Source organism: Castanea sativa, chromosome 4 (genome assembly GCF_040712315.1).
Source record: "Castanea sativa cultivar Marrone di Chiusa Pesio chromosome 4, ASM4071231v1".
NCBI classification, from domain to species: Eukaryota; Viridiplantae; Streptophyta; class Magnoliopsida; order Fagales; family Fagaceae; genus Castanea; species Castanea sativa.
Genome location: NC_134016.1, coordinates 50355162 through 50499340, shown reverse-complemented (window position 1 = coordinate 50499340; position 144179 = coordinate 50355162). Strand labels below are relative to the sequence as shown.

At 32.2% G+C, this 144179-nt stretch overlaps 5 protein-coding genes, 2 long non-coding RNA genes and 1 pseudogene across 13 annotated transcripts; 5 read left to right on the top strand and 3 right to left on the bottom strand.

The window, feature by feature from the left end:
• Positions 1 to 45490: 45490 nt before the first annotated feature.
• On the top strand, positions 45491 to 46607 carry LOC142632188 (uncharacterized). The gene is made up of 2 exons (XM_075806602.1): positions 45491 to 45680; positions 46128 to 46607. Exons 1-2 carry the CDS (start codon positions 45596 to 45598, stop codon positions 46346 to 46348), a joined length of 306 nt encoding a protein of 101 aa, XP_075662717.1. The 5' UTR covers positions 45491 to 45595; the 3' UTR covers positions 46349 to 46607.
• Positions 46608 to 55294: 8687 nt separating this feature from the next.
• Positions 55295 to 57218, top strand: LOC142632306 (uncharacterized). The gene is made up of 2 exons (XR_012843792.1): positions 55295 to 55431; positions 56877 to 57218. It is a non-coding gene; the product is annotated as an uncharacterized LOC142632306 (long non-coding RNA).
• Positions 57219 to 63605: 6387 nt separating this feature from the next.
• Positions 63606 to 64809, top strand: LOC142631998 (uncharacterized). The gene is made up of 2 exons (XM_075806417.1): positions 63606 to 63742; positions 64290 to 64809. Exons 1-2 carry the CDS (start codon positions 63655 to 63657, stop codon positions 64586 to 64588), a joined length of 387 nt encoding a protein of 128 aa, XP_075662532.1. The 5' UTR covers positions 63606 to 63654; the 3' UTR covers positions 64589 to 64809.
• A 1331-nt stretch (positions 64810 to 66140) lies between these two features.
• LOC142632308 (pyruvate dehydrogenase E1 component subunit beta-1, mitochondrial-like) lies at positions 66141 to 75086 on the bottom strand. Its single transcript, XM_075806746.1, has 8 exons — positions 74953 to 75086; positions 73610 to 73743; positions 73446 to 73518; positions 73222 to 73287; positions 71975 to 72013; positions 71763 to 71887; positions 71552 to 71666; positions 66141 to 66379 (listed from the first exon to the last, which is right to left on the bottom strand). The coding sequence occupies exons 1-8, from the start codon at positions 74974 to 74976 to the stop codon at positions 66311 to 66313; spliced, it is 645 nt and encodes a 214-aa protein (XP_075662861.1). The 5' UTR covers positions 74977 to 75086; the 3' UTR covers positions 66141 to 66310.
• Positions 75087 to 78428: 3342 nt separating this feature from the next.
• On the bottom strand, positions 78429 to 85942 carry LOC142630663 (pyruvate dehydrogenase E1 component subunit beta-1, mitochondrial-like). Of its 2 annotated transcripts, XM_075804696.1 has the most exons (15): positions 85817 to 85942; positions 85597 to 85674; positions 84497 to 84577; positions 84346 to 84372; positions 84160 to 84222; positions 83942 to 84028; positions 83226 to 83351; positions 82363 to 82496; positions 82198 to 82270; positions 81867 to 81932; positions 81333 to 81371; positions 81103 to 81227; positions 80893 to 81007; positions 78895 to 78920; positions 78429 to 78807 (listed from the first exon to the last, which is right to left on the bottom strand). In XM_075804696.1, the coding sequence occupies exons 1-14, from the start codon at positions 85862 to 85864 to the stop codon at positions 78897 to 78899; spliced, it is 1086 nt and encodes a 361-aa protein (XP_075660811.1). In that variant the 5' UTR covers positions 85865 to 85942; the 3' UTR covers positions 78429 to 78807; positions 78895 to 78896. The 2 variants fall into 2 exon arrangements, with proteins under 2 accessions (XP_075660811.1, XP_075660810.1); XM_075804695.1 differs by lacking the exon at positions 78895 to 78920.
• A 5022-nt stretch (positions 85943 to 90964) lies between these two features.
• On the top strand, positions 90965 to 101305 carry LOC142630919 (uncharacterized; annotated as a pseudogene).
• A 9591-nt stretch (positions 101306 to 110896) lies between these two features.
• On the bottom strand, positions 110897 to 117701 carry LOC142630654 (ankyrin repeat-containing protein BDA1-like). Its single transcript, XM_075804682.1, has 4 exons — positions 117412 to 117701; positions 116004 to 116050; positions 112924 to 113591; positions 110897 to 112155 (listed from the first exon to the last, which is right to left on the bottom strand). Exons 3-4 carry the CDS (start codon positions 113530 to 113532, stop codon positions 111298 to 111300), a joined length of 1467 nt encoding a protein of 488 aa, XP_075660797.1. The 5' UTR covers positions 113533 to 113591; positions 116004 to 116050; positions 117412 to 117701; the 3' UTR covers positions 110897 to 111297.
• Positions 117702 to 125404: 7703 nt separating this feature from the next.
• Positions 125405 to 130860, top strand: LOC142632191 (uncharacterized). Of its 6 annotated transcripts, none has more exons than XR_012843751.1 (5): positions 125405 to 125752; positions 125980 to 127189; positions 127287 to 128090; positions 128203 to 128273; positions 129908 to 130859. It is a non-coding gene; the product is annotated as an uncharacterized LOC142632191 (long non-coding RNA). The 6 variants fall into 6 exon arrangements; XR_012843748.1 differs by lacking the exon at positions 129908 to 130859 and adding an exon at positions 128553 to 129860; XR_012843749.1 differs by having other exon boundaries at positions 127287 to 128273; positions 129908 to 130860.
• Positions 130861 to 144179: the final 13319 nt, after the last annotated feature.

Here is a 144179-nt window from a genome sequence, read left to right as displayed (position 1 = left end):
TAAACAAGGTTATAAAGAGTAGGAAAGAAAAATCTCTTTCTCATAATATATGGCCTACAATACATGAAAAACAAGAATTCTTAATTAAAATATTAAAAGTAAGCAAGAATGACAGTTCTATTCAACTTAAGAATTACTTGGGAAGGAATAATGAAGACCTGTAAGTCACTTTTCCCAGAAAGAGTAGAGGAGGAAAAATAGATGCTTGAGGGAGAGATGAAGCATAATGAATATACTATAAATTCATACGTATACAAAATACAGAGATGAAGCATAGCACTGCAACAACATTCATCAGGGTTCCAAAGATAATCATTGGTTACTCACATCAAGTGCAACAACGGCAAGAGAAGCATCAAGATCTAATTACTGGAACCTTGCAGAGATAAAGATATCGTATTTCCACATAACTGTCAAAAATCTAAACCACGAAACCTACAGAGCTTCTCTAACAAAATCAGACTGACATCATTTAAAAAGCCATCTATTGCATACCTCGGTAGAGCTAATATCTGTTGCGAGAGGTTTTTCCAATTTGTCAATAAATTACCGTGTCTAATTTATTTTCCATTGCATTTAGTATTTTTAGTGATTTGTTGGTGCCTTCGTGATTTGCATGCAATTTAACCTGATTAATCAACTTGGGTAATTGAATTAATTAACCAGGGTCAAGCTATCTTAATCTAGTAAGGTAGGTTTGAATCTCACTTCTTCACTTGTTGTAAGGAGAGACAAAAAAAATAGTTACATAAGATTCCATGCTCAAGAGAAAGAGAATCTATATGGGTAGATAATGTTGAATAGATCACCTCTTCTACACAAATTAGGCTGCATGCAATCCAAGTTTGCAATAGGCAAACCCCGAACTTGTACATTGCTGTTGAGTAGTATCGATATATGCTTGTGTTTATAAACGTATATAGAAGTTAAAATCCATATATTTTTAAGTTCAAACACATTAGTCCAAATAACATGGATAATCGTACATCAAGTACAACTCCATATTTTATCCAATATATTTCATGAGGGTTTCATATTGATTTAGTGGTTGGGTCGGAATAGTTATTTCTAATTGGTATGGTATGTAGGGTAAAAAAAAACCATGATTTTTTTTTTTACTGAGTAGATAATGAGAGAAGGAGAGGTGAAGTTTGAATCACTTATTTATTATACCATAAAAACTGTTTTTATCACTTGAATTCATAACCATGATTTTAGATTATTTTTTCGTTACACATGCTTTTTCTATTTTAACATGGATTATTGACTCTAACTAATCAATAATAAATTAAATACGTTTTCCCATGGCAGTTCATGTGTATGAATTTGGACTTGTTCCTTTGTACGATTCTTATTTGCGTTCTTCTTGAAAATCTAACCTAGATTGCTTATAAACATTTTATTAATTCTTGATCCCGAGGTTAAAAAAAATTCCTAAGAAATTATAGTTTGAAAAAAATATTATCATAATATCAAACGTTTTAGTAATCATGATATTCATTGTGATATTGATGTTTAGATTTGTTTTTTTAATGAATGGTTTTCAAAAAGATTTACAAATGGATGAAAATACTCCAATTGATGTATTATTAAATCATATAAAAATGTTAGATTCCTTTCAAAATAACGTAATTGTATTTATAATACACATTACAATTGCTTCTGCAGAAAAAAAATTAAATGAATTGGCTATGTTTTCAAAAAAATAAATTAACATTAATAGGTCAAATTTGGTGTCCAAGCTAAGTATGCTTTCTGCAGTTGGAATTTAAATGATTTTACTTTATAGAGTAAAGGACAAAGAAAGGAAGAAAACGAGAGATGTTACGAACATACAAAGAAACAACCACCTTAACTACTTGTTGACAAAACCATCGATAAAGGGGCCTCCCGTGTTATACAAGGGTGACCTACCACGTTGCAAAATTCAAACTTTCTGTGTATCAGGAATAGGAAGACGTGTTTTTGCTACTTTCTACTTCTCAATTTACATCCTTGAGATCTACCGAAACTTAGACGTTCTTAACTTAGGCATATATATATATATATATATGAATCCATAGCTTGGTTTTGATGCAGTCAGTGTATAGTGTAAAACAAAGCAAACTAGTTTAGTTTTCTAAAATTGACAAATGAACCGTTTTTGTTAGAAGCTAATTAAAAATGTTAGGTTCTAAAAATTTAGAATAATTGGTAAATTGTGAACACAAACTTATCTAGATATAGATCTTAAGTGGCGTTTGGTACGGGGTAATGTTTTAAGATTCCTAAGAATGTTTAAATATTCCTATGTTTGTTTGCAAATTACACTAGGGAATCAGATGCCAGGAGAATCCTTAAACCCCTCTCAGTAGGAATGTGGATTCCCTTTAAAACAGGTGGGAATCCAGATTCCCAAGCTTAAAAGAAATTATATTTTTTATAAATTGACAATTTTAATCATTTTTTCTTATCATTTAAGCAATTAAGATAAATTATAAAACAAATTATCAATATCTTCTATCTTGTCTTTATCTTTTTCCGCCAAAACAACATAAACAAGATAAATAACTCTGCTAATAGTTATTTTTGTATTATTCTTGTCATTTTGAAATGTTATATCACAGTTTTAATGAATGTGTTGCTAATTAATAGTTTATATAATGTTTTTTTATCTATCTATTTAGAGTAAAATATTTTTTTAATGGACTAATTAATAGTTTATATTTTTTTTTCATTATTTATTTAAATGAAGATTTTTTTTAAATGGCTTGGTACTTCACATTCAAATCTAAGGACAAAATGGGAAAAAAAAATAATTCATTTAAGATTCCTGAGAATACACCAAACATTATTATCTCACATTCCTGAGAATCTCCCAATGAAACCAAACATAGGAATAGCTACATTCTTAGGAATGTGATTCACATTCCTAGGAATCTGGATGCCAGGAGTAATGTGGATTCCCCGTACCAAACGCCACATTAAAGTATATAGGTATTATTAGACAATACTCAAGGTGATATAAGTCAAGATTTAAGAATATATAAGCTGTAGAAAGAAAAGTTTGGAAACTGCAAGGTTCGACTGATCGAGAAACAAGCTCGATCGATCGAAACACGTATCTACAGAACTCTATTTCAGCCCAAACTCTACTTAAACATATTGAGTTTCAAGTAAAACACCTCTATTATATAAAAGAAACCTTAAACACATTTTTTACAAGGCTTTTCAGAGAGAGAAGAGTGTGCCTCCTTTGTATCTAGGGTTTTGTACCAAAAAAACTCTCTTATATCTTCTACGAGTGTTATTCCTTGAAGAATTTCAAAATCCGGTGTGGTGGAAGTTGCTGCTTTCTCTAGTCATCAAAGGTGCTGATGATCTAAACCTTCAAGGGTGGTCTTGGAGTCACAAACAGGAGAGTTTGTTTGTTTGTTTTTTTTTTGTTTGTTTTTATATATATATCACAAGTGTGGGTGCTTGTATTGCAAAGGCCTAGGAAAGAAGTAATCTATGTACTCGGAGTTATCATGGGGTCGTGGTAGTAAGTTTTCTACTTGAAATAGCAATAGAATGTTAGTGGTATAAGTTCTATCGTACAAAATTTAATTCTTTCATAGTGAATTTGCTTTTTACCTTGAGGATAGCTAAGTTAAATCCTCCTTAAGTTTTTTACTAGTTTGTTTTTTCCTGGGTCATCATTTTATTGTGTTATTTATTTTCCGCTGCTTTACATGATATGAATTTATTATTTTAACCTAGATCTAAATAGTAAACCTAAGTATTCACTTGGTTTATTAATTAGGTTAAACAATCTAGTTTACAGGGGTCTAAGAACGTACAGAAAAATAAACTAGTTTTTGATTATGTAACTAAATTTAGCTACATAATCTTGTCGGTGGTCTTCATTAATGTATTGGACGTAAGAAGTCTTTTAAGGCCAAATTCCACAAGATTGGCTCCCATTAAATTGAATAGAAATTTCTTTAGTGAGATTTAATATGTGACGTTTTAGTGTCAAAAGTCAGTAAGTAGAAATATTATCGATTTTTAAATGAAAGTTTGTCAACTTGGCCAGCTAAAAGGTAAAATCCAGTACTAAAGATGCTCCTAGCACATAAGGATAAGCACTTGATAATATTCCTGGCCTGGGTTTGGTGGATTGTGTTTGTGGCCTTTTGAACTTTGACGAATTAATAAAAGAAAAGGACTTAAGAAACTGCAGAGAAATTAAGCGATAAGCATGGCTGCACTGCATATATATTGTGATATTCACTCACACATCTCTTCCACGAGGCAGAGCCACATCCACAATATTAGGTGCAAATGATAATTAGAAACGTCTCTAAAAAATACTAGAGCTATATATATATATATATATATATATATATATATATATATATATATTAAAGTCTTTCTAGCTAAATACTCATGTACCCTATAGTAACCTATAGTGACAAGAATGTATCTCATACATCAGAGATTAGTATGCTTCCTCTCATGTGTATATTCCACATTGTACAATAACTAAAGTTGAATGACCTTACAACCAAAAATTGTAGTAGAAATTATGAAGTATATATTACAAGGCTATTTACAGATCAATTTCCATTTTACTTCCCAATTGTACTTATGATCTTTTAGATTTGGTGTGTGTGTATATATATATATATAATTTTTTTTTGTTAGGATTTGAATTTGTAGTTTTGGCAAACCATGACAAATAGTAAGTATTGTTGAGTTAGAATGTTGTACTTTCAAGTCCAAGACAAAAATTCAAGTTTAGGATAAAAAAAGGAGAGATGCAATCTAGTCCTCTTGATTGTTCTCGATTGATGCTTGATTGATGTTCGATTGCTCTCGATTGATCAAAAGTTGTAGATAGGTAAAAATTAGCAAAGATAAAAAGCCCATAATGTCAACGTTTCAAGCCCAATTCGTGATCTGTTTTTTGCAGTATTTAAAAAATATATAAACTAACAGTAGGAGGGCTTCTTTTTTTCTTTTTTCTTTTTTTGTTGGAGAGAGAAGAGTGCATTTTGTGCTTCATATTGTAGATCTAGTGTTTCTGTACTCAAAGCTCTCTCAAATCTTTATCGGCAATAAGTTTTGAAGAAACTCAAGATTCAGTGCTGTAGAAGTTGTTGTCATCACTAGTCATCAAAGGTGCTAGAGATCTAAACCTTCAAGGGAGATCTTTTAAACTTTGTATATATCTCTTTTTTATTGTCTGAATTGTAGTGATAATTTCTTTGATGCAAATCATGTCTGAAAATGGAGAATAAACTTTTGCAAGAGATGGAGAAGAATTATCCGAAGCTATTTACAATGTGCAGTCCTATGAGAAAAGACAACCAAGTGACTACCCAATACCCATACCTCAATCACTGCCCCCGCCTCCTACAGGGAACCTAGGGCCACACCACTGGTAGGCAAAATATACTATGTCAAAATAGTAGTGGCTTTGGTATATGGTTCATTCACTTTTTACTTTTTTTTCTTTTTATTTTTGTTAACATGAGTGTTCAGAGTTTGCCAAATACCATGTATTATGGTATTTTGGTTCATTTAAAATAATGCAACAACTCTAAAAAAAAAAGAGTGAGATATCTATATTACTATTTAAGGGGTTTCCCTATTTGGGATCCTCATTTTTTTTTTTGGTTAAAAAATGCTCTTATGTTAGGTTCTAAGTACTTAGGAACTAATGTATTAGAACTCTAATATGTATTGTTGGCAAACCATGATCAAAACAGGTGTCTAGTTGTGTTTTAGACTTGCTCAAAGTATGTATTTATGTAAAGTTGGAATCGAGTTAACTGCAGAAGTTACTGTGCATTTCTGCTTGACTCGATCGATCGAGAATTAGACTCGACCGATCGAAAGTCATGCAGATTGTTTTTCTACAGATTTTTCAACTCAGCTCTAAGCCCATATAACGTGTAGGGTTTTATGTTTTGCCTTAGGTATAAAAGGCAAACTCTAGCCACGTTTTTGATGTTGCTTATATTGCTGTTTGTGTGAATCTCTTATGAGATCAGAAAGGTGCTTGCCTTCACACAAGCTTAGGATTATCAAGAAGGAGATTTCTTCGAGAGCTTGATGATCGTTCAATTGCTGCCATAAGAGTTTAAAGATACACAAGTGGGGGTGCTTGTATTTGCTGGAGAATCCAAGAAAGAAGGAGTTCGTGGTCTCGAAGCTTGCACGTGGTCGTGTCAGTAAGTTCTACTGGTGGGTAGCAATAGGATGTTAGTGGTCTAAGTCGCTATTGTACAAATTCGATTCTTTCATAGTGGATTTAGGTTTACCTTGAGGATAGCTAGGTTAAATCCTCCCCAGCTTTTTTACCGGTTTGGTTTCCTGGGTCATCATATGTTTGTGTTTTTATTTTCCGCACTTTACATTGATATGATTATATGATTGTGTTAACCTAGATCTGAAATTTGGACTAAGTAATAACTTGGCTTGTTAACTAGGTTAATCCAATTGTGGTTTAAGGGGTCTAAACAAACTTTACAAGTGGTATCAGAGTGGGTAGCTCTTGTGTTTAGATTTTTGATCTCTGAGCTGATCCTTGACCCCTGTTGTCAGAGAACACGGACACTCTCTTGTTATTCCTCCTCACTTTGATGGGAATAATTATGCTTACTGGAAAGTAAGGATGAAAGCTTTCCTGAAATCCGTTGATGAGAGAGTCTGGAACTCTGTTGAATACGGATGGGAGAAGCCCACTACTCCTATGAGTGAGTGGCAAACTTCTCAGAAAGAAGCAGCAGCCTTCAATAGCAAAGCTATGAATGCTATCTTTAATGCTGTTTCTATAGAGGAATTTAAGAGAATATCTAATGTTGAGGTTGCTCAAACTGCTTGGAATATCCTCCAGACTGTGCATGAAGGCACAAAGACAGTTAAGATCAATAAGTTGCAACAATTAACAACTAGATTTGAAAGTATTAGGATGTCTGATGATGAATCTTTTGATGAATTCTATGCTAAGTTAAATGACATTGTTAATTCTGCTTACAACTTGGGTGAAATCTATGATTAACCTAAAATTGTTAGGAAAATTCTTAGATCTTTGACTGAAGATTTTAGACCCAAAATGACTGCCATCACTAAAAGCAAGGATGTGGACTCTATCCCTATAGATGAACTTGTAGGATCTCTTCAGTCTTATGAGTTGGACCTACCCAAAACAAGCAAATCCAAATCAATGGCTCTTAAGTCAGTTGATGATGTTGATGTTGGTGGATTTGATGATGATCTCTCTGCTACACAGATTGTTTACCTTGCCAAGAACTTTAGGAATTTCCTTAGAAATAGTAACAGAAGGGCAAGAGGTAAAAACACTGATGAACCTAGAAACTTTAGGAAGAATGATCCCACTAAGGTTAACAAAATTGAAAAACCTAGAGAAAAAGTTGGTCAATCTTCAAATAATTCTATGGGTACTCAATGTTTTGGATGTCAAGGGAATGGTCATGTGAAATCTGAATGTCCAACATTCTTGAGGTCTAAGGTTAAGGCTATGGCTGTAACCCTTAGTGATGTTGAAGTTTTTGATGATGAGTCTAGCTGTGACGAGGATGAAAGCTTCACTGCTTTCACTGCTACTGCTGTAGTTAATGAAAGTGTGACTGTTGAAGAGAACCCTTCTGATGGGGAACTCTTTGAGGATGCAGATCTTCAAGAAGCCTATAATAAACTTTGCAAAGTTGTTGCAAAGGATGTTACGAATGTTGAATTAGGCTTAAAAAAAATTGCATCTCTTGAGCTTGAAAAGAAAAATTTGCTTTTGAATTTATTTGATGCTACTAAACTTTTGAATAATGTGAAGACTGAGAACATACTTTTGCTTGATAAAGTTAAATTTTTGGAACATAAACTATCTGTTGCTAGAGAACAAATGAATAGGTCTGCTAGTTCCAAGCTTGATCAGATGTTGAGTATTCAAAAGTCTTCTTCCGATAAAATTGGGTTAGGTTTCGTTGAGAGCATCAATGTGTCTGCACCAAATTCCACAATCTTTGTTCCTTCATCTTCTTCTGAACCCCCTATGCGTGAGGTTGTCAAACCCATAGAAGTTTCTCCTCCCAAGAAGATTAGGGTTGATTTGAAAGAGTCTAAACCTAAGGAGTCTACCCTTTCTAGGAATAGGACACATGAGAAGCCTGCTTGGGTGTGTCATTTTTGTGGAAAGTTTGGACACATACGTCCAAATTGTTACAAGCTTCAAGTTGCTAAGAGAGCAAATAAACCAAAAGTACCTGTGCCTCAAGCACATGATCCTATGGTACTTATTGGTGAGTTGGTAAAGGCTCTAAACCTTTATTCCAATTTTGGAGTTAGAAATCATTCTAATATGAATAAGAACTCCAATGCTTAAGGTGCATCTAAAAGACTGTGGATGCAAAAGACTCAATCTAAGTGAGTCTTTTTGACATGGTCCATGTGCTTCATTGCTCCATTCTTTGTGACCATTTGATTTGCTGTTGTCTTTTGCTTTTGTTCTCTTTGTTTTCTAGGATTTGCATTGCATAACATTCATGCATTTCATTCTAGGATGTTTTTGTTATTCTCTTATAAAAAAAAGAGGGGAAGTAAATATGTTTTTGCATTTATTTTCTCAGTTTTTCAAAACAAGGTTGGTCAATTTATTTTCATAAACCAAGTACATGTATACTGTTTAGCTTGGATGAGCTTATTTCTTGCACTTTACTAGTTAAAGCTTTGTAGTGCATGTTGTGTGGGAAAATGTTTGTAGTTTTTGACTACTTTGTCGTGATCTTGAAGTCACAAGTCTTTGACTGATGGACTTGATCCTTTTGAGAAAGGCATAAATAACAATCTCACCACTGTTCACTAGCCAATCATGAACACCTTATTGCATATCGTAAGATTTTGTGCTCGAGAAAGTGTAGCACATGCACAAAAAGAACATAAGGTGTAGCCTCGGGTTAATTGATTAAAATTGGAGTGTACATTATTGGACTTAATGCAAAAATTATATATATAAAATTGGTGTGTACATTATCCCGGATTTTGTTTAATAAGTTTATGAAAATCTTAAAATCTGTGTGTATATTATGAGGCAAACTTAAGAAACTTACTTAATTGCAAGCTTATGATCTAGGAGGTGTGAGAGTTATATGATGTAAGTCTTTAGGTGATAGTCTCTTTCACATTCTTTGTGATGAATTTTGAAGACTTTGTGGTTGAATTTTACTTACATATCACCTCACATATTTCTCAAACTTTTGCTAGTTGCACACACTACACAAGTTACTATTTGTTAAACTTTGTACATGTTATTGTGTGTGTTTTTGGTCAGACCAACCAAGTTTGAAAATGCCTTGAGAATTTTGCAAATTCATTTTGATGTTTAAGACTTCAAGGAAAATGTTTGGAAAATCTATATATTTGGGAAACTGGGTTCAAAACTTATGTTTTTTGAAAAGCATTTCATCTCATACTCATGCATTTTATTCTTTAAATTCAATGCTTTGAGGAGTTTTTGCACATTTTTGTTCTATTTTTCAAAAACTGAGTTTTTCCAGAATTTCGACCGGTCAAACATGTTTTTCGATGGATCAAAATTGCGATTCATTTTTTGGTCAACCACTGTCTGCTTCGATCGATGCTTGATTGGTCTTCGATCAATCGAAGCATTTTCGACCGATCGAATCTGTTTTTCGATCGATCGAAAATCGTATGGAGTTTTTTTAAAAGGAGTTTTCTTTTCACGTGTTCATCCACTTTTTCAAAAAGTTTTCAACTTTTCTCTGTCCATACGAACCGGTCAAGCCAACCATTCAAATTTTTGTCGTTTTCCTCCATTCTTTTTACAAAGTTTTTCTCTCCAATGGCCGGTAAGACCTCTATACCCTTCCTTTTGCATTTTATTTCAAGTTTCATGCATAAATTCATGCATTTTGAGGGATATTTTCGGACTAAGCAAATTTTGGGATTTTTGATGATTCAAACCTTATTTTCTGACATTGATTGATGGGTTTTTGTCCTTTAATGCTATAATCATGATCCATAATGTTTAATTTGGTCAATTTGGTGTTTTATGGAGAATTGAAATTTCTAGGGCTTGTTTTGTTCCGATTTGGGGATTTTGTTCAATTTAGGTTGGATTGATGAAATTGGCTTGTTGATTTGATGTAATTGATCATTATAAACTATTTTCTATCTTGTGTGAAGATCAATTGGTCAATTGAGTAAAATTTCTACAAGTAATTTTTGAAAATTTTAGAGTTGCTTTGTTTAAAACTCTTTGCTCAAGCCAATTTTGTGATTCTAAACTTAAATTAGAACTTATTGTAATTGCATTAGAGCATGCATCATGACATTTATTTGTTCATGCATCATTTAGTTTTTTTTTGTGCTAACTTGCAGTCTGCCCTTGTGTTTTTTGTTTTTTTGTTTTTTCTCTTGTGTCTCTATTTATCTCTTTAGCACCATGCCTAGGAAGACTAGATCCAATAAGTCATCCATCTCCACTTCTAATCCTTCTTTTGAGAGTGATAGGTTCTTGAGTGAGAAGCATCAAGAGACTTTTGAGACCCTTAACACTAAGTGGAAAATTTGGGTTGAGTGTAGGGTTTTGTTAGATGAACTTGATCCTGCCATTAGGGCAAACTTTGAGCATCGAGGCTGGTTGCCTCTTCTGGATTTTGATGCTCCTCCTCCTACCATCTTGATTAGAGAGTTCTACTCGAACCTCTCTGTTCACCCTTATGATTCCGGCACTCTTGTGAGGAGTTGGATTCGTGGTGATGAGTATACCATTACTCCTTTGGTAGTGGCTAATGCTCTTGGGGTGCCTCTTGTTCAGCATCCTGTTTACCCCTATGATGTGTCTCCTCCCCTAGACGACATCATGTCCTACATCACCGGTACTTCTATCCGGTGGGGTTCTGATTCTCGAATCACTTCTATTGAGCTCACTGAGTCTACCTATCTTATCTTTAGGATAGCATGTCATTCCTTGTGGCCTATTTCGCATCTGCACACCATTCCTTTGGAGCGATGTGTATTTTTGTATGCTTTGGTTATGGATGCTCCTATTAGTTTTTCTCATTGGTTTCTTCGTTCTTTGAACGAAATGTATAGGAGTTCATCTATTGCTCATGCTCTTTTTTTTATCCTATTTTCATTCATAGGATTTTGTTGTTTTTAGGGTTGTCCGACTTTCCCGTGTCTGAGCCTCGTTAGATTGTTATCTAGGTGCATCACCAAAGGATTTTGTTTCCTTAGAGCGGGCTCTTGATGAAAGAGCGCTCTAGATATAGAGGAGTCTATTTTAGTTATCGTTTTGTTTCTTGTTTCAGTGCTTATAGACTTACTTATGATTATAAGTTATTCGACTTCGGATGACTTTGACATTCGTCGTACGTTGGAGTCCGTCATGACCGTTCGTGCGGCTCATGGTCGATTTTGGTGAAATCAAGACAAGATCCGTGTTATGTTTAGCACTTACTTGTATTTTCGCCGCCGCTTCCTTTATGGTGATGGTTTTTGTTTAGTGTTTCAGGCATATCCGTCACAAAAGGGGGAGTAGAGTCAGTTACACTTATCTTAGGGGAGTTAGGTTATTGGAGTTTTTTTTTACTTTGTTCTTGTTCTTTGAAAGGGCTTTTCTTTGTAAACTTTGAGCTTTTAGTTGTTTTTGTCACGTTGATGTATTGCTAGATATGGGGAGTTATTTTAGTTATTTTTGTTTCTTGTTTCACTTATAGACTTACTTAATGTATTATAAGTTATTCATTGATATCATTGGCAAACCTTTGATCTATATCTTGTGTTTTGTGAAATCAAGAATGTTATGTTTATTTACTTGTATTTTCCATACATATGTTTATGCGTTTTGTTTAGTGTTTCAGAAATATCGAGTTAACTACAATTAAGCCGTGCATTTACACTTGCAACTGATGGATAGTAGTTAGGATTGGATTTTTTTTTATGGGCATATTTTTTGTAAAGGGCTTTTCTTTGTAAACTTTGAGCTTTTAGTTGTGTTTTGTCACTCTGCCAAATGGGGAGTTTGTTTTCCTAAGTACTTAGAACTAATGTATTAAAACCTAATATGTATTATTGGCAAACCATGATCAAAACGTGTAGTTGTGTTTTAGATTTTGCCCAAAGTATGTATTTATGTAAAAGTTGGAATCGAGTTAACTACCTAGCCACGTTAGACTCGACCGATCGAAAGTCGTGCAGATTGTTTTCTGCGGATTTTCCAACTCATTAAGCCCATATAACGTTTTTATGTTTTTGCCCTAGGTATAAAATGCAAACCCTAGCCACGATGTTGATGTTGCTCATATTGCTGTTTGTGTGAATCTCTTATGAGATTAGAGAGGTGCTTGCCTTCACACAAGCTTGGGATTATCAAGAAGGAGATTTCTTCGAGAGCTTGATGATCGTTCAGTTGCTGCCATAAGAGCTTAAAGATACACAAGTGGGGGTACTTGTACTTGCTGGAGAATCCAAGAAAGAAGGAGTCCATAGTCTCGGAGCTTGCACATGGTCGTGTCAGTAAGTTCTACTGGTGGGTAGCAATAGGATGTTAGTGGTCTAAGTCGCTATTGTACAACTTTGATTCTTTCATAGTGGATTCATGTTTACCTTGAGGATAATTAGGTTAAATCCTCCCCAGTTTTTTACCGGTTTGGTTTTCTTGGGTCATCATATCTTTGTGTTTTTATTTTCTGCACTTTGCATTGATATGATTATATGATTGTGTTAACCTAGATCTAGAATTTGGACTAAGTAATAACTTGGCTTGTTAACTAGGTTAATCCAATTGTGGTTTAAGGGGTCTAAACAAACTTTACATCCTACATCCCTATGTTTAAATAGAGACAAAACTAAATGACAATCCAATAAAAATACAACTCTAACTGCCACTACAACATTACCTAAAAAATAGGGTCACTCTCCTACTGATTTTCAAATTGCATTATCCACTTATAAGTTAGATTTAAAAAAAGAAAAAGAAAAAAAGAATTATATATAAAAAATAAAAATATAGGTTTTTTTTTCTACAAAATAGGACCATTTTAAAAAAAAAAGCATCATCGCACATGCAAAATGCGTGTGATGAGGCTGGTTATTATTATCTATACTACTATTGTTGGATAATCATATGTTTGTATCACATACAAAACATACGCAACATAAATTTAACGGATCTACTTCATACACAATCGATAACATGCACTATGTAAGTTTTAGAATTTAAGAACAAGAGAGCGTACTTTGGAGCGGTGAATTTCAAAACCGAAGATCAGAAGTACTTGAGAATACTTTCAATCTTCACTCCAATTCCACTAATGCCCAAGAAGTGTGGCCTCTCAATTAGTTTCTAAGGGAGAATTAGAGAGTGTCACAACACTCACATACAAACCATTTCATCCTTGTATGTTCTTCATGAATCCATTTATAAAAAAAGACTTATGAAAAACTCCTCATTTCAAATTCTATATGTTTCTCTCCTTATACATAACTGATTATCTAATTGGGCTAACCTTTTGGGCCATTCCAATTGGGCTCTTGTGTGTGGCTTGGAGTGGGACCAAAAAGGACTAATAAGACATTAGCTCCAATGGGCCTTGGGCTTTTTTGTCAACTCTTAACAAGTTTAAAGTTACTATTAATTATACTCAATACCACTATATGAATATAATTGCATTTTAGGCCTTATTAACAAATTATATCCCAAGACTTTATTATACATGCAACCCCCTTCATTAAAATATTCGTAGTAATACACAATCATACATATAGACTGCCACTTTGAAGATTACTACATCTTAATCCTTGAGTGCCCATTGTAATGAATGAAGAGTTATGACACTACTAAAAAAAAAAGAAGCATTATCGCACGGGCAAAGCACGTGTGATGAGGCTAGTTGTTGTTGTTGTTATTATTATTATTACTTATTTTTTTCTTGGGTAATTACATTTCCTTTCCTTGATCGAGGTTTTGGGAAATGACACTTCTCGAATTCTTTTTATGTGCGATAAGTGGTGTGTAATAAACACCAATCTATTGCAAAACCCAATCAGAATGGACAAAAACTAAATTTGGAAAGAAAAAAAAACATTTGCGAGGTAGTTGGAGAGAAAGATCCTCCTATTGTAACTACTCGAAGCCAACCAAGAAGACTCATTAATTTGGTTGCCCAATTCCTGGTAAATTCTCCACAAAGTCAAATTACCAAGTATCCCAACTAGGTAGAGGATTTGAGACAAAACCACCGGAGAGCAAATAATGGAAAAAACTTTGGATACTACTCCCTCCGTTCCACTTAGTTTGTCCTCTATTCCATTTTGGGATGTTCCAAAATATTGTCCTGTTTCTAATAATAAAAGTCATTAATTTACTAATGTTCCTATTATACCCCTATTTAATTTTCAAAACTACTCCATTTGAAAAGAAAATCAACAAATTTATTCAAGGGTAGTTTTGGAAACTAATACATTTTTAAAAGTTAAACAAAACAATAAATGATGTTCCCTTAAAAAGTTTGACTTTTCAAACATGACAAACTAAATGGGACGGAGGGAGTAGAAATTAAAGAAAAATTCAAAATGCTATTGTGGAGTATAGCTAAATGGCAAATAATCCCAACTAGGTCGGTAATTGGAAAAAGTAATAATATTGATGAAGAAGAGTGTATGCTTTGTGAGGCAGAGGAAGCAACCCTTGAATATCTCATTATGCATTGTTTAATAGCAAAATCATTTGAATCAACTCCCCATGGCCCATTGCATTATTTGAAATGCATTCTAACTCCATCATTGATAGGGTAAGATTTGTGATTGTGATCCAATAAAGCAGAAGAAAAGATGAAACTTTTTCTAAGAGAGAAGAAAGAAAATTCATATTATTGACTATTAGTAGTATGCTTTTGGTATAATATGGACGACAATATACCGGGTCTTAAGGCAGTGGAACTGTTGAACAGAAATCTCATAGACTATCTTATCATTGGATGTTAAATGAAAGTTTGTCAAACTTAATTAATTTAACAGAAATCTCATAGACTATCGCAAAGGTGCTTGTGGCCTTTTGAACTGTAACGCACGCACTATTAATAATGGAAAGGACTAAAGAAAGTACAGAGAAAAAGACAAGCGTGGCTGAATATATATTGTGATATTCACTCACGCATCTCTTCCACAAGCTATCATGAGTTCTAAGGTCAATAGAGGTCTACTCCTTGGTCTTCTTCTACTTACGGCCCTATCTCTTACATGGAGCTTGTTTTACACAGGTAAGACTATCTCAGACTCAGAGTAGCACTTTTTTCTTTAAATTTTATATTTTTTGGCATGCATATATTGCTATCGCTTCAAATTTTGTGTTCTTTATTTGGGTATACGATAAAGAAAGAGGTATGGTATGGTAAGCCTTTCATTCAACAGTTCTGTGTACACCACCATATTAGATGCAAATGAATATGAAACATGTCTCCAAAAAAAAAAAAACCTTGCGCATTAGATGGCTGTAAAATGAAAATTTTATTTTGACTCATATGTGTTCTAACCAATTGAAAATTTTATTTTGACTCGTGTTCTAACCAATTTATTTTGATATAAATTGAAAATTATAGTTTAGAAGTACTATTAAATACACTATAACTATTAATTATCAATTTATCTCAATTATATGATCTATAATACAGAAGTAAAAATACAAGATTTGGTGATGAATTGGAAAATCAATAAAGTAACTCTTCAAAGGAAAAACTACATACTATGGGGACAAAAACAATCCTCTAAAAAATCCACTGTGAAGAAACAATTACAAATAGTTAGAACTTACTAAATCTTCGTAGCCTAGACTCTCTATGCAACCTTTGGAAGCGACTCAGTTGTCTTCCTACAGTAGTAGTCACAAAAACTCTGAAATTCTTCTATAGCGATTTTCTTCATACGAACCAGGACTTCTAGTGTATTCGAAGGTACCTTCATGAAGATCTATTTTACAATAAACTCATTGAAATAATTATGTGGTTTCAAGAAAGACGTAAAAACTCAAGGTATATATATAATTTCATTATTATTGTTATTATTATTATTTTTTGTTTAAGAAAGTGTTTTATATGGTTGCAAAAAATAGGGTTGAAACCTAGCATGCATAAACCATTTTTCTAATAAGATTTGGAAATCAAGTCGCTGCAATTTTGCTTGAGCAATCTCCCCTATCTCTCACTCATTTCAATTTTAAATTTGTTCAAATTTTTGTCTGTTTTGATGCCCCATGTCTACTTTTCAATATAGAAAATTTCACTAGGAAGTTGGTTAGGGTACGAAAGACAACTCCTCAACTATAAGCATATCATAACTTTGTCATTTTTGAGCACCTTTTGAACTGAACTTTGCCTAATACAATTTAAACTTAGCCCTAATACAATCAATGAATACCACCAATTTTGACATAGTACTAGGATTTTCCAACGCATCTATAAATACTAAGACAAAACTAACTCTTAAGTTTGAAGCCTCCATACACACAATTAGATTATGATAAATGAATAGTGTATAATAAAGTACACTTATAAGGGTAATTATAGAATATTTCAAAAGTACAATAAATGCATACTTCATCTTTTCAACTGATAGTGGATCATGCTAATTAAATCTATGATAGATCGTCCAATTAATAATCATGTTAGAGTAGGGCGTATACATTTATTTTACTCCTAGAGTATTCTACAATCTTGCCGCTTATAAAACACAACAATCCAATATTCATTTAGAACTTCCCTTGAACAATTAGGCTTCAAGCAAGAAAGAATAAAAAGAAGAAAAAAAAAAACCCAACTTGAACAACTATGTGGAATAATCTTTTAACCAAAAATTGTAGTGGAATAGTATGAAGTATAATAGAATTATGTCTTTTCACTTCCCAAATAACTGTATTTATGATCTTTTTAACTTGGTATCTATATTCTCCAGATAAGAGCATGAAGTTAACTGAAGCAAGAGATGGAAAAGAATTGTCTGGAGTAGACTCATCCAAACGCAGTTTCGGTCCGTATAAAGTACCTGCACCACCACCACCGCATCCTCACCCTCCGCCAGGCCCCAAACCATTCTCCTAGTGGGCAAATGACAATGTCAAAATAGTATGTGTAATTGTAATTTTGGTTCACTTTGAAGAGTACAACCAACTCTAGGGAATGTGAGGTATTACCATGTTTGGTTTGATACTTATGCAACACAAACACAATATGGGAATGTAAGATTATAATTAAGTACACATTTGGTACATTTTTGAGAAGAAAGACATTGAAACTTTATTAATGAAGAAAATTAGCCATGATCGGCTACAAGAATATCTTAAAGGTGAGACGAAGCATCCTCCATCCATACTGATAAACTTCTAGCATGTGTTGCATATTTATATAGCTAGATTATGAGCTACATTATTACCTACCCTACGAACATGTAAAAAAGAAACACAATGAAATGTTACTAAAGTAGGTAATAATGATAAGAATAATAATGTAATATCAAGATCTTGTAGGATGATCTCTCTCTCTCTCTCTCTCTCTCTCTCTCTCTCTCTCTCTCTCTCTCTCTCTCTCTCTCTCTCTCTCAAGATCTTCTCCAACTCTTGGGAACTCGCCGGTGAGGAAGATGATGTTGGTGGCAGTGTGGCGGAGCTTGGACAGTTTGTGAGGGAAGGAGGAGAAGGAGGAGTAGTGGTTGTTGAGATTTGAGAGAGACAAATTGCGGCCGAGGGTTTTTTTTTTTTTTTTTTTGATCAGATAGAAACTTAAAAGTGAGGTTAACACCGTTGACTAATATTACAAACTACAATACATGGCTACTACAGATCAATGTTCATTTTGTTTTGAATAATGCTAAAGATACAAATTATTTTACAATTTTTTTGACAAACTGTTGATGTAGTAAGTAATTATTGGTAAATGAAAAAGTAATATTAATAGTGAGTTTAGATGAAAACCAATAAGAAGTTGACCACATCAACAATTTGTAAAATTGTTGTAAAATAGATTGTGGTTGTAGCATTACTCATTTTGTTTTTACTTTGAAATTGACCGTAATGAAGTTGTAATTGACACAAGCTTCAGCTTTTTTATTTGGGTAAATTTATTATGTTTAAAAAGAATTGGGATTTAAAAAAAAAATATACATAAGCAAATGAGCTGAAAGAATAGAATTTTGAATGAGCTATATAGAAGTCTTTTTACTTCCCAATTAACCAAACCGTCTGTATTAATGTTCTTCTTCCTTTTTTTCCTTTTTCTTTTTTGGATAAAAATACCATAACTTTATTAAGAAGAAGATAGTCTTAATGTTCTTCTTAATTAGGGAAGGAATCAATATTTCTAGTTAGGGGGGCCGAAGTATAAGAAAAAAAATCATAAAATTTTAAATAAGCATATATTTAGTATTTAAAAAACCATTAACAAAGACAAATACACAAAATCATTATTTCGTATTACATTAAGCAATCAACATTGATACCAAAACTAATGTTGGACAATAAATTCTTTTTTTTGGGGGGGGGGGGGGGGTTGGGTTGTGTTTGGGAAACTAAGGAAGAATAAAAGAAAGGGATATATGAATGAGGAAACCGCACTTGGACATGATCAATTGAACCTTGGTTCCTCTTAAATAGAGTCCTCTAAAAAAGGTCCCCAAATCACATCATGTAAAGAAAATAAACTCATAATGGGATTATATTTCTTTAAATAGAATTCAAATAGCAATCAAATCTCTCATCAAGTCTAATAGCATCAATCAATTAATGTCAATCAACATCAATCACAATCAATTAGGTTCAACAAGATAATTACAATCAATAGGTCAAATTTGGTGTCTAATCTAAATATGTTTTCTACGGTTAGAATTTAGACGATTTTACTTGATAGAGTAAAGGACAATGAAAGTAAGAAAATGAGAGATGTTGAAAAATAGAAAGAAGCAACCATGTTGAGTACTCGTTGACAAAACCAGGAAGTTTTGTTTTGCTACTTTTTACTTTTCAATTTATTACATCCTTGAACTCTACCAAAATTTATATGATCGATTTCTTAACTTAGGCGTTTATGAAGCCATGACTTGGTTTTGATGGGAGTCAGTGTATAGTGTGCAGAACATGTTGGATTGTATGGCCAAATAGTCCACAATGCGCGCAACGTTGATTATATGAAAAAGAACATTGCACAATATTGTTTATTATAAATAAGATAATTATGAATAATAAGGATGGCATGTTTGGCCTTGATTGGCTAGGTGGGGTTTGACTTGGTCAAGCATGCAGTTGAGATATGTCAGAGATATATAGTTGTGAATGGTACAGTGAGGTGGATAAAAGATTTAGGATTATCTTAAAGTTCATCTCCTAATTTGTAGGAGCATAATAAACTTTGGAATTGTTTAACGTTCATCTCCTCTCTATTTCACAAATGGAGGGTGTCCATTTTATGGGCAGGAACAATTTGAAATAAATCTAAGATTTAAAATGTTCCACCTCAATTAAAATCTAATAATAGGACAAGAAGTATTGTGTGATCGAGATACAGAGGCTGATGAAGGGAAGGTGCACTTTTCCCCTAGCTAAAACCCCGGTTTGAAAACTGTACTATGACTTTTTGCCTAAAATCGCAAAACCAAAGAGGGACGTAATGTGTTGACGAAGCTTACTCCTCAAGGAAGTAGAAGAAAACTGAGAGAGACTGATTCTACCGCTTTCGAGATTTCGTCGCTGTTTCATTTTTCCAACGGAGACTTGAGAATGTGTAATCATAGTGGACGACCAAGATTTAATATGGGAAAGTACTAAAGAAACTACAGAGAAAAACACAAAACAAACGTGGCTGGGTGTGTGTGTGTGTGTGTATATATATATATATATTGTGATATTTGAAGGAAACAAATACAAAATTTTCAGATATGTGAGATGCAAAAATAGAGAAAAATATGTAAAAAAAAAAAAATCAAACAAAACAATACTTACATGATTCGGCAATTTGCCTATGTCCACAGAGCTGCAAAAATTTCACTATTTTCAAGGAAAAATACAAGAGGTGGTAATACAGTTTTTTTCTCTCAAAACAACATAAAACCCTAATCTCTCTAAAACAACAGTTTTTATATCTCGTGCACAAGATTCACAATGGACTACAAAACATGCCTATTGGCCCAACCTTCGCTTCATTGACTAAGACTTAGAAAATCTCTCATTAAAAACCATAACAATATTATTTCGGATTGGATCATAATCCAAATCAAACACAACAAAGCTCCGCAGAGCCCAATATTATTCACTCACGCATCTCTTCCACAAGGAGATTAAAAAAAAAAGGAGACGAAGGAATGTCATGGAAAACATAAGAATGAAGAGAATTAAGAAAGGGACAGAATTAAAAAGAAAAAGAAAAAGTGGCGTTGGAAAAGAGGAGATAGTGGTGGGGAAGTTGAGTTTTGCTACTTTAGCAACTTTTAAGCAAAAATGCAACTCCTTGGAAGGTACACGTAAAATACCACTCCATCGTTACTTTTATTATTTTATACCAAAAAAAAATATTAAATTTGTTTCATGTATTTATTTCATCTTTCACTTGGGCTTTGGTTTCCAACTGTAAAGTTATTATTTACAACTATTTTGTATTGACTTTAATTTCGTGTCAAATTTAATTGTAATTTTGTTCAATCATGTTTACCCTGTATTTTATGTAAGATTTCATTGTATGGGTGGTGTGTGTGAGAGAGAGAGAGTGAAGACTCAAACTTGTATTGAAGGGGTGGTTTTCGCAGGTATCTCGCGAGTAAACTTCCCGCGAAGTAAGCCACGTGAAGAGCACATAATTGGAATGCAAAGAGTCATGACAATCTGGTGACAGTTGGTTTTCGCGAGTATCTCGCAGGTAAGTCCTTCTTGCGAAATACCCGCGAAACATTATGTTTTGCTATTTTGGCTTATCTACTCCACAATGCCTTCAGCCATACTATATATACTTACATTACCCACATATTGTGAAGGGTGTCTTTCAGAGAGAAAACCCTAGTATACACACTTGAGAGTTAGAGAATGTTATACCCACAATCATCTACACAATCCTTAGTTGTTTTCCTTATACTCCTATCCCTCCATATTCATATCCTTGAGAGGTTGATAGCCTAAACACGTACCACACCCAATCTGAGTGTCAAGTGAGGTTTTGGTGTTGCTGGGGAGCATTGGAAGAAGCCAAGTTTTGGCAGATGCAATTGGGCGTATTGCGGGATCCGGAAAGCTAGATAAGACACGGTTCTGAGAAGCCTTGTTAGAGTAGGAGCTTGAAGGGTTTAGGTGCATTGGGTAGATTAGGCTTGGAGGGTCTCTTGTTATTTGTGTATCCCAACTTATTGTCTAGTGGATCGATTTACCGCTTGGAGGACGGCAGAGAGATTTTTCGCCGAGTTCTTCGATTTCCTCTTCGATAACACATCGGCATGTTATCTTGTATTTGCATTTTTCTTCCCTACTCTTTTAGCTTAGATTTTACTGCTGGTATATGATGAATATGACTTAGAGTAGTTTTATTGTTTGTTCGCTCGCATTTAATTACTCTATTTCGCATTTAGTTTAAGTTATAGTAAAATCAACCAAGTTGTAATCTTTTAATTTGGGGTCTGAACAACTCTTGTGTTTTTAATACAAATCTGAGCTTTCACCAACTATTTCCCAATAGTATTATCATAATATTTGTGTTACATGACTCTATCAGTTAGATCTACACACTTTCCCTTTAAATTGTTTATGCATATAATATACTACAAAGACTAGAGTAATGCTTAGACGTGTATACTGTATAGATTTTTGTACATTGCTAATTTAGTATTAATCACAAAAAAATTAAAAGAATAAATGATAATTTAAAGATTTACTTATTCAGTTAGTTTTTTAGGCCTAAATTTATTATGTTCTTGATATCAATTAATAACTTTCTATAAAAAATTTCCAATTAACTATGAATATATATTTAATATATTAAGTCCTTTTCTTATGTCCTTTTATTTTCTTTTAGCTATACAGTGTTATTTATTACTTATTTATGATTACATTTTTTTTAAATGATTCCAATGCCTGTTTTGGATAGATATAGCCATCTACCCATCTCCTTTCAAGCATTGCATGCATCTATGCTACGTTGCTAACTATTTTTCTTTTTAAAGTCTTAATAGTAGCCATTTAAACTCAAATATAATGTTTTTTTTCCCTTCCAAACTCATTCAATAATTTAAAAAATGACTAGTAATAATAATATAGAAGCAATATGTTTGGTTTTTTGTTGACCACTCCTTATTGTGCTACGTGGTTACATAAATTTATGCCACGTATACATTTAAAAACGCCGAACAATTGTATATTTTCATTTTTCAATAGGCACCTTTTCAGTCAGTAGACACCTTTTGGTATATCTAATATGAAGAATTATGACATTTTAATAGGTACCTTTTGGTATATTGAATTTGAAGGGTTATAACCTTTCAATAGACACCTTTTGATATATATATTACAGATTATCTTATATATACCTATATATACAACACAAACTAAACTAGAGATATAATATTTTGTCTCTTATTCTTTCTCACAAAAAATTAATAAATAAAACAACAATTTTTTTCTGCCTAACTAATAAAAATTTGTGTTGTTTCTTTTAATATCATTTTTTTAAAATCATGCATTTTTGCTTACTATTCCAACTCAAAAATAATGATTTTTTTTTTTGAAACTTATTGAGTAGCTATTCCTGTGCATTACATGAGGTAGTGACCAGTATATATAAAGTTCACAACTTGGAAAAATAGCCTTATGACCAAAAATTGTAGTGGAAAACTATGAAAAAAATCATTGACAATCTCAACGCCAATACAGCAAACGATCAACATGTTCATGAAAATCACCGGTGCTTCCGAGTCATTACCCCTAAGTAAACGGGACGTGCATTTTTGTGGTCTGCCATTTTCATTCTTATTTATCACTTCATTGTGATCTACCTTTGTGTTTCTACTATTTCTTTTATATTTTGGCTTCTGATTATGTTGTTTTTCAAAGGGCACTCTTGAATCATTGTTGAAGAAAATGGAACAATTACCGCCGGTAGCAATGATGGTATACCACACTATTTATATTTATTAACCTCAAAATTGTCTAACACTAACAGAATTTGAGTTCTCTTTAAAAAACCATTTGTTTCACTAGATACAAGTACGATACAGTTGTAAAACAAAGACACAGAAAACACTGAACAAAAAAATAGAAATGCCAAAATAATAAAATCTTTATTTCATCTGATGTGTCTTTCTACTTTTCAACTTTACAGGCCTAAACTCCACCAAACCCAATAGTTTCCCATCTTTCAACTTTTACAGCATTTGACAGAAGAAGATGAAAATGAAAGCAGTGGATGATCTTATTGTAGGGAAAAGAAACATAAATAAAATAAAAAATTGAAAACATAGGAGGGAGTTACAAAGGCACTATGAGAGAAAACAAGATTAAAAAAAAAAGAAGAAGGAGACGAAGGAATGTCATGGAAAAGATAAGAATGAAGAGAATTAAGAAAGGGAAAGAATTAAAAAGGAAAAGAAAAAGTGGCGTTGCAAAAGAGGAGATGATAGTCAGGTGGGGGAGTTGAGTATTGCTACTTTAGCAACTTTTAAGCAAGAAGGCAACTTCTTGGAAGGTACATGTAAAATACTACTCCATCCTTACTTTAAGTATTTTATACCAAAAAGAAAAAAAAAATACTAAATTTGTTTTATTTATTTATTTCATCTTTCACTTGGGCTTTGGTTTACAACTATTTCCCAATAGTGTTATTAGAATATTTGTGTTACGGGACTCTATTAGTTAGATCTACACAGTTTCCCTTTAAATTGTATGGGCATATAATATACTACAAAGACTAGAGTAATGCTTAGACGTGTATACTGAATAGTTTTTTGTACATTGCTAATTCAATATTAATCACAAAAAATTTAAAAGAATAAATGATAATTTAAAGATTTACTTATTCAGTTAGTTTTTTAGGCCTAAATTTATTAGGTTCTTAATATCGATTAATTACTTTCTTTAAAAAATTTCCAATTAACTATGAATATATATTTAAAATATTAAGTCATTTTCTTATGTCCTTTTATTTTTTTGAGTTATACAATGTTATTTATTACCAATTTATGATTACATTTTTTTTTTTAAATGATTCCAATGCTGTTGTGGATAGATATAGCCATCTACCCTTCTCCTCTCGAGCATTTCATGCATTCGTTGCTAACTATTTTTCTTTTTAATGTCTTAATAGTAGCCATTTAAACTCAAATATAATGTTTTTTTTTTCCTTCCAAACTCATTCAGTAATTTAAAAAATGACTAGTAATAATAATAATATAAAAGCGAAATGTTTGACTTTTTGTTGACCATTCTTTATTGTGCCATGTGATTACATAAATTTGTGCCACATATACATTTAAAAACGCCAAACAATTGTATCTTTTCATTTTTTCAATAGGCACCTTTTGGTATATCTAATATGAAGAATTATGACATTTTAATAGGCACCTTTTGATATATTGAATTTGAAGGGTTATAACCTTTCAATAGACACTTTTTGGTGTGTGTGTGTGTGTGTATATATATATATATATATATATTACAGATTATCTTTTATATACCTATATACACAACACAAACTAAACTAGAGATAAAATATTCTGTCTCTTATTCTTTCTCACAAAAAATTAATAAATAAAACAACATGTTTTTTTTTTGCCTAACTAATAAAATTTTGTGTTATTTCTTTTAGTGTGTGTTTGGAAAAAATTAAAAGCCAGCTTATTTTACTATTTAGCTTATTTTTGTTATTATTCATAGTCCTACTGCACTTTTTGGTACTATTCATGAGTTCTATTGTACTATTTCGGCTAACTTTTGTCTTTATCTACCGTACTTTCAGCAAAATAAGCGGATTTCAAACAAACCTTTATTATTATTATTATTTTTTAAATTGCATGCATTTTTGCTTACTATTCCAACTCAAAAATTATGATTTTTTTTTTCTTGGAACTTATTCAGTAGCTATTCTTGTGCATTGCACAAGTTAGATACTGGTATATATACATATAAAAGGTTCACAACTAGGAAAAATAGCCTTACGACCAAAAATTGCAGTGGAAAATTATGAAGTACAATACAAGGCTGCTAACTAGAGATAGATTTCTGTTTTATCTCCCAACCAACTCTATATTTGATATTTTAAACTTCGTATATGTCTTTTTTTTATTGTCTGAATTGTAGTGATAATTTTCTAAAATGGAGAATTTAATTCCTGCAAAAGATGGAGAAGAATTATCCGTAGCTATCATTATAAAACAAAGCAACAACCCACCTTTATCATATGCAAGAGTCCTATGAGAAAAGACAACCAAGCGACTACGTATACCTCAATCACTGCCACCATTTCCTACAGGGAACCCAGTGCCACACCACTAGTAGTCAAAAAATACTGATGTCAAAATAGTAGGGGCATCGGTACATATGCATGATTTGCTCACTTTTTATCTTTTTCTCTTTGTTAACAAGAGTGTTCAGAGTTTGCCCAATACCCTGTATTTTGGTATTTTGTTTCATTTAAAATAATACAACAACTCTAAAAAATGTGAGATATTATTATTATTTATTTATTTATTTAAGAGTAATTACATTCTCTTTTCTTGAGTTTTTGGAAAATGACACTTCTTCAATTCTTTTTATATGCCTTATGCATGTGGTCCGTAATAAACATCCCTCTATTGCAAAACCCAATCAAAATGGACAAATTTTGTTTTGGAAAAAAACATTTGAGAGGGAATTGGAGAGAAAAATCCTCCGATTGCAACTACTCGAAACCAACCCAGAAAACTCATTAATTTGGTTACCCAATTCATCAGGTAAATTCTCCTCAAAGTCAAATTATCAAGTATCACAACTAGGTAGAGGATTTGAGAATATACCACGGGAGAGCAAATAATGGAAAAAACTTCGGAAACTAAAAGTATAGATTCAAAACTCTACCTATTGTGGATTATAGCTTGGCAAATAATCCAAACTAGGTCGGTAATTGGAAAAAGGATTAATATTGAGAAAACTAAGAGTTTATGCTTTGTGAGACAGAGGAAGCAACACTTGAACATATCATTATCCATTGTTTAATTGCAAAATCAGTTGAAATGCATTTTAACTCCATTATTGACAGGGTAAGATTTGTGATCCAATAAAGCAGAAGAAAAGTTGAAACTTTTTTCTAAGAAAGAAGAAAGAAAATTCATATTATTGACAATTGAATTAGTAGTATGCCTTGGTATAATATGAATGACAATAGACCACGTCTTATGGCAGTGGAAGTGTTGAACAGAAATCTCATAGACTATCTTATTATTGGATATTGATGAAAGTTTGTCAAACTTAATTAATAAACCATCTGAAAGTCAAAGGTGGTTGTGGATGTGGCCTTTTGAACAGTAACGTACGCACTATTAATAATGGAAAAGGACTAAAGAAACTGCAGAGAAAAAGACAAAGCAAACATGGCTGGGTATATATATAATATATGTTGTGATATTCACTCACGCATCTCTCCCACAAGGTATCATGAGTTCTAAGGTCAATAGAGGTCTACTCCTTGGTCTTCTTCTACTTACCGCCCTATCTCTTACATGGAGCTTGTTTTTCACAGGTAAGACTGTCTCAGACTCAGAGTAGCATTTTTTTCTTTAAATTTTATATTGTTTGGCATGTATATATTGCTATTGCTTCAAATTTTGTGTTCTTTAGTTGAGTATACGATAAAGAGAGGTATGGTATGGTGAGCCTTGCATTCAACTGATCTGTGTACACCACTATATTAAATGCAAATGAATATTAAACATGTGTTCTAACCAATGAAAATCGCGCATTAGATGGCTGTAAAACGAAAATTTTATTTTGACTCATGTGTTCTAAACAATTGAAAATTTTATTTTGACTCGTGCTCTAACCAATTTATTTTGATATAAATCGAAAATTAGTTTAGAAGTATTATTAAGTACACTATAATTATTAATTAAGTATCAATTTATCTCAATTATATGATCTAGCTATAAGATAGAAGTAAAAATACAAGATTTGGTGATGAATTGGAAAATCAATAAAGTAACTCTTCAAAGGAAAAACTACATACTATGGGGACAAAAACAATCCTCTAAAAAATCCACTGTGAAGAAACAATTACAAATAGTTAGAACTTGCTAAATCTTCGTACCTAGACTCTCTATGCAACCTTTGAAAGCGACTCAGTTGTCTTCCTACAGTAGTAGTCACAAAAACTCTGAAATTCTTCTATAGCGATTTTCTTCATACGAACCAGAACTTCTAGTATATTCGAAGGTACCTTCATGAAGATCTATTTTACAATAAACTCATTGAAATAATTATGTGGTTTCAAGAAAGACGTAAAAACTCAAGGTATATATATATATATATATATATATATATATATATATATATATATATATATATATATATATAATTTCATTATTATTGTTATTTTTTTGTTTAAGAAAGTGTTTTATATAGTTGCAAAAAATAGGGGTTGAAACATAGCATAAACCAGTTTCTAAGATTTGGATTTTAAGTCGCTGCAATTTTGCCTTAGCCAAAGTACTTCTCGCTTGAACGATCTTCCTTATTTCACTCATTTCAAATCTAAATTTGCTCAAATTTGTGTCTGTTTTGATGCCCCATGTCTACTTTTCAATAAAGAAAATTTCACTGGGAAATTCGTTAAGGTACGAAAGACAACTCCTCAACTATAAGCATATCATAACTTTGTCATTTTTGAGCACCTTATGACTTGAACTTTGCCTAATACAATTTAAACTTAGCCCTAATACAATTTAATGAATACCACCAATTTTGACATAGTGCCATGTTTTTCCAACACATCTATGAATAGTAAGACAAAACTAACACTGAAGTATGAAGCCTCCATACACACAATTAGACTGCGATAAATAAATAGTGTTCAATGAAGCAAACATTTAAAAGGGTAACTATAGGATATTCCGAGACTATAATAAATGTATACCTCATCTTTTCATATGACAATGGATCATGCCAATTAAATTAATGATAAATCGTCCATTATTCATGTTAAAGTGGGGAGTATACATTTATTTTACTCCTAAAATATTTTATAATTTTTCTATTTATAAACCACACCACTCCAATATTCATTTAGAAGTTAACCTCCATATGTTGATACAATCAATGTGTGGTGATATGTTGTGGGATTCCTAAATATTAACTGAACAATTTGGCTTCAAGCAAGAAAGAATAAATGGATAAAAGTAAAAAAAAAACCCCCAACCTAAACAACTATGTGGAATAATCTTACAACCAAAAATTGTAGTGGAATATTATGAAGTATAATAAGATGATGTCTTTTCACTTCCCAAATAACTGTATTTATGATCTTTTTGACTTGGTATCTATATTTTCTAGATGAGAGCATGAAGAAGTTAACTGGAGCAAGAGATGGGAAAAAATTGTCTAGAGTTGTTGTAATAAAGCAAATTAACAGCCCACCTTTACCATGGGCAAAAGACCCATCCAAGCACAAAGCCGGTCCGTATACAGTACCTAAACGACCACCACCGCGTCCTCACCCACCGCCAGGCCCCAGTCTACTCCCATAGTAGGCAAATGCCAATGTCAAAATAGTATTTGTAATTGTCATTTTGGTTCACTTCGAAGATTACAACCAACTCTAGGGAATGTGAGGTATTACCATGTTTGGTTTGTTACTTATGCAACAGAAACACAATATGGAAATGTAAGATTATAATTAAGTACACATTTGGTACATTTTTGAGAAGAAAGACATTGAAACTTTATTAATGAAGAAAATTAGCCATGATCCGCTACAAGAATATCTTAAAGGTGAGATGAAGCATTCTCCATCCACGCTAATAAACTTTTAACATGTCTTGCATATTTATATAGCTAGATTGTGAGCTACATTATTACCTACCCTACAGACATGTAAAAAAGAAACACAATGAAATGTTACTAAAGTAGGTAATAATGATAAGCATAATAATGGTAATATCAAGATCTTGTAGGATGATCTCTCTCTCTCTCTCTCAAGATCTTCTCCAACTCTTGGGAACTCATGGATGAGGAAGATGATGTTGGTGGCGGTGTGGTGGAGCTTGGAGAGGTTGTGAGGGAAGGAGGAGGAGGAGGAGTAGTGGCTGTTGAGGTTTGAGAGAGACAAACTGTGGCTGGGTATTTTTTTTTTATCAGATAGAAACTTAAAAGTGAGGTTAACACCGTTGACTAATATTACAAACTACAATACATGGCTACTACATATCGAGGTTCATTTTGTTTTGAATAATGCTAAAGATACAAATTATTTTACAAACTGTTGATGTGGTGAGTAATTATTAGTAAATGAAAAAGTAATATTAATAGTGAGCCTAGATGAAAACTAATAAGAAGTTGACCACACTAACATTTTGTAAAATTATTGTAAAATAGATTGTGGCTGTAACATTACTCATTTTGTTTTTACTTTAAAATTGACCATAATGAAGTTGCAATTGGCACAAGCTTCAGCTTTTTTATTTGGGTAAATTTATTATGTCTAAAAAGAAGTGGGATTTAAAAAAAAAAAAAAGTATACATAAGCAAATGAGCTGAAAGAATAGAATTTTAAGTGAGCTATATAGAAGTCTATTTACTTCCCAATTAACCAAACCGTCTGTATTAATGTTCTTCTTCCTTTTTTTTCTTTTTCTTTTTTGGATAAAAATACCATAACTTTATTAAGAAAAAGATAGTCTTAATGCTCTTCTTACTTAGGGACGGACTCAATATTTCTAGTTAGGGGAGCCGAAGAATAAAAAAAAAAAAAATCATAAAATTTTAAATAAGCATTTATTTAGTATTAAAAAACCATTAACAAAGACAAATACACAAAATCATTATTTCGTATTACATTAAGCAATCAACATTGATACCAAAACTAATGTCAGACAATAAATTCTATTTGGGGGGGGGGTTGTGTTTGGGAAACTAAGGAACAATGAAAGAAAGGGATATATGAATGAGGAAACCGCACTTGGACACGATCAATTGAGCCTTGGTTCCTCTTAAATAGAGTCCTCTAAAAAAGGTCCCCAAATCACATCATGTACAGAAAATAAACTCATAATGGGATTATATTATATTTTGAAATAGAATTCAAATAGCAATCAAATCTCTAAGTCTAATAGCATCAATCAATTAATGTCAATTAGCATCAATCAATTAATGTCAATCAACATCAATCACAATCAATTAGGTTCAACAAGATAATTACAATCAATAGGTCAAATTTGGTGTCTAATCTAAATATGTTTTCTACGGTTAGAATTTAGGGGATTTTACTTGATAGAGTAAAGGACAATGAAAGCAAGAAAATGAGAGATGTTGGAAAATAGAAAGAAGCAACCATGTTGAATACTCGTTGACAAGACCAGGAAGTTTTGTTTTGCTACTTTTTACTTTTCAATTTATTACATCCTTGAACTCCACCAAAACTTATACGATCGATTTCTTAACTTAGGCATATATGAAGCCATGGCTTGGTTTTGATGGGAGTCAGTGTATAGTGTGCAGAACATGTTGGATTGTATGGCCAAATAGTCCACAATGCACGCAATATTCTATAGTATAAATAAGATAATTATGAATAATAAGGATGGCATGTTTGGCCTTGAAGGGCTGTGTGGGGGTTTGACTTAGTCAAACATGAAGTTGAGAACAGAGGATGATGAATGGAAGGTGCACTTTTCCCCTTAGCTAAAACCCCGGTTTGAAAACTCTACTATGACTTTTTGCCTAAAATCGCTGAAGCAAAAAGGGCCGTAATGTGTTGACTAACCTTACTTCTCCAGGAAGTAGAAGAAAGCTGAGAGAGACTGATTCGACCGCTTTAGAGCTTTCGTCGCTGTTTCATTTTTCCAAAGGAGACGAGAGTGTAATCATAGTGGACGACCAAGACTTGATATGGGAAAGTACTAAAGAAATTGCAGAGAAAAACCCAAAACAAACATGGCTGGGTATATATATATATATATATATATATATATATTGTGACATTTGAAGGTGATATACACGAAATTTTCAGAGATGTGAGATACAAAAAGGCAAAGTTCATGATTGATAATAGAATTTTTATTATTATTTTTATATAAGATAATATTTTTACTCTAGTCTAATTTAAATGTATATGTGTATAAAGTTTTTTCCTGAAGACTTAAACGCGACCCTTGTTTCCACATCAAGAATGAGTGGTGGATATTGAAATTTTTATTCCTGGGTATAGTGTGGCGTGTGCTTGTGGACTTCTGAACTTTGACGCTCAAATAAAGGAAAAGGACTAAAGAAACTGCAGAGAAACATACAAACTTGAAATATGGCTGGGCATATATAACGATATTCTTGTGACCAGTTCTCTTCCACAAGGCAACATGACGCTTGAGCTGAAGAGAGGCCTCCTCCTAGGTTTTCTTGTACTTACTGCCCTATTTCTTTCATGGAGTTCGTTTTTCACCGGTAAGACTAATTAATGCAGCACCTTTGTCGTTAAAATTTATATTGTTTGGCATGTATGTGTAGCTATGGCTTCAAAGTTCAAAAGTTTGTGTTGTTTATTTCTGTGAGTGTGTTTGTGAACGATAAAGAGAGAGAGATGGAGAGCCTTTTCTTTTTTTCACTCCCCTGTTGTGTGTAGACCTCCGTATGTATGTATATATATAAATAAATAAATAAATATATATATTTTTTTTTTTTGAGATCCACACCTCCCTAATATTAGGTGCAATTAATAATTAGAAGTGTCTCCAAAAAATACAAGAGTTACATGTATTATTATTTTTTTAAGTCTTTCTAGCTAAATACTCATGCACCCTATAGTGACAAAGAATGTTTCTCAGCAATCGGAGAGTAGTATCCGTCCTTTCACATGTAGATTCTACATTCAGCTTTAATTATTGTACAATAATTAAAGCAATATTGTACAATAATTAAAGCTGAAAAACCTTACAAGTTACAACAAAAAATTGTAGTAGAAATTATGAAGTATATTTACAAGGCTACTGGTTATAGATTGATTTCCACTTTTCTTCCCAACCAACCGTATATATGTACTTTTAAAATTTTGGTTATATGTATTTATTTATTTTTTGTTTGAATATGTTGTGAACTTTGACACTATAATCAGGTGAGAATATGGAGAAGCTAACTTATGCCAAAGATGAGGAAGAATTATCTAGAGCTGTCATTATAAAACATTATAGTAATAGACCACCTGAAAGGCAAGCATCTCTATCACCACCACCACGTCCAGGAGGGAACCCTGGGCCACACCCCTAGTAGGTAAGAACATGGTCCTTTCATTTCAAGTCCTCTCAATTTTGTCTATTTCACTATCAAGATTTTATTTTTTGAATTTAATAATGTATAGAGATTTTCATGTCATTTAAAATTTTTGAATAATGTGACAGTTTGTACATCTTTATATTTGTAAAATTTAATCTAAATCAGAAAATGAAACTATTTTAAATAGAGATGATCATTTTCCTAGTAAGCAAATACCAATGTCAAGTACTATGAGCATTTGGTATTAGTTCACTTGGATGATTACAACCATCTATAAGAAAATGTGACGTATTATGATGTTTAGTACGTTATTTGTGCAATATATGATAGGGAATGTAAAATAATAAGAGAAGAATGTTACCATAATTTATAGTATTATGATTACCCTTAATATGATTACTCCATGAAATGGTGGTAATTTGATTATTCATGCTAATATGAGATTTTATTTTAAATTAAATTACAAAATTATCCAATAACCTATAATTTCAAATTTTCCATCATGTTTTTGTTATTATCAAAATTCAAACCCTTATCATTATCATAATATCTATAACTAAATTTATTTATTTATTATGACCAAAACACCCAAAATTCTTCTGCTACCTCTAACAAGACTAAAATATTATTAATCTCTAAAATGACTAAAGTACCACAAAAACTTTCAAAATACCTCTAAATATTCAATCTAATCAAACACACAAGAAACAACAGCTATACGGCTATACCCATTAATTCAAGTTGAATATGTGTAGGAATTCTGTCCCTAAAAATTGTGTATATGAAGTTATAGACAAAGTTATATAACACAGAGAACAATCAACATGGAGAAATAAAAAGGCTCCATGGATTTAAGCCATGATGGTCAAACCATATTAAAATCCTTGCCTTCCTTTTAAGTTTTATTTTAGTTTTTGTCAGACCGTGAACTGTGTCATTCTATCTCAAAACTAATTGGTGATAAGAAAGGCAAACTCAAATCTTTTATGGTATTTCACATCACACCACGCAGGCCTATTTTTAGAATATTGTGGTCCCCCCAATGGTTTTGATAGCATACACACTCATATTCCTGCTTACAACACAGGTAATTGTCAGGCTGTAGGTACAATGTTAGAAGCCTTCAAAATTGATCTGAAATTTCTTGGACCATCTGGTCCACCTGTGTGCATGGGGGATCGATGGGGGAATATTAATTATATAAAATCTGTGTGAAAACTGAAACGTCAATACTTACAAATATATTAATGGATTTTCAATGGTAATCTGTCAACTTGACTTGTTAAAAGGAAAAGACCATGAAATCTATCTTACTTTGAACCTGTTAACTAATACATGGTCAATATCATGACTCAAGCATATTATAAACACTGCCGTGGCTTTTAAGTTTTAATGGTCCAAGTGTACAATATGGAAGACAATAAATCCTAGTAAAAAAACTAACATCATGGTCTTTTTATTAATTATTTACTTAATTAACAACGGAAAATAAGGAAGTGTTTGAGACTTTTGATCGTTGTTTTCAACGACACTCGGCTTATTATAACACACAAAACAGGAAGCTCTTTTTTTCGTTTATATTTTTCCCTAGGTTTGGTGGAATGTCTTTGTGGCCTTTGAAATATATCTTATTTGATTCTCATGTAATCTTTGTGCACTACACGCTCACGGCCCTTTCACTTTCAAACAGAAGGTAGACCCCTTCCAAACTGCATTGATGATTCCTAACCATTTCATTGAAATATGTTTAATTACCAAATAAAAAAGTCACTGTATATACATTTAATCGAATTGTAAATGCTAACTTAACTTCCCCAGCTCTGACCCAATAAAAGAAAAGGAATATTCTATCCAAAAAGAAGGAAAAGAAAAAAAAAACGGCTGCGTATAAATTGTGGCATTCATGTGTATAGCTAGTTCAATTCTCTTCCAAAAGGAAACGTGATGAGGTTTGAAGTCAAGAGATGTCTCCTCGTTGGTTTTCTTGTACTTAACACCCTATTTGTTGCGTGGAGTTTGTTTTCCACCGGTGAGATTTGCAATTTTTACCTATTTATGTGTAACTTTTAGTATATTGTTTGATATGTATATATATCTATGTACGGATTAGCTTCATAGTTTGTACTCGTGTGTATTCATGCATGTAAATGCTAACAATAGAAATAGAGTGAGTCTAATTTTTTTCAACTACTGTCTACAACTCCGTATTAGATGGAAATCATGTCTTGGAATTTAGTTTTCTTAAAGTATCATTCTCACATAACTATGGGTTTTACTAATTAAATGAGATGGCTACATATAAACCCTGAAACCTACTTGGAAGGCAATATCAACAATCAAGCATGTTCTCCCAATTTTCTTATGTGAGTACTTAATAAGATTGCTTCAGATGAACCCTGAAACCTCAAGCCTCAATATATATATATATATATATATATATATATATATATATATATATTACTAGGTTGATTGCTAGGATGCATAGCCTAAGGCCATAAATTATAGTGGAAATTATGAAGTATAATATAATACTAGGCTATTAGAGATGTTCATCTTACTTTTCAATCAAACAATGAAAAAATTAACACTTAACTATTCATTTTATACAAGTAACTTTGTCTTTGCCTTTTTCTTTTAGCTTCTTAATTTATTTGTTTATATACCATTTTTAAAACATTGCTTTTTATTTTTATTTTCTTAAAGAATTATATTTTAATCAACTTTCAAGCAGGGTCCGAGCCATGGCCAGGGTGGCAACTGACCCCTCTAACTTTGTAAAAACAGTCCTAGAGTACCATTATCATGATATATATATTCAAATATTTTTACGCAATTGACCCCTCTGACATAGAAAAGAAGAAAAGATAAAAGCAAAGAAGCAGCTGATAAAGAAACAAACACCGAAAAATAAGGGAAACAAACTTCCCTGAACGTAATATTTGTTCTGGATTTTTTTACCCTGTCCCACTTGTAATGCTTTTTTTACCCATTTAACTATTCAAGCATTTGAATATTTTGCTTGTCTCTTAAATGAATATATATCATAGATTCATAATAGTAGTTAAACGAACAGTGAAATGCAATTAAAATTGTTTAGTCTTCTAGATAGGAATAGGATGAAGCTTTTTACTTTTTTTAGAATCAGATGGCTAGGATGAAGCTAAATTACCTAATAGTGAAGAATAAGTCAAGATAATCTTTTTTATCATACAGTTCAATTAGTGGGTCTCATATATATATATATATATATATATATATATATATATATATATATATATATATATATTAAAAATATTTAATCTTCTTATATTATACCAAAAATCTTGTGCCTCCAACCCTTTATTATATTTTTTTTATCCTCTATCTCTTGACTTTTTAACTTGACTTTTAATGGTTTCAAAATATGAAAATTTTGTTATAAACTCAAATTTTAAATACTTAAAAGGATAGATAAATAAATGTTGAGTTCTACATATTTTATGAATCAATCAAGATGGTGAAAAATATATATAATTTATATATATATATATATATATATATATATATATATATATAATTTTAGAGGTATTTACTATACCCTTAATACTTTCAGATGAATCTATTTTCTAAGTTTATTTTAATGAATCAATTAAATTTCTAAACTTTATGTATTTACATTATTCTCTTCTTTTAATTGTTAATAATTAGGAATTGGTTATTTTTGTTTGTTTATTTAAATGATACAAAACATATACTTGTTATTACATTTGTTTACAAGTGTTTATTTATTTTGATATTGTTAATTTGTCGTTGATTAACATATTTAGAATATTTTTATCTTGCCCCTCTAAACTTAAATACTAGTTCTGCCACTGCTTTCAACAATTAAAAAAAAAAAAAAACAAATAAGCTTTTTGACAAATAGCTGCATCCAAGCAGGCATTTGTGATCTTATACACCTGATATTTATTTATTTATTTTTCTTTGAATATGTTATGGTAATTTCTTTGATGCAACAATCACGTGAAAAGATGGAGAAGTTACCTCATCATGACCATGCAAGAGATCATGGAGAAGAGTTGTTTGGAGCTGTAACTATAAAACAAGGGAAAGGCCCACCTATCAATTCGGCAAAACTAGTGCAGGAGCGACGACCACCTGAACCACCGCCACCATCTCCTATAGTGCCCACAGGGCCACACCCCTAATAGGCATGACCTGTATTTCATGTACTAGACATTTCTTGATGTGAATTAATATTAGCATTAGGCAAATACTGAAATAAAAAATGTACTATTTAGTATTCACACTGAATGTCATTTTAGCAAAAGACATATATAAAGCTTCTTTACATTATGATATTATGTATTCTTCCCAGTTGACACTTCCAATTAACTTTGAAGCAACAATTCGACACCACCAGTAACATAAACTAATCAAGTTCTTTCTCAATCTACAAAGTCATGCGTACACTCCCCAAAGTGATAATAGATTTTTTTCACTAACCGTACTTTCACGAAAAAGAAAGAAAGAAAGAATGAATGAATGTTTATTCTAAATCTTTCTCGTTGATATTGTGGATTTGCTAAGCCACACTGCCAGTCAGCATGGTTGCTAATGCTTAAACCTTAGAGTAAGAGAAATTCTTCATTTGGGAAGATTTGTTTACGACTTTTATTTCTACCAAAACATAGACAACATATTAGCTTAGGCATATATCTATATATAATCGAACAACATTTTCTCCTAATGAGGGTGGAAGAATCTAAATATGTCATAAGACTTTTTAATAAATTGTGACTAAAATTACAAGTGGATGCTTATTTGAGTTACTAGTCGATTAGAGAAACTTTGCTCCAAAATTGGAGGAACATTTTGTTCTTTGTAGCTATGGCTAATGGCTTGGGTTTGATAGAGTCAATATATCAATATATGTGCAATCTAGAACAAAAGATAGTAGTTATTGTTTTCTGAAATGGACAAATGCACAATCATTTCTTACTTTGCCACCTCTATATACTTGGCATGTAGTAGGCCATAGCCCTAGTTGCGTAGTCTTGTCGCTAGTCTTATTTTATTAATTGGTCTTAAGAAGTTTATCTTCTCTAATCCTTGAACACATTCACACTGATATACGTGCTTACCACAAGTCAATTACCCGTGTACCACAAGATTAAATCCTTTCAAAATTGAACTGAAGTTTCTTGGAATATGTTATACGACATTTTTTGTGTCAAAAGTCTATACGTAGATATATTATTAGATCTTTAAAATACAATTGTATCAACCTTGCAAGAAGAAAAGTAAAGAAAAGGATGTATAATACTATCAATAAGGAATACAATTATACAAATTATCTCTCTCTCTCTCTCTTTTGAAAAATTATTCAATCCTCGTGAAAGACCACGTTATCATTGTCCAATGATCCTCTTCCTCCAATCTAATATTAACATTGTCTCTTCTCTACGAAGATTAAATAATTTCTCCCAATTTTTTGTGTTTCATTTTAGGACAAAATTTAGCAGCAAAATTGGTTGTAGCCTAAGGCTATAACCTTACTCAATATCTTTTAGTTGAAGGTGAATTTTAAAAAATCTACCATTAGATTACATCTTCTTCTTATATCTTCCATACTTACAAAATTTCTAGAAAAAATCAATAGCTATGTCATCAATAGATTGTTTAAATTGCAAGTTTTTGTAGTTTAAAATTATGAATAAAATATAAGCTTATAGATGATATAGTAAATAATATTCGATTGACACAAAATTTAACATGTGTATTAAGAGCATAAAAAACATATAATTCAACAATTAGATTTTTAAAATATGTAATAATATTTATTTTATTGAGTAAGGTTATAACCTTAGCCTACAACTAATTTTGTGACTAAACTTTATTCTTGATTTTATATCATAATTTACCATTGGTTTGGTAAAAAATTTGGAAAAAAGAAAATGAATTAATTGTACCATGCAAACCGCTAAATTCACAATTGGGGTGGAGGGAGGGGGGAGGGGACGTGCGGCCATGGCCCCCTTAACTTCTCAAAATCCTTCCCCACTCTTGTATTTTTGGTAAAATCAATAATAATTTTGGACATAAATTTAATTAATGACCCTTTAAATTTTTACTATGAACATGTAATGCATTTATATAGTTGACTAATGTATTTTTTTGTTCTTTTTATTATATCAAGACTTACTAATACTCTGTATATATTTTATTCTTTGGATTTATATATAGCTTGATCCCCCCAAAAAAAATTTCTCGTGCAGCCACTACTCTGATCAATAATATTCTATTAAGATATGTTTAACAAGTTGAAGCTCACCAAACCTATAAATTAACGTGATGGGATGGGATTGAAAATTGTATATTCCCCAACGTTGACCCAGTAAACTACAAAAGAATAATGAATTGGTTTGAATTTTGAAACTGTACAGAAAAATGCAAAACTGGCTCTGTATATATTGTGATATTCAAATGGTATCTCTTCCACAACCAACATGAGGTTTAAGGTCAAGAGACCTCTCTTCCTTGGTATTCTTGTTCTTAACACACTATTTGTTGCATGGAGCTTGTTTTACACTGGTAAGATTGAGTACCACCTTTTTTTTCTCTGTATATTGTTCGACATGCATATATATATGTGTAGGCTGTAGCTTCACATGTGTTGTTTTGCTATTTGTGTGAGTGTGAACCTTTCATTTCAACTGCTTTGTGTACAATCTGAGGTCCTAATGAGGTGATTAGATTGAGATCAATTGAGGGTGACACCCGCCATTTATTTTTTTTCATTTATTTATTTAGTTATTTTTTGTGTCTAAATGCTAGGATGAACAGTTAGATAAGATTAAGTTGTTTATTCAGCTTATTTAATTAAAGTAAAATTCTTTTCGAGTTTTACTCTTCTTCTTCTTCTTCTTTTTTTTTTTTTTTTAGTTCTAATTATATTTTTGTCCACCTTAATTTTTTTAGTCCAGTAAACTCAAAAAAAAAAATCTTTCATGTATGTTGTGATAATTTCTTTGATGCAATGATCAGGTGAGAAGATAGAAAAGGTAGTTTATGCAGGAGAAGGAGAAGAATTGTTTGGACTTGTCACTATAAAACAAAGGAAAGACCAATCTTTTCACTTAAGAAAAGTATTAATGGGAAAGCAGCCACGACAACCTCAGGAACCGCCACCAGCTCCGGCGGGTTCCAGTGGGCCAATCCCCTAATTGATATTTTTCCCTGTGTTTCATGTAATAGGCATTTTAAATATCACCAATTACCACATATACAGGTTTTAAAATAATTTTGCTATAAACCTAGTATTTTTGGCATAAACGCTTTAGAAAACTTGTTAGCAGCAGGATTAATATTAATTTATATGTTTTTTTCATACTTGTACATGATGTAAGGTACAACTTCCTAGACACTGTCCAACTTAAATAACTTAAATTTAAATAAGAGTTTCCATGTCGCAATCGAGTGAATCTCAGTTAATTAAGCGCGAGTTGACAGACTAGAATCAACCAAGCGAGACTCGATGAAAGGTAAGTCAAAGAAATAATGACTTCCTTATGTTGATTCATGAACCTTGATTATGTACTTAAAAAAAATTATTACATCTCAATAAAGTCATACGTTATTAAATTTGCCAATTAAACCTAATTAATTTATATTAAAAGAGAGAGCACAACAAATTAACATATTTCGGTGTTAATGGTCTATATCAATAGCAAAAGGAGAAATGATATGTCCATAACATTTTTATAACATTTTTACAACAAATCTTAAGTGGCAGGATGTTATTGGTTGTTATTGTTGGGGTAAAAAAGTAATCTTAGTGTTAGGTTCAAATTTGAACCAATAACAACTAACCACCTATGATTTGTTGTAAAAATATTGTGGACGTAGCACCTCTCATAGCAAAAGTCTTAAATAATTGAGTTTAATTTGACTTATTTTTAATACTTTTTAAAAATAAATTTTTTTTTATTTAGATGAAAGATTGCCACGTCAACTATTAACTAAATAAAAAGTGGAGATTAAAACCTACTACTATTTGTCATTATATATTTAAAACAAAAATACATATTTGGTTAAAAATATACTAAAAGTAGGTCAAACCTTAAATAATTATTTTATATATATGTATATATATTAATGATAGACTAACCATATATATAATAACCCAATATTAACTCTAGCCCCTATAATGGACCTAGCTCCTAAACCCATATATCTGACACATCAATTATAGTAATAAATACTTTGTACAGTGTCATAAAGATCATTGTACAAAATATATCACTCTTGACGACCCACCAGCTCCCAAAGGGCCCAGAAAGCACCACCCCTAATAGGCGATTCCTGTATTTCATGTATTAGACGTGATTCATCATCAAAAGGAAACCATCAAACTTAAAATTATATTAGTGTAAATGTCATATCCGCTTCAACCATTTAGTATATAATGTATGTGTATTATTTTATGATCCAGGAACTTTCTTTACATTTTCAAAACAAATATAATTAAAAGTAGTTGGAAGGACAAAGGTGAAGTCTTTCATACACTATTGCACAAAGGATTAAACAATAAAACCTTTGATGATGGCATTCTTGCCTCAGCCTCCTTTTATGCCTTGCAAACTTACTAACCATTTGAGCCGTCGTATAGTGGTTGGAGAAACATTTCACCTGATCATATTAGAGGAAAATTATGTTATTTTGGTAATTCAATCAAGGTCATAAAGAGTCAAACATTTATATATAGTAAAGACCATGGCTTTCTTAACTTTATTTTTTTAGGTTGTTGAGGAAAATATATTAAAAGCTTCAAGAAAATAGAGAGGCTTCTCAATGTTTTTCTTTCTAGAGGTTGTAAAGTGGGAGCCAAAGTTTCATAGGCAAACATTTGTTGTCCTAAAGATTTAAGACTCAAAAGACTTGGTGATTGGAACAATAAGCCTTCTATGTTGGGAACATAGTTGGACTCAAATGAAGAGATTCTTTTCCATATTATTAGAAAGGAAGTGAGGCTCAGATAATGTGGGAACAAGAAGTTTGAAGAATCCTTGCAAATATAGTAATATGTGGACTTTGAAGCATGAATATGTATATGTTCTTAGTTATTATTGTTTGTTGTATTGTATTGTGCAGCCAAATGCTACTTGTATGACTGACATTTTGTCATGTGTTTCAATAAAATGATGCACATTAAATATAAAAAATAAAAACGATATGGTAGCAAATATTAAAAATCGAAGCCAAAATCGACCAATTCCTCCCATATTTGCAATCCAAGGAAGTCATATGCCAGCAAATATTTGGACTCACATGTGCAACATGAAGCGAATTTTCGCTTTCATATGGCGAAGACCAAATGTACAAGATATAAAATAATATGGTATCTCTTTCGAAGAGGTTGACTTAAGATATAAGAAGTGTTTCATAAATTAAAATTTTGAGGGGTTTTATTCAATAATGTACTACGCTCATGACTTATGATAGCTTGTTTTTTTCTCGTCAGATTGCTCTGACCATCTCCTTAGGATATATGTTTAACAACTTAAAGGTCACTATGTATATATATTGTGATAGTCAAGTGTCTCTTCCACAAGACAACATGAGGTTTGAGGTCAAGAGATCCCTCCTTGGTTTTCTTGTACTAACCATTCTTGCATGGAACTTGTTTTTAACTTCTGGTAAGATCGAGTAGCACCTTTTTCTCACAAGTTTTATATTGTTCGACATGTATATATATCAAAAGCTGTATCTTTACATTTACTGTTTTGCAATTTGTATGTCTCTATGTGCACTGGTACAAATTCAAAGTACTTGTGAGAGTGTGAAGAATAGAAAGAAATGTAGGGAGGGGAGGGAGAGCTTACTTTCTGAAAAAAAGGGAGATCTTTACTTTCAATATAGCACCGTTTACAAACGAAAAGCATTAATATGATATTTTTCTCTAAGTTTTCTTGTCAGTTAAACCATATTTATTTTCAATTGTACTTTTTTATTTATTCTAAATCTGGTATCTATTTGTAGTTTGTATTGTATAAATATGTTTCAATAATTCCTTTGATGCAACAATCAGGTGAGAAGATGGAGAAGCTAATTTATGCAAGAGATGGAAAAGAATTGTATAAAGTTGTTGTTACAAGACAAAGGAAAGGCCGACCTTTCACCTGGGCAAAACTATCCGCTCAAGTTCTTCCTCAACCACCGTCACCAACTCCGGTGGTGAACTCAGGACCAATACCGTAATAGTCCTTCCTATGTTGCATGTGTTAGACATCTCTTATACCATATATGGGAGTTTATATAAAAGAATGTAGTGGACTGATATGTGGTATGATGTATATATTTTTTGTGTAGTGTCTAGGGTTTATAAGGAAAAAAAAAAAAAAGAATAGAGGCAAACAAACAAATTTCATGTAGGACAAGCGCTGTAGATTTTCTTAAGAATTTGGATATTCAAAACTCAAGGTGTATGGCTGTTTAATTAAATAATCTTTGTTATTTTGAGACTTAAAAAAAAAAAAAAAACTTAGCTATTTTATTTGGGTAATTTGGATCTTTAGCAAAGGTGAATGAAATTTAAGAGTGTTTTTGTAAATTTTATTTTCAGAGAACTATCAGAAACCCTAAACAGCTTTTATACAAATATGTATTTTTCTAAACTGAATTCTTTAAAAATTTCTTTAATTTTTGGTGGATTTCAAGTTTATTTTCTTGATTCATCAAAGATTTCATTAAGTTAGAATGATATTTAGCCTCTTGCGTTTTTGTTTTGCATTATAAGGTGAACATGAATAATGAATTGCTATATCCTTATTGGACAACTATGCGAAGTGCATTCCCAAGGCTATATGTTTTACAATTCAATTTAGAAATTTGAAGGCTTTCATATATATCTTTAAGGAACACATAAGTTAATTTATATTACTCTAGATTGGGTCTTTGCAACCTTACCACGTGCAAAGATTTGATTAACTTTTCTTTCAAACCCATGTTCAAGTTCAAGTTGGAAAAGTCAAATCTGATACTAACATCAGCCTTGAGGCAATTACGTACACTGAATAAGTTGACATTCTACGTGATGAAGGCAACTAGTGCATCCCAAAAATTACATCCAAACAAGAAACTAGCAAAAGCCAAAATGAACAAATGTGAGAGTAAACCAACGGTAAATGACAATAATTTACATTAATGGCAGCAAATGAGAGAAAATTAGGAATATGTGAGGAGAGGGAAAGAAGTCATTCTGTATGTACTACTAAACACAAATAAAAGTGACTAGCAAATGCAAGGAAAATTTAACATGTAGAAAATTATTGAGGGATGGGTTAGTGTGCGCTAAAAGAAAGAAATCCTCCAACGGAAGACAGCATCAATAGTATAATGGACTTGCATTTAATGTGGATTTGAGGTTTATGGATCTAGACACATTCAACAGATGTAAGCATTCCAACCTCACACAATGTATTTGGCAGTTTGCACAATACCCTATCTATGGGCTCATGGGCTTTGCAAATAAACCAAGATCACTTCCAAAATTTCCCATTGAATTCAAAATAGGTAAGAAATTTTTTTTCTTGCGCTCCCAACCTGTTTGGTTGGACCACACTTGCATGTGTTTGGTTTGGGCAACTTGCCCATCAAAGTCTCGTCCAGTATTTGAGGATTAGGCCTTCAACTTCTGAGTCCAAGAGGAGTAATAATTGTCCAATACTTAATCCTCTATGATAAATTCAAGTTGCACAGGTGAGAAAGCACATCACACTCTTATATAAATAACGATATCATTTTGACTAACCAAACATTAGTTTTGTTTAACTAGCTAATTTCTCTTTGGAGGAAAGCACATGCATATCACACTTGATTTCTCTATTTCAAGTGACAAATTAAAGAAAGAAGGAAATGGATCCAAATAAAATACATCGAGAAGTGAGAACTGAAGGTTGCTTCCAATAACATACCACCCCCCATAGGCCATAACTGGTAGTAGGTATATTGGGCCATTACCTAGAAATTTCACAGAAGCATTTTAAAGTTAAACTATTCCAACTTTGACCCCAAAAAAAAGTAAAAGGAATACAGCTCTAGTTGAGGACTGAGGAGGGTCTGATCGAGTTTTCAATGAGTTGTTGTAGTGCTAAACTGGTAAAGACTAAGACAACTCTTTTCAACGGACTGCCACAAATTAACACGTCTGGACTAGGTACTCGATCGATGTGGGGCTCAAAGCTTTAATATCAATTCATTATTAAAGGCAATATTCATGAGGCTTAAGCTCAAGTACGATACGTAAACTTATTGCGGCAATAAAGGCAAGTCAGAGAGTTTTGATAACAGTAGTGTGGTATGCCGACGAAGATGAAGGTAGTGGTGGAATGCCAAGTAAGACAAAGACTTCTCTTGAACACACTTAAATATTAGAGTCGTAGCACTGATCCCATGTCAAAATAAGAGAGAGAGATGATTATGTGGTTCAAATTAATGACTTACCTTTAATGGTTCATTTCCACCCTACTAAATAGTCGATTATAATAAACAATGTGAGATATTTTTAAGAGAATAAATCTTAAGCTAACGATACACCAAACCGTGGTTGCAAAATTTTTAATACAAGTAAAATACTTCGCTTGCACAACAAGTCGGAATGGCTTGAGCCTTGACTTGGATGGAATTTTTTATGGTGTGAATGCGCTCCCACTAGTCCACATTACAACATTGTGAATGAAAAATTGTAAAAAATAACTGTAATTAAAATCAAATATGGCTAAACTAAAGCATAGGACTTCTAGAAAGAGAGTATGTATTTATCTGTTGCATATAGAAAAATATATATACGTAGCTTCCTTAATTCTCAAGTATGTGTTACTGTACACACACGACTATCCATTTCCGTGGAAACACAAAAGATTTCCCATTTCAAATTGCATTGGTAACTTATGTACACTTCATTGTGGGATTGTTCCAAATCATGCATGGTCATTACCTATAAATGTAATCAGCTTGTAAATGGAAAATTTGTCAACTTTGACCCGGTAATGGAAAAGGACTAAAGATGATGGTATGAAACTGCAGGGAAACAAAGGTACATATCTGCCTATATATTGTGATATTCATGCATCTTTTCCACAATGAAACATGGCGTTTGAGTTGATAAAGAGACGCCTCCTCAGTTTTCTTATACTTTCCACCCTATTTCTTGCATGGAGCTTGCTTGTCACCGGTAAGAGTAGCACCCTTTTCTCTAATTTTACATTGTAATTGACATTTATATATCTAGAGACTCTAGCTTTACGTTTATGTTGTTTATTTCTGTGTGTACTCTGGGTGTGAAGGAGAGAGAGAGAGTATAACATGTTCTCCCGGAATTGCTGTGCGAGTATTCAATGTGACTGATTCAGATTAACTTTGAAGCCTCAGGCCTGAAAATGGAACTTCCCTTTCTTGATTTATCAGTTTCACCTCCATTGTAAATTGGTGCTTAATTGGCAATTGGGTGGAAAACCCTTGCAACCAAAAATATGCTGTTAATTTTTCTTTACTGCCAAATCATTTCCACTTCCGGTTGTACTGTGTTTATGATCTTTTAAACCCATTTGCTTTTCATTTTTCTATTGTTTTTATTTTATTTTATAATAAGTTGTGGTAATTACATCGATGCAACGCTCAGGTGAAAAGACGGAGAAGTTAACTTTTGCAAGAGATGAGAAAAAGTTATATGGAGCCATCAGTGCAAAACATAGGAAAGGCCAACCTTTCAACTTTGCAAAACTAGAGGAGCAGCCACCACCAATTGGGGAGCAACCACCAAGAGCAAGACTGTTAAGAAGGCGACGTCCTGCTAAACCACCACCACCATCTCCTACAGGGCCCCCAGGGCAAATCCCGTAGGCCTTCACTGTAATTTCATGTGTTAGACACTCTTAATGTCATCAATATGGCCAATACCAATTCAAAAAAATAAGGCCAATACCAGAATAAATAAATAAAATTTAATGTAAATGTCATTTTAGGGGTGTATGAGTTGGATTGAAGGGACCTTTTAGACATAACCCGAACTTGTTGGGTTGAGAAATGTCAACTCAATCCAATCTATTACATGTATAGAAACTAACTCAAACTCACATGAATTTAGTTAGAAATGTTTAGATCCGTGGATTGTGCATACGTGTTTTAAGTGCCTTATAGATAGATTTTATCAACTATTTAAAAAAAAATTAAAATAAATTATTACAATTCACATAATATGTGTAAGTCATATTTCAAATTCATCAAAACTAATTATCAAAATACCAAAATCAATCAAACCATGAAATTAAAATGATTAAGGGTAATAAAATAAACTTCTATATATATATGATGGATTAAGTTGGGTTTGATGGGCTAAAAAAACTAATCACCCAAACCCAAGGTTTGAAATAAAATTCTAACCCAATCCCACCCACCAATCCTCAAAAAACAAACTTGAGGCACTAGGTTGGATCAATTTCGTTAAGCTTGTTGGAGTTTATTTATTATAATCTTTACAAATTGATAGGTCTATAACTACAAAATAATTATTCAAACATTTATTTATTATGTTTCAAAATTTATATATAAATGGCTACACACCCATAGTGGACGGGGTGTCATTTAATCCAACAACAAAGAGGCACGCTAAAAATAAACTCCTCAAAAGTGGACAAGTTAAACAAGTAACCACACCCTACCAATTCCAACATACATCAAAATAATTTAATGCCTCACTGAATTACAAGTTTGCGTTATTAAACTTGATTGTTACTAAAATCTATCAATCACATTTATTATTATATCAATTTATAAAAATTATGTAATATAATTTAGACTTTATATCTTACTATCTTTAGTATTTTTCATGATAGTATAACCTATGTTAGAGTTACATGGCTTATACATTGCCTATCCTCGTAATTTTTGAAAGCAGCCCAAAAAATAAAGGGTTAGAATACATTGAGAATTAAGTGTTATTTTCAATAACGTACTGTACGTACAGCCCTCATAACTTGGGTTGGTAACTTGGCATATCATTGGCCCAACTCCTTGACTCATCAGAACAGGAACCACTTCATTTTTTTTTGGCTTTAGTACTTATTCCCACGAACCTCGTGAGCTGTATGAGAGTAAAACTTAACTTTCATTTCTCATTCATCAACAATTATACATGGTAGCTTTAATTACAACAACAAAAAAAATGGTTTATTTATCTCAAGTGTGACCTTGCACTCAAGATTATCTTTTGATGTAAAGATGGCTATGTATCCCATGCAACTCGAACGTAAAAGATATTCCCTCCGAAATTGGTAACTCCTGTGCATTTCATTATGGTATTTTTCCAGGTCATAAGTAGTCTTGAATTATCATTGCAATGAGATCGTAAATGGCAAATTCGCCAACTTTGACCTGATAAAGGCAAAAGAAAAGGACAGAAATTAAGGAACTTGTGATCTTCATGCGTCTCTTCCACAAGGTAACATGATGTTTGAGGTGATCAAAAGACCAAGGTTTTGAAACTCGGACCGGACCGGACCGTACGGTCCGACCGAAAAATCATCGACCCTCTGAATTTTGTGGTTTTTTTAACTTCAATAGAGAAAAAAAAAAAAAAAAGCAAGAATCCGTGCAAACCGTGGTCGGACCGTACGGTTCTGAGAACCGTGACCGGTTTTTGAGGTTCGAACGGTTTCTTTTTGTTTCAGCTTGCCGGTGAATTTTGGCCAATACACTAACCTGAAGAACCAGAGAAGAAGAAAAAAAGAAGAAGAAGAACAGTTCCTCAAAAAAAAAAAAAGAAGAAGAAGAACACAGCGAAGCAGGGTCAGCGCCAAAACAAATTGAAAACAAACTCCACACTTGCTCAGCAAATAAACAGTAAACACAAACTACTTCAGATCAAATAAAAAAAAATAAAAAACACACACACACACACACACAAATTACAGTAACACGTATCTTCGTCTTCTGCAAACACAGTCGCCGATCATGCCTTCGTCTTCTGCAGCTCTGCTACTGCTTCTTCTTCTTCTCTTTCTTTTTCCGTTGATGCTATGTAAGTTCCTCTTTTTGGCTGAACTGTGTTTCTCTTTCTTTAGACTTTTTGTTACTTTTTAGTCTTCTTTACTCATTGTCAATTCGTAAGTCCCTGACTCCCTGTCCCTCACGTGGCTAGCTTGGAAATGATGAAAGGTTCAAATTTTTTAATAAAAGCTAACAAATTTCAGCCGTTAGATTTAGATATTTGTTTCAGCTGCCCAATGTGATGTAACATTCATTTGATAGGTGCATTAAATATTTTAAATATTTTTAAGAGTAAAAAGTAGTGTCATAATATTTTATACAATTTTTTGCTTGAAACATAAAAAGTGTGAGTAATGAAAAAAAAAATTATGGGTTTATATATTTACCGCTCACGTCTCGTTATGGGGTAAATTATGACAAAATTTATATAAAATGTTATGATACTACTATTACTCCAATATTATTATTATTACAAGTTTAACTAATCAATATATAAATAAATAAATAGATATTATAGTTAAATTTGCTTAGGATTTGATATTTTTTATTTGTCTTGTAAAAGTTATAATATGAAAATATTAATTTGAAATATAGATATTTATATTTAATTGGATTATTTTAGTTAAATTTTCTATTTACACTAATTTAATATATTTATTTATATTTAAATAATTATTAAATTAATTATGACATTATCACGATTCGACTTTGGTTCAACCTCGATCTGACCTTAAAAACCTTGAACTTCTTTCTTTTACGGTTCATTGAACAGTCTGGATCTGAAAACCATGCAAGAGACGCTTCCCCCGAATTAGTTTTCTTATACTTACCACTTTATATCTTGCATTGAGCATGTTTACGGGGACGTTTAGTTCGCCATAATGTTACATTACTCCGTAATATTATATTATTACAATTTTACATTAATGTAATTTACTAATCTCAATACAATAATACAACATTACATTGTTTAAGAATTTAATGAGATTAAAAATGATGTGATATATTTTGTAATTTTAAATTATAGTAATTTTAGAAAAAATAAAATAAACTAAAAATCTTAATGTCGCATCATTGTAATGTGCCTCACATAAAAAAGTATATTACAGCAAACTAAATGCTCCGTAGGTTATTTATTTTATTTGACAAGGTATATATCTCGAGGCTGTAGCTTCACATTTATGTTGCTTATTTCTTTGGGTATATGTTTGTGTGAACAACAGAAAGCAAAAGAGAGAGAGCATCAAACATGTTCTTCCAGTTTTTTTTTGTGTGGGTACTCAAATGAATACAAATATTATTTTTGTATTCTACTTTATGTTCCATCAATTGTCACGTGCGTGATTTTTTTCATATAAAACTTTAGTTATTTTATATAGAAAGTAAAAAGAATATATGGCAAATTTTCATTGTTGGAATACATACAAAGTGAAATACAAAAAGTGTATAGAAGATTTTTATATTTCCAACAATCTAATCAACCATAATATATAATAAAAAAACAAACACTTTTAAGTTTTAACCACACCCTATCAATATTCGGTTAGAATTAAACTTCGCGTTCTTGGTATATATCAGTCTCACCTCCATGAGTTCATACTTGGCAAGTTGGTGGAAAAGCCTAATAACCAAAAATAACAAATGGATAATGTGAATGGCAATGCAAAATTCTAATTCCGGTTATACATTGTGTTTAATTACTCTTTTCTTTTTTTGAGAAGAATGTTGTGGTAGTTACTTGAATGCAATATTTAGGAGAAAAGATGGAGAAGTTAACTAATGCAAGAGATGGGAAAGAATAGTTTGTCACTGAAGAACATAGGAGACTAGACTAGCAGCCACCCCCACTACTTGAACCACTGCCACAACTAGTTGAGCAGCCACCACCACTAGTTGAGCAGCCACCGCCACTGGGGGAATCACAGCCGCCACTAGTGGAGCACCCACTAATGCCGAAGCTAAGGAATAGACGTATTACTAAACAACCGCTGTCATTTCTTAAAGGGGCTTTCGGGTCAGGCCCATAAGAGGTGTTCCTTGTAATGTCATGGATTAGACATCTCTTATTTATTAGAATGAATATATACTACAAATATCAAAATTAAGTTTATTTATTGTAAAAACAACGTTACAAGCATTACAAATTTTACAAGAAGTAAGGCGGTATATTGTAAGTAGTGCAGTATTACTTCTACATAAAATTACCATTATTGTTATGAATTTATTCACATAAGATAAATTAAATAATCTCCTTACCTCAGGAAAAGAATTCAAAGACCAATGCCTTTTACATTTTCATTATGCTAGAACACACGTTGGTATAGGTCGGTTTTTGTAGTGCCTCCATAAGATTTATAATGTAGATGAGTATCATTTTGTAGGATCTCCAAATATATATAAAAGCAGAGATCTCGTGTAGAAAAGTATGAAATTTTGTCAAGTGACAAATTCTATGCAAAGAAAATTGAAAAATTTTCAAGTGTCAAATCAGAAATATTAAATTAAATATTAATTTTTTGTTTCATTTGGTTTAAAGTTTCAAAACTTTTCTAATTAAAAAATAATTTTTTTTTATCCTTTAGTTCAATGTTTTAGGACTTTTCATCCCTAACATATACACATAAAACTCTTTGCAATTTAATTTACCATTTTCACCTCTTACACTTCTACTCTTTTATATATACTTGCCCATAATCCTTCATGTCATCTCATGCCAATTACACACAGACCAAAAACGTTGTTATTTACTTTCAATCTTTCGACGACACTTACTTAACTCTAACATTGTTATCTCATATGATCCTAAGCCATAAGAGTTTATTACAACCAAGGAAGGGGGTTTGCATTTTATATTAAGTGGTAAGGGCAATTGCGATTTTGATGTTAAGTTCGAACATTGTAGATTTATGGGTTTTGTAAATAATGTGATTGATTTTGGGTGTTTGGATGTGTATTTGTTTTAAAATTAAGGAGAAATAGAAAAACTCATTCTATATCAAATTTTATTCTACAATATTTCTCCAAAGTTTTTTTTTTTTTTTCTCATTACTTCAATTGAATAATTATAATGGATATGTGTGTGCAATTTATAATTGTTACTTTTTATGATGAACTCATTATATGTTAGGGTCATATTTTCTATGTATTGGTTTTTCCTTTGACAAAACGCACTTTACTTGTAATCGGGTAGATCTAAGTTGGGTTTAATTTATCAAGAAATGTGTTGTTCAAACATAACTTGTGGTATTATTAAAAACATGAAGATTGATCCAAGAAACGAGTGAAGAAAAACAATTTTATTAAAGCTCGACACTAGTCTCCACATTAACATCTATCAAGGTTTAATGAATAGGGTCCACAAATTTTGGTGATGGACGATTGGGATGATGATAGATATATAGTCCGTATGACTCGTTAATCGTGTTACCTATCATAATATCATGGGTGCAAGTTTAAAAATTGTAAGTTCGAGTAATATCACATATGATCTATCATGCATGCAAGTTCGAAAATTGTAAATTCAAGTAGTACTAGTATCATGTATTATTTGTTGTAAGTTCGAGTAGTATTACATAATATTTGTAAAGATCTCACACTAAGTATGATAAAGTTTAAGTGAGTCGAGTCCAGTGATTACACCTTGTTTTTTTTAAGCAAAAATTGTCCTCCAACACCTCCCTAATCAAGAACATCTAACTTTTCAACAATTAACTTTGTTTATGATCTATGTAAAATGTGCAATACTCCACAAAGTCAATTACAGTTTTGGGCTTGTGGGCTATAGGCCAGTTAAATTTGGTTGATCTCCTTGGAAAATATTTCCTGCCACATCTAATGCTCCTAATAACTTGTCATACCAAATAAGTTGAATCTTCCTTCCACGACAGTTAAAAAGATCAAATCTATCACAGTTAATATACATAATCCTCTATGATCAATGCAAGTTGCACAGGTGAGAAAGCACGTCACACTCTTATATAAATAACAATTTTTCATTTTGATTAACCAAACATTAGTTCTGTTTAACTAGCTAGTTTCTCTTTGGAGGAAAGCACATATCACACTTTGATTTCTCTATTTCAAGTGAAAAAAGAAAGAAGGATATGGATTCCACGGGAAGTGAAAACTGAAGGTTGCTTCCAATAACGTACCACCCCCCATAAGCAATAACTGGTAGTTGGTATATTGGGTCATTACCTAGAAATGCCACAACATTGTAATTAATATATAGTTAAACTACTCCAACCTTGACCCGAAAAAAGTAAAAGGAATACAGCTCTGGTTGAGGACTGAGGAGGGTTTGATCAAGTTTTCCATGAGTTATATTAAACTGGCAAAGATCAAGACAAGTCGTTCAAACGAAATGCAACAAATTAACACGTCTCTGGACTAGTGCTCGATGTGGGTCTCAACCTCAAAGCTTTAATATCAATTCATTATTCTCATTTTTTTTTCCCCTTGACGTAGGATTTATTACTCACAAGTGTCACAAGAAGTCATATCTACATTTGCAAATTACAAATTGTTGCATACTTTGTATTATTCATATATACATCTTCCCGCTGCCCCGCAAGTCAATATGCATGAGGCTTAGTTCTATTTTATTGGAGGGGTGGAAAAGTTGAAGGATAGAAAATAGGGAAGGGATAGAAAAGTGGGATGATAAAAGAGATTTTAGTTTCTCTCATTTGTGTTTGGTTGGGATGAAAAAGTGAAGAAATGAAAAAAATGAGTCTATATAAATTTACTCATTTTCCCAATTAAAACAAAAAAGTCACAAACATCTACACACACACACACACACAAAAAAAAATCACCCAAATTTATTAAAAAAGAAAAATCATGCCTAAAAAAATTTCAAGTCTAGTTAAATTCCAAAAAAATTAAATAAATAAATAAGAAAAGCAAAACCAATATCACATTCTGGGGAAAAAAAAAAGGTCCTTGTTATAAGAGGAGGAGGGGGTAGTTCAGCCATTGCTTGCAACTATTCATCTCCCCTTTATTTTCTTCTCAAAATTGGAGAGATATAATTTTGGTGGATAAAGGGAGAAAACACATAGGCCCCACTAATTGTTCATTTTTCCCTTCTCTCCAACCAAACACCCATAAAATCAATTTTCTCTCCACTATATTCTATCCTCTCTATTTCATCCCAACCAAACGGACCCTTAAGGTCAAGCAACACCTCCTCTTTGTTAATTTTTAGCCTGCTTGCGTGGAGAATCAATGTCATTTCAATGGTAATGGTATGTTTCATTGTCTCACAATCACTTAGTAAATTGTCTGTATAAATCAGTTATTGAAATTCTTAAAAAAGAAAAACAAAACATTTGGTGTGAAAGTATGGACATTATGTATACATCGAGAAACGTGAAACGTGAAACAACAATTTCCATTTTTGGCGAGCATAAGGGGGTGTTTGGCATTATTGTTTAAACAACAGTTTTCAGTGTTTAAATAACAATGACACTTTTGACACGTATTTCTAAAATACTTAAACACGTATTTCCACAACACTTAAAACTGAACAATAATACTTAAATACTACTACCAAACGTACCCTTATGTGGTTCAGTTCTTACTTTAACTTAGACATAAATAGTAAGCATCAAACTTATCTCCTAATTAAGATTAAACAATATCTCTTGGGCAAGTACTCAATGAGATACTTCAAATTAAATTGGCAAAAATACAATTTACACATAAAACTTTGATAAATTATCATATTAGTTCATTAACTTTCACACAATAAGTTTATTTAATCTTTCTCTCGATTGCCGTTAAAAAAACTTCGTCAACTTTCTTATAACAACATAGTTTTGCATTTATAACATTAAAAAAATTATTTAATGAATTAATATTTATTATATATTTAATTAAACAAATTTAAAAATAAAAATAAAAATAAAAACCCAATGATATGTGCGATTAATGTGGCAGCAGGTAGGCTGATGTGTTACACAAGGTTATGATATGGTAGAGCAAAGGTGACATGCACGTCTAGCTAATGTCTACTACTATTGTAGTCCTAGGGCTAAACTGTCATGTCTCAGTATTGACACGTGGCCACAAATTCATATGGTAGGCCTGTGAGATGTGTATCATGCACGGGGTGGATGAAATATGTTGCCGATTCCTGAAGAGGCCCAATAGTATGTGGCGGCATTTGAAGTGTGTAGGATCTCTGAAAGAAGGTTCTAATGGCACATACGGATGTTTGGAAGCTTTGATTGACACGATTATTTCTCTATTGAGTAGCTAGAATGGAGGAAGATCTTTCTAACAGTGGCTCATGCGCCGCCATGTGCCCCTAGACCTGAGAAAGGGAGGCTTGATTATGGTGGTTCGGTCTAATGACTTACCTTAATAGCCTATTTTTACAAGTAGAATACTTTGCTTGCACAACAAATCAAAATGGGCGTCGACCTTGACTTGGATAGAGTTTATTACAGTATGAATGCGCTTCCCCTAGTCCACATTCATTACAACGTCATATGAATGAAAAATTGTGCAAAATAACTGTAATTAAAATAAAAAATCGCTAAACTAATTAAAACATAGGACTTCTAGAAAGAAGGTATATATTTATTCGTTGCATATAGAAAAGTATAGATAGGTAGCTTCCTTAATTCTGAAGAATGTGTTACTGTACATTTCGTTGGAGGATTTTTCCAAGTCATGGTCATTAGGTAATGGAAAAGGTCTAAAGATGTAAATGGCAAATTTGTCAACTTTGACCCGGTAATGGAAAAGGACTAAAGATGTTGGTATGAAATTGCAGGAACACAGAGCTAGGAACATATAGCTCCCTATATATTGTGATATTCATGCATCTTTTCTACAAGGAAACATGGCGTTTGAGTTGATAAAGAGACGCCTCCTCAGTTTTCTTATACTTTCGACCCTATTTCTTGCATGGAGCTTGTTTGTCACCGGTAAGAGTATCACCCTTTTCTCTAATTTTACATTGTAATTGACATGTATATATCTAGAGGCTGTAGCTTTACATTTATGTTGTTTATTTCTGTGTGTACTCTGAGAGAGAGAGTATAGCATGTTCTCCCGGTATTCCTGTGTGGGTACTTAATGTGACTGATTCAGATTAACTTTGAAGCCTCAGGCCTGAAAATGGACATGGACTAATTTGTTTCCTAACGATCCAATCAATAGTAACATATAATGAATCAAACACTTTTAGCGACACCACTCCATCAATATCTGTTAAGGTTTGAACTCCCCTTCTAGATTTTTTAGTTTCACCTCCACTATAAGTTGATACTTGGCAATTGGGTGGAAAAGCCTTTGCAACCAAAAATATATTGTTTGCTTTACCTTCAAAACCTTCAAACAGTGGTAAAGCCAAAAAGTTTGAGTTAGAGGAGCCAAACTATTGTGTCAAGATATACTCAAATCACAAATATACATTACCCTAAAAAAATCCGCATATTATATTTATGTGTATGAAAATATAAATTTTAAATTTTTTTTATTCTAAAGTAAGTTATTTACATATACACAAAATTATCAACTTTAATATGTATATACATACACCTACACACAAGATCTTCTTTTTAAGAGAAATCTATAATCTTCTTAAACTCTAATAAGTTTACAAACATTGCATAATTGGGTATACAACATCAAAATATATAGAACCAAATATATATATATATATATATATATATATATATATATATATATATATAGTATCTTCCATCAAGGTCATGCTCAACAATAATACTTCACTTAATAAACTTCATCGGTTATTATTTTTATAGCAAAATTATTCATAATTTCCTTTTTGATATATAAATTGTTTGCAAAACTTCATCCATGTTTGACAAATCAAAATCATAATATTATAATCAAAGTCTCATATGAGCTTTTTTTTTTCTTGATGAAATCTTGAGGATATAAAATTTCAACCAAATTGCAGATATTATCAGTGTTGAATGATTTGAACGCATTAATAAAATTTGAAATTTAGCTAAAAATTGAGGGTTCCACTATTTACTTACAAAACTTACTACCTAATTATTTCATTCTATTGCAATTGTATATAAACTCTAAACTCTCATTTTTTTTTTTAGAATGATTACTAGATTAGTTGATTAATGCTTTGTTTTGGGGCCCAACTCCTTCCTCTTCTTTTTTTCATATAACCTTTAAATATTTATAAAATATAACTATATTGGTAAAATAATAATTTTGGAGGGGCCAAGGGCCCCCCAAGCATTCATTTGGCTCCGAGACTACCTTCAAATCATTTCTACTTCCGGTTGCACTGCATTTATGACCTTTTAAAACCATTTGCCTTTTCTTTTTCTTTTGTTTTTTTTTTCTTAATATGTTGTGGTAATTACATCAATGCAATGCTCAGGTGAAAAGACGGAGAAGTTAACTTTTACAAGAGATGGGAAAAATATATATGGAGCTGTCACTGCAAAACATAGGAAAGGCCAACCTTTCAACTTTGCAAAACTAGAGGAGCAGCCACCACCAATAGCGGAGCAACCACCACCACCGAGACTAACAAGGAGACGGCCCTCTGAACCACCACCACCATCTCCTACAGGACCTTCAGGGCCAAATCCGTAACAGGTGTTCCCTGTTATTTCATGTGTCAGACACTCTTAATGTCATCTATGAGGCCAATATATACCAATTCAACAACAACAAAAAAAACATGAGCCCAAAACTAGAATAAATAAAACTTACTTAATGTAAATGTCATTTCAGGGTGTGTATATGGATTGGATTGAAGGGTCTTTTTCAACCCAAACTGACCTTGTTGTATTGATAAATTTTAACATATCCTATCCCATCATATGTGTAGATTGGTGGATTGTGAATACATGTTTTATGTGCCTTGTAAATAGATTTTCATTAACTATTTAAGAAATGTTTTTAATAAATTATTACAATTCATATAATATGCATAAATCATATTCCAAATTTTCAAATTCATCAAAACTAGTTATCAAAATTCCAAAATTAATCAAACTAAAAAAATTAAAATAATTAAGGGTAATAAAATAGTCTTCTATATATGATGGATTAAGTTAGGTTTGATCAGTTGAAAACACCAATAACCCAAACGGGCTTGAAATCAAATTTTAAACTAATCCAACCCACGAAAAACCAACATGGGGAACTAGGTTGGGTCAATTTCGTCAAGCTTATTGGGTTTTTAGACCCTAGTTGATGGATTACCTAGTGAATTTGGCTAAGCTTTTATATTAGTCCAACTATGCCGAAATTCAGTTCAGAAGTAACACAATTAAATTATGGAAAGACATATAATATATGGTGTCAATCACATGAAATCAAATATAATGGAGATGGTGATATGGTGTTGAAGGGAAAACCAATGGAAAAACTATTCCAAAGGAAAAAATCACTACGGGCCCACGGGGAAACCTTCCCCAATGAAGTAAATCCACTATAGTGACAGAAGTTTTACATTTGGGGGAAAAACATTTGCCTAGACTCTACGAGCTATAGAAAACTTATGGCAAAAGCCTTTTACTGAACTAGAATATCTCCGAACTTTTCAACTATATGGACTGCTTCCATGGATAATGCACCCGTGATCATGAGAGCAGAACCTTTGGCCAACTTTAAGAACATTTTAAAGGTTTTTATCACAACAATACGTCTGTGGCAAGAGCTATAACTTCAGTACCAACTAATCTCCAAGACGCACTAAGATTTCTATAAATTGATTACATCTGAACATTGTTTGCCAACCTGGTCCTATAAACTCAACAAAGTTGATGGTTTAAATGCACACCCCTGCATTTAATTATTTTAGCAAAAGAGCCATGAATCTTCTTTGCATATGAAAGCAAATGGATTTTTTTTTTTCTTTTACTCCAATAAACCCTATTGAGATTCAGATTAATTAGCTCTTCTTTCTCTTAGAAATCCTAGGTAGAGGGTACGATCACGTGATCCAAACTTAGGTGGGGTGTGTAAATTACCCATAATAATAATAATAATAATAAATCAATCTGAATTCATCAGTTAACAATCTAGATTAATTAAGATGGAAAGTTTTTTTCCCCTTTATATTGGTTTAGATGTATATATGGCGATATATAAAACTACATCAATGCTTTTGTTTCCCTTTTTTTGGGTTTGTGAAGTTCTTAAAATATGCATTTTCCTTATCTTCTTTTTTAAATGAATTAAACATAATCATTAAAATAAAGAACCAAAATACAATAATTAAACCTCAGCAACAAGTTGCAAACACATGCCAGCAGCACCAGAACAAGCTGCTATTGGCCAAACGTACACAAAAGAACTAGAAACGAAGGGACAAAACAAAACCTATAAAACAAAACAATGAGCAAACCCTTAACCACAACTAACACTGACCAGCAAACTGAAACTACGTATTAGCCCTTGAAATTCAGCTGACATATGCCCTAATTAGCACACAAAGCTTTGTTTTGAAAAAATATATAAGGTAAAGTATATATTCGATTTTTATCTTTTACACCATATTTTAATTTGGTCTCTAATCTTTTAACGTCGTGTCAATTTATAGTGTCCCTACCATAATCTCTTAAATGAAAATTGATGACGTGACTAATGGTCAAAGTAAAATTTTAGGTTCTATTGATGTGGTAATAAATTTTTTTTTTTTTTTCTATTTGCCACGTCAACAATTTCTATTCAAAAGATAACAGCAGTGACTAAATTGACACGACATTGAAAGATTAAGGACCAAATTGACACAATTGAAATATTAATAACCAAATTGAAATATGGTGTAAAAGATATGGACTAAATACGTAGTTTATGAACACATATATATATACACACACATATGTTTGTTCTACCTTATTGTAGCATGTTGTTAGGATCATATTTTATGTAATTGGCTAATTCTTTGACAAAATGCACTTTACTTGTAATTCAGTAGATCTAAGTTGGGTTTAATATGCCTAAGTTGGCTAATCCTCTATGATCAATACAACTTGCACAGCTGAGAAAGCATATCATAATTTCATTTTGATTAACCAAACATTAGTTTTGTTCAACTAGCTAGCTAGTTTCTATTTGGAGGAAAGCACATATATATCACACTTGATTTCTCTATTTCAAGTGACAAAAGAAAGAAGCATATGGATTCCAATAAATATCGAGAAGTGAGAACTGATTAAGGTTGCTTTCCAATAACATACCACCCCCCATAAGCCATTACTGGTTGTTGCAGATATTGGGTCATTACCTAGAAATTAATGTCTCAGAATTGTAAAGTTAAACTATTTCAACCTTGACCCGGGAAAAGTAAAAGAAATACGGCTCTGATTGAGGACCGAGGAGGGTTTGATCAAGTTTTCCATATAGAGTTGTACTAAACAAATTGACACGTCTGGACTCTGTATTAGTACTTGATGTGGGAATCAAAGCTTTGATACGAGCTCATTATTCTCATTTCTTTTTTTTTCTTTTTTTTTTCCTTGACTTAGGATTTTAGATTTATTACTCACAAGTCACATCTACATGTACAAATTGCAAATTGTTACATCTTCCCACTGCACCCCAAGTCAATATGCATGAGGCTTTAGGTCAAGCAACACCTACTCTCTGGTAATTTTTACCCCTATTGAATGGAGAATGTTATTTCAGTGGTAACACTACGTTTAATTTTCTCACACTCACTTTGTAAATGGTCTATACACATCATATATTGTAATGAGTTAAATGTGAAATTCATTAAAAAAAAAAAATGAGACACTTGGTGTGGAAGTGTGGACATTGTGTATACGCAACAAGAACTATAAAACTACAATTTCCCTTTCTGACAAGCGTAAATATAAATGTGGTTCCATTCTTCCTTTAACTTAGACACAAATAGTAAGTATCAAACTTATCTCTTAAGATTAAACGATGTTCAAGCATAACGTCCGAAATCTCTTGTGCAACAATAACTGAATGAGATACCTCAAATTAATTTGGCAAAAATACAATTTACATCATAAAACTTTGATGAATTATCATTTTTGTCCGTTAGGTTTAAAAATTTTCATTTTAGTTTATTAACTTTCACAATGAGTTCATTTCATCTTTCTCTCCGTTACCGTTAAAAAAACTTCGTTAAGTTTCTTATCACAACATAGTTTTGCATTTATAACATTAAAAAATAATTTAATGAATTAATATTTATATATTTAATTAAACAATTTTTTTTATATAAAAAATCCAAGGAAGGTGTTGATCTTACGGTTGTGTGGCTTTTTTGGTGATGGCTGGACCACAACATAAACTTCTTGCGGCAATAAGAGTTTTAATAACAGTAGTGTTAGGTCGAGGAAGATGATGATAGTGGTGGAATGCCGAGTAAGACAAAGACTTCTCTTAGAACACACTTAAATATTAGAGTCGTAACTTTGATATCATGTTATAATAAGAGAGAAAAAGAGAGATGATTAAGTGGTTCGGCCTAATGAATTACCCTTAGTTATCCATTTTCACTATACTAAATATTTAATTATAATAAACCCAATGTGAGGTATTTTTAAGAGAACAAATTTTAGACAGACTATACACCAAACCGTGGTTACAAGATTTGTTGTACAAGTAGAATACTTTGCTTGCACAACAAGTCAGAATGAGTTTGCTGGACCTTGACTTGAATAGTTGAATGGAGCTTATTACAGTATGAATTCACTTCTGCTAGTCCACGTTACAACATTAATTATGAATAAAAAATTGTGCAAAATATATGTTATTAAAATCAAACATTGCTAAATTAAAGTATAGGACTTCTAGAAAGAAATAATATATTTATCTGTTGCATATAGAAAAGTATATATACGTAGCTTCCTTAATTAATTCTCAAGTATGTGTTACTATTCCTTCTCTCTTGTGAGTGTTTGTTTCTCAAAAAAGTGTGTTACTGTACACACATGACTATCCCTTTCCGGTTTGAACACAAAAGATATCCCTTTTCAAATTGAATTAGTAACTTATGTTGATTCCATTGTAGGATTTTTCTAAGTCATTACCTATAAATTTAATCGGATTGTAAATGACAAATTTGTTGACTTTGACCCGGTAATGGAAAGGGACTAAAGATGTTGGTATGAAACTGCATGAAAACAAAGGAACATAGCTTCCTATATGTTGTGATATTCATGCATCTTTTTCACAAGGAATCATGGAAAAGGACTAAAGATCTCGATAACGTTGCTAATGGCCAAAAAATAAAATAAAATAGTTTCTGTTGATGTGGCAACAAACTTTTTTTGTTTTTTTGGTTTGCTACGTCAGTAATTTTCATTCAAGAGATAATGACAGAGACTAAATTGATATAACACTGAAAAGTTAATAATCAAATTGACACTATGGTGTAAAGGATATATATAGGTACATATGTGTGATGTACCTTATTGTAGCATGTAATAATTTATATACTAATATTAGAGTGATGTTAAGAATTTTATAAATTTTATTACATAATTTTTACAAATTAATGTGTCTTTAATTACAAAAAAGTAATTTAAATATTTATTTATTATGTTTATGAAATTTATAAATTAATGGCTATCCACCCTAGCTAGTGCGTGGGGGTGTCCAGCCTTTAACCCAAGCATCATGGAGCATGCCAAAACTACACTCCACAAAGCCACAAAGGTGGATAAACCAAATAGAGATAACCAAATCCAACCTAGCAATTCTAATATAGAAAAAGTTTTTCTTTTCAAACTAGTTTAAAGAGAAATTCTTCAAACTCCTTCTATATATTGTTATTGGATGTAAATTTTAAAAATCTGGCCATTGAACTGCATGTTCTCATTTTACCCTTAGTGGTTGCAAAATTTCATGAAGATCAAAGAACAATAACTATATTATCAATCAAATGTTTAAATTTTAAGTTTTTTGTGGTCTTAAATTATGAATAAAAAAATAAGTTTATGCATCAAATAATGAATAACATTCAATTTGAATGAAATTTGACATATATATTAAGAACATAAAAAACATACAAATCAAGTGTTAAATTTTCAAAATTCAAATTTAATAAAAAATATATTCAGATTTTGAAAGATTTCTTTCCAAATTAATTTAAAAAGAAGTCTTCTCCTTCTAATAATTTATATTCAACCACTTCAATGCTACGCTCAGTTACAAGTTTGCTGTGTTAATACTAAGCTTGGTTGTTTTTTAAATCTACTAATCACATCCATTATTATGTCAATTTGTAAAAGTTATATAGTATAGTTTGTGATATCTTTAGTATTTTTCATGATATATAGTATAGCCTATGTTAGCGTTATGTGGAGTATATATTGCCTATTGGTCACCCACCTGAGATATCCTTCTCCCGGAAAATTTTGAAATCAGCCCAAAAAATTAGGGTTAGAATAATTTCAGAATTGAAGGCTATTTTCAATAACATATTACATATGTACAGCCCTCATAACTTCTTCTTTTTTTTCTAGGACAGCCCTCATAACTTGGGTTGGTAAATTGGCTGTCATTGGCCCTACTCTTGACTCAGAACAGGAACCACCTAATTTTTTGGGGTTAGTTGCACGTACCTCATGAACTGTATGAAGAGTTAAACTTAATTTAGTTAATGAAGAAATAAATCAGTAAAATAGTAGTTTTTATCTTGAATAGTAAATTTTACATCACATTTCTAAGTCTAGAGATTCAAAAAATTTCATAATTTTTTTCTACAATTGTCAAGATGATAAATTATTATTGATAGGTATAAACATGACAACAGTAGTAAGGACAAATATTTAATATAGAAAACTATTATACATTTACCAGCTCTAATTACAATAAAAAATCGAAAAAAGAAAATTGGTGTGTTTTTTTATAATCTGTTTAATATAGAAAAATGTGTATACCATTGTCAAGTAAGTGTGACGATACACACACGATTATCTTTTGATGTAAAGATAGCTATCTATCCCTTTCAATTCCAGCAGTAAATGTATCCCCTTCGAAATTTCCTTAGTAAGTCCTGTCCATTTCATTATGGTATTTTTCCAGGTCATAAGTCTTGAATTATAAATGCAATGGGATTGTAAAAAGACAATTTCGCCAACTTTGACCTGGTAAAGGAAAAAGAACATGGCTGCCTATATATTGTGAATTGTGATATTCACCCGTCTCTTCCATAAGGCAACATGATGTTTGAGGTGATCAAGAGACGCCTCCTCCTTAGTTTTCTTCTACTTACCAATTTAATTCTTGCATGGAGCTTGTTTGTGACAGGTAAGAGTAGTAGCACCCTTTTCTCTAATTTATTTTTAGTATATGACAATGTATATATGATATATCTCGAGGCTATAGCATCACATTTATGTTGTTTATTTCTGTGAATATGTGTATCAGCAAGAGAGAGAGAGTGTATCAAACATGTTCTCCTGGTTTTCCTGTATGATTATAGATTGCTCATATGTGACTAATTCAAATTAACATTGAAGCCTGAAGCCTCATAATAGATATTGGCTAATTTGTTTCCCAACCATCTAATCAACGATAACGTACATATAATAAACCAAACACTTTTAACCAGATCTATCAATATTTGCGCGAAGAATTGAACTTCCCCTTCTTGATATCAGTCTCACCTCCATAAGTTGATACTTTGCAAGTTGGTAGAAAAGCCTTATAACCAAAAATAACAAATGGAAAATGTGAATGCCAATGCCAAATTCTAATTCCAGTTATACACTTTGTTTATAATCTTTTAAACCCAATTGCTACTTCTTTTGTGCGAATATATATGTTGTGGTAATTACTTGAATGCAATATTCAGGTGAAAAGATGGAGAAGTTAACTAATGCAAGAGATGGGAATGAATTGTTTGTCACTGTAGAACATAGGAGAGGCCAACTTTTCAAGTTGGCAAGACTAGACCAGCAGCTACCCCCACTAGTTGACCAGCCGCCACCACTAGTTGACCAGCCACCACCACTAGTGGAACCACCGCCACCGCCACCGCCACCGCCACCGCCACCGCTAGTGGAAAACCCACTAATGACAAAACCAAGGAATAGACGTGTTGCACAACCACCACCGCCACCTCCAAAAGCGGCTTCCGGGCCAGGCCAATAAGAGGTGTTCCATTTTTTATATTCTATGAGAAACAAGAGAATTGTTCCTTCTAATGTCATGTGTTAGACATCTCTTATTTATTGTCATGAATATGTACTGCAAATATTTAAATAGAGTTTATTTATTGTAAAAACAAGTATAACAAATACTAAAGGCATGTATGGTAAACTGTAATAGACGCTGTAATGTAATAGTTATTCTTATGGTTTAGTTATTCTTTAGTTTGGTTATATTTTTATTACAAGGAATAGTCATTCCTTATAAATAGCTATTCTTCAAAATGAAGAATAACTATTCATCTTTAAAAAGTTGTATTAGTTAATCATTAATAAGTGCAATAATTTTTAAACTTGATATATTTTCAAATAAACAAACTTTCCATATACATCTAACAATTATAAAAATAAAAAATCATAAAAAATAACACATGTCTCTCTTAAATTTAAAAATAACAATTTTTAAGAAAATATAATTGTATGAGTAAGATATTTCCTAAAATAAATGTTAAGTTTTATCCTGTCGTAATCCCCATTTAGTATACCAAACGTACCCTAAGGGTATATTGTAATCAGAGCAATATTACTTTTACATTAAATCACCATTACTGTTATGAATTTATTCACAAAAGATAACTTAATTAATATCCTTACCTCAGAAAAAGAATTCAAAGACCAAAGCCTTCTACATTTTCATTATGCTAGAACACACAGAGAGTGAAGGGATGCAGGCAAACTCCACTAGTACCCTCCATAAGATTTATAATGTAGGTGGAGTATCATTTTGTGGGATTTCCAAATCTTAGTTACAAAACTATGCATGCTCCAAGAATTTTAGAGAAGTGTATAATTTGGGGATAAATTTAAAAGATTGAAAGCTTCTATAACTTTTGTTTTCTATAACTTTTAGTTATAGAGACGTCTATTTTAGTTCCCAATCAACAGTAATAAACTTGACAGTCTATTTGATGCAACAGGCACAGGCATGAAGTTGTGGGAGTTACTCTTTAGTACACTAGATAGGGAAGAATTGTTCAAAAAAGTCATTGTACAACAGAGGAATAGCCAACCATTCCATGGTAGGTGTAAAACTAATGCACCACCAATACTACCAAAAAAGCCATATACTAAACGATCATATAAATCACCCCCACCAGGCCCAGCGGGACCCATAGGGTCACACTCATTGTAGGCATTCCTATGCATCATGTGATAAGACACCTAATTAATGCCTTCATTAGACAACATAAAAAAATAAAAGAACTGCAGCCAACTTAGCTCTAGACCATAAATTCGTAAGCTAAAATCAGGTAGTACTAGTTACTATTTGTTAGAAAACAATATTTTTGTGATTAAATTCACTAACCGATTAAACTTTTGGTTCGTGATAGTTTATCACTATTTACATGGTATTTACATGCTATTTATGAAGTGCCAAGTTTGAACTTTTGAATGCAAAATGTCTAATTAATTGGTGGAACTTTATCTTTAGCATATGTAGAACTATAGAATTTTTCTTATACAGTAGCTGCCAGCTATTGTAGAATAATAGTTTACTTTGCAGGGTTAAATAGGTAGTTCAGACTTCAGAGTACAATAAAGGCAATTGGCAGTAGCTTCATGCACAGTTATATTTATTAAATACAGCAGCCACAATTTATTATCCTAAACTAACTTCAAATTTGTGACAGCATATCAGTGGACCATGTCGGTGTGCTTGATTAAGCTAAGTAGTTGAAGCCATTTGACCTGGTCCATTGCATGTCTTCTTTGCGGCACGAACTATATCCTCAACCTGTACAACGGACAACAAAAAATATTGAACTTTTAAGAGTGATGTGTCTTAGCTTCTAGGATGAAAGCCATTAAAGCATTTTCAAGGAAACACCGATATTACCTTCATGGATAATGAAAACCATCAAAGCATTGGCATTGAAGGCTTGTGTTTAATTATATATCTTTCTTTTTTTTTTTGTGGTAAATAAATGGGTAGTGGGGGCAACTAGTATGGCTTCCCTACTTGGGCATGATCATAGTAACACCAGCGAGACTCCATAATTTCGGTCTGTGAAAAACTCACTTATTATTCTTTAGACCGTTTGGAGTAAAAATGGGATCCAAAGAACACCAACATAGCTAATTGTTTGAGGCTTGAACTCAAGTCCTAAGACTTAATGGCCCATTATCTTACCAACTAGGCCACCCAAATGTGGGTGTGTTTAATTATTTGCCCGTTTGGATACAGCTTTTATGGCTGCGTTTGCGTTTTGCTTCCTTTTTTTTTTTTTTTTTTTTTTTCAAACCCAGCCGCAAGGTTTGACTATTCAGCCATGAACAGTGCACAAATGCACTGTTCATGGGTCCCACAAATTTCACTTTTTAACAACTTTTTCATTAAAAATAGGTCCCACGGTACTATTCACACATTTAAAAATTATTTTACTACAGTATTTTCAGTTTTTAATTTCAGCAAAATAAGTTCTATCCAAACGGACTCTATATATCACGTTCTATTCTATAAGTTATCACTTGAAGAGTTAAATGGCTTTGATTAAGATAGCTTCAAATAGCTATTCCAGTATAGGTGAAAAGCCCAAGCACCAATTCATTATTAGTATAATATTGTCCACTTTGAACACACAAACCTCTTGGCCTTCAAATATGGTATACCAATTAAGTTCCAAGGCCCACAAATAAAGCTTAGCAACTCCCTCAAGCTTGGTGACATCAGGACTTACTTCTCTATCGATCATCTCACCTCACTTAAGAGGCCTTTTGGACTTCAAGCCCACAATCTACCCCCTTAAAGGCCACACGTTCCAATGTAGGACCTGCCCACCACCCTAGCGGGCAGAATTGGCTCTAATGCCATTTTTTCATGACCCAACTTATCATTCGCATGATTGTCCACTTTGGTCACATAGACCTCACATCTTTAAAACGTACTAAACTTTTTCTTCATTGAGGCCTAGAAAGGGTGCTGAGCCAAGAAGAGGCATTAAGGCCTACTAAGGCTAAGAAGAAGTGTTGTGTACCTTTGAGCCTACTCTTATCAAATCAGTCCATCTTATTTCCAAGATCTAAGCTCTAATTGGTGAACAGTAGTCTCTAATGAACTCACTATCGCAATTCTTCAAGGAATACCTTGAAGCGTCGATCAGTTTGAAGGAGTTCCAATTGATACAAATATCGTTCGCTCTTGGAGAAGATCCATATAGAGGAAATCTAGAGGTTTTGGTGCTATTGCTGTAGGAAGGCAAACAAAGAATTTTCACATAGGTTTTCTAATAAGTAGACTATTTGTAAATATTTATTTTACCATGTATTTTCTAATGGAACTGGATCCCAAGAGTGGTTTTTTCCATCGATGAGGCTCTTTTGTAACTAAAATTTGTGTACCTTCTACAATTTTCTCTATTATTGCTTTTGATTGAGCGATTAATATTGTTAGGCAGAGTCGAGGGGGGGGGGGGGTCGAGGGGTGCAATTGCCCACCTTGGCCCCACCCATAACTCCTGTGGGAGGATGAGAGTCTGAGAATAGAGGCAAGTAAAAGAAGTCCAATATCAATAAAATAGACCTTGAAAAGCACTGACAGCAAGTCCTTGGGAAAGATATAAACAAGTCATCACAAGCACAGGAAGACTACAATGCCCAAGGACCCTAAGGATACTAACATCTCCTTGAAAGGGTAGAGGACTAATTCTGAAGACCATCGAGCATAAACTAAGAAAGAGGATGAAGATTTGTTGTTAAGCAAGGAAAGGAAGAGTGCAGATAAAGCACCCCTCACCTCCGCATTCAATACTCTGAATCCACTTAACTGACCGCATTAATGAGGAAATAACTTTTGAACATCACAACTTATAGTCTAGTGTAGAAACCTTCTAATGAAGTCCTGATGGGACAATTATCAAGGGAAATAAACACTAACCCTCCAAGTGGAAGGCTAAGATACAACCTAGGAGACTATATAAGGTAGAGAGGCCTCTGTAAAAAGGGGATGAAAACATCTAAGCAGAGAGACATAGAAAATCGTGATTGTAATCTTAGAACAAGTATCAGTATCTTGGACCAAACCTAAAGAACATAATATAAGCCATCTAAGGCTATCTTTAACCAACTCTCACGACTCATATTTATACTCAATGTTAATCCTTTCATTTCTAGCCAGTTCAATCCATCTAAACAAGGGTATCAAAAATTAATTGGCATCCCACCTCTACAAATTAATTGTTGAGAAAAAAAGTAAGTTTGACTTATTTTTGCTCGTCAGAACTCCCTTTGCTCCTCTAGTTATATATGGAAGATTTTTTTTTTTTCGTCTTTTTGTTTTTTCTTTTGGTACATTTTTATGTTTTTTTAATACATCTTTCGTATGTGTCTAACTGCGTTGATTTTTTTATTTTTAAATTAAAAGAAAAAATTTTGTATTTTTTTTCAATGTTTCTTAAGGTTAAAAAGTTATAAAAGAAAAATAATGATTAAAAATCGAGAAGCAAATGCTTTAATCGAATACAAAAAATAAATATAAAATATATTTTTTTAAATATTAATATTTATCAAAACTATTAAGAGCTCAAATTTTTTATGTAATAATTTATTTATGGTCAAAATGTAAAGTTCACCTTTTAAGTTTCACCATTTTTCATTTTAGTCCTTCAAATTTAGGTTTTGTCATTTCAGTCTTTTAAGTTTCATTCATTTTTAATTAATTCCTTCATTAGTATTCCGTTAATTATTGCTGTTAACTCACTAAAACGACACTGTTTTGAACTTTTTTTCTTCTTTTTTCCCTTAATTTTAGAAAAATGTTAAATAAAAAAACAAAATTAATCCTCACCCCACCCATCCGATATCTAAGAAACCCAAAATGAAAGAGTGGGAAAGAGAGAGAGAGAGTGAGAGATCAAGAGGGAGAAAGAGAGATCGGGAGGAGGAAGATCGAGAGGAAAGATCCATAAGATGGTTTTCTCTTTTGTTTCATCGAACCAGTAAAAGATGCAATTGCAAAGCAAATCCATAGTTTGTAGTTTGCAAAGCAAATACTGTCAATCCCCTACCCACTGCAACTGCAGCAAAGTAAGCAGATCTTGTTGGACTGCAACGTATCAGGACCTCTTTGCTACTGAAAGGCATATATATTGTTAGTAAATCTTATTAATCTTCCCTCTCGATCTTCCTCCTTTCAATCTCTCTTTCTCTCTCTTTTCCCATCTCTCATTCTGGGTTTCTTTGATATCAGGTGGGTGAGTGAGGATTCATTTTGTTTTTATTTTTTTATTTAACATTTTTCTAAAATTAAGAAATAAAAAAAAAAAAAAAAAATTCAAAACTGTGTTGTTTTAGTAAGTTAACGGCAACAATTAACAGAATACTAACGGAGAACTTAATTGAAAATGAATGAAATTTTAAATGACTGAAATGATAAAATTTAAATTTAAAGGATTGAAATGAAAAATAATGAAACTTAGAAAGCGAATTTTGTATTTTAGTCTTTATTTAATTTTTATAAAAATGGGTTTTTGTAATATATATAATTTGGAAACAGTTGAGCATCCATAACTTGGTATTATTTTTTTTTTTCAAATTAAACTCTTGATTTTTAATTGCCCAAATGGTTACTATATGGTTAAAAATTGTTTTAATTTAATCATTTTATGAATTTAACAAAAGCCGACACAAGTTGTCATTAACATTTATATAATTACTAAAAATCATTACATGAGAATTATAAGTGGAATTTTAATTATGAAAAAAATATATAACTCAGCTTTTTCATATTTTAAAATAAATATCCCAAAAAAATCAACTCAATAAATGGATATTCTACCCTTTTCTTTTCTTTTTTTGGTTTTTGAGGAAGGGATGTGCTATCTTTGTATGGGTTATTTAACAATAAAAATATTAACTTTAGTTTCATTTTATTGTCCGGATGGATCTTATAGGTATTATATATATTATGAATGTTACTTTTATTAATGAATACCCTTAAGGCATATATTAGTAAACTATTTTAAGAATTTTTTTAAAAAAAATAACTAAGGGCATATAAACACACGTGCGCTATTTTCTTATAGAACATGTTTCTTGCTTCATATGTTAGGAATGCAAATATGTCAATTATCAATTCCCCCGCCCCCCGAACTTTAATCCTGTCTCAGCCACTATTTTGTGGCTGAATTACTTGTTGGATTATTTATTTTGGAATACACATGTTGAATTAATAAAATTAATCAACTGCATAAGTTTGATCTAAATAAAATTTTCAATTGGTAATCTCTTGAATCCCCTTAAACCTTGTTCAATTTTATTCAGTTTTACTAGTCTAAGGTTCAAAATTATGAGAGTTTCTTCAATCCTTCATGATTAAGCTTAGTTTTTCATTTTTGATTCACAGTTTTTGTTCCTATTTGTGCATAGTTAGGTTTTAGGTGTTGTATGTGGACTTAAATTCGTGCATATTAACACTTATTCATACCTTTTCTTGTTTAAGCTCACCAACAGTTTGCTAAAATGCCAAAATGATGATGTCATAAGTTTTAATTCTATTTTTCATGGCCCTTGCTCATATTTCTAGTTGATTTAGGAATGTACCTTGTCTTGAAAACAACTTTGAAGTCTGTTGACAAACATTTTCTCATGCATTCATCCTGTCCATATAGGCTTGCTTAGGGCCTAGCCTTCGTTTAACATGTTTCCCTATAGGCATGCTAAGTTTAGGAATGGTTGTTGGATTAGTGGCGTAAAGTTCTTAACTATCATAAATGATTGCGATCTAAATAATACTTTTCAAATAATTTGACAACCAGAGAAGTGGCTCTAAATCTTCAAAAAAGCTCCACCCATGTAAAGATGACATCAAATTCAAATTCAGAGGACTTAAAAGACATAAATTCCTGTATTGCAACTTGCAAGTACAGATGAAAATCATCATGCAAAACAATGAGAATCCATTAACACAAACCTGTGGAAGAGACTTCCTCTCAAGATCCTCATTATAAGGCACTGGAACATCAGCTCCTGTAATCCTCTCAACTGGTGCATCCAGATAATAAAAGCTCTCCTCAATCACAGATGTACTGCAGAAATAAAGAGACGCATAAATGGGTAAATACTTATGGGAGGGGAGAGAAATCTGAACAAAAATGGCAAATATTTTATGATGAGGAGGTAACCAGATCTCAGAACCAACACCATGTTGAGGAAACCCGTCTTCAACAGTTACCAGTCTACTAGTTTTCCTGACAAAAGCATTGATTGTGGCTCTGTCAAGGGGACGTATAGAGCACAGATTTATGACCTGTATTACATTTGCAGAAATTATATCTCAAACAATAATTGGCCATAGTGCAATTCCATTACTGAACGTTAAGGGCTTTTGAGTTACCTCAGCACTGATTCCTTCCTTCTCAAGAATCTCAGCTGCCTATCCACCAGAGTTAGTTCCAGGTCAAAATATAATATCTTAAGGAAGGAAATCTAATAATAAGGAATTTTCAAGGAGAAGGCAGATAAGAAGAAGAAAAAAGACCTAATCAATTATATGACCTACTGTTCCAAATACAAGTTAAGGCTTCTGAGTTGTGCCTACCAATCTTAGGTAGTCATGTCAAGTGACTACTTCTAACTACTGTCATAACCTCAACCTAACATAATGTGTTGGCAAAAAATTTTAGATTTCAAGTAAATTAATTAACAAAATTAAGAAAATATTTGGCATTACTGCAAAAAAGCCATTCCAAGTTTTTCCCACAAAATAATTTTTATAATTAAGTTTGTAAGTGCACAATTGCACCTGGACCCAAAGACAATCACGGACTCAGGCCCAATGAGCCTTAAACAATAAAATTTGTAGAGTATGGGCTTGAAACCTAGGTTAGAAGTACTGGGAGCTCGATAACAGGCTTTTATAAACAAATACAGGTAAATAACGAACAATAATTGCAATGGATCTCCTCGGACTAGAGCCGAGGACTACTTCTTTAGTATTTCTCTTTCTTCCTTAAAGATTACAATTTCTCAATTTCTTTCTTAGCTACCGCCCCATTTCTTTGGCCTTTACCCCCCTTTTATACTTCCTTCCCTGATACTTTTTGAACAGTGACTAGAAGTTTCCACCTCACTGTTCAGGGGTCACCTCCCTATTAATGCGGCCAGGGAGGTAGGTGCAGAGCCTTTAATGCGGAGGTGGCAGCCTTTACTCTTGATATTTTCTTTAATACTGGTGCATCTAGAAGGTTCAGGATGTCCCCTTTTAACCACTAGTCTTTCCAGAGTTGTGCCTTGACCTTTATAATGAAATCTTGAGTTCTCTTGGATCTGTCCGAGGTGAAACTCTCCCTCGGCTGTATCCTCGGACCCTCGGCGTATGGGCCAACTCATAGAGTTTAATCCTGGAGCAGGTCGACCCTCCATGTTACAGCCCAAAGGCCCATATGCCCACCTGGGTCCTTTTACTCCCCACAAAGTTGACAAGCCAAATCCTATTATTCAGTAGCAGAAAAAATGGATACATTATATTTGTAAATATCCAAAGATAAATTTCATCCATTCCGCATGTAAAAATTCTATAAAGTGCATATTCCAGTCATCCAGAACGATGAATCTACCAAAGCTTCTAGAATGATGACAAACCTTGAGAGCATAACCAACCATCCTTGAGAAAGCAGTAATGGTTACATCCTTTCCTTGTCTGTCTATCTGTTAACAGAAACAAAAGAGAGGACAATGAATTTTACTAATAATGAAAAAAAAAAAAGGCAGCTTTTAACCAAAAAAAAAAAAAAACGTCAGATAGAAAATCAGTTATTACTTATGATGAAAATGAATATCAATAAGCAGATAAAGGAAAAAATAACCTTAGCTTTTCCTATTGGCAGGAAAAAATTGGAATCAAGAACTTCTTCTGAAACAGGAAAAGACTCCTCGTAACTGCAAATCAAAATTGAGAACGAGGACTAAAACATTTGAGTCACTGACAAAACCCAACTCACAAAATTATAGTTCTTCAGTGAACTATCACAGCAACTCATTTTCAAGGAAAACAACAAGGTCAGGATCCCTAATGGCAGCTTTTAGCAGGCCCCAAGCATCTTCTGATGAGTATGGTGCTAACACCTTCAAACCAGGACATGAAGCATACCATGCTGCAAAGCACTGCACAAAATCCCAAACTGAGCCTTCTACTCAAAGCAACAGTATGAACGTGAGCACATTAGTGCTATAGTGCTATGGTGGTTGAACAACATATAATTTCAAACAATAACGGATATGAAGTGGCAATATAGAAAGGTGGTAGCTCTCTGACTCCCCTATCCTTCCACTGGATGTACCCTCATAAAGAGGATGGGTAGGACTTGGTCAATCAAACCCTGAACGTCCACTCATTTTTTCATTTCTGGTTCAACTTTGTTGACCAACCCAAAAAGGAGCACAATCCTAGTACATTAAAGTATAAAAGAAAAAAAAAATCCAGTATAGTCCCTGAAATTTTATAATGAAACTCACTTAAACTTTAATTAACAGTGTCCTGTAGGAATGACAGTTCTTTAAAAGCTCAGGTTAAGATAAACAAGTTGTTAGAGGTGTAGAAACGTGTTGATAGCATAAATTATTTTCCCTTCAAGAAATAAATGTTTTTTTCCGTTCTGACCATATAGACATGAAGACAATACTTCAGCTGCATATCATTTTCAATGTTTTACATTGATCTTGCTCCACATACTGAATCAGGCTACCTTGGATTAGGGTAATGAATATGTTGACATATGGCTTGTATTTATTCAAGTCATGCTTTGCCTTTGGTTCCATGCATGGCAATATAGGAATAAAATTTGTCTTTGCTTGGAGTAGTGTGCATGGTGACTTGCTTCCCAAGGAAATTGTGTGTATAGCAAACTCCTTTTGCTTGAGTTGGTTTTAATCATTCCTAAATTTTTTTGGAAATCTTTCTCATTCCTAAAATATTTCCACAATCAATCTTAGTAATTTGAGCTTCACCTATTTTACAACAAATACACTTGTAGACAGAAGAACTGACCATGTCTTTTAGGATTTAATGAAGAGCAATTTTAATAGCCTTCAGATAAAGGCTTCAAAGGAACTAATCATGGATTGACAGCAAAACTACAGGAAGATAAACATCAAATATAACATAGAATGGTAACAGAATTATCTAACAGTAAAATGACAATGAACATGTTGAACTCTAATTAACAATAAAATGAAAATGAACATGTTCAAATCCAACAGAATCCTGAAGAATTCTATCAATATTGAGCATGCACACAATTCGAATCCTGCATCACCTAAATATCTTTAACATAATGAAATAATAAAAGATTTTCTAAGGAAAGCAGCTTCTACCTGCATGGAGAAGTTAAATGTCATAAACTCTACAATAGGTTTAAGAACATGGTAAGCTGCACCAACTCCAATTCCAGTGAAGCCAGCCTACAAATTATGCAAAAAGTCGTGTGTGAAAAAAGAATACAGCATGGAATGAGAAATACCTTCAAGTACATAAATGGACAAAATCCAAGGAAGATGGAATATTAAACAAGTACTAGAAAAGGATATATCCAAACATTTTTTCAAGTGTAAGGAACAACCTCTGTAATTGGAGTATCCAGGGCCGGCCCTAGGCCAAGGCCAATTAGGCCATCGGTCCATTTTGGACTAATTGGGCCTTAAATTGATTTTTTTTTTTTTGTGTAGGTTGCCTTTTCAAGTTTAGCTCTTTTTTTTTTTTAGTTTCTTAATTTTTAGGTTGAAATGTATATAATTTTATAATATTTGTGCTAAACTCTTTAGTTTTGAGTTAAAAAATACAAACAACATAAACATTAAAAATTAGAAATGAGCCCTAAAAATGGTAAATATTCAAAAGTTCTATTCGGTCCACTCTATCCTATTTGGTCCACTCTATCCTATTCGGTCCATTCTATCCTTTTCAGTCCACTTTGGTTCTATTCAGTTCACTTTAGTCCTATTCGGTTTACATTGGTCCTATTTTGTCTACATCAGTCTTATTCGGTCCAGATTGGTCCTATCCGGCCCATTCTGTTCACTTTAGTCCTATTCGGGCCATTCAGTCTAAGTTGGTCCCATTTAGTCCACTTTGTCCACTTTAGTTATATTCGGTCCACTTGATCTTATTCGGTCCTATTCAGTCCAATTTGGCCCCATACAGTCCTATTTGTCGTATTCAGTCCATTACACCCGCTTTGGTCCTAATCTGTCCATTCATTCTTATTCGGTCTCTTCGGTCCACTTCATCCTACTCGGTCCAATTTGGTCTACCTTTTTCCCATTCAGTAGTATTTTGTCCATTCAATCCACATCGTTACATTTGGTCCCATTCAGTCTATTTGTGTTCACTTTAGTCCATTTCGGTCCACTTCAGTATATTTTTATGTAAAAGACATGTTTGGGTTAAAAGCGCCTATTCTAAATAGAAATTTATTAAAAAATTTATAAATCTCAAACTCGTAATATCTAAAATTTTAAGCATAGCATTTATTATTGCTACACTTTTGTTGAGCCACATTAATTTAGCATTTCAATTCACTTTGGTTCAACTAAATTTATCTGAAAGTATTTCTAAACATGAAGGCTATAAATATACAAATCTAATCTTTAGAGCAGTTATTCAATTGTTTTAAAGTCATTACTTTTAAATAAGTTGCATGAGGTTGATTATACATTCAAGCAGAATAAAAAAAGTTAATATATATACATATATGTATAATTTTTTTAAATAAATTATTCAAACTCTTCATTCTCTTAAAAGAGATTATTAAGATAATCAAACTAATAACAAACTTATATTGAATGTGTGTAATTTATTCTCTAAATTTTATTGTACACAATTTGTTCTCCCTAAAAATTAAACAGTTTTAAAAAGTAATTTTTATCACTCTATTTTTACAAATATATCATTTTTTTTTATGTTTTTTATTGAAATTATTCTTTTTTAAAATTCTTCATATTCTTCTAACTATTGTTATTATGCATTATATTTTCCTAGTGTCTTTTGGTACAATTAAAATTTTGAAGTTTCAAAGTTATTATTCAAATTCTAATTATCTTGAGAAAATTATTATGATATCCAAAACTTATCATATAATTACAATTTATATTACTCAAATAATTAATATAGTACTCTCAATCTAAACTTGTGTTTTCCCATTCTTAAGTAGGTACACCAAAATTAGACCGAAGTGATCTGAAATAAACTAAATGATCGTATAGACTGAAGTGGAATGAATATAGACCTAAGTAACCTGACTGGACCAAATTAGACCGAAGTGGATTGAATGGAGAGAATGGACCAAAGTGGACCGAACAAGACTTAATTGACCGAACTAGACTGAATGGACCAAAATAGACCGAACTGAACCAAATGGACCGAATAGACGGAACTAGACTGAACTTACCAAAGTAAATCAAATTGGACCAAAGTGAACTGAAGTAAACCAAACCAACCTGAATAGATAAAGTGGACTAAAATAGACCGAAATAGACCAAATGCCGATATGTAATTAGCATAGACAAGATTGTGTTATGATATAAATTCAAATTCATACTTCTAAAATAATCAAGTATAACTCAAACAAAAATCAAATCAAAACAATAAGAGAGAGAGAGAGAGAGAGATACTACTTGTAATGGAGAACTAAAAAATACAACAACAAAACGTATGAACTAAAAATAGGAGTTTTAAAAATCACAATGATTCATTAATATAAAGTATAGTTGAGAGAGAGAGAGAGAATAACCACTTTTCGAGAGAGAGAGAGAGAGGCAATATAAAGAGGTTTATAGAAAATAATATGAAAAATAATGAAAAATAATAATAATAAGCACCAAATTATCTAAGTCATGTTATGTAATACAATAACATTATATTTTAATATACTATTTTTATAATTCAATAGGATAGCATCTATGAAATCAAAGAGAATAAAAAAGATGATTTAATCACATTTACCCAAAGTAGAGATGAAAGAAGAAGAAAAAATCCACCAAAAAATTAACCTAAAAACTGTCCATCTCCTAACACCAATGGAGCAAACACACTTCAAGATTAGGGTTAAGTTATGATGGAATAATCGATAAATTTTAACTAAATTTTTTCATAAATTTAAATAATTCAAAGTATTGCATCATGAAAACTTCATACTTCATAGACGAGAAAGCTATATATAAGGTGCAATAAGTAAAAAAATAAAGCTTTTAATATACCAGTATAAATTAACTATGTATGAAATTATCGGATTCTTTCTATCATTTGCACACTTTAAAAATTCTTCTTAACCACCTCTTTATTTGATTTGCAAATGCCAAAAATGACATTGAACAACTTTAACAAAAAGTTAAGGCTAAATTGTAAAATATACCCATAAAGTTTGGAGTTACATGGATGTTACACCCTGAAATTTACCTCCATTAGCAAAAGCAATCACTCCATTAGTGGACTCACCTACATGGCCGTTAAGTGACACACTGGAATCTAATGTATAATTTTTTTGCTACATAGGTGGGGCTGCGTTTGCTAACAGAAGTAAACTTCAAGGTGTAAAATCAAAATTTTCAAACTTCAACATGTTAAATCTAAGTAACCCCAAACTTTAGGGGTATACTTGCAACTTACCCTTTAAAATACAAAAAACTTGAAATTTAAAAATCTTACATGAGATAATTATTGATATTTGATAGTATTGAAATTTTGCATTCTTGAAGAGTATAATGATATAATACTTGGTGGTATGCTTTCCTCTCATATGAATGATGAATTCTACCAATTAAATTTATGGTAAGACCCATTACCATTCACTTGGGAGAAGAGAGTACCATATTGTTACATTCCGAGAGTACTACATAATTTTTAGTAAGTGTGACTCAAATCATTATGAAACCCACAAATTATTATCAACACAAAGCAATGTCTTGAAAGTTCTACCTTCTTAATATATGCTCTCTCAATTTATAGTCATCTTTTCCCACTTGTATGTACCCAAAAAAAAAAAAAAATTGCTAATTATTATTGCACACAGCATGTTACACATTGCCGTACATAGCCTATAAAATCATATTTTGAAAACACAATGTGTAACTATCAGCACTCTAAAAAAGTTAGAGAACTTCATTTTTAGCAGTCGAAGCCATTCAAACTGATCTATAGCATGTTCTCTTTGCCGCTCGAACTACATCCTCAACCTATACAATAGACAACAAGAACGTTAAACTTCTCTAAACTTCTAGGTTAAAAGCCATTAAACAATTTCAAGGAATCACTAGTATTACCTTCAAAGATAAAATCCATCAAAGCACTACATCAAAGGCTCAAAGTTGATTTATACATACAACAACAACAACCAAGCCTTAGTCCCGAAAATTCAGAATTGACTATGGATCCTCAATAGACTAGTCAAATTCGGCCACATAATTTTTTTTTTTTTTTTCCTGTTATCCTATTCTATCTGATATCATACTCTATGATACTTCCTTAATTTACATATCATTTCTCATTACTTATATTAATATTATTTTTGGTCTTACTCGACCTTTTTCCTTTCCTGCAACTTAAATCAAATCAAGTTTTCCCACGAGTCCATTGATCGCTCTCTTCTAAACATGAATAAACCATCTCAAACAACTCTCTCATCTTTTCATCAATTAGGGCAACTCCTACCTTTAAGTGAATTTTCTCATTTTGAATCATATTGTTCCTTGTATTTCCACTCATCTACTTGACATTTTCATTTCAGTTACACTCATTTTATGAACATACTGCTTCTTAACAGCTTAAGATCCAATTCCATAAAACCTAGTTGTCTTATAGCAATCTTAAAAAATTTAACCTTTTAAATTAATAGGTATTTTACAATCACACATTTCTCTTGATGCACTTATTTACTTCATCCTCCATGCTTTATCTTATGATTTACATCCCAATCTCTCAATTTTTAAGAAATATCAAAGCTAATTTATACATCATGTTCAAATTCAGCTTTTGGAATGATTATTTGAAAGGGTAAATGGGTTTGAAGTGGTTCTAGATTGTTGGTTTGAGTATTTGGAAGTCGATAAACTGGAGTGGCAAATTTTTCCCAGTATCCTTAGTATGAGTTAAGAACTAGAACTAGAGTGAAATTTTGGCATGATTTTGTAGTGTGGTGATTGTCCACTAAAGGAGGCCTTTCCTGAATTATTTGGAATTTGTCGAGATGGGGACTCCGCCACTGCAGATCTTATGCAATTCTGTAATGGTGTTGTTCACTGGGATCCTCATTTCTCACTATTGGTGCAGGATTGGGAGTTGGAGCCTTGTCGGTTTTATGGATCTTATTTCTTCTACTTCTGTGAGGGAGAACGAGAAAGATAAACTTTATTGGAAGAAGAGAAACTTTATTAGAAGCTAGCAAAGGGTTGGGGTATTGACGTTGGAGGGTACTATAGTTCTTTATTATGGAAAATTATTTGGAGATTGAAGGTTTCTCCTAGAGTTGCTTCTTTTGGGAGAATTTTGACTGTTGACAATTTAGGGAAGAGAGGAAGAGAAGAGTATGGATGTTAGATTGGCGTTATATGTGTAAATGTAGTGGGGGTGACTATGGTGCATTTACTTCTTTATTGCCCTCTAGCTAATGAGTTGTGGACTATGGGATTTGGCTTGGTGTTTATTGGGTTATGCCATGGAGAGTTCTGGATATGCTAGCTTATTGGCAGGGTTGGTTTGATCACCATCATAACATAGCCATTTGGAAAGTAGTGCCTCATTGTTTAATCTAGTGTATTTGGTAGGAGTGAAATGCTAGAAGTTTTGAGTGATTTGAAAGGACTACTCTCAATCTTAAGCTACTTTTATTCAAATCTCTGTTTGATTGGACTCTAGCTTTGGGCTCATTTTCTTTCAAATCTCTTCTAGATCTGATTGAACATTGTAACTTGAGTGCTTAATTGTGTTGTTCCCATAGTATACTCCCTGTGTACTAGTAAAGTTATGGTACTTATCCCAAAAAAAAGAGCCATGGTAAAGCGAAAAGAAGCTTTCATGTTCTTTCCTAGACTGAGATGTTGCCTTATGAAATACATCATTATACTATTATGGTAGACAGAAGATGAAAAGCTTGCTAACATTTACTAGGAAATAAAAGGGAAAAGAGAGAAGAACACTTGTATTGAAATCTATGCACAGATCATAGGGCACACCAAAAACACCCAGACGACTCAAGACAGAACTTCCTATATAAAAAATACATATGAAAATCATCAAGAAAATTTAAATCCATTAACACAAACCTGTGGAAGAGCCATCCTCTCAAGATTTGCAGCATATGGCATAGGAACATCAGCTCCTGCAATCCTTTCAACAGGTGCATCCAGATACTCAAAGCTCTCCTCAATCACTGATGTACTGCAGAAAGAAAAACATTAAATGGGAAAATACTAGGGGGAGGAGAGAAACAGTAAACATAAATGGAAAATATTAGCTAATGAGAAGAAGATGACCAGATCTCTGCACCGACACCATGTTGAGGAAACCCTTCTTCAACAGTTACCAGTCTGTTAGTTTTCCTGACGGAAGCATTGATTGTGGCTCTATCAAGGGGACGGATTGAGCGCAGATTTATAACCTGTATTACATATTACAACTATTATATCTATTCTAAACCAAAAATTGGAAATTATGACAGTAGTAGTGCCAATCCACTACTGAACATTAAAGTTTTTTGAGTTACCTCAGCACTGATTCCTTCCTTTGCAAGAATCTCAGCCGCCTAAGTTTTCTCCACCAGAGTTAGTTCCGGATCAAAAAGTAAGTAGCTAAGGCAGTAAGTAACTTGCAAGGAGAAGGCAGATGATAGGAAAAGATGAACCTAATCGCTTATATGATCCACCATTTCATATACAAGTTAAGGCTTCTGAGTAGTACCTACCAATAAATCTTTGATCTACCATTCCATGTCAAGTTACCATTTCTAACTATCAAAACCATAGCCTAACATTATGTGTTGACAAACTAATGTTGAATTAAATGGAAATGAATAAAGAAAACTTAGCACAAACATTGGCTTTTGCAGAAAACCCATTTCAATTGTTGCCCACAAAATGATTTCTTTTAATGACCAATTTATGCCAGCAAAAATGGATGCATTCTCTTTTTATAATATCCAAAGATACGTTTCATCCATACCACATAAAAATACTATAAAGTGACTTATTCAGTCATCCATAACAATGAATCCACCTGAGCTTGAAGAAGGATGACAAACCTTGAGAGCATAACCAACCATCTTTGAAAAAGCAGTAATTGTTACATCCTTTCCTTCTATCTCTATCTGTCAATATCAACAAAAGAGAGAAAACTCAATTATTACTAATATTAAAAATAAACAACAATAAGCAGCTTAAAAAAAACAATAAGTCTATAGGCACAACTTTTTTCACAATTGTTGAGATAGCAAGTTGTCAATGGTAGACAATAAAGTGGTGTCGTTGGTGGGTCCATGTCAAAACCAATAGCAACTTGCCACATCAGCAAGTTGTGAAAAATGTTGTTTTTGTAGCATTACTCTTAAGTAAAATAAATAAATAAATAAATACCTTAGCTTTCCCTATTGGAAGGCAAAAACTGGAATCAACAGCTTCTGCTGAAACTGGAAAAGACTCTCCATAACTGCAGCTCAAAAATGAGACCAAGGACGAAAGCACCTAAGTTGCTGACAAAACCCAAGTCACAAAATAATAGTTCTTCAATAAACTACTCACAGCAACTCATTTTCAAGGAAAATAACAGGGTCAGGGTCCCTAATAGCAGCTTTTAGCAGGCCTCGAGTGTCTTCTGATGAGTATGGTGCCAAAACCTTCAAACCAGGACATGAACCATACCATGCTGCATAGCACTGTACAAAATCCCAAACTGAGCCTTCAATCCAGAGCAATAGTATGAAGGTAAGCACATAAGTCTTCCATCACATTAGTGCTAGCCTGCTAGGGTGGCTGAAGAACAAATAATTCCAAACAATAATGGCTATGTAAAGCCAATATGGAAAGGTGGTAGCTCTCTTAACTCCCATTTCCTTCCACTGAATGTCCCCTCAAAAGGAAGATGGGTTCAGTTAAACTTTGTCAATCAATCCCAAAAAGGAGTACAACCTAGTACACTGAAGTATAAAAGAGAAATGCCAAAAAAAAGGTGACTAAGTCCTAATTCATAAATATGGTTTCTGAAATTTTAAAATGAAACTCATATCAACTTTAATTATAATGTCCTGGAGGCAGGAAACTTCTTTAAATCCTGAGGTTAAGATAAGCAAGTTGTTAATAACATAACTTAATTTCATTCATTCAAGAAATTTTATTTTTTCCTTTCTGACCTATAAACAAGAATACAATACTTTGGCTGTGTATCATTTCCAATTTTTTACAGTGATCTTGCTTCATGTACTGAATCGGGCTACCATGGCCTAGGGTAATAAATATGCTTGTAGAAACAAGAACTGCTATGTCTTTTAGGATTCACTTAAGAGCAATCTTAATAGTCTTCAGATAGAAGACCACAAAGGAACTAACCATGAGTTGACAGCAAAACTCCCGCAAGGTAAACATCAAAATTAGATAGATGACATTACCTGAGAATGCTGTGCTCCAACTCCAGCAGCAGCACCATTTGGTCCTCTGAATACAATAGGTACTGATATCTGACCAGCAGACATATAATTCGTTTTGGCAGCAGAATTAATGATATGGTCCATTGCCTGCAGAAATAAGAAAATGAATTAATAGAGAAATATTAGAACAAGGGCAATAGTAAATCATTAACCACACTTCTAGCTAGATCATGCTTCAAGTGTATTTTAGGAGGGGTATGTCTAGCACTCACTTAATTGCATTGAGACAATGATAATGACATTCAGATTTAGCCCAACCACCATTGTAATCCAAGAGATGAACGTGTATGATTAGACTTCCATTATTCCATTGCTTAGATCATAGATTCCTTGGTGGGATGTATCCTTACAAGATATTGGTTGCTACATTAAATTTCAATTCAAGAGTCCAAACCCATACTAGATATTGAATGACATATGCATTGGTCATTTTAGATACTGATGATATTGTCTTCTAATATAACATAGAATGGCAGCAGAATCCTCTTATAGTAAAATGACATTGAACAGGTTGAACTTCAATTAACAATAAAATGAAAATGAACGTGTTCAATTCCAAAAGAATCCTTAGGAATTCTATTGATATTGGATCCCGCACACAAGTCAAATCCACCATCACCTAGAAATAATTTAACATAATGAAATGATGAAATATAGATAAGTAAAGACGCAGTCACCTGCATTGCAAAGTTAAATGTCATAAACTCTACTACAGGTTTAAGCCCGTAGTAAGCTGCACCAACTCCAATTCCAGTGAAACCAGCCTACAAAATATGCAAAATTCATGGGCACAAAAAATAAATCCATCATTAAAAGCTGTTTACCAACACCGTCAAGCACATAAATGGAAAAAGTCCAGAGAGCATGTTACACTTTTTCAAGGGTAAGGATCAACCTCTGTGATTGGAGTATCACAAACTCTCTCAGGACCATACTTATCCAACAGCCCTTTTGAAATCTAATAAAAAAATGGAGGTTGGAATTAGTGAGTAAATTTTAAAACAAGAAACAAATATACAAACATAAGCACTCTTTCAAGATGGAAGATGTTATTCTTTTCATTGCACTATGCATTTCTAACCTTGTATGCACCTTGATATTCCCCGACCTGCAATACAAACAAGAACACATACAAATGAGGCAAATAGTCAAAGAGATTAAAAATCCTAAATAAACAATCAGATCAACAACCACAGGAAAAGTAAAGTGTCTGTGACTGTTTCCCTCAATACCTCTTCGCCCATCAGAAAAACTTTAGGATCTGCTGACATTTCTTCATCAAGTGCAGAATTCAGAGCTTCTCGCACTGTCATCTGCAAGAAATTTGTAATTCAAAAAAAAATCAAACTGAGACAAGCAGAAAGAAAAGCATATGTTGGATTTGACTGTCTCCAGTATAGAAACAAAGTATAGCAGATAACACATATCAACAGCAGTAAAGAAGCTATGACTTTGTGTAAATTACAGTTATATAGATGTAGCCAATGCCAAGTCATTTACTCAGCTCAGGCAGCTAGTTCACTCAAGCAGTTACAACCTTTATCCCACATTAACCATGACAACATAGATTCAGGAAAGCCATCCTTCATAATGAGCTTCTTTATAAAAAGAGGGAAAAACAAAAAAGCTGGCTTGATATTAGGAACATGATTAATATCTAGGAAAAAAATTACTCTCCATAGAAAAGAGATTTACTAGCCCCAAGGGATTCATTTAGTGGTTCCCAAGACGTTACGAGATTCACGCAGTCTTGTGTTCAAATTCCTAGCTAACTTCTTAAGGCCATCCCCAAGGGATTCTTACCTGTAATTATTAGCGAACAGTTGGGTACTTGAAGAGCTTTTGAACATTCACATAGCCAAAAAAAAAATTAGAAAAGAGATTCCATGACTTATGCATAGGATTTTTGCATTTGCCTATTTTCCATGTAAGCTATACAAGCAAAATCAACTGAATTATAAATGAGTAATGGTACAAAGACAATATCTTTGACAAACAAATTTCACTAAGTTTTCAAGTTATTATTAATTCCCATTTTAGTCCACCACTAACACTACATTATTATTAACCATTTCCGGCTCTATTACACCTCAACTATTGTGAAACAATGTGTCTTTTAGACTTATTGATTATAAATTGAGTTCTTTGGTTCATACACACCTCTACACACACACACACACACACAACAATTTGTCCACATAGGCTATGAAATTTGATAAATTTTGATTAAATTATAAGCTGATGATAGAACAAACACTCATGCAAACAAAGATATTCCAAAATCCCACCACTAAAATCAAATGTTCAGTTAGCAGGGTGTAATAATACCCACCTTTTTAGCTGCTGCTGCTTCAGAAGAGTAACATTTCGATGAATTTAGTAGATGTCCAAGTCCAATCCTTTGTAATGACTGATCCACACACACATGCAGACCAACCCAAATAAATAAATAATTAATTAAAAACAAAAAACGAAATGAACAAATACTTAAAAAATAGTAAGTAAATATATGCTAATAACAAAAATGTTGATTCTAATAGTAACATACATACATAATAAGCAGAGTAGCCTCCTAGTCTTTGTCTCACAGTCCCCCACATCTCTTGCTCTTCGCTATACAATCAAAGCCACAATTTTCTTATTATTACAGACTAAACGGAAATGAAACCATTTTATATATATATATATATATATATTCTCGATCTTACTAGGAACTAGTAGTGAGTGGTGAGGTGTCCTGGCAAATCAATTGGGTGGGGACCACAAACGGGTTCTGATATGTCCCAATCGAACCCAATTAGTTTTTTCTTTTCTTTTTTTAACATAATAGATGCAAATACAATCCTCTCTCTCTCTCTCTCTCTCTCTCTCTCTCTCTCTCTCTCTCTCTATATATATATATTTTTTTTTTTTTTGTTACGCGAAACTATAATATTGGTATTCCAGTTTACTCTCTCTCTGGTTTGCACCGACACGCCATTTTTGGCATTGTGTCGGTGTCCGACACGTATCGGACACCAGAACCGATACGATTCGCCGGACTCCGGTGTCCAAGCAGTGTCTCTCTTTTTTTTTCGCTTCTCCGACACGGCTTCGACGCGGCTCCGACGCGGCGCCGACACGTCCGACACGCCAGGAGTGGAAAAAAAAAAAGAGAGAAGAAAATCACAGATTGGCGATCGGCGCTGCCGCTGCGGTGCCCTGTCCATCGCCGCTGCTGTGCCCTCTGCCCGCTGCCGTTGCCCTCTGCCCATCGCCGGACCTAGATCGGGCCGATCGGCGAGCTCCATTGACGTCGCCGATGTGCCCTGTCCCTTCCGATCTCTCTCTCTCTCTCTCTCTCGGCGTGGACGTCAGGTCCGATCTCTTTTCTGCTTCTCTCTGTGTTTTTTTTTTTTTTCTTTTTTTCTTTGAGATATTTGGCCATTTGGTAATGGGTGAGTGGGTTACTTATAGACACTCACCTCTTTGAGATATTTGGCCATTTGGTAATGGGTGAGTGGGTTACTTATAGACACTCACCTGTTATAAGGACAACGTCCTTTTTTTTTCTTTTCTTTTTTTTTAATCCCACTCTCACTGTGACTGTGTGGGAGTGGGATATAATATAACCTTTATGTTGTTACTATCATTATGTGCCAAATATAATGTTGTTAATTGTTACTGCTATATAATATAATATTGTTATTGCTATAGTTTTATTAATTTATTAAAGTTAAACTTATATATTGCAGATGATTTTATTAAAATGAATATTGAAAGTATAAATTGAAAATGAATATTGTAACTTTTGAATGTAGCCTATTTAAACTTTTGGTTTGTACTCTAAATATTTTATGTGTATTATTGTACTATTTTGAGTGTTAGTTTACTTATTTGTAGTTCTTACATAATTTAAATTCTAGACATAAACGTATTTTATGTCTAAAAATATTTAAAAATATGCCTAAATATAAAATTTAATTAATTATTTAATTGTCGTGTCCATGCCGTGTCGTGTCCTTGTTTTTCAAAAATTGTCGTATCGTTGTATCAGTGTCCGTGTCATGTCCGTGTCCGTGCATCATAGCTCTCTCTCTCTCTCTCTATATATATGGGTATGGTGAGATAAGATTTGACTAAATGTACCTCTCAAGGATATGTCTATGAAGAGAGTGGGAGTAGAGGAATTTGGAGAATCAAAAGATAAAGATTGTGGATGAGTCAATCTTGTTTTCTCTAGGGTTTCTCTCTCAAAATTCTCTCTAAAAACTCTTTACATTTTGTGGATATAAGGGTATTTATAGGATGGTATATAAGAAATGTGAAACGTCAGTTTTCATCCAAATAGGGTATTCTGGCGACTCGACCTTATGACTGGAATGAGTTGTGAGTTTGAGTTGCGAGCTAATGCCTGGCCAGACTGGAAGTTTTGTCTTGTAGTACTCTAGCTGTCGTGACCCTTCAGCTCTCCTGCATGCTTCACACGTGTGTCACCTTTGGTGACTTACCAGTCGCAAGATCCAGTCGCAAGACTCTTATTGAGTGCACACATCTTGATTTTTCTTCACACTCTCTTACACACTATTCTCACATAATTCCCACCTAAGTACAAGGTATCTAACTACTAAATTACAAGTAAATTTGGCACGGAATAAAACTAACAGATGATTGAATAAATTCAACCTTACAAAGGGAAAAAAAGAAGAAGAAGTTACGATGATGTTTATGTTAGCAAACCTGAATAGTACTATGTCATTGTTTGTTAATGTTTCAAAGAAAGTCTTGGGACATAACAAAGTGTTGTAACATTTTCACAACACTCTTGTTTTGAATTGTTGTGGGTTCGGATAAAATCTTATTAATCTCACAATCACTATTTTACATCCACTTTTATATGTTAAAATTTAGGCATTTTTAAAATGTGAACATTCCCCTTAGAAATCGTGTATATGTGTGTGAAATAGTGTATATAAACGAATGTGAAAGAATATTTAGCCTTTAAAGAATATTGATTGCTTTTCAAACATAAAGCATCACTAAAATTTAAAATAAATTTAAGTCATTGGTCACATCCTCTACTTTTAAAGGGAAGTTTCTTTTATTTTTCTTTCTTCATATTTATCAGCTAAATCATCATGTAGCTTCAACATATTTTCAATTCTATTCTTCGATTATTATTTTTTCATATAAGTCATTGAAAAAATGTGTCTATTAAATCTAAATAATAGTGTACAAAATTATGTAGTCTTTGAAAAATTGTGTATATTGAATGTATAGAATTGTGTGTATTCGTTAAAATTTGTGTACGTTGAATATATAGAATTGTGTATAATCTTAGAAAAATTATGTACTTTAAATATACAAAATTGTATACAATCTTTGAGAAACATGTACATTGAATATAAATAATATAAAATTTTTGTTCGTCAAATATGTTGAATTATGTACATTCTTTCAAAAATAGTGTATGTTAAATGTACAAAATTAAAAATATGGGAACATTAAATGTAAAAAATTGTGTATATTCTTTGAAAAATAGTGTACCTTAGATGTACAAAATATTAAAAATTCTTTGAAATTTTGTGTAACTTGAATTTACAACATTAAAAAATTGTGTACATTGAATATATGAAAGAGTGCACAAACATTGAAAATTGTGTACATTTAATATATGAAATTGTGTACATTCCTTGAAAAATTGTATACGTAAAATGTATAGAATTATGTTCATTTTCTGAAAAATTGTGCACAGAATGTTCAAAATTGTGTACATTCTTTGAAAAATTATGTATATTGAATATACAATATTGTGTACGTTGAATGTACAAAATTGAAAGATTTTTTCCATTGAATATACAAAACTATATTTTTTTTAAAATTGGGTATATTGAATATATAGAATTGCGTACATTGATTGTACAAAATTTAAAAATGTGTAAATTTATAATACAAAATTGTATATACTATTTGAAAATTGCGTAAGTTGAATGACAAAATTGAAAGATTGTGTACTTTAAATATAAAGAATTGTGTACATCAATTGAAAACTTGAGTACATTGAATTTACAGAATTGTGTACGTTCTTGGAAAAATATAAAGAATAATGTGTATATTGAATATACATAATTGTGTACATATTTTGAAAGTTGTGTATGTTGATTGTACATAATTTTGTACATCTTTTGAAAAACTGTGTATATTAAATGTGCATATAGAATTGAAAAATATACAATTCAATTATATATGTTAATATACAAATATAATGTGACTTAATCGATTCAAACCCTTTTTTCTCTTAAAAAAAATGTTAAACCCACTTAGAAACCTAGTTGTTTTGAGTTGATGTGATACTTTTTTTTAAGAAGTTGATGTGATACTTAATAGACTTATCAGTAAATAAGAAAAAAAAAATTGTATCAAAATTTGGAGTCCAAATCCAAAGTTGAATATGAAATGACAAAATCAAAATGATCTCGAAAATTTTAAGAGTAAATTTTTAATTGAGAAATTTTTTTAAGAGTTAAAAAAAATTGCCTATGTTTTATTGACATTCATCAGTCAATCGATCAAAACAAAGAGTCAGAGTGATAAATTGTGTTACACGCTATTGTGTTACACGCAATTTTGAATTGTCTTAGACCTAATTAATATTATTTCAAATAGTAAGAACTGTTACTATATTTGAAAAGAGTCAAGTTAAATGTTAATTATGATTTATGAGGAGTAGCTGCATTGTACGTTATACTCATACTATTCATTTTTTATTTATTTTTTATTTACGTATCACGTTGATGAAAAAAGAGAAGTGATAATTTTTATCATGTGTGAAGAAAGAAAAACAATTAAAAACTAAGATATTTTAATATTTTAATAAAAATATAGTGTAAAATAAATAATTTGATGTGTGGTCTTTTTAAAATTAAAAATATATATTCTTATACTAAAATAGAAAAAAATAATTACAAAAATTGACACAAATGCTCTCGAATTAGAAGGCAAACACAAGACTCTTAGTATCTGTTTGGATACGGATTATATTAGGCTGCGTTTTGCAATCTTGCGTTTTCTCCTCTCTTTTTTTTTTTTTTCGTTTTTGCTGTGGGGGATAAATGGGTCAATGCGCGCACTGTGAGTGTACTATGTGTGCACACTATTCACACACTTTTCAAGAATTTTTTATTAAAAATGGGTCTCGCAGTACTATTCACACATTTAAAAATTATTTTGCTATAATATTTTTAATTTTTAATTTTCAGCAATAAGTTCTATCCAAACGAACCCATAATTATAAATGGCAGTGTTAAAAAAAAATCATAAATGACAATATTCTCGGAAAACTGAAAAGGAGACCGATCAAATTGTCCAAAGTATCTTTCTCAGAAAAAAAAAAAGAAGTCCAAAGGAAGGTCTTGACCGTCATCCACTATAAATCCACACTCTGAAGTCTCCTTTGGAATAAAAAATGAAAAGGAGACTATAGGTGTGAACAAAGACCCAATGGTTGAATCAGTGTATGTAAAGCTTCACTTTCCGTACAATCCTAAGACCCTTTTTACTTTTCTCTCTCTCTCTCTCAGCTTTGGTCTACTTTATTCTCAAAAAAAAAGAAAGAAAAAAAGGAAGCTTTGTTCTACTTCGTCCAGAAGTAAGCTCCGTCAGCACATTATTTATATACATTTCACTCTCTCTCTCTCTCTCTCTCTCTCTCTAAGCCAATGTTCAGCTGAAAGCTCTGGTTTTACATATTTGTGTGTGTATTTTGGGAAGTTGTTATACGTAAGAATATGGAGGCTGCAGCAAGAGAACACATTGAAGAGATACGTAGAACAAAGTTCTCTATCGGAGGGGATCATAACCCACTAATAGAGGATCTTCACCAGGCTGTCAAGAACCTCTCTGCTGAGCTTTATGCCAAGGATGTACATTTTCTCATGGAACTTATTCAGGTTTCTCAATCTCGCTTTTGAGTGTGTGTGTATATATATATATATATATATATGTGTGTGTGTGTGTGTGTTTTTGTGTTTATTTGTGTGATTGGAGGAATTATACCAATTTTGAGTGTATGTTTCCTCTCTCTTGGTGGAACCCATGAACTGATAGGTCCCACCAATTTGTGAGAGGGAGGAACTATACCGTCAAAACATAGTGTATTTTCTCATGTGATTGGTATGGGTTTTTGATGATGTATGTGTTAGTGAACCAAAGTCCCACATCATTGTTTATTTATTAATTTTATTTTTAATAATTCGGTTATTACAAAGAGAAAGATTTGAAGCCTAGACTGAGTTTGGATACGGATGAAAAAGTTAGCGTCTGCGACTTCAGCGTTTTTTTTTTTTTTTTCCTTCTGCTGCACACGTTTCATAGGGGACAAGGCTACTGTTCATGTTACTGTGCATGAACAGTAGCCACATTTTGTTGACTTTCAGCACATTTGTGGGTCCCGTGTACTGTTCATGGGACCCACAAACTTCACTTTACAGATTTTTTTTTATATTAAAAATGGGTCTCACGGTACTATTCACACATTTAAAAATTATTTTGCTACAGTGTTTTCAGTTTTCAGCAATAAGCTCTATCCAAACGGACCCCTAATGTCATGGATAGACTTGGGGGCGGCCTAAAGCCTGAGGACTCCACTACAAAAGCTTTATTACAAAAGGCCCCAAACTTTATGATACTAATTTTAAAAAAAAATTATTTATTATATTTTTAATGAGTTATTCTGCTACAAATTTTATTACATAAAACTTATCCAAAAAAAAAAATTAAACATTCATTAATTAAATTACTGAAGTTCACCCGTCATATTAGTTGCCACATCAAGTTGTAACATTTTGTACTGAAATTTGTAATAGTTTTAGCATTTTCTTTTTTCTATCTATAACAAAGCCTCCAAAATACTAGGACCAATAGAAACCTAACCTAATTAAAAACCATAAATTGTTTGGAAAAACAAAAGGTTGCAAATGTGCTACATTATCTTCTCTCTCAAATCTTATGGTAAATTGTCAACATTAGCCTCCTAATCTCTCATAACAGTTACCTAATCATGCATTAATTGCTATATATCTTAGATAAAGTAACCTCCTTTTAAGAAAAAAAAATATTTTGTTATATTTAATTTTCTATATGAAATTAACCTTATATAGGTTAGTATTAATTCATCAAACTAAGCTTGGTTTAGTTAATATTAAATTAATTTATTTAATTAATACTTAAATATAAGAAGGCCCCATTTAAATTTATTGCATTTAAACCTCAAATTATATTGAGTTAGACCTAGATACATTAGGAGGTGTCAACCATAAATACTAAATGTCATGGACCAATATTAAGAAGAAACCATAATTACATGAATGGTTAAGAGATCGCATGTCATTAAATAGAGTTCAAAAAGCAATTTTAATTCTCTTTCCTCCAAAAGAGAACATCCAACTTTGCATATTAAATTTACTTCTCTAAAAAGCATTAGTTTGGGTACGACATGACCTGACAATTCAATGAGACGGGTTATTTCTCTTCGATCTTGTTGGGTTGATGGGTTTAAGTCCAACTTTGCCAATTCTAGTTTTGATGGAAGGGGAAGAGAGGGGAGTAGACAGAAGGGGATTGAGAGTGTTTAATCAACCTTATACCCTTCAAACCCTTCAATTTTAATTTCCCAAACGTGGGGAATTTGGGTGGAGGAATTCTATTTATATTAAAAATAATTAAATTTTCAATTTTGCCAATGTGATGTCAATTCATATCAATTATTTTAAAATTAGAGAAAGTCTATGGTCACAATAAAAACTCACAACATTTACATACTAATCTCGTTTTGAGTTGTGGTGAGTTTGGATGTAATTTTATTTAATATTATTTTATTCTAACTTATGTTGGGCTGACACCTTAACTTGTGAAAATGTTGTGAGATTTTATTGTGGCCGTAGAAAAACTCTTAAAAGTTAGTAAAAAATGGTTATAATTGTTAATTTATATGATATTATCATTCTCTACTTCCAATTTAACATCCAAACAAAGAGGAGGATATCTATTCCTCTTTCATGTAATTTTGCAAAAAAATTATGATTTTTTTTTTTTTTGTATCTGGACTTAGTGGTGGATATATTTAAGGAGCAAAAGAATAAGATTGTCTTCTATTGACCTTTGTTTAATTAGCTACTAATTTCATTACTTTTTTATAATATTGAAATTTGTTTTGTCAGAATGCTGAAGATAATGATTACTGGGAGGGGGTGGATCCATCTCTTGAGTTTGTCATAACTTCTGAAGACATTACAGCCACTGGTGCTCCAGCAACATTGCTGATTTTCAATAATGAGAAAGGTTTCTCATCGAAAAACATTGACTCTATTTGCAGTGTTGGTCGGTCCACCAAGAAAGGCAATAGGAAACACGGTTATATTGGAGAAAAAGGTACTTATTTTCTAGAATTATAGCAAATACTTGGCACTCTAGTGTACGAATTGTTATGAGAACTAGTAGCACCGAAAGTTCTTATATGTTTTACTTTGTCAACCAAACTATTAATAATATTAATTGGGTTGACTTGGAAAGAACTCAAAAATTGTTGACTTATTTGTTGAAGTCGAACATCGAAATTCCTGGATCCACAAAAGGAATAACTTTCACATATTATTCTCTACGTGATGATATTTTTTTTGATACATAATACAAATTTTATTTTAAAAATGGACTACTTTAGACAAAAAAAAAAAGGGCATAAATTAGTTTGAAGAATAAAAAAAATACAAAAGACTATATATAAAGAGACAAAGACTCTAATTCATAAGTCCCCAAGCACAAGCCCAATCAAACAAAGTACCAACAAAAGAAACTAAGAGATGCTTATTGTCTTCTCCAAGTCCTCAATCGTCCGCCAATTCCTTTCTAATGAAATAATCCACATTAAATACGACAAAACCGAATTTCGAAGTCTTGATGAATATTTACCCTTCCAATTTCATCATCCAAACAAACGATCTATCACCCTCTCAAGTAAGACCCAAGAGATACCAAAAGATCTAAAAATAAAGGACCACAATTGATAAGCCTTTGTACGATAAATCAGAAGGTGATCCACCCCCTCCCCACTGCATCAATACATGCACCACCAATCCACTATAGTATATCATCTTCTCCTAAGATTGTTACAAGTAAGAATATTCCCCCATATTGCCATTCAAACAAAAAATGATACTCTCCATTGTGCCTTCACACGCCAAATACCCTTCCCAAGGGAAAGAGATTGGGGAGGGTCCCCACAAAGCAACATAAAAAGAATGAATATCATTCTTCAACCTTTATAGCTGCTGATCTCTACCCATGGACTAAAGGAAATGAGATTTCAAAAGATGGAGAAATGCAGCTACCAAATCCAACTCCCAATCATTAAAATTCTGAGAGAGCCACACATCCCACTAATGCTTCAATATTCTCTACCTCTCCTTCAGAAACCATCTCACTTTTGTTAACATAAACCCTCAACCCTCTTGTTGCCTCAAAGCAAATCAACAACCATTTTATATATTAGAATTTGCTCAAAGGTAGCATCACAAAACAATATTGTATCATCTACAAATGCAAGACGCACAACCCATCACCTCCTACATCACTAGCCCTAAAACCTACGATTAGACTGACCCCCTCCATTCTCCCTTACATCCAACTCAAAACTTTCATCATCAAAAGGACAAGCAATGGGGATAGGGAATCCCCTTGCCTCAATCCCCTCGAACTACTAAAAAAAGCCTATCGTGAATCCATTTATGAGAGAACCAAAAAAATAAACCGTGGATATACAAGTACAAATCCATTGCCTAAGTGATAAATGTGAACCTAAGAGTTAATATGTTTTGGAAGTTAGTAATGTTCACTTCAAAGCTGTACGCAATATGGATTACAACAGTTGCCTGAATCAAGCATGAAAGATTATTGCCTTGGAAAGAGAGCTCAAAGCATAAAACCCAACTCAAAACTTCCATCATCAAAAGGACAAGCAATGGGGATAAGGGATCCCCTTGCCTTAATCCCCTCGAAATACTAAAAAAACCTATTGGGAATCCATTTATGAGAGAACTGAAAAATAAACTGTGGGTATACAAGTAATAATCCACTTCCTATATGCAATATGGATTACAATAATTGCTTGAATCAAGCATGAAAGATTATTGCCTTGGAAAGAAAGTTCAAAGCATAAAATCTACAAATAAATCCTCTTGCATGATGAAATTTTGCAAAGTCAAAATACTGCTTGCAGAAAACATGATCAAACAAGTCAAGGTATGAAGGTATGTTAATATTTGACGTATTATTTTTGATAGAAATAAGGTGCATCTTTTAGTCTTTGGTATTTAAGACATAATGTATATTCTTAGTCACCATATTTTTATCATTTTGTTGGTTTTAGGGGGTATTTTAGTCATAGTAGAGGTTTTAAAAATATTTTGATTATTTGGTAGGTTTAGGAGAATTTCAGTCATTGGTATTTTTTTTTGTGTGGTGATTTTAGGGTTTCTTCTATCATTTTAGAGGTTTTCAGGGATGATTTTTTTTTTTTATTGTTTTAAAGGTTTTGAAGTTATTTTTGTCAGTTTATTGGTTTCAATTTTAGAAATCTTGAGGTTAGTTTGGCCTTTTATGGAGATTTTATGGGTATTTCTGTTGTTGTAGTTGATTTTAGGATATCTAGGTCATATTAGAGGTTTTCGAGGCATCTTTTATAATTTTATTTTATTTATTTCAGAGCTTATAATAGTGTTTTGGTCATTTTGAAAGCTCCAGTCGTATTTTGGAGGTTTTGAGGGCATTTTGGTTCTTTTTAGATTTTGGGGATGCTTTTTTCATTTTGTAGGTTTCATGGTCATTTCAAGAATTATTAGTCTAGTTTGGCCATTTTGGACTCAATTTTATGCCTTGAACTGACTTCAATGCCAACCTTAAGATGTCAACCCAGAGTACTATGTGTTATATACTCAATTATTATGAAAGAAAAGGATAAAACCATAATGACGTTGATAATTACCAGTTAACAATACTTAAGTAAGCTGATGAAAGTATGGATCTATTAAATTTTAGATATGCCTAGACTTGTTCTTTTTTTTGGGGGGGGGGGGGGGGTGGGTAGGATAATTTAGCTGTTCTCCTATTGCTCTAAGTTACTTATTCTCTAGTTAATATGCAGGAATTGGATTTAAGAGTGTCTTTCTGGTTAGTTCTCAGCCATACATATTCAGTAATGGATATCAAATACGGTTCAATGAAGAGCCTTGCCCACATTGCAATCTTGGGTACATTGTTCCTGAATGGGTTGAGAACCCAACTCTCTCTGACATAAAAGAAATATATGGTTATGTGACTACTCTTCCTACAACAACAATAGTCTTACCTCTGAAGTTTGATACAGTCAAATCTGTGAAGCAGAAGCTCTCAAATGTTCATCCTGAAGTTTTATTGTTCTTATCAAAGATTAGGCAGCTTTCAGTAAGGGAACGTACCAAGGATCCTAAGCTCAATACTGTAAGTGCAATAGCCATTACAAGTGAGACTGAATTCATGGTGAGGAAGAAGATTGATGCTGTGTCCTACACACTCCATCTCTCTGCTGATGAGAAGGGTAAGGGGCCCAATGGTGAATGCAGATACTATATGTGGAAGCAAAGGTTTCCTGTCAAGCAGGAAAACAAAGTGGAAAGGAGAATGGAAGTGGAGGAATGGGTGATCACATTGGCTTTTCCTTTTGAAGAGCGCCTCCACAGGGGGATGAGCTCAATTGGGATCTATGCATTTCTTCCCACAGAGATGGTTACCAACTTTCCCTTCATAATTCAGGCAGATTTTCTTCTTGCCTCATCAAGGGAAACAATTCTCTTGGACAACAAGTGGAACCAAGGGATTCTTGACTGCGTGGCCTCTGCTTTTATCAATGCGTTTGTTTCTCTAGTTAAAAATTCTGAAAATGCTCCAATATCTACTTTGGCTTCCATGTTCAGGTTCATTCCCATCAACGGCTCTTCTTATCAACAGCTGAATGTTGTCAGGGAGTCCATTAAGTCAAAGCTTCTTGAAGAAAGTATTCTTCCAAGTGAGTCCTACACGCAGCAAAAGATCTTTCATCAACCTCGTGAAGTTGGTAGGCTTATACCTGCTTTTTGGACCATTCTAGAGAAGGCAAGGAAGCAAGGGGTAAGCTTGGTTCATCTTTCATCACATGGAAAGTACATTTTGAGCTCTTCATTTGATAGAACAGAATATGAACACATATTGAATTTCTTGGGGGTGGAACTAGCCAACAATGAATGGTACGCAAAGTGCATTCAGAGTTCTAAACTTGTTGAAGGAGTGTCTGAGGACACATATTTAGAGCTTTTACTGTTTATTGCTAATAACTGGAGGTCCAAATTTCACCATACCAAAATCAAGGACATACCACTTATAAAATATGTGGGTCTCTATGGCGACGTGTCTTTGTGCAGCATAAATGAGTCAGTGCAGTTGAATTGTGACAGAGTGGTGTCCTTATCCCGTCTTTCTGAACATATCTCATGGCTGATTTACTGGAACAAGGAGTTCAAATGTCCAGCCAATTACTTCTTTTGGCCGAAAAGCACACAAGAAGCAATCAGGTTATTCTCTGAGTGGAAAATAGTGTTAATATGGCTACTAGATCATGTGAAGGTTGATGCTGTGAATGTACATGAATATGCAGTTCACGTTAAGAAGTGTCTCAATAGTTTCCAGAAGTGTGCTATTGCCTTTGTTCACTTCTTGTACCACTCACTTCGAAAATCTTATCTTTCACATGGGAGGTTGGTGTTTTATGTGATTTTATGCCACTTTTAGATAACTACGGAAATCTAAACAGACAAAGGAATGGGGTTCTTGTCCCTGCCAATGGAAGCAAATGGGCAGGATTGATTGGTTCAAATCCATGGACAGATGAAGGCTATGTTGAGTTATCCGAAGACTACTTGCATCCAGGCTATTCTGCAGGTGAATATGCTTCTGGAGAACAGCTCTTAGAGTTCCTTAAAACTTATGTTGAAGCTTCTGATATCCCTTATATATCTCCTCCCAATGCCGCAATTCCGACAGTATCATCACCACTCACCAAGCAAAATGCATTCTTGCTGTTGGGTTGGATTCGAGACTTGAAACGTAGAGAAATTATAATTCCCTTTAAGTTTTTGAAATGCATAAAGGAAGGCTGCTGGCTGAAAATTACCACTAGTGGCTGTCCTGGTTACAGGCCACCTATGCAGTCATTCTTGCTTTCTGCTTCGTTGGGAAACATTTTGCAGAACGGATCAGTGCTTGTCGATATTCCGTTGGTTGATCTAAGTTTTTATGGTGATGAAATAAATGAGTATAAGGAGGAGCTAAAAGAAATTGGAGTCATCTCAGAGTATGGAGAAGCATGTGAATTTATTGGGGAGCGTCTTATGTCTTTCACAGATTACTCCACTTTAAGTAGAGACCAAGTGCTGTCTGTACTAAATTTCATCAGATTTTTGAGGGAAAAGTTTCTTCCTCAGGATAAGTTCATCAACAGTATCAAGGATAAGAGATGGCTAAGGACATGCTGTGGCGACAGGTCTCCAGTTGAAGCTGTTTTGTTTGATGATGATTGGAAAACCGCATCACAAATTAGTAGCATCCCCTTCATTGATCAAGATTACTTTGGAGAAGAAATCCTTTCTTTTAGGGAGGAACTCAAGTTGCTTGGTGTTTTAATTGGCTTCGGCGATCATTACAAGCTCATTGTAGACAACTTAAAATCAGCTTCACAGTTGACTTCTCTGACAGCTGAGGCAGTTCTTTTGATACTGGAATGTATGCATCGTGTAGGATCATTTAAGAAACTTACTAAGGCATTCAGAGGTGTGAAATGCTTCAAGACAAATCTTGGGTACAAGCATCCAGGAGAATGTTTCTTGTTTGACCCTCAATGGGTTTGCATTCTACAGGTTTTTGAAGGTTTTGTATTGATTGATCATGATTTCCATGGAAGCAATATCTTCTCTTACAGAAATGAGTTGAAGCGAATAGGGGTGAAGGTGAATTTTGAGGCGGCAGTCAAAGTATTTACGAACAGATTCAAGCAGCAAGCATCTTACATGACAAAAGAAAATGTTCTCTCTTTTCTTTCATGTTATAGGCATCGAAAAAATACTCCTTATATGTTTCCTTCAGATCTAATGATTTGCATCCGTGATCTCTGGTGGTTGCGGACTAGGCATGGTGTTAAAAATCCGTTAAATTGCATTTTGCTTGGGCCAGATTGGCAGTCAATTTTGCCAATTACTGACCTCCCTTTCATAGATGACAGTGACAACTGTTATGGCAAGGTCATTCATGAATACAAGGAAGAGCTGAAGAGCATGGGAGTTGTTGTTGAATTCAAAGATGGTGCAAAGTTTGTGGTTGATGGTATTCGTTCTCCCTCGGATTCCACCAGCATAACTCCTGCAACTGTGTTTTCATTGCTGGAATGCATCCGGATTTTATTGCAAGCTAGGAATTATTTCTCTCCAATTGCTTTGTCAATAAGAATTTCTAAAGAATGGTTGAAGACCACTATTGGTTATAGGTTTCCAGATAAGTGCTTATTGTTCGATTCTAGTTGGGGCTTTTATTTACAGCGGACAGATGGACCTTTCATTGATGAAGATTTTTATGGTTCTAAAATTACATCCTACAAAGAAGAGCTCAACTTATTAGGAGTCACCCTTGATCTTAGGAAAGGATACTCATTGATTGCCAGCCACCTTGATTTCCATGTTCAGTTGCCTACTATAGTGCGGATATATAATTACTTAAGTAAATGTGATTGGAAGCCAGACAGTGAAGTTGCCAAAAGGATTTGGATCCCAAATTTAAATCAGATTGGAGAATGGGTTAGCCCCAAAGAATGTGTTCTGCATGACAATGATGGTCTCTTCAGTTCGCAGCTGAAAGTGCTTGACAAATATTTTGAAACTGAGTTACTTGGCTTTTTCTCCTATGCTTTCGGAGTTGGAAAATATCCTTCAGTGGACAATTACTGTAATCTTTGGAAGGTATGGGAAAGTTCAGGACGCCGATTGTCACATGCTGACTGTTGTAAGTTCTGGTCTTTTGTTTCAAAGCACGGGAGTGCAGAGACTCTGGCTGATAGGTTGGTGAAATTACCAGTTGGTTCTTCAGACTCGGATAGAATTTTGTTGTCCAACAAGCATGATGTTTTTATTGCTGATGGTCCTCAACTGAAGGATCTTTTTGAACAGTTTTCTTCTCAACCCTTATTTGTCTGGTTCCCTCAGCCAAGCATGCCTTCTTTACCTCCAACAAAGTTGCTTGAAATTTACAGGAAAGTAGGTGTTCGCACCATATCTGAATCTGTACAGAAGGAAGAATCATCCTCAGTGGATGTTGCTAAACTCAATCCGGTGAATCCAAAGGAGTTTTTGATTACAAAAGGCCTGGTTATGCTCATCCTTGGTTTTCTAGCAAATCCTGTGATGAACATGGAAGCAAAAAGCAGGCATGAAACTATCCAAAGGCTTCTGAATGTTACTTTCCATGAGACAGTTGAACCAATCACTGTAAACTACAGCTTATCACTTTCTTCAGGGGAGATCGTGAATGCAAGAGCAAGCAAAATTGTACACTTGGATAGAAAGGCTTCAATGTTTTTCGCGCAGAAGTTGGATAGGTCTAGTGGATATAAGAATCTCATTGAATATGCTACATATTTTTCTGAGGCAATATCCGAGCGTGTGTTATGGGAGGAAAGCGATCATGTTGGTGCACTCTCTGAGCTGATCAAGTTGGCCTTTATGCTGGAATTTAATGAGGAAGCGATCATATTTTTAATGAAGTCCAAGAATTTGCAAATTATCAAGAAGGACAAAAAGTTCCTTGCTTCTGCCTTCCCTTCTGACTAATTATATGCCATAAGTTGTTAATGTTTGTAAGTGTTTGTTTCATTGATTTCCTGTGTATTTCTAATTGTGTTTCTGGCATAAATATAAAAAATGAATCAGTTGCTGCACTGCTAAATTTATTGGTCAGTCGTAAGTTCAAACATCATTTTGTTTTGTCCTGGGCTTTTCTGTTCTTTTTTTACTCGTGTTGTGGTGCTTCTCTGTTCTTTTTTTTTTTTTCTCTAATTTTGAACTAAATGATAATGTGTGGCGTTGCCATGTATATTTTTTAGAATGGAGTTGTTGCTTTATTTCTATTCTTGATGGTCTATTAATATATTTGTGGTTCTGCATTTCCATTTGAGTTGTTGGGAATTTTTATATTTTTGATTCAACTGAAACTGAAAGATAGTTTTCATTGAGAGCATTACAGCATGACTAATGCATATACTCAACCACATCCCATTACTTTCCTACTCTTTGGATTTCTCTCTCTCTCTCTCATCAATTTCTTTTAATCCCCAAAGCAATGCAATTTCTGATTCATTTCATGCTCCATTTCTTTTTTTTCTTTTTTCTTTTATAGTGTTCTATTTCTATTTTTCTTTTGCTCGCAGGACATAACAACAAAGACTTCCATGGAGGTTTGGTATGTTGGACCACCAAATCTTGCTGTTGGTGTAAGGAGGATGCAATTGAAGGAGAGACTTTTTCTAAAGGTATTCTAGGTTTTATGCTGAGGTTTTTTTTTTTTAATTTAATTTAAGTCATTTAACTTAAATTTTTTTTCAATTTTTTTGTCCAATCTAGTGGTCCAATCTCACCAATAGTTTTGTTAAATTATGGGTTGCTCCAAAAGTTTAAACTATTAGATAATAATGAATTTAATTATTTAACCATAATTCTAACAAGTTTTAGTATTTTTCACTTTCCAAAACAACGTTATTTTCGTAGATTAATATTTCGGACCGAACGGAATGACTACATTAAAAATGAGTTGAAGTTAAGAGACTAAATTGAGAGGAAAAAAAATGAAACTTAAATGAATGAATTTTTTTTTTTTTCTTTTGAGAAAGTAAATGAATGAATTGAGAACACGTTAAATGATGTAATTTATAATTTAGCCTAATTAATTTCAAGCTTATGTCATTTATTTTTTCACATAGATTAGTGGATTTTCAATCGCACGTATTTTCTTTGTTAATGGCTAAAAAATAGTAAACTAAAGAATTTACTTGCACCTCTCTAAATGTTCCTTTAAATTTATAGGACAGTTCTTATTAGACCTCTATTTGATATTTTTGGACTTATTAGCGAGGCCAGTAGGGGAGCTATTTATAGTGGAATTCAACTAGCTTTCTCTTTATATAAAGGTTGAGCAGTTCTTTTAAAATCCATGTTTTGGCCCTATTTTTGGGAGAAGGTATTACATGCATCTGCTGCATATAGAAGTTTTTTCTATTTTAGGAAGAGGTGCATGCACTAATATATGCAACAGGCTGTCATTGTACTATGTTCGACAATGCATTAAATGCACGTGGTTAGAGTAATAACTATGTTCACGTAGTTAGAGTAATAAGTAAGTTTATTTTTTTTGCTGTTTATAAAAAATAAAAAAATAATAAAAAAGGTATGTTTTTTCCTGTGCATCAGGTGTAATAATACCTAGCTTAAATCATCTACAGTAATATAGTTAAAATTTTAGCTATTTTGCACTACAAAAAGTTATTTATCTATTTTACTTATTTACTTTACAAAATATTCTGCAGCAGTGGATCTATTTCAGCTTTCAACACTTTAAAATAATATAAATATCACAATAAAATAATATGTCCACTACAATAAACAACAATCACAACCACCGCAACCGCTACCGCCGCCACCACAGCCGCCACTACTACAATGATATTTTTTTACCACTTCAATTTTTTTTTTTTTTGGAGAAAATTTACCAATTCAATTAAATATCTCTTCTTTATTTTTTCTTTATTATTTTTTATTCACTCTTCCTCTCTGTCTCTTTCTCTTTCTCTGAACCAAGATGAACAAAGTGATCAAACTTTCCAAATACCCACTACCTAGTGACCATGATCACTGCCAGATACCCACTGCCCAGCCACCATGACCACAACCCATCATCGCAAGATCGACTCACTGAAACCCACCAAACTCAAACCCAGCCACTGTGATCACAACCCAAACCCCCACCATTGTTACCAAATCCATCAAGAAAAAACCCAACAACTCAAAATTGCAAACCAATCGGCAACCCCGAACCCAACCTCTCTTCATTCTAACAAAGAGAGAAAGGCCCAAAAAAGAACCAAAAAGAGAAAAAAAAATTATCAGATACCAATGATATAGACCGACTAGTCCCAGAGAGAGAGTGTATAAAAGACCTATGGGTCGGCGGCATGGAGGATTGGGCGAGATGGATTCAAGGGCGGCGGCAAGGGCGTGACCAACGGCGGCAAAGGTAGGGCCTGATCTGTGAGATGAGAGAGAGGAGCTTTAGTCTGAAAGAGTAGAGAGGGAAGTAACATGAGAGAGAGAGAGAGAGAGAGAGAGAGAGAGAGAGAGAGATGAGCTGTGAAATGGGAAGAGAAAAGAAAAAAAGAAAGAAATATTATTTTAATGAGAAGTGTAATAAAAAAAATTTTAGCTATGCCTTCGCTGCTGCAGGATGCATTTTTGTATTTGGTGGAGCTAAAATATCTATATAGCTATTTAGCTCTGCTGCTGTGGATGCTCTTAGAATGCGTTTGGATTCACGTTTTGGCTCACGTCTATGTTTTTAGCTTCTTCTTCTTTTTTTCTCTCTCCTGCGCATGAATAGTAAAAGCACTATTCATGCACATGGATGCACTGTGTAGGAGACAAGAGCACTGTTTAAGCAATATTCATGGGTCCCACAAGCACTTTATTCAAAAAAAAATATTAAAAATAGGTCCTACAATACTATTCACACATTTAAAAATTATTTTGCTATAGTGTTTTCAATTTTCAGTTTTCAGTAATAAGTTCTATCCAAACAGACCCTTAGTGTAGTATAGGTATAGCTGGGATTGAAAGTTAAAGGAGTAGAAAATTTTGTGAGAGGGAATTGAACAATTGCACAAAGTGCAATACTTATGGTATGTTTCGGCAATGCATTAAATGCAGGTGATCAGGAGTAATAAGTATGTCTTTTTCCTGTGCATACGCTGGCAATTGCCATGGTAGTTAACACATGTTTTTAGCTTCTATGCCTGTGTGAGAAGGTTAAATTTGGGCAACATGGAAAACTTCTTGTGCATATAATATATGCGTGGCTAGTTTTGTTTCTTTGAAAAGCTAGGTTGCATTGGTCATGGGCCTCTTGGCTGTGCGACAGTGCGTACACTGTATGCACGATTGCGAAGGTCCAACTATCACGTTTTGGGGCCCCAGGTTTGGGCTTTTTGGGTTTGTTGTACGGTGGACCAAAACACAGTCTTTCACATGTATGACCTTTAAATAATTTTAAGTATATTATCGTACTTTTAATCTTTCTAAACTTTGTTGAGCAACTTTTAATCTTTCTAAGTTAATTGACTTTTTCAGCTGACTTTTAAGCAGTTAAATGACTTGTTGTGACGTATATGTAATTAAGAGGAGTTCTTAATTGTAACTTTATTAGTCTGTTTGGAATATTGTGTAGATATGGCTATTGTTTTCCTCAAGTCATAACAAATAATATTAGGCAGCTCGATCCTTGTGTGGCTTGGGAGCACTGAAATGCAACATGACCCTGGTCATGGACGTCAATAATATTATAACCGCGAACATGTGCGTTGTGCATCATAATTATTTTTATGATTTTATTAAAAAAATTAATACTATTTAAACTAATTTAATAAAGAGTAATTTATTTTATAATTATATTTTTATTTATTATAAGAATAATCATAAATATAATATAGGAACAGTCATAAATCATAAATTCAATAATTTCTATTATACTAAAATGAAAAAAATACAATTTTTCTAAGAAATTCAAAAGACAAGTTAACTAAAATATTTTTTTTTTTAATAAAAGTTATCTATAACATTTTGTGAATCATTAAAAAGAATATAAAATTTGAAAATTATTCTTTTAGTTTTAAACAAACTTCCTCAAACTTATTTTTTCTGCCTACAATCCAAAACAATGAAAAAAGTAACTAAAAAAATTAATAAAACTTAATTATAATTAACTGGACCAATTAAGAAAACAATTTTTTGTTTATAATCTACTAAGGTTATTTTCTTTGCAGAAATTGTAATTTCGTCCACCCAAAATAGATTATCAAATAAACAATTATTAATGAAATCTAATAATTAAATTTCTATATATGCATTGTTATAAAATAATAACAATTACTATTAAAGTAAAATTGTGAAAGATAAAATTTGTTTCTCATCCAATAATTTTGTTTAGCCAACCTTTGCTTTTGTCTAAATAAATGGCATTATATAATACTTCTAATACAATTATTAAGAGTACTTTGTCCACCACAAATGATTAAAAAATAAACAAAAATTATTCAAGTCTCATAGTTTAACATCTAAATTGAGCACTATAAAAATTATGCTATCAAATTACAATAACTACCAAATTAAATTATTCAAATCATGCTATGTAGTAGAATAATATTATATATTTATATGTTATATTTAATCATTTATAACGCAACAGGATAACATTTAACAATCAAAGAGAGAAATAAAATAACTGAATCGCATTAACTTAAAGTACATTAAATAATATAAAAAATTATCAACCTAAAGCAAAGATGTAAGAAAAAAAAAAAAAAAAATCCATCCAAAAATTGTGTGTGTGTGTGTGTGTGTGTGTGTGAGAGAGAGAGAGAGAGAGAGAACTTTTTTTTTTTTTGGTAAGGGAAAACTATGCATAGAATGAAAGAGGTAGTGACAAATTTATAATAAGAGGATGTGAATAAGAAGAGAGGAAGATGAAGAATAATATTAATGTAGAGGGTAGTGAAGAGATGAGAAGGTGAGGGAAGAAGAAAGGTTGGAGAAGTAGGAGGGAGATGAAAAGATAAGGGAGGGAGAAAGGTTGGAGAAGTGTAAATATGAAATAAAAATATATTAAAAATAATTATAAAAAATGGAAAGAAAAAAAATAATAACGTGGATGCTGACATGGCTCAATATAAGCGCAGCAGCATTAAACACTACACTTCAGCTTTTAGTAATATATAGATATAGATAAGTAGAGAAACATGATCCTTATCATGGACATCAATAATATTATAATATGGAGAAAATTGCAATACTGAGATTCTATGGATCGGATTGGATTGTATGATTATTTTAAAGGAGCATGTATTGAGTCCTATGTAAGATAGATTTGAAATATGTAAACAATCACAATGAGCCTTAATTTGACTGCATTTTGAGTAAAGCACAAATATGCCTAATGTCATGTCATGACATTAGTTTTGGTTTATTTCCATTTTCTTTTTAATGTTAGATGCTGGAAAGAAATATTTAATTTTCTGTTCTTTTTTTTTTAAATTTATTTTCTGTACATTTGTTTTTAAGTTTGCTAAGTTCATATCACTTCATTGAGCATGTTAATCTCACTAGTTACCATTACCAAATTCATTATTTGTTAATGTTGGATCAATTGACCTCGTTTTAAAAGTACTTCAAATAGTCTTTCTAGAACCTTAAACGTCTAGTTCAATTGTGATTATGATGACTAGTTCGAAGGCCTATAATGTTCTTGTGTTTAGCATGTGAACATTATTATCAAGTGTAGCTAAAATTATCTGCACAAGCTTGTTGGATATGTTCATCTGGATTTTGTTGGAAGAGAGTTTGCATTTATAATTTAGGAGAAAGTATATGGTGTTTCCGCTCCATATAGCATCACACTCTGTGTGAACCCCACACATGGTGAGTGTGATGTTGTATGAAACAGAAACATAATATATTTTTACGGAACTCAGGGGGATTTTCGGTGGGTTATACTCAGCCAAGCCCAAGACCTTTGACATCATTGGACAGCACTATACGATATTAGGGCTTCTAAGCCTCAGTGACATTAACAGAGGACACTAAGAGAAAAAAAAACACATACATTGCATGAAATCAGACCTCAAGGCCTAAGAGGTCAAAGATCTTTACTGCAAGATATCAGGCTTTTCTAACAAGTTAACAGTCAAAAGAATACCACCAATGCCGAATGTTTACAAATGGTTCTTAATTCCAACCTTTCCATCAGAAGGTCTAAACCTGTTGAGCACATAATCTGCACAAACGTGTTGGATATGTTCATCTGGATTTTGTTGAGTGGGTCCGTGGTTCTCTTTTTACATATGTAATTCAGGGATATTTTTTTATTGGTGGATTATACTCAGCCAAGGCCAAGACCATTGTCATCAATGGACAGCACAATATGACATTGTTCCTCTAAGCCTCAGTAGCATTAGCAGATAATACTGGGAAAGAAAAAACATACTAGATTGCACTTCATCAGATCTCAAGGCCTAACGAGATCCAACAAGCTAACAGTTAAAAGAATATCACCCAAAGCTGAATACTACAAATGGTTCTTAAATCCTTTCTTTCTTAAAGCTTGTGATTAGGAGTGTTTTTAGAGCACTTTGAGCACCTAACTGTTCTCTCGGATATATATAGTCTCATGTTCCACACATATCAAACTGTTACAAAAAGAAATCTCTTGGGCATGATACCAAGACATTGGCTAAAGATTTCAAATCCAAGACCTCATGACTAAGCCAACTCTTTGTGGTTCCGACTTCCGTGCATCCTATTTTAGAAAGAACCAACTTGAGCATTATAGCCCACATTCCAGTAGCACAATGAAATTTTTAGTCTTAAATACTTGGGCAGCTAAACTTTCTCAAGTCTCTTTCTTGAAGTTCAAGATGGACACAATTCTCTGCTTCATTACATCAGATACAACTGAGAAAAAAATTATAATAAAAAACCCCCTCACTTTTAGTTTGATTAACAACCAAACCAAAGATGTGTTTGAATTGCAAGAGAACTCTCTGAACTGCAAGGTCCGTGATTTCATCTGCTACAACAAAAAGCATTAGGTCATTCACAAAACAAAGATGATAGAGAGCCACCTTTTTGGATGTAATTTGAAGTTATCTTTCATACCAGCTAGCCAGCTAATTAGCTTGGAGAAAACTTCCTTAGCTATGATAACAAATAAGAAGAAAAGGGCTCCTTGTCTAAGACCCCTTCCACCTTTAAAAATAATTCATTAAAGATCCATTTATGTGCCAAAATGGACCTTGACTTTTTGAATGTATTAATTTAGTTCATAACCATTTGATATTAACCGTACATTCGATATAAATTATTCAACTTTCGGTGAGCAATGCCTAACACTTAATTTAGACATGTTTTTGTTCTCGGTTTGCCAACATACATAAATTTAGAAATCTAAACATTTATTCTTATATATTTAGAACCTAACACATATATACATATAGATTAAACTATAATATAATTCTATTTTAGATCCAAAAAATTATTATTAAGTACTTAGAATATAGTGATATGGTGCTCTTTTCTATTTCATTTATAATCGACTGATTAATTAAATTATTATTCCACCATAAATATCAAAGGAACGTAGTATCATTCACATCTGAAAAAGTGCAGGACTACAAAAATTTTTACAACTCTTGCCACAACTATGACGTGGCAGCGTATGATTGGTGAAGAGAAAATAATAATTAGTCCATGTGTAAGTAATAATTAATCACTTAACTTTAACCACTTACAATTTACTAAATTAAAATTGTAGTAAAAAAATTATAAAATAGTTTTTAGTCCTAAAACTACTTTTCACATGCTCCAAAAATATTTTCTTTTTTGAAGATTCATAAATCATAATCATAAATAGGATTTTACTAATGTGTGCCCTAAAGACACACAATAATTAATTATTTTTTAAAATATTTTATCTGGAATTGAAAAAGTATTGACAACTTTTTCAATTTCTAAGAAAATATTTCAAAAAAATAGATGGTTTAATATGTGCCTTACACATTAACCATACCCTCATAAATAAAAGACAAAATTCTCGGAAAAGTAAAAATGCAACCAATCAAAGTCCAAACCAAGTCTTGGTCGTCCACCATGATTCCACACTCTCTGTAGTCTCTTTTGGAAAAAATGAAAAAGCGACAAAAGCTCTAAACAATTTGACCCAAGCTGTCGAATCAGTTCCACTTTCCATACAATCCTAGAACCCTTTACTTTTGTTTTATCGCTTTCAGTCTCTCTCAGCTTTCTTCTACTTCCTCGAGAAGTAAGCTTCGTCAGCACATTAGGTAGAGTGAACCTTCCACACTCTCTCACTCCGTTCTATTTTGTTTTATCACATTAGCAAATGTTTTTTGTCCATGAAAAACGTAAAACGTTGAAAAATAATTTCAATCTGAACAAGTTCTTTAGTCGTCCCAAATGCTTGAAAATCAGGAAAACATTTTTCAAGAAATGTTTTATGCCCAAACAAACGTGGTGTTAGTCAAGAACATAAAGGACAAAGTCAAATGATTAAAACAAAATTGATTATAATTAAATACAAAACTTCAAAACCATAAATGGTACTTGGAAATTTAAAACAAAACTCAGGGTCTGTTTGGTTCACCATTTTTAAATATGTTTTTCAAAAACATAATTTGAAAATATTTTCCAAACATGTGTTTGTATAAGTTTTAAACGTGGAAAACAAAATTGTTTCGCATTTTTATTTCATTTTTTTCTCATTTTTAATTCTTTTTTATAGAAACTACAATTAAAAAATGTCAGTAAAAGTTGGAACTATTTATGTTTATATTTATTTTTTTAAAAATACAAATAAAAAATGGAATTGACAATCCCTAATCTCTCTCTCTCTCTCTCTCTCTCTCTCATATATAATGCTTGTGAATTGACTTCCATGCTAGTCTTAAGATGTCAATCTAGAGTACTATATGTTATGTACTCAATTATAGTGAAAGAAAACGATAAAAGCAAAATGATGTTGATAATTACTAGAAAGGATAATTTATGAGGTGTTTGTTACTGCTGTTTAAACAATAGTTTTCAGTATTTAAACAATATTACACGTATTTGCACGCACTTTTCACCCACACATATTTTCACAAAACAATAACAACATTACTAAAAATCTCTTATCAAACAAACCCTTAGTTGTTATCTTATTATTGAATTAGCGTATCCTCTGGTTAATAAGCCAAAATTGGATTTAAGAGTTTCTTTCTGATTAGTTCTCAGCCATACATATTCAGCAATGGATATCAAATACGACTCAATGAAGAGACTTTCCCACATTGCAATCTTGGGTACATAGTTCCTGAATGGGTTGAGGAGAATCTAACTTTTTCGACATAAAAGAAGTATATGGTTTTCGGACTACTCTTCCAATGACAACAATAGGCTTACCTCTAAAGTTTGATAAGGTCAAACCTGTGAAGCAGTGACTCTCAAATGTTCATCCCGAAGTCCTATTGTTCTTATCAAATATTAGGTGGCTTTCAATTAGGGAACATAACAAGGATCCTAGGCTAAATACTCTAAGTGCAACAGTTATTACAAGTGAGACTGAATCGGTGATGAGGAAGAACATTGATGCTATATTCGACACAATCCATCTTTCTCTGCCAATGGAAAGGGTAAGAGGTCTCAAAGGGAGAATGAAGCTACTTTATGGGTCTGTGATTTTTATTTAAATTTATCAATAAAATATAATTTTTATTTATGCTCAATACATTACACACAATTTGCTACACACATGACACACCACTCTTCACTATTTCACTCACTATTTATTTCCTCACACTTATTTGCTATCTCACTACACTTGGCTATATCACTTCTTGGATACAATACTTCTGTTGGATATATTGATACAAAGCATTAAATACTACCGCTTAAAAGCAAAGTAGAAAGTCATAATACCTAGATATTACAAAGGAGACAAGAAAACATAGCATTAAATGCTTCCACCTAAGAGCAAAGTAGAAAGTCATATTATCACCTAAGCATGAAAAACATGCAGAAGTAAATCACACATGCATGAAAGTTATCACCGGCTAATGCTGTAGAGTTGGTGACGACTCCTACACAACTCCAGCGTCCGAGCTTGGCTTTTTTTTTTTCATCAATATAATCTTCTCCGGTAAGCGAATCGGCAAACCACGTAGGCCTAGACCATGACGCCTGCTTCTTATTCTTGTCCAAACAGAAAAGGCCTGTAGTAGGATCAGATAAAGCGCTGTACAAATAGAAACTCCAATAATCAAAGACCATGGATAGTCGGTTATGGCCCCGAAGGACACAATATAGCAAGCCCATAGGAAGGCTTGAGTTCCGGATAACATCCAACCAATGTACCCGTCTGGAATGAGGAGAATAGTTACTGAGTTTGAGATAAGAAATGTCACAGAATTAGCAAACAAGAACATCTTAAAGGGGATTGTGTTCAAAAGATTGGCTACAGATATAAACGAAACACTTGTAGCCACTCTAGCCGGACTAGGTCCATTAGCCGGACTAGGTCCATTAGCCTGACTATGAATAATCAGTGAAGATTCAGCGCAAGGGGCGTCACAAGAATCCTTTTCTGGTTTAAGTCCTCCAGGAGGGCTGAGTGCCGCTTGATAGGTGACTGTTATAAGCAGTGCAGCAACCACCAGAAGCGCATTGCGCTTATCGTCTGATATTGTCGTCATTTGACGAGCATAATTGGTTCGAATTTTTTCAAGAAGTCTGCATTTGGGTGGCCTTAGGTAATGTGCATAAGAACTATCTGTAGTAATAGATGAATCCTTTGAAGCTCCCACACGGATTAGTATCTTCCTCATGTCGTTGTTGTCTACTTGTGTTTGTGTTTGCAAGATGCCCCATGCTGTTTTACTTTCTTTATTCTTAATTTTTATATCTACCTCACTACTCCAAGCGAACAAGTGCTTCACAGCCTGCATGCATATACACTGTCACTAATCAGGATTCCACTGCGTCTATTTTCTTAATCCAAATGCGTAAACTTTTAGGGTTTTTTCTATTAAAAAAAAATTTATACATAACAAATTCGAAAGTGGAAAATTTATGAGTTTACATGAATAATAATAATATTTCCTTGTATACATGCAAAAGTGTTAGTGGTATCAAGTTTTGTCATTTAAAAAATAATAATTTAATTACTATATTTGGTTTTATTTATTTATTTATATTTAATTTATCAAATGACCATGACAGTTTAGTGGTTTGCTATTTTGTATCCAAACTTCGGACAATGAATGATATCGTATTATGTGTCTGACTCTATATAAATAATTCTTACGTGTGTCCCTTACCTAGCTACACTAAGCTTTTCAATTAGAAGAATACTTAGGCATAAAGAGATTATAAGTATGTTATTTTATTTTATTTGTCGATCATGGAAAAACCAACTTCAAATTTTGAGTTTTCCAACAATTAATAATTTGATACCGTTAAAACGAGGGTCATCATAAAATGAAAGATAATATTTTTCACTAATTTTTTATTTTGTATATTAAAAGAGAAATTGTTAAAAGAAAATTAATACATTATCATTACATCGAGTTTTTCATTTTAATAAGAGTTTGAGTTGAAATTTATTAAGAAAAAAATTATTATTGTTTTTTTTTCTTTTATTCATATTGTGTTAATACAAGATCGATGTTAATTTGGATTTTCGTAATTGAGTACCAGAGGGAGCTTACCTCGGTTTGTTTTTTAGATACTGCAATGTGCAACACGGTGTTGCCTTCCTCGTCCTTCCAGTTCAAGATTTTTCTCTCATAATCTAAGGCATTTTGGGACCAACTGCTAGCGAGCCATCCCACCAAGGCTTTAAAAGACTCGATTTTGTTATTTTTAAGGGCAATATGTAGAGCAGTCTCATTTTGTGCTGTCAAATCTGTAATAGAATCTGGACAGATTGACATAAATTCATTCAATAGATCAAGTTGATCATTTCTTTTTGCTACATGATGCAAAGGAGTCATATTCCCCTTGCCTCTAACACGGACAAGGTCTTGATCAACATGTAGAAGCTGATGCACCATCTCGGCATGCCCATTTAGTAGAGCAAGGTCAATGGGGCTAAATCCATCTCGATTTGGTTTCCTAGCAAATGAGGGCTTTAATCTCATCATCTCCATAGCAACGGGAATGTTCCCTGCAGATGCAGCTGTGTGTAATGGAGTATCAACAAATGGAAACTCATCGATGTACTCTAAACATTTCACATCCTCCTGAATTAAGTTGTAAAAGCCATCAATATCTCCTTTTTCAGCAACTTGCTTCATCCTTCCAATTCTCTCATCCATTCTAGAGAATGCTGAATTTTCCTTGGTATAACTTGTTAATGCGTGGCTTGAATAAAGTACTGCAGCACACAACAAAGTTGTAACATGCCATATTTGTGTGAGAGATATTTCTTCATGTATATATGAGTTTGGGACTTCTGAAAGTCTTTGTACCACTATTTTTTTTTTTTTTGGGTTAAATCCTTCCTAACCATGTATTGCATGAGGTTTTAAGAACTGCTTTTTAAGTATCAATAATTCAATTAAATTTTAGATTAAACTACGATATTAAAAATTTGTATTGAAAATATGTTTAGGACAAAACAATGTCTGATAATTTGTGAATAATATCCTCACAATTCATCATTTTTTTTAATTTCTTTTTATGTGGTAGATTTTGTAAGGGACAAACAATTAATGGGCATTTTTAGTGTAGCAAGTCACCACAAGTAACATAATAAATTTATCTCAACAATAATACCTTAAATTCACAAGGAGAACATATAATCCACTATAAAAAGGAAAAGAGAAAATCTCTTAAAAATTTTATTAATCAATAATTTAAAGGACAAAATTCAATAAAATTTGTTGTAGCCTAAGGGTACAATTTCACTCAATTTCTTTTTATTGGATGTGAACCAACTTTAGAATACAACCAACTTTGTACCTAAACATTGTCCAAATTTAAATGCCCAGGAGACTACATCCAAAAATATATATAGTAAAGAAGTGAAACTAAAAAGGAAAAAAAAAAAAGAACGAAAGGTGGCCTAAAAAAGAAAGAAGCAAAATTGAGTAAATTACATAATTAAATACTATGAACCCATAATTGACAAGACATTATTCAAACTTTTTAAAATGTATATATATATAATTTGGTAGTTGCAAAAATGGGATTGGAGCATTTGAATATTAAGGAAATGTTTGGTAAGAATATTCAAATAATAACTTTTAGTATTTAAATATTAAAAATTGTAGGCCTAAAAATAAAATATGAATTTGATAAGAGAGTTTAGTTAAAGAGTGTTTGAATCACCGTTTTCAGTTTTCAATTTATGGTGTTTAACCAATGTGTTTTGAGAACCAATTCAGAGCAGTTTTCAGCTTTTGAGTAATAATACTGAGCGGTATTGTTGTAAATATTTAAAAAACGTGGGACCACTAAATTGACAAGTCAATCATATTTTCTTGCTCTCTCTAGCAACAATTTTTTTTTTTTTCTCTCCCTCTCACATACTCTGTTTAATTATTCTTTCTTTCGTTTTTCTTCTTCTTTTCCACTTTCTTTTGCACGCTGCCATGCTCTCTTCTTCTTCTCTTTCTTTTCTTTTTTTTCCCCTCTCTTCTCTCTTGCACAATGTCTTCTTTCTTCTTCTTCTTCTTCTTTCGCTTTCTCTCTTGCACGCTATCTTTCAGCTAATACTCTCACTTCAGTTTCAGATTTGGTGTGTTGGGCTACCTTATGGATTTTGCTAATTGGAATTTTGTGAACTATTTTGAATTTCTTTTGCAAATCTGTATGTTAGCGCATTCAGATCAGAAGGAAAATAGATGTGGGAAGAGATCGAAGAGGTTTTCAATTTTGGTTGATTTGGGTGTAATTTTGTTAAATATTTTGCAGATTTTTGGTTTGTTGGGTCCTGTAACGCAGAGAGGGAGAATGGGGAAAGAAGAGGGAGAGAGGAATGGCTAACTGGAATGAGTGGGAGTTTCTCTCCCCTCAAATAAAAACACTATTTTTGTCAAAAAAGTTACCAATTTTTTTTATAAATACATACACTTACCAAAAACACAATTATGTTTTTTCACATTTTAAAATATGTTGTTTCATAGTATCAAGCACATTTTTTACATTATGTGTACTTTAAATACGTATTTTCACAAAACTTTTTAAATCACATTTTTCACATTATTTTAAACAACTATACCTAAAACTCTCTACCAAACAAACCCTGAACATTTTCATTGAAAGTATTAAGAAGTGCTAGTTGATTGACAAAATTATGGGTGATTTTATTCGGACTTTTAATTTGAAAACTATAATAAAAGAAAATTTTACTTTAATTATAAAATTTACTAGAATATATTTTCTAAAATAAATACTAAACCAAAAATAATAACAGAAGGAAAAATTACCGTGCTCAGAAAATTTAATAAATGGATGTCTAAATGAGAGAATTGCCTAAAAAACAACGATTCCATTCACATCATCAAATTTCACACGATTTTGTCTCTAATCTTGATCAAGGAAAGACGATAATTTGTTTTCAAGGTTACTACTTATTAGATTTTCCCCATATTTATATGACAAGGGATTGGAAAGGTGTCTTCCATTTAATTAAAAAGAACTGCTTGTAACCAGTGTTTACGCACCATGTTCAATTATACCGGTACTATTAATGTTATATATATAGATCCACTTGATATTCATGTAAACAACATAACATTCTTAAGAATAAAAAGGAGAGAAGAACAATGGAAAAAGAAAATACCTTAGAGTTTTTCCAAGAAGTAATGAAACGTAGATCTTACTTTGGATCTGAAAATATTAAGGTTCAAAGCAAATTGACATAAGTTAGAAGTAGATGATGAAATTTGTGTTACCACCCTATATTTGCTTTAAGCCCAATAAAATTAAACATTGGTCCATAATTAGTTATTGAACAATATATTAGCCCATTTCAAACAAAAAGGAAAAGCCTAAAAAAATTTTATTGAACTAAAATATTAAATAAACAAATAATAACAGCAAGCCCAATAAGGTCCTCCAATAGATTTTAGATCTACTAAAAAAAAAAAAAACAAGATTGGTCCTCACTTTTCAGATAGATTTTAAAATGAACAAAAAAAATTAATAAAAATTAAATTGCTATAAACTAACTACCAATAAAAAAAAAACAATAAAATTTATATGCCAAAATGCAAAACTTACACTCTAAGTTTCACCTTTTATCATTTCAGTCATCAAAATTTGACTTTTGTCATTTTAATCTTCTAAGTTTTAATTATACTCAATTCAATCCTCCGTTACTATTAGTTAAATTGTACTGTTAATTTACACAAAACGACATTGTTTTAAGATTTTTTTTTTTTAATTCATGAATTTAAAAAAAATGTTAATTAAAAAAATAAAAACTAACTAAAACCGAAGTCTAAAACTCGTGAAGAACAAGAAAGGGAAAGAGAGAGAGAAAAAAAAAAAAAAAGATTGAGAGGGAGAAAGGAAGATCTATGTCATAAAACTAAAAAGCCTTGAAAATTACCAAAGATAAGCATTGACTTTTTGGTTGTTGATTTGAATCCAAAGAAGAAGATTTAAAAAAATATATATACACACACACACACCATCCAAGTCCTCTTCCCCATCAATCAGAAAATCCAACCATGTCTCTGGATGCATATATACCGATAATCCTCTCTTAGAACCTCATCAGTGATCCCAATGCCACCAAAACCACACTATTCCAAATCTGAATCTGATTCCATTTCCGATTTGAACAAGGTGGTGGTCATCATCTTCAAAATCTATGCGCTATCATCGAAATGGAATTGGCGCTATTTCGACTTTGTTCTTCAAGGGTTTTAGACTTTTGGGTTTAGTTTATGTTTTTTTTTAATTAACGTATTTTCTAAAACTTAGAAATTAAAAAAATTAAATATTAATTAAACTGTAAAAAAAAAATTTGATGAATATTAAACCGTAAAATTGTGTCTTTTGTGTAAGTTAACGGATAGTAAATAGATGACTGAATTTAGTATAATTGAAACTTAGAGAATTGAAATAACAAAAGTTAAATTTAAATGACTGAAATGACAAAAGGTGAAATTTAGATAGTGAATTTTACATTTTAACCAATTTTAAACCAAAAAATCGTAACCTAAAAGGGAAATAATTTGAACCTCTCAACTCCGGCCCCGTTTATCGCTAGACTCGCTGTCTCTATCCCAGCCGTCGGTGACCCAGTCTTCATCGCCTCAACCTCAAGTATCTCATCTTAGTTCTCTCTCTTTTTTCTTTGGGACTAAACTAAATATTAAATAGCAGAAATGTGTATTTGTATGTGATATATATAATGATATCCCTTTGCTAGCTATATATATGCTTTTTTCACCTTAACTTGACCGAGTACTTAAACAAAAGCCTGCTTTTGTCTTGTTTGTCTCTTGTGTGGTGGAGGGGTGGTGTATGCATTGGGGAATTGTGATTAAGAGCATCTCCAGCAATTTATTTAAATTTTTTTATTGTTTAGATAATGAACGGTGATATTTAGCTTTTACTTAGCTACTTTTTCAAATATACTTTCTAAAAGATTCTCTATCATTTTCTCCATCTCATTTAAATATTATTTCTTCATTCATTCTTTATTAATTTTTTTTTTTTTAACAACTACACATCTTCCAACATTTTTTTTATTCAATAACTGATTATTATAATATTAAAAAAAAACATTTGAAGTATGAACAGTAAACGCTACAATGTTCTCTTCTTGTAGAGAAGCACTGTAGCAATTCTAATATAAAAAATGGAGATAGAGAAGTTGTTGGAGTAGGTTTTTGGGGTGTTTTCTTTCTAAAATTGGCTTTAAAGAAGCTATTGGAGATGCTCTAAGCCTTTTTGGCTTTTCTACTGCATATTCCAGATACTTTTTAAATTCAATGTAAGAAACAGTCACTTCCAAGTGACTCAAAATTTCAAAAAACCATAATGATTTGTCCCCATAATCCTAAAGAATATATGTCTAGTTAAAAACTCATTGAGAAGAATGTTGCTTTATAATTGTTTCAGTTGAATCCCTTGGGTTGTTAAGATTATTACTAATTACATCAAAATTAGGTGTTACAAAACAAACTGGTTGAAATTCATAAATAACCTTTACTGCAAAAATGCTGGAACAGTAAAGAAAATATTTCATTAATGGAAAAATGCTACAACTCTATTTCAAAAACTGCATAAAACATTACATTCAAATTCAAATTTTTCTATGTATCGCATGGGTTAGCAACTAGTATTTACTATACTTGAATACCAATAGAAAACTAATACCAGATAAATGAGATTTTAACAATTAAGAAACATCAGACTCTTGTTTTTTATAGGTAATAAGAGAATATTATTGATAAAGGAAAAAGAAAATGATGATTCTTGGGTATACTTGATTCTTGAACTATATAAAGTTTTTTTGAAAATGATGACCATGTCTTGCTTCCAGTTCAACATGCTTAATTAAACCATTTCTTTTGCTTAACCTCTTACACAAGAATATCCACACTGACCACACCATATGCAATTTATTTGTTAGATAGGGCCTGAAGCAAGATAAAGCAAGAATTGTCTTCTTATCATCTCTAGGATTATTTTTGTAGCCAGTTTTTTCACTTCCGTATTTGAGGGGTAGGATCCAGTAATTGTAGGTGTCTGAAGACTCTGAACTGTGAAGAATTTTAGATTTCAAAAAATGTTAGCTTGGTGAGGAAAGCTGTAGGAGACCATTGACTGCCTGTCTAAGTACTCAAATATGAAATAGCCTCTTTTTTCCCCCTTGGCTTTCTTTTCCCCTCTATATGTACTGCAACCTACTTGATTTTTCTTCTCATTGCAAATTTGTCTAAGTCTCAAATACTTGAATCCCTTGGAGCTGTTGTTGAAGGGGTAAGACCTGTCTCAATTACAGACACAGACCACCTTGTCAATATTGCACAGAGAAGGGCATTGGAAGAAAATGAGGCAGCATCAAAGCATAGAGAAGCTGACCAAATGAATGGAAAACCCCTGGAGCAAACCATTAATTATTACACAACTGGTGAAGAGAAACAAAGTTTGGATCTACCACATATTGTAAAGGTCGCTTCTTTTCTGATCATTTTGAAAATCTACCAAACTTCTGAGCACACTATGAGAGTACTGTGCCTAAAACATTTGGATATGCAATAATGTGAATATGTTGTGTATTATTAACTGGTCCCACTCTCCAATTATTCAACATTTGGATATGCAATAATGTGAATATGTTGTGTATTATTAACTGGTCCCACTCTCCAATTATTCTTTAAATGCAAATTATCTTTAAAGGAAAAGACAAGGGACACAATGTTTTGCATGGCTAAATGAACATGAGTCCTTCTTCTGCCACAAAAAATTGCACAAGATTTATCCAATGAACATACCAACCAAAATTTCCGTTGTTATTAAGCGAAAGTAAGTGGAATTCTCCAACATTGAGAATATTGTTATAACCACACACATAATAATTAAAAAATAAAACCCGTTACTGTGGTTCTTAATGTCAATCCTTGATCCTCCATCATCCAGTGGCCTAGGCTTGCTTGGTTTCAAAAAGTGGTGTATTTTCTTTTTCATTTTCTTTGTCCTATATTCAAATTCAAAATTTAAATATAGAAAAAAAAACATTTATTTTCACATTTAGTAGTGTTTGGTAAATTTTTTGAATACATAATTTAGGTATAGAATACATCATACCTAGGTTTGATCATTGTTTTCTATTTTTTTTTAAAGTAACTTTTCTCACTCACACACATCACATCACTAAAAATAGTAACCTTTTTTTCTTCACAATATTTATAAGTATGCCGCTATATTCATATTCATAGAAAACGAACATCTTTTGTATTCAAATTCAACTTTTAAAATATTGAAAATGAAAACCAAATACAAACTAAAGCCAAACCAATTTTTTTTAGCAGTGGAATCTACTAAAAACTGAAAATAAAAACAAAAAAAAAAAGGTGCTTTTTTCTACTAAGTGCTAACCACACAGCCCCTAGTGTCGGCACCAACAAAACGCTTTTTGCCTTTGTGTGTTCATGCTCCTGTTTGCTTTACAAGTGTTAGAATTATGGTTAAATGATTAAACTTACTATTTCCCAAAAACTTAAATTACCAACTGTCCCAAAAGCTTAAACTATTAGGAAATTGTAAGTTTAATCACTTAACCATAATTCTAACACTCCCCCTCACTTATGGGCCTAAACTTCCCCTTAGTAAGTGGGGGCCCAACAAGTGAAAATTTAACATTTTAAATGAGAGGTAGAGTGAAGACAGGGATTGAACTTAGGATCTCCTGCTCTGATACCATGTTAAATTACCAACTGTCCCAAAAGTTTAAGTTATTAGGAAATGGTAAGTTTAATCACTTAACCATAATTCTAATAACAAGTGATCCCGTGACCCGTCTATGGATAAGGATGATGCAGGTAAAAATAAAAAAAGGAAAAGGATGAGAGCCAAATTAAAGGAAATGATCTGAAGTATGTATGTGTGAGACAAAACAAAAAATGGACCGACTGCTCTTTTCTTAAGGACCCTTCATTTTCTTTTCTCCTCTGCCTTTCAATTGTCTATATCTTGAGAAAGTGTATGGCTATTCAACGTGGCCATGTGGGAAAGCTTTCCCGTTGTCTGTAGCTATGGACAAAACCTTTTTTTATTCTTTTGCTGAATATGGACAAAACCAACTGGTAGTTAGGTGTGAACGTACTAATATGAATTCTATCATTGAGTTTCAACTTGCTATAGACTTCTAAAATAAAGTTCACATGAATCACATGTCAAATTATTCAAACGAATCTTACAATAATGGATTTCATAAAGTTCCTAGCTGGTGATCCTTTTTATCATATTATAACGTTGATGCTCTGTATCTTCCCTTTCTAAGGTGCCCCTCTCCCTTTTCGGAATAATAATTCCATCTGCTGTCATTGTCAGGGCCATATGTGCTCTTTTTTCTAAGCAATTATTGCTAGCTATGCTGCTAAGTAATCCCAAATGCACTCAAAGAAATCTCTCTCACAAAACCACAAGCTAAAATAATTCTTTTTTTTTTTCTCTAAACAAAATCTTGGACTTATATTCTATTAGAAATACAAACATATGGTAGAATATTCATATATTTGAATTCTCAAAATATTAATCCAATAATATAAAAAGTTATAGACTAGCCTTAGAGATTAATCCAATAATATAAATAGCTATTGGATTAATATTTTGAGAATTCAAATATATGTATATTCCACCATATGTTTATATTTCTAATAGAAAATAAGTCCAAGATTTCGTTTAGAGAAAAAAAGAATTATACATACATACATATATATATATATAAATAATGATCCTACCATTTTCCTTGTCTTTGGACCTCAATCATTTAAATAACTTTAGTTTTAAAATACAGAAAATAAAGGCAACAAATTATTTTTTTGATAATCATATAGGCAGCAAATTATGTTGCGAGCCAACTTCTCAAAAAGTATCTTCATCAAATCCAATATAACCGAATTGACCTAGCAATGTACGTGGCAATTTATAAAAGCTGTAGACTTACGCAATATGTGATAATATATAAATATTATGCAATGAGATATAATATATAAAAAGTAACAATTATTTCAAATATTATTTATTAAAAAAGATTTCTATAAATATTTTTTTTATCTTTTTATCTCTACAAATATATTATATTATTATTTTTTGTATGGTTGATTAATATTTTCTTAAGGTGGATCATATTCTTCTAATTTTTATTACAATGTGTTATATTTACCTAACATACCAAAAAAAAAAAAAAAACTGATCAGATTTCATCAAAAGATAAAAAATGACAATTGCCTCACCTGATTAGGCAGAAATCACGTAGACTTGCTTTTCAGGTCAATGCACTGCAGGAGAAGGGGACATCACTGGAGTCACCCCCTACTTGGCGGAAGATGCTAGAAAATTATCAAAGCGGTGTAAAGTTGTTTGTTAAAGGCCAAAAAAGTGGCTTTGTAGAGGGAATCTTTATGAAAGAGTGTATATATGGGTCATTCTACCGTACTCTCTCGGTAACCACTTAAATCTTAACTTTTCATTAATATTATGAGGTCTTAGAAAATACTATAACGACTCATTGTGGTCACGCGCATCCTATTTTTAAAATAATCAACTTGAGCATTATAGTCCACATATTCCAGGAGCACAATGAAATTTTTAGTCTTAAATACTTGGGCAGCTAAACTTTCTCAAGTCTTGAAGTTCAAGATGGACATAATTCTCTACTTCATTACATCAAATACAACTGAGGGAAAAAAAAAAAAAAAAAAACCCTCACTTTTAGCTTGATTAACCACCAAACCAAAGATGTGTTTGGATTGCAAGAGAACTCTCTGAACTGCAAGGATGGCAGTTTCATCCGCTGCAACAAAAAGCATTTGGTCATCTACAAAACAAAAATGATTGAAATCCACCTTTTTGGATGTTATTTGAAGTTATCTTTCGTACCAGCTAGCCAGCTAATGAGCTTGGAGATAACTTCCATAGCTATGACAAACAAATAAAGTGAAAAAATGCTTCTTGTCCAAGAGCACTTCCACTATTAAAAATAACTCATTAAAGATCCATTGATTGCCTCTTGATTCAACAAATGAACCTGTCAGTATGCTAACAACAACAAGAGTATTTTTTTTTTTAGAGCAACAACTAGAGTATTGATTATGAAGTTTCAACTAGAGTATTCAATTTTGTTTTTATGAATAAAATTAGACAGTAGTACGTCCATGCCAAGCCAAGAACGATCCTCTACAATTTGATGCCTCGAACAGGAAGTGTCAAGGCAGTCAATCACACTCTAATGGCACGGCCATGGTTCATCCACCATGTTTGGGGTCCTATTGAGCTAGGGTTGTAAACGGACCGAGTTTTGTCGAGTAGTGTATGTTCAAGGCTCGTCAGGAAAATTCAAAAGCTCAAACTTGGCTTAAACTCGTGACAAGCCTTAAAATAGTGTTTGAACTTAAACTCATGGGAAAGCCAAAAAGTTTGAGTTTGGCTTGGCTTGGATTGATTAATTAGTCAAGCCAAGCTCAAACTCGAGCTCAAGTCAAGTCTTTGAGCATGAGGTCTAAAAAATTACACTATTAAATGCTTAAATCTCTAAAATTAGGAAAAAAAATAGTATACTCATTTTATCATGCATCTAGTCCTACTTATGATTAGTCATTATTCAAATTAAAATTTTACATAATTAAATTCATTCATTCATCATTCCCTGTCTATAGCTTCATCAATTGTTCAAAATAAAATTTTTACATTCACATTAGATGGTGAAAAACTAGAAAAATACTTGTTTGTAACTATTAATAATGACAAAATACTAATATGTTTCATAAGTTTACTTTAGATGATTTATATAGAAGGATCATATGTGGCTCACTTAATTAATTAATTTATATTTAAATGTAACTATAGTCTAAAATGGTTCTTGGTCAGTTTAGAGGGAAAGAAAAAATTAAGGTACTGGGTAGTGATTCCATGTTGACCATGTCATTATTAAGATATGTATAATGAGTATATTTACCTAACACATATAAACTTATAAATGAGTCTATATATGAATTGTTTTGTATCAAGCCTAATAACTCACGAGCTTGTTTGTGAACAAATTTTTTTGCTTGGGCTCGGCTTGTTTATTAAACGAGCCTAAAACTAAGACTTAAACTTGTCTTATTTATAAACAAACAAAAATGAATGAGCTTTTTATCAAGTCGAGCCCTAGCTGTTCATAACCAACTTGTGCTACCACGCGTTTGCATGTTAATTTAATTAATTAATTAAACTTGACTAATTAATAAATTAATCTATCACAAGAGGTCAATACGTTTTTGGCCTATCAAAAACCAACTGGTAGTTAGGTGTGAACGTACTAATATGAATTCTATCATTGAGTTTCAACTTGCTATAGACATCTAAAATAAAGTTGACATGAATCACATGTCAAATTATTCAAACGAATCTTACTATAATGGATTTCATAAGTTCCTAGCTGGTGATCCTTTTTATCATATTATAACGTTGATGCTCTGTATCTTCCCTTTCTAATGTGCCCCTCTTCCTTTTCGGAATAATAATTCCCTCTACTGTCATTGTCAGGGCCATATGTGCTCTTTTTTCTAAGCAATTATTGCTAGCTATGCTGCTAAGTAATCCCAAATGCACTCAAAGAAATCTCTCTCACAAAGCTAAAATAATTCTTTTTTTTTTTCTCTAAACAAAATCTTGGACTTATATTCTATTAGAAATACAAACATATGGTAGAATATTCATATATTTGAATTCTCAAAATATTAATCCAATAGCTATTTATATTATTGGATATATCTCTAAGACTAGTCTATATTTCTATATGTATATTCCACCATATGTTTATATTTCTAATAGAATATGAGTCCAAGATTTTGTTTAGAGAAAAAAAGAATTATACACACATATATATAGACATAATGATCCTACCATTTTCCTTGTCTTTAGACCTCAATCATTTAAATAACTTTAGTTTTAAAATACAGAAAATAAAGGCAACAAATTATTTTTTTGATAATCATATAGGCAGCAAATTATGTTGCGGGGCAACTTCTCAAAAAGTTTCTTCATCAAATCCAATATAACCAAATTGACCTAGCAATGTGGCAATTTATAAAAGCTGTAAACTTACGCAATATGTGAGAATAAATAAATATTATGTAATGAGATGTAATATATAAAAAATAACAATTATTTCAAGTATTATCTATTAAAAAAAAAATTTTATAAATATTTTTTTTATCTTTGTATCTCTACAAATATATTATATTATTATTTTTTTTGTATGTTTGATTAATGTTTTCTTTTAAGGTGAATCATATTATTCTAATTTTTATTACAATGTGTTATATTTACCTAATATACCAAAAAAAAAAAAAAACTGATCAGATTTCATCAAAAGATAAAAAAATGATAATTGCCTCACCTCCCACATGATTGGGCAGAAATCACGTAGACTTACTTTTCAGGTCAATGCACTGCAGGAGAAGGGGACATAACTGGAGTCACCCCCTACTTTGCGGAAGATGCTAGAAAATTATCAAAGCAGTGTAATGTTGTTTGTTAAAGGCCAAAAAAGTGGCTTTGTAAAGGGAATCTTTATGTAAAAGCTGTATATATATGGGTCATTCTACCGTACTCTCTCTTTTTGTTGGGATACGGTACTCACTCAAATCTTAACTTTTCATATGACTTCCTTCAATCCATTAATTTTAGTAGGGATACCAGTTACCGGCTAATCTAGTTAGAGTATAAAACAAAACAACAACAAAAAACCGAAGAGGTTTCAACTTTCAAGCTCTGCTGAACGAGAACCTTGAGAGGCAATGTGCTACAACAATCAGCCTACTACACAGCAGCTGCACCGCAAACCTTCTGCCATTGCTATCGGTAAGAATATTTATGGGCAATTGAGAAACTGTGTTTCTTTTTATTTGATTTGGGTTTTACTTATGGTTAGATTTGATTCGGTATTTCATATTCTGGGTTTTGTGTAAGATTTGTGCATCTATTTTTAATTTTTGGGTTAATTTGGTTTGGGTATTTCGCCTTTCAATTTCTTCGTATGCCCTCACTACCTGTTCCTTCATCGAGCCTGTTGAAAATTTTGTTCCCAGAAACCATGTCTCAAGGAGAAAGACTAGAGAGGCGACTGTTATGACAAATTGGTCTCATTCCTCTTGTACTGGTTTCATATTTCGGTGCCAAATATGTAAGTATCATCAACTTAAAGCATTATAGTTTCAAGTTTCTAATTTTTTATTTGATTTGATTTTTTTAAGGCACACTTGGTGAGAAATTCATCCTGAAAGTATGTTTTACCATTGCTAGCTATCTTGTCTATCCATCCTATCTTTTGTTTTCCTCTCATATAGGTGGTTTCAACATCTTGTACTGTAGTCTATATAATATTAAATCTTCAAGTTATTACATACAATGATGAGTCTTTATAATAACTTGGGGCTCTATTCAATAGATTAAGAGCTTCTAATATGAGAGATGAGCAAATCTAAAATATAATTCAAGTTCTTCTTTCTACCTATCAAAAAAATTAAATGCTTCTTTCTATGACAATGTGACAACTATGTTTTAGCTTGCACATGCCATACACAATTACAAATTAAGCATACAGTTCAACTTGCTCTTAAGCAAATTTGAAAGATGCCGACCTTTATAGTTTGTACATTTATCCCTACACACACAAATGTAATAGCCCGCAAATCAAATACTTTGGAAGTCCAGGAGAGTCAAACTTAAGTTTTGGTTTTTAAGCAAAGTCACCCAACAGTTCTACCTTTGTGAGCTTTTAAAAAGGAGCATGGTCATGATCTTGTACCTCATGAACAAGCTCACATGTTGCCCTCAAAAAGAAAAGTAACTGCTACCCAAGCCATTGAAGTGGATATGGCCTATAAGTATGGGATTCAACAAAAACTTTATGAGTAGCCAAGTAGAGGGTCGAGAAAATTTGGGTTATCTTTTATTAGATTATTTCAACTATTTGTGTTCAAGGAGGAGAAATGCCATGAAAGAGGGAAATGCAGGAGGCTTGCTGATTTATTTTTAGAAGCAACAAGCTAAGAACCCTTCATTCCTTTATTTGATAAAAAGGATATTGAAGACGCAAATGTACTTAAAGATAAAGATGGCAATAATGAATTAATTATTGGAGATAATTTGATCAACCTAAATTTAAATGGGCTGAAGAAAAAGGATCACGCTCCCAGTGGTAAACATCAGATCAAGAGTTGTCATGAGAAAAGTTCAAAGAAAGAAAAAGGTGGAAGTAACCAGTCGTCTACCCCAAATATTGTTCCTGGCAACCAGGTTTTGCTTTAGCCATCCCTAAACACCCTTACTCTTGCCTATATAGTCAGTTGTTCATGTAGTGGCTACATTAAATTTTGTTTTCTTTAATGTGCAGAGTTCAAGTTCCCAGCCATCAAATTTGATTCATTCCTTGTCATATCAGCATCTGCTATATTACCATTGGCAAGCACCCTTCCTCAATCCACAAGTGGAAGTATGGTAGAAAGGATTTAGTCCCATTATGATTATTTTAAATTATATCCTAAAGTCACTTGCTTTGTTTCTCTTTTGACATAATGTTTGCAAAGTTCTCAAGAGAATACTAAATTACTAATGCTAGTAATTCATTAGCACCTGGCCTAATTATAGGTCCAAAACCATTTTCCATGCCAAAACAATATATCATCAAGCTTTTGTATGAGCAACAAATCCAACCAATTGTTTTTTCTTTTAGGTTTGCATTATTAGTTTACTCTGTCCGTATTTTTTATTTATTTCCTCTCAACGTTATAATTTATAATTTTTTGTGATTTCTACATGCTTGCCGTGGTTCTATGCGTATATATATGGTTAAATTAGAGGAAATTAGTTAAGTTTGTTCCCATGGAATGCAAATTGAGGAATAAAATGTCTTGGTGCCTGATTTTGATGCACAGGGTTATGTGTCATTGGCTTCTCAAAAGAAAGAAAAAAAAAAAAAAAAAAATTTGCGATGTTATAGTTCTGTCAACTTTAGGATCCCAATTATGACCTATCTTCCCATAGATATCTATATATTCTCAAGCTTTGTGTCTAAGTTTCCCCAACTTTTGGCAGGTAGGTTGACAGTAAATTGTGCATTGCTCATTGAAGTTTTGATTCAAAGTTTAACAACTTGGGTTTTGCTTTGTGAAGGATCTTCTCTATCATCATATTCCTGGTGATAACCAATTGATTTTCTTAATGTGAAAATTGATTTGTTAATATGTTCCTTGGTTTTTTCAATAATAAAATTGTTTTATTTACAAATATGGTTTTTTTTTTTTTGCAAGCATTTGCAACCATGCCTTCCACTTCCACCACATCAATAGGTGATTGAAAACTCGCCAAGTTTTCCCATTGGGTATGTAGTATGTTTTATGGCAATCTATTAATGTATTTATTTATGCTTACAATATTAGGTGATGAGTCTCAGGTCATTCAAACAATGGCAAGTTTGCCCATTGGTTATGTACTATGTTCTATGGCAATCTGGTGTGTCTATATTGTTATTGCGGTATGTAATGCAGAGTGTCACTCTATTAGCTGCAGGTTTAGAGTATTATAAAAAAAATAACAATAATAATCATGCAAGTTCCCATTTGAAAGTTTTGGATAACTTATAATTATGTTGACCTTGTAGTTCCTTGAGTTATTTGGATGTGAAAATGTGCGTGCTTGGAAGTCACCAACTTCAAAATGTGGCAAATGCCAGTCATGCAACACTTTGCCTTCGTAATCAAGGTTTTTTTGATTGTGTTCTCCACCAAAGGGAAGCTTTTTTAAAGTATTCTATCAATTTCAGGTTTATAATTCTATTACAACATTTTTTGTTTTGTCATTTTATTACTAGTAATAAGAGCAGCATGCATGAAATTGTCAGTTTGTAAGCCATTTGGCACAAGTTAAGCCTGGAGAAAGAGTTTAGATTCCATTACATGTTCATCTCCTTATAATTATTGGTGTCACCCTTTGTTTCTCAATCGTTTTAGGTAGTTATGAAGAATCTGATTTATAGTTTTAAATTTTGATAAGAGAGTTTTAACAATGATATCCTGTATATTTAATGCCGAAGTCTACAACCCCAATGAAGATGGGAAATTATAGATTTATGGGCTAGTATCAATCATCTTTGTAATTAAAAGAAAGATGATGAACTCCACTTAGTTTTTTTTTTTTAGTAAGCATCAGTTGGAGCAGCTTTGCAATTTCCATACAAATTTCATTTTTTACTTTCATATTCATACCATCATAACATTATATGCTTATGTTATTTCGTAGAAACTTTTTCATATGAAACAAAGAGAGTAAGACCCTCAGGCAAATGCTGTTGAGAACATTTTCTAATGCAATTTGTTATGTTTAGTGCTTAGTCCAAAGAATTGATACACAAATAAATTACATAAATTGAAATATTAAATTTTAATTTATTTCCTTTAGTATTCTAACGTCTAAGCATTTAAATGGATTATTTGTGTTTAAATGTTAATTAGGCAAGATAACTAAGAGTGAAAAAGAATATTAACAGGAAAATTAAGAGCGCTACTTAACTAGTAAGTGCTGCTTACAAACTTTTTTTCCTTAACTAGTAAGTGTTAATTTGGCTTTGTGTTCTGCCTAGAAATGGCTTGATTATGTCATTGAGCCATTCATGTAACAATATTGTTAATTTTGCTAACCTGCAAGTGGACATGTTAATATTAGCTTTGCACATTCTTTTTATTTAAATTTGTATTGTTGAGTTTTCAAACGTTGTTATGTAAAAGCAAAGTAACATTATTCTGTAGAATCTTGTGCACTTGTTGTGAAGCTCTGAATTTCTTGATTTTGGTTTAAACTTGGGAGTGTGTATAATCTTAACATTGATCTATACATATTAGATTTTTAAATATATTTTATTTTTGTTTTGATTTTGGAAATGCATAGGAGATATTTGTGAAATTATCTGTTTAGAAACTTTGAAGTGATGTTAAGCTATTTTATATGCATCTTATGTAGTCTTGAAGGTGATTCGTCAGATTGAGAAATGCACCAAATTGCAGGAGCTCTCTCAAGTTTACTATGCTCTTATTGGACCCTTGGAATGATAAGTTAGGGAGCTCTTGGACTGTGCCCTGCCAATAGTGCTAACTGAAAGATAATTTTTAATTAATTGAAAAGTTTAGCATTGAAGTTTCATTTAAAGCTAACTATCTTAGTAATTTCATTTAGCCTTAAAAAAAGAAAAAAAGCAAGAAGAAGAAAGGGAAACCATCAATGTAACATTGAACTTTTACATAAAATTATTTTGAAATTCTGAGCTCACACCAAACTTATTGAAAACAGTACATGCTAGATAGCTTTTTTAGATAACTTATCATCTTTTAAGTTTCAATAAGTATACAAAAAATACAACTCTAATTTTAGAGAGTTTTGGGGGGTAATTTTGGTTGTTTTCAAGTTTTAGGGGGGTATTTTTGGTCAATTTTTAAGTTTTGAGGGTATTTTAATCATTTTTATGGTTTCAGGGGTATTTTGATCATTTTTAAGTTTTGAGGGCAGTACAGTCATTTTCTTTAGTTGGGGTGGTTATACCCGTGTCGGACACAGACATTTGAGACACCTCCGCACACGTGGATCTAATGAAAATGCCTAAAAAATATAAAACATGGTGTTATAGCCTTGATTGATGACTATTTCATACTCAATCTGTAATTTCAATTCAAGTGTTTATTGAAAATTTTAAAATTGTCAATAATCTTTGGATTGGATTTTTTGCATAACTTGCTAATTATATAGTCACCCTATTTTCAACCTTAGACACCACAATAAACACACAACTATGACTAAGTCGTAGATGTTTCATAAAAACAATTAAAGAGCACATAAAGTTATACATCTTCGATTTTATAGTATATATAAATAATAAAAATATAAACATCAAGAAAGTGACATCTGTAATGTTGTAAAAGTACAGTCAGAAGTAATGTTGATACTGCCCAATGTAATAATGGAACTATCAAATTTGAGAATGAAAAATAGGGTATCGCTGAATGTGACAAAAATAGAGCAGATGCGATGTTGGTACTACTTAATGTGACAATGGAACCATCAAATTTGATAAAAAATAAAGGGACCACTATATGTGACAAAACTGTCAAATTTGATATTAGAACTGCACAATGTGATATGGGAACCATTAAATTTGAGAAACAAATAAAAGAACCACTAAATGTAACAAAATAACTGTCAAATGTGATGTTGAAATTGCACAATGTGAGAATGAAACCGTAAAATGTGAGAGAAAAGTAAGGGAACTACTAAATATGAGAAAAGAACTGTCACGTGTGATATTGGAACTGCACAATGTGAGGATGGAATCGTCACATGTGAGAAAAAAGTAAGGAAACCACCAAATGTGAGAAAAAAATTATCACATGTAATGTTGGAACTACACAATATGAGGACAGAATCGTCAAATGTGAGAAAAAAAGTAAAGGACCACCCAATGTGACAAAAGAACTATCACATGTGACAAAAATAGAGTAGATACGATGTTGGTACTGCTTAATATGATAGTGGAACCATCAAATTTGAGGAAAAAAAAAAGAGCCACTATATGTGACAAAAGAACTGTCAAATGTGATATTATTACTGCACAATGTGATAATGGAACCGTCAAATGTGAGAAAAGATAAGGGAACCACCAAATATGATAAAAAAACTATCACATGTGATGTTGGAACTGCACAATGTGAGGATGGAACCATCAAATGTGAGAAAAAAGTAAGGGAACCACCAAATGTGAAAAAATAACTGTCACATGTGATGTTGGAACTGCACAATATGAGGATGGAACCGTCAAATGTGAAAAAAAAAGAAAAAAGTAAAGGAACCACCAAATGTGTGCAAAGAGCTATCATATGTGATGTTGGAACTGCACAATGTGAGGATAGAACCGTCAAATGTAAGAACAAAGTAAGAGAACCACCAATGTGAGAAAATAACTGTCACATATGATGTTGGAATTACACAATGTGAAGATGAAACCGTCAAATGTGAGAAAAGTAAGGGAATCACCAAATGTGAGAAATGAACTGTCACATATAGTGTTGGAACTGCACAATGTAATGATGAGACCGTCAAATGTAAGAAAAAAATAACCTGATATAACAGGTTACCTACTAGTGGGTACTGTACCCCCTATTTTTTTGGGGTACTGTAGAATTACCCTATATATATATATATATTTGTTTATTTTAGCATTTTGTTTTTATAATACACTCAACATCAAATATTTTAATTTTTTACCAATTATTTAAATATTATTTGTCTATTTATTTATTTTACTTTTTTTTATCACTTGAGTCTACCTCTTTAACTTTCATTTAAATAAAAATAAAAAATTGGTGTTTACCAGTAAAGTACCATAAAAAATTTAACTTTTGACATTTTTTATGTAGTGTTTTTTTAGTATTTTTGGTGCTAAAATATGTGAATGCTCCTGAACAAGATTACATGATAATGGTATAATTGAAATAACATGAGATTTTCCTTCTTTTTTTTACTTATATCTTTTATTTGTTCCTTTTCTGGCATATGAGCTGTGTTCCACTCCCTGTACTACTAATAATAAAATGACAACTGGCTTCTTTTTAATTTTTCTTTTATCAACATTAGTTGTAGACCCATGCATCGATAATTATTTTGCAGAAGATGCTAGAAAATTATCATAGCGGGATATAATTTGTGCTCTAAATTTTGTCCAGAATAATTTGTTCTCCCAAAAAAATTAAACAATTTCTAAAATTATGTTATTGTGTGTTATATTTTCCTTTATTTTCTTTACAACTAAACTATTTAAATTTCAAATATATTATGTTATTTTATTATTTCAATGTATTAATAAAATTCAAATAATTTGTATACATTTATAACTTTACATGTTTTAGATAGATACAAATGGATCTAAAAAGTCGTGGAAAATGTAGGAATTAAGAAAACTTTTCAATTTTCTGCCTAAAACTAACTTCAATGTAGAATTGCAAGAGTCGGATTCAATGAATTGGGTAATATGATTATTAGTCTCCACATGTGTCCAATATAAATATTTATTTCCATTGTAATTAAAAAAATAAAACTTCCATAATTTTTCTCACAATATCTTTGATTTTCTTTCTGAGAAGTATGCTAATTTTCAAAATATTATGTTCATCTTAAATATTTTTTTTAGATTTTATGTATACGTTTTTCACTTATGTAGCATTGTAATGTGCTTAGGCTTATTTTTTCATATTTTGTGCCAATTTAGATTTTTTGGTTTTCTATATGATGGATATACTTAGTAAGGATTTGTAGTGCTTTTGGTGTTTTATCGGCTTTTAGTTCACTTAAAATTTGGAGGTTAATTTGTGATATTATTGTATCACTATGGCATTATTTTTGTTGTTGTTGTTTATATCATGAAATTCTAGTAGTTTTTATAACTAATATGTGTGTGTGTGTATCTAAAAGTTGAAGCGTAATATTTATTGTTGCTATGCTCCTGTTGAACCTCATCAACGATCACATCATCCACCCATTTTCAACATTCTCTCTCTTTTTTTAAACTCTTTTTTTTTTCTTCTTAATTTCTCCACTACTATCGACCTTAATATCACTTTTTCTCTATCCCTTTATCTTCTTTTATTTGGCTTTTCTTATTTCTCACCTCTTATTATAAATTTACAATTCTCTTTTTCATTCTATACATAGTTTTCCTACACACAAAAGGTTATTTTTGTCCTTCTCTCTCTCAAATTTTTTTTTTCATTTTTGGTGGATTTATTTTTTGATTTTTTTGCATCTCTACTTTAGGTTAATGAATTTTTACATTATTTGAAACTCTACTTTGGGTTGATGTGATTAAGTTTTGTGTTTTTAATTTTTTTTTCTCTCTCTCTTTGATTTCATGGATGTTATCATATCGTATTATAAAGATAGTATATAAAAATATAATGTTATTTTATTATATAACATGACTAGATAATTTATGTTTATTACTTTTTTTTTTTATAACTTTCTCTTCTCATATTATTTTCTATAAAGTTTTTATTATTCTCTCTCACATTCTTTCTTAAACAATTGGTTATTCTCTCTCTTGATATTTTTTATTCTTTCTTGCAACTCTACTTTATATTGATGAATCATTATGATTTTTAAAACCCTATTTTGGGTTCATACGATTTGGTTATTTTTTCTAGTTCCCATCACAAATAGTCTCTCTACAATAAAATTTAGATAATAAATTATACATATTTAGTATAAGTTTATATGAGTTTTGATTATCATGATTACAAAGTTAAAACAAATGAATAATTGCCCTAAATATTACATTTGTATATTCATGACCTTTATATTTAGAAAGACTTTCACTTAATTTTAGTCATACTCTTGTTGACTGAAATGTTACATTGATATGGTTCAATAAAAGCGTAGCAATAATAAATATTATACTTAAGAATTCGACCAAATGGAATAAAGACCGAATGGACCGAGTAGGAACAAGGTGGATCGAATGGACCAAATATGACTGAAGGGGACTGAATAGGAGCAAAGTGGAAAGAATTGACTAAACAAGACCAAATTGGATCATAGGACCAAAGTACTCATATTGGACCAAAGTGGACAGACTGGGCTGGATAGAATTAATCAGGACAGAATGGGACCAAAGTGGACAGAATGGACTGAATAGAACCAATTTGAACTGAATAGGACTATAGTGGATAGAATGAAGCGAGTAGGACTAATGTGGACCGAATAGACCAAATAGGAGTGAATTGGACTGAATAAGGCTGAACAGACCTAAATAGACCAAATAAAACTTTAGTGGATGGAATGGACTAAATAGGACTAAATAAGACCAAATTGGATTGAAGAGGACATAATGGACTAGATAGAACCAATGTGGACCAAATAAGACTGTTGAATATTTATTATTTTTATTGCATTTTGTGGGCTCATATTTCTAATTTCTATTTTATTTGTATTTTTTAACTCAAAACTAAAGAGTTTAGCCCGAATATAATAAAATTTCATACTTTTCAACCCAAAAATTAAGGAAAAAAAAAAACAAATTTTGTGCTAAACTTAAAATGGCAACCTACAAAAATAATCAATTTAAGGCCCAATTAGTCTAATGTAAACTAAAGGGGACTAAAATTAACCGAGTGGACCAAATTGCACCAAAGTAGACCTAACTCGACCAAATTGGACCAAATGAAATTGTTTAATTTTTAGGGAGAACAAATTATCTTCAACAATTTTTAGAAAAAAAATTATACATTGTATTACAATACAATATAATTATTTGTTCCCACGTATCTAGTGGGTCTACAACTAGTTATTTTTAATTCATCATGTATATATAAATAAAACCAATGACCATAACCTTCTGTTTTAAAAAAAAAAAAAAATTGATAATCATGAGACAAGGATTAGGTGATAATTTTAGACAAGGATTAGGATTAGGATTGGATGATAGTTATTATCGAATAATCCTCTAGAAATACAATAGTATTTTTGAGATTAGCTCTATTAAGTGGGAAAGCAAACTAAGAAAGACAACCCAAGAGAAGAAAATGAAACAAGACGTCATGTGAAACTTTTAATTCTGCCAACAATCATTCCAAGATTATTGAGTAATCGACTTAAAATCTTAGACATGTTTGCAACTCCAATGGCAACTAGAACCAACACATTATTGCTTCAAGATAGGAACGAAGTTCCCAGCAACTTTAAGTAGTCGATTTTGACTAAGGGAGAAATAGTGTGTGAAAGACTAATCAAATTTGGGTGATACCAGTTAATTTAACTGGTAAAATCTCTGATAGTTGAATAAGAGATCTGAAATTTAATCTCTACCTATACCAAAAATCGATTGGTGTTTTGCTTTGATGATAAAAAATTATCATTAGAAGCGGATGCTATGAGTTGAAACTATCTCAAAAAAAAACAAAAAACAAAAAATTGGGCGATCCCACAGGAAATGATGATCTCAATCCCTATATGTATGCATTTCTTTTATGTGGGAGAGCAACCCTGCTTGCGTGTCTTAAGTCCCAACGTGATCACTAGATGGGCCTGGGCTCGGAAATGATTTAAATTATTTTTCAGGCTGAAAAGCCTGAAATACCAAATCCTATGAATTTGTCTATTTACGTAACACACCATTTTTCATGGGTCCTTTAACCAGAATTAAGGATAAAAGGATAATTTTACAATATAATATTCAATCTTAACAATTAATATAAACCACGTGATAAAATTATATAATTTCTTGTTCCAATATAAAAGTATAATTGTTTGATTTGGATTACAATTGAATTAGAGTGATGCTATACAAATACAATTTGTGATATAAATTGATATTACCCACTCTATCTTTCAAGGAGACTCTAAGATTGTTTACAAGGTTCTTACTCTAGATGTTGGTCCTCTCTCGGTCATTGGGCATCTTATTAAAGGGCAACGTTGCCTTCGTTAGAAGAGCTAGACATTCTTCTCGTTTGTTAGTTTAGATGGAGTTTGCTCCTCCAAATGTTTTATAATTTTTCATCTTATTCTATTACCTCTCTCTCAATTTATTAAAATTAGTAAGTTTGATTTCTTTAATAAATTTACTTTTGATTTAAGAATAACACATTTGCATGGGAATCAACTAAAGTATTTCAAAGTGATTTTTTATTTAATTAAAATGCTTTCTACTTGAGGGGTTCATGGTTTTAAAAACTGAAACGGTCAAATAATCGAAAATGGGTTTGATTTTCACTTTTTACAGATTGAACTAGTGGTTTCCACCGAAAATGGGTATGATTTGTGTTTACAATTATTTATTTATCTATTCATTTTTCACATTTTAGATTAGATGTTAAATTAGATTATGACAGCATTAACACAATATATTTTTTTTAAAATAAAAAATTCTCTATTTTTTCCCCTTTGGAATTGTACTCTAGGGTTTTTTTTTTTTTTTTTTTTTTTTTAAAAGGAAGAGGATTACAATTTTTTTCCCTTTCAATGGCGGATCCAGGAATTTTTTTCAAGGTATTCCTCAAAAAGCATAAATTGCACAACCTAATAAATATACATATATATATATATATATATATTGACGACAACAACAACAACAATAAAAAAACACACACAAATACATAAAGTTTTACAGCATAAAACTTGTGGAGTTTAATTGTGGTTGTTGTTAGTGTTGCTAAACAGGTATAGATGGCAATGGCTAGGGAGAGTAAGTGAGTTTCTTATTTCCTTTTAGCCTTTAGGTTTGATTTAGTTCTAGTTTAAATTGTTTAATGACTTGTGAATCCACGAGGCACTGAGGCAGTGAAGATTTTTTTTTAATATTTATTGAAGTAAAAGCATATTCGTGTTGTTGTTAGAGTAGTGATAGTCTTAGGGTCTGTTTGAGATCCGATTATTTTACTGAAACTGAAAACTTTTTACTAAAAGTACTGCAGATAAAGGTAAAAGTTTGCTAAAATAGTGCTGTAAGACCTATAAATAATATCAAAAAGTACAGTGAGACCTATAAATAGTAGCAAAAATAAGCTGACTTTTTAATTGGTAGCTAAACGCACACTTAGTCTGAGATGAGATTGATCTTGTACTGAGTTTTTCTATTGACATTTGGTTTGGATCTTGTTAGTGGTTTTATTATAATTTTTTTCCCATTTGTTCAATTTTTTTTTTTTTTTTTGGGTTTTTCCCATGGTTTTATAAACCAATATGGTGAAAGAACAGAAAAAAGGATTAATTGCTGGTTTTTTTGTCAGACCGATATTCGACCGATGATCGAATCGGTAACGTCATAAATAATATAATTAATAAAATTTTAAATTATATAAATAAAATATAATAAGTTTATTACTAATTATATGATAGCAAAATGTAAAAACATAATATTTAGTGACACTTTACGTGTAAATTTAATCAAAATTCCTTAGAATGGACTAGGGGCGGCGCCACCCTAAGGCTAGGGTGGTCTCAGGACCACCCTGACCTGAATTTTTCTTTTTATATATAATAATTTAAAAAAATTTATTTGTCTACCCGTCAAAATATATTTGAGAACACCCTCAGTTTTTTATCCCAATAAAATTAAATTTTGTTCCATAATTTGTTTTACATTCAGTAGATAAATGATTGCTTGGTGTAGCATTGATAATAAGACTATCATGCAATGATTTCAAAATATGAAAACTCGTAGAAGATAATTGTAAACTTTATGTATTTGCGTGTTTTTTTTATTGTTGTTGTTGTCAATATATGAATTTCTCTTTTTATTAGATTGTATAATTTATACTTCTTAAAGAGCACTCTGAGAAAAATTCCTAGAACCGCCACTAGAATGGACAATCACATGTTTAATTATAATCATAAAAATAAAAAGTTTATTTTTTATATATAAATATATATATAATGCATTAATTGATGTTATATAAAAATCAAGTAACTTTTTAAGTTTATTCACTTAATTAACTAAAACTACTATTTTTTTTCTAATTAAAATTATTAGAAAAAGAAAAAAGAAAAGTAGTTGTATAATGAAAAAAACTATATTTACATGACTTTGACCAATTAGTTGTATAATATATATTATAATATTTTTGAGGAAAAGTAGTCGTACAATGACAAAGTGTCAGGTAAAGCAAAAACTAAAAGTAAAGCCGTAGTATAGGCTTAAAAGAATGTAAAAGACTGTGGTTCTTTTTGCTTGAAAGACCCTAATATATTGTTAAGTTGTTCAAATTATGGACCAAAATTTAATTTTATTAGCATAACAAAATTCAAGGTGTTCCCAAATTTTTTTTAAAAGGTAGATAAATATAAAATTTTAAATTATTATGAATAACTTTTTTTTTTTTCCAAGTTAGGAGGACCACCCTGGCCATAAGGTGGCATCACCCCTACCTTTCTTTAAAAAAAAAATTGTAATTTTGTTTAGTTTTATTAATTTTTAGATATGTTTCTCGGTGTTTTTGATTATATGGTAGAAAAAATTAGATTTAAGAAAGTTTGTTTAAAACTAAAAGAACAATTTCCAAATTTTATATACTTTTTAATGATACACAATGTATTGTAATAACCTTTATTAAAAAATTAATATTTTCATTAACTTACCTTTTGAATTCTTGAGAAAAACTATATTGTTATTATTTTGGTATTACAAAAATTATATATATTACATTTGTGATTGTCCCTATAATAAATGAAAAAAATAATTATGAGTTTCATTACTATTTATTAAATTTGTCCAAATCAAAAAACAAAAAAACCCAAATCTAATTAAAATAAAGAGAAAATTACACCTTGCCCACTTGTGGTTTATCCAAAAAATACTCTGTCTATTTGTGGTTTAAAAATTGACACTTTACTTACCTGATATTAGCTCTATTTGTTTTCTGTGACACACTTCTGTTAAAAATAAGGATAAATTTGTATTTTCCTACACTTTTATGTCTCCCTCATCTCAAAACATAAAAAACTAAAAAGTCGAGAAAATAAGATCTAAAAACTAGGTTTTGTAAAAATTAAAACCTAACTTTTAGATCTTCTATATTAATCCATGCCTTAGCCACAAATCCATGAGCAATTTTATTCCCTCTAGGCACCTGGTCATGTAAAAATTCATTAAGGTAAGGTAGCAGATAAATTATGAGGATAACAGATAAATTTTCATTCAACAAACATTTTAGAATTTTTAAAAAAAAAATTATGCTAGAAGAACATTACACTTGCCATCATTGACAAACAATAATTCATATAATTCAATAACATAATCAGATAACAATAAGATGGGTACAGACTACAGAACAATACCCACAACATAGTAAATCTGTCCCAACCCTAAGAGAAAATTTAAAGAAATTCTTAAAATGAATTAAAATCTCATGTAATGAAAATACTAGAACCTATAAATCAAATTTCCATTTAAGGATAGCGAACATCAAGAGGAAAAATAACTGTCATACAGTATACAAATCTCTCTAATTAAACATATCTGATAAAAATCCATTGTGTGAAGGACTTAGATGGTATAATCAAATCAATCACAATGCAAAATAATAATTTAAGCAAAAAAGCACTCAATAGCATACATTCCAATGCCAATGGCATATGCATCATTTCTGCAGAAACGAACCACTTCTTCTCATGTCTGGCTTTTTTATGGTAATATTGGAATTCTACTTCCTACATTTGTTAAGTAGTAATATCTCATCATATGAATTTTTTTTAATATGTTAAAATAGATGATTTAAAATTTGAGAAATGTAAAAGTTAGGTTTTAATTTTTACAGAACCTATCTTTTAGATCTTTTTTCCCTTAATTTTTTAGTTCTTTATGTTTTGAGATGAAAGAGATAAAAGGGTAACAAAAATACAAATTTACCCATGTTTTTAACAGAGCTGGATAACGAGAGAGTAATGGAGCTAACCTCAGGTGGGTAAAATGTCAATTTTTAAACCACAGGTAGGCAAAGTGTTTTTTGGGCAAATCACAGGTGGACAAAGTGTAATTTTCCCTAAAATAAAATGTAAAACCCTTACGCTGCCTCTATTCTCCAAAGGCTCGAGTCCTTAAGAGCTACAAAACTCACCGTTCTGCTGTTAGCTGATAGTCTCCACTCGATCACTGGTGTCGGCTCATCAGTATGCAGTGATACTATTATCTCCCTCTTGCAAAATGAAAAAAAATTGGGGCAGCAGTAATAACAAATATGCAGTGAGTAGAGTACAAGTATCAGGCAAATGCAGCGTAACTGTTCCTTCAATATCAAAGTTGGCTACGCTTGTTTTTTTGTTTTCTGTTTTTCCTACTAAAATTATAGCAAAACAATATTTGCAACTGGAAAATATAGCCCATCTTTGACAGTGACTCACTTAATTAAATACACTTTCCAACCTCAATCCTAAATCCAAAATAAAAGAAAGCCAACAAATTCAAACTATTCCAAGTCTGAATTAAAAGTAATGAAAACAGAGCTGAAGTCTAGAACCACATATTTACTACACTCTTGACAAAGTGACCCTCCTCAGCCAAACAAAAAATCTTAAATGTTTACATCTTCGCACCAACCCAACCAACAAACCAAACAAAGAAAAATATTAAATGTTTTCCGTTCATATTTCTGAGATCAAAGCTTTATCAACCCATCAAATTTCCTGTCATGCATGGGCTAGAACACAATTTCAAAAAATCATACACTCGAAACTGGCCTTTGCAGTAATAAATATCTGATCGTCAAAGAACGCTAGAAAATTCTACATTGGTAAGGTAAAAATCCTAAAATTAAAGTAAAAATATCAGTATTCATTCTTTAAAGAGACAAAGCCCAGGTAGAATTTGATCTTCTATGGTTCAGTGGTTCTCCCTGAGTTCAAGACAAAGCCCAAGTAGAATTAGATTATTATTCTTTTGACATTCTTCCTTGCTATTATTGCACCCTTTTAAATTAAGTTACAGCTGAAACTGATTAACTAACTCCTAATCTATCACACTCTCTATAACACGTTGCCTAATTAGCCAGGTCATCTATTACAAAATGTGACCTGCCAGCCGATAAGCACCAAAACATCCTCAGACTTTACATCAATTCCTAGTACAATGCTAACAGCTATCAAGTATCACAATACCACTCACACAAAGGACAATAGAAGCATAATGCATATAAGCATGTACAACAACAACAAAGCACAAACTGCAGCATAGCAGCACACAGGTGCTGATACCCACTGAGAAAGCATCAAACTATGATGAAATAAAGCTTCAAGGCCCCAAGATTTATAAACTACTTAGGTCAAAAAGTAAATTCCCACAGCCATAATCTATATAACATTCTAAAGATAACCACACACAAATACATCTAAATGCCAAGAGTTCTATATAAGCAAAATTAAAACTTAAAGAAATCAACAAAGACATGTAAAGAATATAATGCTAGAAACATATCACAACTTAGCCTTAGCACTTGAGTATTATCAATCACCAAAATATTAGTCATCTTTATATCACAATATCACGTAGGCTTTGAACTAAGAATAAAACATGCCACAAGCGTACATAAATCCAAATCTACATCCTTAATAGAGGTGTTATTACAGCAATACAGATGATGTAGTTGAAGAAACCACTTATTAATGTCAAAAACAATTAGTATAAATATAATATAAAAATTACATATATATATATAATGATAATATGGCAATGCAACAAAGAATTATAGCTAGGCGAAAATATATGGGCTACCGCAAATAACAAAATATTGCAGTATTTAGGCTGAACCAAGGGTGGCTGGGCTATGTTGAGATGGCCATATGCAAATCAATGGCCTTCTGGGCTGGGAGCTTGAGACAGAGTACCTCGCGTTGTCAATGAAGCAGGTAGAGATTGATGGAGCTCGAATTGGTGAGGACTGGGGCTACTTTTTACGACGACCATTCGGTTCAATTCGGTTCATATTCGGTCTATGCGTTTGAAAGAAAGAGAGATTTTGATTGGGGTGAGCTTGCGTCTAAAAGAGAGTGAGAGTTGATTGAGTTTTGTTTTTTGGGGGAGACGGGAATGAAAGAAAGAGAAAGAATTGACGGGGCTTTATTGGGAGAAAATTTGTCATTTAACATCATTTTAGAAACAATTTCGTTAGGTAATATGTTTTCAAAACATAGTGAGCTAGTACTCAATTTTAAAGTAGAATTCTATCTCAAATAAAAGTTTGTTTAAATACTGTTTATTTTGTTAAAAATTAAAAACTCAAAATATTGTAGTAAAATAATATTTAAATATGTGAATAGTACCGTAAGACTTATTTTTAATGAAAATTTTGCTGAAAAAAAGATATTTGTAGGTCTCGTGAACAATACATAGGACCCACTGAAAAGGTGAAATGTGCTTTTCAAAAAAAAAAAAAAAAAAGCCGAAACGTAGATGCACTGGAAATCATCAGTATCCAAACAAGTACTAAGTTTGCCTAACATGCGTTTTGCGTTTTGCCTATCAACTAGCTTAAAAAAATATTTTACTACAGTTTTTTCAGCAATAAATTTTCAGTTTTCAACAAAATAAGCAGTGTCCAAATAGACTCTTAGTCATTCTTTTAATATCCATGGTGGAATAATAGATTAATTAAAGGGTCCATTATAAATTCAACCAAATTTTTTTTTTTAAAAAAAGTCTATTAAATGTCATTTGTGAAAAATGCTACCTTTATAATATTTTCATAATATTTTCACGATAAATTATAGGTGGTTAGTTTTTATTGGTTTTAATTTGAAACTACCATTGAAATTACTTTTCTATCCTACCAATAACAACTCGTAACAACTTATCACATAAAATTTATTGTAAAAATATTGAGCATTTTTCATTATGAATATGAGAAAAAAGAGTACAAGCTCACTATATTTCGAGTGCTTAATAATTTTTTTATTTATTTGAAATGAAATTCTACTCTAATTTCATCAAATAATTTTTTCATTTATTTCCGTGGGTAGACATGGCAAAATGGGTCAGAATTTTTTGACTTGACCCGTGTTTTTTTGTGGGTCAACCAACCTAACCCACGACTGACCCGAGCCCGAAAATTTTTAAATTTTTTTTTTTGGTAAAAAAAATTAGTAAAATTAAGACAATATTGGTTTAGTTGTTTATTGTGAGCTTTAAAGAAACAATTGATACATTTACATAATTGCATGCAAATTAATTGAAAGATAAATGGTTGAGCATTCTGTAATGAGTAAAGATTATCAGGTATCAAATTGCAAAGTACATGCCAAGATAATCTGGTTACAGTAGAATTAAAAACATAAATTTTAAATTGTAGACATGTGTGAGAAACATTCACAAGTGTGAAAATAGTGAAGCCAAAATATCAAATTAGCTAAATTATAAATGCTTAGACCTATTTTTTAACAATTTATATTCAAAAGAAACGACTTTTCAAAATAAATTATGATATTTCTTAGAGTGTGTTGCTTAACAATGATATGATATTCATAAAAGAGACCATGTATAAATAAGTAAACAATCAAACTTTAATGTATATCTCAAATTGAAATAGAGTGCCAACCACAATTGATAATAAATTATAAAATTAATTTTCAAGATTGTAAATTTCTTATATGTTTTTATTCTTTATCAAATAAGTTATCCAATAAGTCATTTGTAATTTTTTTTTTATATATTGGAATGTTGATATTGTGTAGAAATAAAACTTGTGTATTTGTTTTACTTATCTTTGTG

Bases quoted from the DNA above. Each gene is read 5' to 3' on its own strand.
- LOC142631998 (XM_075806417.1), top strand. From the start codon at position 63,655: ATGATGTTTGAGGTGATCAAGAGACGCCTCCTCCTTAGTTTTCTTCTA. The intron at 63,743-64,289 runs GTAAGAGTAGTA...TGCAATATTCAG, and splicing joins ATGGAGCTTGTTTGTGACAG to GTGAAAAGATGGAGAAGTTA.
- LOC142630663 (XM_075804695.1), bottom strand. From the start codon at position 85,864: ATGTGGGGGACTGTGAGACAAAGACTAGGAGGCTACTCTGCTTATTAT. The intron at 84,223-84,345 runs GTTAGAAATGCA...TTTTTTTATTAG, and splicing joins AATATCAAGGTGCATACAAG to ATTTCAAAAGGGCTGTTGGA. The intron at 81,933-82,197 runs GTATTTATTTAT...TGATATTGACAG, and splicing joins TTCCAATAGGGAAAGCTAAG to ATAGAGATAGAAGGAAAGGA.
- LOC142632188 (XM_075806602.1), top strand. From the start codon at position 45,596: ATGGCGTTTGAGTTGATAAAGAGACGCCTCCTCAGTTTTCTTATACTT. The intron at 45,681-46,127 runs GTAAGAGTAGCA...TGCAACGCTCAG, and splicing joins ATGGAGCTTGCTTGTCACCG to GTGAAAAGACGGAGAAGTTA.
- LOC142632308 (XM_075806746.1), bottom strand. From the start codon at position 74,976: ATGACATTTAACTTCTCCATGCAG. The intron at 73,288-73,445 runs GTTATTTTTTCC...TTCTGTTAACAG, and splicing joins TGCCAATAGGAAAAGCTAAG to ATAGACAGACAAGGAAAGGA. The intron at 71,667-71,762 runs GTTACCTCCTCA...TTATTTCTGCAG, and splicing joins GGTGTTGGTTCTGAGATCTG to TACATCTGTGATTGAGGAGA.
- LOC142630654 (XM_075804682.1), bottom strand. From the start codon at position 113,532: ATGGATGAGAGAATTGGAAGGATGAAGCAAGTTGCTGAAAAAGGAGAT. The intron at 112,156-112,923 runs GTAAGCTCCCTC...ATATGCATGCAG, and splicing joins TATCTAAAAAACAAACCGAG to GCTGTGAAGCACTTGTTCGC.